Raw genomic sequence first — 110474 nt, 5'->3', positions numbered from 1 at the left:
TTCAAGAGAATTTTAAAGCATCTCCAAAATAAAGATCGTTGCTAATTATCGTAATATTTCATTGTAAATAACAATCGTTTTAGATTAATTTCTTGCCATGTATCTATGTAGACATATTTTGATGATGTTTCTGGAATAAGAAGGGGCTTTTTCTAAACAGATGTCCATCAAGTAAGCAGTCATCCTCATTCAGTCTAAAAACTATTTTTTGCCTGTGTATCTTCTCACTTTATTTTCCATGTCACAAACAAAACAGCCTTTTTACATACTGTTCATTCACAACATTGCACAATTTCTCCCAAACTCATCATGGTTCTTTCATTAACACTATTTGCTGAAGTATGGTATGCAATTATCACCAGTCTATGAATTCCTCCTAAATGTTTTTAATATTCTAGATGTCATCAGCTTATACTGCCTGACATAACAATTTTATTCAATTATTCCACACCTTCTCTTCCAAGTGTGTGTATTCATCAACATCACAAAATCACATCTTCATTCAGCTCTAATACATATATTTTTCTTCATGCATCTTGCATTTATTAATTTATGCACTTCATACTTTACACTTCTTACACTATGTGTCTCAGCCTTCCATATTCCTTGTTGGGAATAGAAGAGCCCTTGAATATTATCCTATAACACCCATCATGAAGTTTTAATTGAGGCTTTCATATTGTGCTTTTTAATCAAGATAATGAACCAGTGTCACGAGCCCTAGTTGTTTCAATAACATGTCCTGTTCCTTCCTAATGGAAAAACACTGTAGAGGTAGTCCCCAAATTTCTGTTGCTAAGTGAGACATTTGTTGTGAATTTTGCACCATTTTACAACCTTTTTTTACCATGATTGTTAAGTGAAACACTGCAATTGTTAAATCACTAATACAGTTAAGTAAATCTGGCTTCCCCCATTTGTCAGGTGGTTGCAAAAAGTGATCACACGAACATTGCAGCTGTTATGAGAGTCAGTTGCCAGAGTGTCTGAATTTTGAGTGTGACCGTGGAAATGCTGTCACAGTCGTAAGTGTGAAAAACAGTCATAAGTCACTTTTGTCGGTACCTTTGTCAGTAACCTTGGAACAGTCACTAAATGAAATGTAAGTCAAGGACTACCTGTAGTGATTGATTTTGGCCAAATATGCTACAAGCACAATTGAAGCTCAGTTTTATCCCAAGCACATTCACATCTCCTTCGGTACAGTTCCCTCTGAAACTGAAACGTGATTTTAAATATGTATATTTATCACTGTATCCTTTCACACAGGCACACACACACCTGTAAATACAAAAGGTTTGCTAATTCTCAAGCACCTGAACCATTGCAGCATACAGTGAGCAAATATAAACCAGAGGCCAATCTTTCACTTACTAGAAGAAAGCAGCATGAAAAGTGAAGCCATTGTAGACTTCTGCAGTTTATCAAATTCTAGTTCACCCACCTAAGTTAACAAGCACTATGATTCACATGACTGAGGCAGGAATTTACATTTTAAATAACAACAAGAGCCAACTTCACATGTCGCATGAAGCCATTTATTTAGTTAAAGTCTCCTGGTGAACTCAAAGACGTATCTATTTGATTTTGTTGGAAGTGGATTGCCATTACCTTTTTCCTAGTTCAGAGTCTCAGTCCATATGGAGAAATCCAATCTAAGCACTGTAACAACCATGTCCAAACTGCTCAGACTAAATCTGACTGGGGATCACCACTTGTGGACTCTTCAAGCTTTCAATATTTTAACTATTTTTCTTTTGTAAGCGCCTAGAGTCAGTGAAAGAATGGGTGGGCTGCTATATAAATTCTTTAAATTAGTGTTCTCAATCCTGGGAAACCCCATGCTGGCTAGAGAATTCTGGGAATTGAAGTCTACGTGGCTTAAAAGTTCCCAAGGTTGAGAAAGACTGCTCTAAAGTTTTTAAAAAATAAGCCATGGATTATTGACTATAGGTATTGTTTACAATTGCCCAATAGTAAGCCTTAAATCACAACTAACATAAAGCTGAATGATAATCAGCCAATCTTACTTAAGAGGTATGAAACACATTCACCTTTACTTGCCACAATAATTCCCTTAGCAAAGAGCTAGAAAAGCTGATTATCTAATGTTGTATGCTGGCAATAAATAGTTTACTAAACATAGTAGATAAACACAATTTAGTCTAGAGTGGGGGATAAGACCCTATGTCGCAGAAGTTTGCAAAAAAGCAGAAGAAGAAGAAGAAGAAGAAGAAGAAGAAGAAGAAGAAGAAGAAGAAGAAGAAGAAGAAGATGATGATGATGATAATGATGATACCCCGACTGATCAGCCTCTGACCTCTCACGCTACACCTTTCCAACCTACCTCGGGATCACCGTGCGTAAAAAGCGCAAGTTACGCTCTTTGCCGAACGAGAAGAAGGTAGGAGGCCCGTGGCGAAACAGCGTTCGGGCCCTCCGATTCTGATTGGTCAGAATCGAGGAACGGAGGCGGAGCAAAAGCTGCCCGGGCTGTCTATTCCCCTATCGGAGGCCAGGAAGGTAGGATGGGGGAGGCAGGGAAGGCGTCGTCCATTTTGGTTGATGGGAGGCAGGGAGTGTAGTGGGGGCCCCATCATCTGCGAGAGGATCGAGGTGCAGAAAAGGTGAGATGGGGTGTGTGTGATTTTTCTCAACCGTTTTGTGTGCGTGAGGAGGCGAACTAGAGGCATAACGAAGCAGATGATTTCACATAAACAAGGAGAACCAGGAGCGGTCGCGAGTGGTCTTCTGATGGGGCAGGACGGGGCTCTGAAAGGACGGGGCATTTCGTGTGTTTCAGTGAATGTTTTTCACACTCCGGCCAGGTGAAGTTCAGGTGTTTGGACTTCAACGCCCAGAATTCCCATCCCCGCCTTTATCTGGGGGTGCAACAGTCAACAAGATCCAGTTAAACACATAGGAGTAAATTTAAGCATTTCAGCACTCCGGAAGACGATATGCTAAAAATAAAATAAAATAGAATATAATAGAATTCTTTATTGGCCAAGTGTGATGGGACATATAAGGAATTTGTCTTTGGTGCATAAGCTCTCAGTGTACACATAAAGAAAAATAAAATAGAATACGTTCATCAAGAATCATAAGATACAACACTTAGTGATAGGTTACTAATAATCAAATTATACTAGGAAACAACTGAAACAATATAAATGTTAAAGATACAAGCAACATGGTTATAGTCATAAGTGGAAAGAGATAGGTACTAGGAAGGAAGAGAAGAATAATAGTAATACAGTTTTAGTAGATAATTTGACAGTGTTGTGTGGATTAGTTGTTGGAGCAGAGTGATGGCATGGCGGGGGGGGGGGGGGTAACTGTCCTTGTGTCTAGTTGTTCTGGTGTGCAGTGTCCTATTTTGAGGGTAGAAGTTGAAACAATTTATGTCCAGGATGTGGAGGGTCTGTAGATATTTTCACAGCCCTCTTTTTGACTTCAAATTGATATAAAAATACAGTAACCTAAGTTATACAGAGATATACAAGGGATTGTAATATATATAAAATCAATATTAAAACAAGTGCAGATACGACCTGAATAGTTCCTGAATCAGATTCCCTTTTTAATTCAATTGTTACTTGGAAATACCATTTTTTTCTTCAAAATTCCGCTTCAGGAGGAGAATATTGGTAGTTCTTTCTTTTCTGCACCTTGCTACATCTTATTTTCTTCTGGAATTCTGCCTCCAGACTCACAAAATAGCCTTATTTTTGGTTGGGTCAAATCTGACTTTTGCTTAAGAGAAAATATGTATTGGGTACTTGTATATCTAAAGTGTTTGGCAAAGAAAACTGACAAAGTATTTGAAATACAATCAATCCCATTTTACACAAAACTGAAAGGAATAGAGCTTAATATTGTCAATATATATGGGGAGTGAGAAACTGGAATATCTGATTTTGGGGAAATGGTGGATCCAGATTTTAAGAAATGTGAAATGCACTTTTAATCATCTAGGCAGGATCATTTTAATATAATGCTTAAGGCATCAGGTTAGAAACTAGAAGATTCTTGAGTTCTAACTTCACCTTAGTTATGAAGCTACCTGAGTAACCTTGGGCTATGTAATCTATCAGCCCTTGGAAGAAGGTAATGGCAAGCCATTTCTAAAAACCTTACTACAAAAATTGCAGACTAATTCAGGCAGTTGCCAGAGTGAACTCAGCACACAAACATAAATCTAGGAATGAAGTTAATTCGTCATAATTAGTGATTATTGGACTCCTCAAATAATGTTTATTAAAAATTGGATATCAGATGCCCTGTGTTAATGTCACAGCTCTCTTATTTGCTGATGTTTTTGGCTTCAAATAATTATATATGTTAACACAATTTGTTGAACATATAGCCGTTTATGTGTGTGCACGTATAGATTCAAGAGATATTCTCTTATCAATTTTTAAAAATATGTTTAGTAAAATGAAAATATAGAGCAATATGGTGTAGATTTATAATATATGATTACGCTTTTTATATTAATATTATATGGATCTAGTATTTTTCTTTTCCTTTCAGTTCACTTTAATCACTATTATGAATTTGTTTTTTGATTGGGTAATCTCTGTTCTATTTTTTCTTGTGCTAATTCTTAACTTTTACCAAAAAGAAAGATGGGAAAAAGTTGCCAAGGAAGTTGCAGTCTTATGAAGGCTGGGATGCTATTCCCAACAGTTTATTATAAAAATTCTGTCCTATAATTTGATGAAAAGTTTCTCTAGATATGAGACCCTGTTTGTTATATTTGGACTGTGAAATCAAGTCTGGATAAAAAGATTTGCAATTAAACTTTTAGATCTCGTGAAGCAATTGTGTTGTGATATAAACCATGTTGGTTCTAAATCAGGGTCCTGGCTCAAAAAATTGCTCAGAGGAATTCAAGAAAGGAAGATGAGCGTAGAAGCTGTTGATCGGGAGGCAGCCACATCTAGCCGACCATGCACTCCCCCACAGACTTCCTGGTTTGAGTTCCTGCTAGAAGAGTCTCTGCTGGAGAAACACCTGAAAAAAGCTTCCCCTGGTAAATAAGACTGTTGTTCAGAGCTAAAACTTCTATTTTCTTAAATTATTGCAGATGATAGAGGAGGCCATTCTGTGGGGCTTATTAGGATTCTTATTAAATTTTGTAGCATTCCTCTTTTATCCAATGATGAAATAAAAGCAATAGTAGGTATTTGCTTACCCTTACTTGCACTTAAATCTTCTTCAAGGTCCACACCACATAATGTATTGGATTTTGTATGTGTACTAGTATCTATAAAAATAAATATATATATTTGCTTGAATATGACAATAACATAATTAGTAAGTGACAGTAAAATCAGTGACATCAATGTTTTCACGAAGTTTTCTTTTAGACCAAAATGATACCTACCATATTTTTCGGAGTATAAGACGCATCCAGGTTTTGAAGAGGCAGTTTTTTTAAAAAGTAAGTAGGTAGATAGAGAGCGAGAGAGAGAGAGAGAAATACAGTAGTAGGTAGGGAGAGAGAGAGAGTAGTTAGGTAGGTAGATAGATAAAGGGATAGAGAGAGAGAGAGAGAAATAAAAAGAGAGAGAAATACAGTAGGGAGGGAGGGAGAGAGTGTAGCTAGGTAGAGGGATAGAGAGAAATAGAGATAGAGAAATACAGTAGATAGGTAGGGAGAGAGAGTAGGTAGGTTGGTAGGTAGAGGGATAGAGAGAAAAATAGAGAGAGAGAAATACAGTAGATATGTAAGGAGAGAGAGAAATACACTAGGTAGGTAGGGAGAAAGTGTGTGTAGATAGGTAGGAAGAAGGATAGAGAGAGAAAAATAGTGATATATATATGGAGAGAGAAATACAGTAGATAGGTAGGGGAGAGAGAAAGAGAAATACAGTAGGTAGATAGGGGGAGAGAGAGTAGGTAGATGTTTCCAGGTGTATTTATCCATGTGCTGGAAAAGGAAATCGCTGACAACCAGTAGCACCTAAAACTTTGTTTCTGCTGGCACAGCACTTAACCAATGTAATTCTCATCAACCACACTAACTAAACAGCTTTCCGGGGGTAAAAAAAAGTTTTTGCACTCTGCAAACCTCCCCAAAACAGCCCGTCTTTCGTGAAAACGGGCTCGTTTTTTTTCCAAATAAAAGGCATGAATAGCCTTGGGGGGGCTTGCAGAGTGCTCCTGAGGGGTGGGGTGAGGGTCAAAAATGAGCAAAAAACGGCTCATTTTTTGAAAAATGGGCCTTTTTTGTCAGAAAAATTGCATGCATAGTCTTATGGAGGCTTATAGAGTGCTGCTGGGGGCTGGGGGGGGGGGGCAAAAAAACGCCTGTTTTTCACTCATTTCTGCCCTCCCCGGCTCCCAGGAGATCTCTGAAAGCCTCCATAAGGGTATGCATGGCCATTTTGGTAAAAGGGGCGGGGCTTCAGGAGGCAAAAAATGCTGTATTCAGTGTATAAGACGCACCCAGATTTTCAGCCTTTTTTTAGAGGAAAAAAGGTGTGTCGTATACTTCGAAAAATATGGTATATGTATAATGTTTCTTTAAAAGTTGCTTGTTTACTTTTCATTTATTTGCTTCCCCATAAAATACACTGCATATTTTAAACGTTTTTTTTCTTGGCAGATCCTTCACCAGTCCAACTAATTGTTCAGTTTTTGGAGCAGGCTTCCAAACCTTTGGTCAATGAACAGAATCAAGTTCAGCCTCCCCCTGATAATAAGAGAAACCACATTTTAAAATTACTTGCTCTAAAGGTTGCAGCACATTTAAAGTGGAATTTGGATGTACTGGAAAAAAGGTATCAGTTGACTTCTTGGATAAAATTGTTTATTATGTCATTATTATTATTATTATGTCACAGTAAAAAGTATTAATTTTCACATTGTCTAAATAAATAGTATTTTGAAGTTTCCATTTCAAAGACACACATACTAGAAATTCAATCTCGAGACATATTAATCATTGATAATCGTGATGAATAATCAAGAAACTACAGTAAGTTTGTACTCCCATAGGAGAAGAGCTGGGAAAGATGTTTGCTACTCTGGTTTTCCAGCTTTCAGGTTATATATGCAATAAAAATAGCAAAAGGACTGCATTGAAATCTTAATGGTTTTTGTTTTGGTAATATTCTGTAACAAAGTAAGAGCTGATCTATGTAACTTCAATTGTTTTATTTTATTTTTTAGTTTATCTGTCCCTGTATTGAACATGCTATTAAATGAACTGTTGTGCATCAGTAAGGTTCCTCCTGGAACTAAACACATTGATATGGACCTTGCCTCTTTACCCCCAACCACTGCAATGGCTATATTGCTCTACAACAGATGGTAAGATTTTATTTTTCTTGTAAATTCTTTACTAGAAGGAAGTGTTAAGATCAAATAAATCCCATTCTACTTGTGAGGCTTATAAGTGATACGTGCACACTAGATAGATTTTTTTTCTTTTTGATTAGCTGTCACACAAATAAATCAATAATTATATTTGCCTATCATTCTTAGCCTGGCAAAAGAATAAGCTGTGAAACGAATAAGCTAGCTGGTTTCTAATGTCTCTTCCTTTGAAATTGTTTAGAGCATCAGTTGATTACAGATCCTGATTCATAAAAATGACAACTTAAAAATTTGATAAATTGAAATTAAGCCTTGTTTTATTTCTATGTAATCCCAACTAGAAGATTGAAGAATCAGTGAAAATTTTTCAGCCTTCTGCTGTCATATATGCACTAGCTTTAATTTTTAAAATAAGCCCTGATAAATAATGCTGATATCACAATAATTCTCTATTCAGTGCTAACAGTTTTGCTTTTTTTTTAAAAAAAAAAATAGGGCTATCAGAACCATAGTCAACAGTAGTTTTCCTGTCAGACTGGCAAAACCTGGTCCACCTCAGTTGAATGTGTAAGTCTGTTTATCTGTTTCAGCCTAAACCTGTCTGAACAAAATAATATATATTAAACTTGTTTGATACTTTAATACTTGTAATTGGCTATCTGATCAATTGAAGTCTTATAGTTGTGATGGCAAACCTATGGCATGCTTTCCACGGGTGGCACGTGGAACTCTTTCTGCAGGCACACGAGCCGTCGCCCCACCGTGCATACACATGTGCCTCCCACCGGCCAGATGATTTTCAAGTCTCTGCTGGGCCATTTGTGGTCCAGGAGGCTTCTGGGAGACCTGCTAGGCCCAAAATGGGGCATGGGGGGGGGGAGCACAGGGGGTTGCACACATGTACGAGGGGCTGGAGGAGCATGGAGGGATACCTCACACATGTGCAGGGGGTGCCTGGCACATGGAGGGGAATTGCATTATGTGCGAGCACGCACACACTTTCGCACACACTTTCAGCACGCAAGGACAAAAAGATTAGCCATCACTGTCTTATAGCATATTTTTATAGTATGTATTAAAATATTTTTAGTGGAAAGAGGACAAAATCCCTAACTACAGCACATTTATGTAAAATAATTCTGATTCTCTTAGAACCGGGATGGCGAATCTATGGCACGTGTGCCACAGGTGGCATGCGGAGCCATTTGTCAGGGCACGTGAGGCGCTGCCCTGTCAGCTGGCCAATACGCATGCACACACTGGCCAGTTAAGTTGACCCTTTTTAAAAGCCATTTTTGCCCCACCCCCACCCCGGCTTCAGAGGCTTTATAGGAGCCTGGGGAGGGCGAAAAGAGCCTCCCCGGCCCCCCAGAGGCCCTCCGGAGGCTTCATGAGCTTCCCTGAAGTCTCCGGAGCACAAAAAACTGGCCCTATGGGCAAACCGGAAGTTTAGGAATGGACTTCTGGTTTACTTGGAGGGTCGTTTTAAGTGCAGGTTCCTGAAGCCTCCGGAGGGCCTCCGGGGAGAGTGGGGAGGCTTTTTTTCGCCCTCCCCAGGCTCCTATAAAGCCTCTGGAGCCTGGGGAGGGCGAAAAAAGGATGCAAAAAAAAATGGGGTCGCGCCTGTAGTGCGCACATGCACACTTGGGGGGATGCACATTGCATTATGGGTGCGGCACACTCGCGCATGACTCCTGCACTCCCCCCTCTTATGGCATGCAAGCCAAAAAAGGTTCGCCATCGCTGTCTTAGAACAAATACAATTTAGGCAAACTTATTGAAATAGCTTTCAGATTCAGTTTTCAATCTTGAAATGGGGTTTATTACAAAAAAATGTAAGGAAAAACATTTTGTTTCTTATTTATCTATCCATTTGTGGGTTCGTGTCAGTGTTGATCCCTGGTGATGGCCTAGAAAGTCCCTGCAGTTCCCTTGGAAAGATTCTGGAAGTGGTTTGCTTTGCCTCTTCCTAGGGCTGAAAGAGAGTGACTGGCCCCAAATCACCCAGCAGCCTTTATGTCTAAAGTGGGATTAGAAACCACCATCTCCTGGTTTCTATCTTGATGCCTTAACTATCGCACCAAACTGTATCTGTTGCATGCTGAACACATGAGCTATACTGGAAATCTAAATGGTGCAATAACTTGATATTGCATTGAATAATAACTTTACAATTGTTTTTGGCTTTTTTGTTTAGTATGAATCAGTTCCAACAAGAAAAGGAAGTCACAGATAACATTTTGAAAGTGGTAAGGGCTTTTCATTACGTTATCCACAATTAGAAGTTAGTTGATTCAATTATTCAGGAAAAGTGCTAACGTTAGGACTTTCCTCATATAAAAATGGCATTTGATATCTTTACTGTGACAATTGGAGCATCTTACTTCTAACTCCAACTCCATTGGATATGTTGAATTTGCGACGTTTATGTAAGAAATTTCTTTCAGAAATATTTTATACTTTTAGCCTTTTGACTTAATTCATATAATAGAGAAGAATCACATAATAAGGTAGAATAAGGATGTTTTGCAAGGAACTAGGCCACAAAATGATAGTTGCAGAACTGTGCAGTTTACTCCAGCATGTCTATCTGATTAGTATTGGTAGAGGAGAAGAAAAATCTATTTTATACACTCTCTCCCAAGGGCAAAATAGTGAAAACAACAGAGGTACAGTAGTTGTAATATGTATCATTCAAATTGCTCTGTAGAAACCTGAATCAAATTAGCGGTGGTAGAAATAATTGCTTATCTCATGAATTTCAGAGAGATCTAATTATATTTTCTTGCTCACAATGCCAAGTTGATCTGTTTATCTTTTAAACCATCTTTCCTAACAGGGAAAGATAAATTCTCTATTTAAAATAATTCATAAATTCATTTTTTGCAAGATTAGTAATAAGTGTTCTTCTCTTTGGTAGGACATTGTGGGTGTAGAAACTGCTTTATAAATACCTGTAAACTAAAACATTACCAAAAATAAATCTTCATTATAAAGAGATTTTCCTTTTCATGCAATTACAGGGTGATGATGATGAGCTTTCTCATTCCTAGCTTGGAGAATATTAAATGGTTATTATTTGGAGATAACTGAGTGTGTGAGATATTTGACCTGGGGATGATTGACATTTATTAGTGTGAAATTTGAGGTAGCTTGAATTAGAGAAGTACAGCATTTATCTTAAGTAATCAAAACAGCTGCTAATAACTAAACATTTGCATCCCTTTGGGTTGTTCCAGCTAAAAGAGCAGGCTGCTGATTCCATTCTGGTTTTAGAAGGAGCACTCAAATTAAACAAGGACCTTTACATTCACACAATAAGGACGTTAGATCTGCTAGCTATGGAACCTGGTATGGTTAATGGAGAGACAGAGAGTTCTACAGCCGGCTTAAGTATCAGCACCGAGGAAATGCAGTGCCAGGTAGGTTGATATTTGGTTTGAAGAGGTTGTTAAAATATGCAGGTGGTCCTCGACTTGATGATAGTTTGTATAACAATAGTTTTCAGTTAATGACAGCCTTGGAAAAAGTGAATTACGAGCTGTTTTTGAATTATGCCCATCACTAACCCCACGATCATGTGATTACAAGTTAATTTTTATTCATAAATAAAGAGGGCAATTGGCAAACAGTGTGCATTTACAGTAGTTGCATCCATACAGTCACCTGAGTAAGATTTGTGACCTTCCCAGCCAGTTTCCAACAATCAAAGTCAGTTGGGGAAGCCAGATTTGCTTAATGAACACATGATTTATTTAACAGCCATAGTAAAAAATGGTTGTAAAAAGGACTTGTTTAACAACCACATTATTTAGCAATCAAAATTCCAGTTGTACTGTAATTGTTATAAGTTGAGGACTATCTTCAATTGGGGATTCATAAATGAAATTCATTTTAAAACAATTCATGGTGCCATCAATAATCCTTGACATTCTATATTTGAAGATTGCATCAAATAGTTTCAAAACACCTTTCCAGTGTTTGGAAAACGTGAATAATAGTCAGTTTTACAATTGTTGTATTGTTTCAAGGCTGAATTATTTGCAAATGTTTGGAAACAGAAGGAAAGCACATCTTTAACATAGTAGGTAGGTAGGGCAAAGATTTTGTCTCTGATCATGAAATAGTTGCTTTAGGATTTCTTTTGGGGATTCCAACAGGATATTCTACTGTAATTTTTTTTTGGCTCTGTTTCAGGTATGCTACGATTTAGGGGCCATCTACTTCCAGCAAGGTTCCACAAACTTTGATTTGTATAGGAATGCCAGAGATAAATTTTTTAGAACCAAGGAATTGATTTCAAAGGTGAGTAAAGAAAGAAATGAATCCTACTTTTACAGAAAATAGAAAGCTATCTAGAAGCTTCATTGCAAATTTCAAGAAAGTGCCTATTATTTCACAAGACTGGCTAATTCTCAGATTACTAGAAGATAAAGACATTTGTTCAAGCTACCGTATTTTTTTGGAGTATAAGCCACACCAAGGTTTTGAAGAGGCAATTTTTTTTTAAACTCTGCAAACCTCCCCAAATTTTTTTTTCAAAAAAAGAGCATGATTAGTCTTTAGGAGGGTTCTAGATTGCTCCGGGGGGGGGGGGGGGGCAGAAGAGAAAAAAATGGCCTGTTTTTCACCAAAAAAGGCATGGATAGCCTTTAGGAGACTTATAGAGTGCTGCTGGGGGCATCTCTGCCCTCCCTAGCCCCCAGGAGCTCTCTGAAAGCTTCCATAAGGCTATGCATGGCCATTTTGGTGAAGTGGGCAGGGTTTCGGGAGGCCAAAAATGCTATATTCAGTGTATAAGACGCACCCAGATTTTCAGCCTCTTGTTTGCGTCTTATACTCTGAAAAATACAGTAGTAATCTTTCCATTATTGTGATTTTGTTTCCTTTTAAACTAGTAGGATGTTTTAAATTGTTATACATAACAAAGTTATACTATGTTGCAAACTGACCTGGTATCTTTTAGAAGAATGATGGTAAATAAATACTGATAACAACGACAACAACATTGTAATGATTCTTGGAAAATTATCACACCTGTTTCCATAGGCATTTGAGAAACAAGCCTCTATGAAAGATGTTTGCCTTGAAGAATAAAATGTTGGAAGTGTTGTTACATTTTTACAACTTTGATAACATTGTATTTTCTAGATTGACTCATCACTTCATTGCATGATAGATGAAAAGAGGCTAGCTGGTTACTGCCAAGCTTGTGGAGTTCTTGCCCCTTCTGACAGTAGTTCACAACCATCAACTCCCTACAGTCAAATTCATAGCTGCCTAAGATCTGGCAATTACCAGGTAAACTGCCTGCACAGCAGGCAATGCTCTTGTAGCTGTCATTAAGATATCATTATATCACCACTGTCAAGTCAAGTCTTCATAAACTCAGGGCTGTTAAAAGCATTTATATATCTTGATCCTTGAAGTAGATACTGCATCTTTTATTGTAAGATCTTTAGCCATTTGCTTGTGTTATTCAAAGAAGGCAGATTAATATTATTATTATTTATTTATCATTTTTATATACAAATTTATATTGCCTCCTATTTGCCCTTGGCGACTCAAGGCAGCAATATAATATTCATTTCTCAAAGTCATTCCAAATAATTATTGAAGGGTTGAGCATAGCTTCTGTTGATTGGTTAACATTAGGGGGGGTGTCCTTGTTATTGATTCTGTTTCTGGACCATCTTTCTTCCAAGGAACTTAGGACATCTTCACAACAAATCTGTGATGTGTATTAGGCAAAACCAAATTGACAGCTCAACAGTGAATTGATGGTGTAAAGCTTTTGTTTCCATATGAACTCTCTTTTCGCTGCTTTGCAGGTCTGAAGTTGAAGGACATGCATTTTGATTTAAAACATGTAAGCAGTGCCTATGTTTGTGTTCTAGGAACTGGTGAAGATTTTCCTTGAAGACAACCAAATGCCCACTTTACCAATTCAGTTCAGACAGTCGGTGTTAAGGCAGCTCTCCCAGAAGGCTCAACAAGGGTGAGGCATAAATTGAAAGAGATAACTGCTTTGACCCCCATCTATTAATTAGTTGTCAAGCTAGCAGAGTAGATAGAGTTCTGAGCAACCTCTGCCTTTGAGTTGATTGCTTCAGTCTTAGTAATAAACTTGACACTGGATAATTTTGTCTGAATTCTGCTTGTTACATGGAATGGTATATCACAAAGGCCTGACCACCAAGACTGCTTAAGTTTAAAAAAAATATTTTGTGACTTTAATACATGTCTTGAAAGTATACAAACAGTAATTACGAAACCAGAATATAGCTGTGAAACAACTTTGTTATGATGAAAAGTGCTGAAAAAATATCGGTATCTATACTGAATTGTATACTGGGTGGTGCATAATACCATTTTAGTAAACTTGTGCTCTCAATCAAGAAAGTGATATTTAGATATCATTGTCAAGAACTTTTGCTAAATACAGTTTCTGATAATCCTATTGTTATCTCCCAAAGAAAATGGAGTGAATGGCTTCATGTTGTTCATAAATGGCAAATATTAGAACAAGTATATAAATTTGTATACCTTTAGTAAATAAGGTGGGAAAGTGGAGAAATTTTAAGAAGTTAGTAAAAAGACAATAATAGTAGGCTGTTGCAAGAAATCAATGTTTGAGAGAAAAGAGAGAAAAGTGGCAGAGGATAAGAGTGTCCTGCATTCCACCACTATATGGAAATGAAAATTGGGTATATCTGGATGCAATATGAATAGGTAATTTAAAGAATGTGCTGTGGTAAAAGAGGAAGAGATAAAATCGAGAATGAAGGAGATTTGAATGAATGTAAAATACCAAAGTAAATGACCACTGTATACACACACACATGTATGTATTCACACACAGACACGCAAAATGTTTATCTTTATATACATAAAGATAAAGAGAATGAATGAATATTAAAATGTAGTGGAGATATACAAAGAAAGAGTGATAGATCAAGATCTAGAAAAAGATTGAAGAAAATTGTCACCAGATGCAGTCAAAAGGAGATAGGTGGAAAGTTTCAAGAAGAGAAGGTGGTGTTCAAACCCAGAGAAAAAATAATAATTTACAAGGATAGAAAGTTAGGGAGAAGTACACTGGATGGTGTAGAATTTTTAAAAATTCTCTTTTCTTTCCTTTTTATGTTTTTTCTTATCTTAATTTCTTTGGCATGCTTTTCTTACCTGTTTCTGTGCTTTGTTTAATGTTACTTATCCTGTGGTATAATATATATTGCATATACATATTGCATATGTACAGTTGGTTGTTATACTAGGATATAAAAACAGTATCCTGACTTGGTCTTGTAAGTTTTTTGTGTGCCAATTTGCCTTGGTTTATTTTTTATTTTACACAGAGATGAAGTTCTTGATGAAGTATATTTCAAGGTTTGTGCATGCAACAGTATTTGTGATGTGATGCAGGGTCGGCCAGTTGGCGTCCAGTTTACCCAGATGCTTATTAGACCTACCAAAGAAAAAATAGACTTTCTCCTGGAGGTAAAAATATTCCCAATTTTAGATTTAACTATATACACATATGCACATACATGTACCTGTATTTCATTATTCATGTTTAATGTTCCTTTAAAAATCTGAAGACAAGCCTGCTATTTCTTTTAAAGGCATCTTTTAAGGCAGATTTTTTAATATCTCTAACTTGGCATGTTGCCTTTTTATAAGCTTCTAACTCATTTTAAGATTTTATCAAGGGGCTTTTTCTATATTTCTTATTTTGGTTAATTATTGGTGGGGATTATCAACATAACAGATTCGGATGTCTCAAGTTATACTAGTAGACAAATAAAAATCCATCAGTTGAAAGAAACATACGGCTGCATTATGTGAAATGAGACTTTTCTCCTTCCTCCTCCATATACAATAAGCATTTTTTAACCCTTTGCTATTCTAGGGCTTATAAGTGTGGCTTTTCTAAGTTGTAACAAAAACTATATAGAGAAAATGCTTTGTTCATTCAAAAGATAGCTACATAATGATATCAACAACGTTCAAAAGAATATACACCATTCCAAAAAATGTATACTTTGTTTTTCTAAAGAGTTTGCTGGATTTTTCTTGCGATTTAATTATTCAATATTTAAACTTCTTAGGTCTGTTCAAAATCAATACGTGTAGAAAATGCATCAGAATCTTCAAAAAGAAAAATGGCTTATTTTCTAAAGTAAGTGATAAGAATTTATACTGTGTTAAAAATTAGACAGTAATTTTGTTGGTACAGGATAGCAAAACAATTCTGATGGCTTCTGAAGAGAGAACCATATAAGAGAAAATTAGAGAGGATATTTTGTTTTTGAAGGGGAAAAATATACTCACATGCATCTTATTAGTAGCTTATTAAAACAGCTACTTTTCCTACAATCATGCAGCTTTCATTAATATACTGTAGTTTTTGAACTATAACATGCTTTGGACTTTAAGATGCACCTAGCTTTTGGGGAGGAAATCAAGAAAAAAAAATCTTCCCCTGGCTCTACCTGCCAGCAATTTGCCTCCTTGCAGCAAACAGCTTCAGCACAGCCTGATTTAGCACAAACAGCTGATTGGCAGTTGTATCTGCCTCCTGGAATACCACCTATCAGCTGTTCCAGCTACGGGGATCACTGCCCATCGCCATTGCCACCTCTGAGCACCTCATTTTTGGTGTCTGTGCCACCACGCACCCTATTTTCAGCCTGTTGCAGGCGGCAGGAATAGGCAGCAGTGGCAATTCCTGCCGCCTGGAATGGGCCAAAAATGGGCCCACGGAGGCAAATTGCTGGCAGGCAGAGGTGGGGGTCGGCGGGTGGGCAGCATTTGCTGTTTAAGACACACATTTCCACCCACTTTTGGAGGTGAAAATAGTGTGTCTTATAGACTGAAAAATACGGTAATCTGAGGAAGTGATGTGATTGAATTGGAAGTGTGATTCATTGTAAGATATCTATGTTAAGAATTCATTGATAGATGAATTTCTTAAGTCTTATTAACCCAACAAACTGAAGAAAGAAGTTGTCATTTCTTTTTCCACAAACATTTGCCTTTAATTCTGTGCAGGAATCTGTGTCTGGGTTTGGAAGATCTCCAGTTTGTCTTCATGATTTCCTCCCATGAGCTCTTCATAGCTTTATTGAAAGATGATGAACGAAAACTGCTCATTGATCAGATGAGGAAAAGGTCACTTCGAGTCAATTTAGGCACTAAGCTGATAACTTCATTTTATGATATTCCAGGTAGTTTCTCCCACTCCGTTCAATTATTCACATTTTTTTTAGTGGTGGAATATAAAATTACAGTAAAAATATTTTTACTGTTTTCAGCTAATGCAGCTTGTTGCATTGACATGGTGTTTTTTTAACAGTTACATGATTATACATATTTTTATTGACCATGGTTAATCTTTCTATACTTCAAAAAAAGGAGTATTTATAGCTTAGTATTGGATATCAAGCCTACGGGTTATTTAACTTCTTTTACTGATTAGTTTTCCTTGTAAGCAAACACCTGACAGGAACACCTCTAAATTTATAGCTATTGCAATGAAATGCTTTTCTGCTTGTTTTCCCTGCTATTATTAGGAGGATCAGTATATAAATCAGTGCAATCTTTTAGACTTGAAATGGTGGTCATGTAACTTTTTCAGGCTTGCCTCACCTAGAACCCTTGGAAAGAATGACCCTCAACTTCATTTGATTGAAGGGATAGGTTCTTTTACTAGGATTAGTGGTTGCAAACAAAGCAAGACTAGAACTGAGGTCTCCTGCACAAAGACTACAAAGTTTTCCCCTTTGTGGCTTTCCCCTTGACCAAATCGTCATTGTCCAACAGCATGCTGGTGCATTGTTTTGGGAACCGCTCTGATGAACGCATCCTGCAATGGTTTTGCATTTTTCCCCATGCCAGGTGTCCTCAAAGCGGCTGGATCAATCCAGTTTAACATGTTTAGTTCCTGTCACAGCTACTCCCTCCCCCCATACATGGATCTACTGTTGTTTTGACCTGCTGCACATCTCCCCCCCTCCCCACTTATTGAAGATCTTCCAAGGCTCCAACCTAAGTCCAGTCGAGGAGAAGCCCCCATCTGATGGGGGAGGGGAACACAATGAGATAAAGAGGGTACTGGACTCAAGATGTTTTAAGGGGAAATTACAATGTTTAGTGCAGTGTAAAAGGTATCCCTCAGCTGATGCAAAGTGGGTAGGTTCCCACAATTACAGTGCAGACAAATTAGTTAGAAGGTTTTATGCAAAATACCCTCAGCGACTCTTTGATTGGAACCTTCTTACTAGTTTGACTGACATTGAGGGCACCTACACCCTCCCTTTACTGCTTTGAACTCCCTCCCTCCACTTATGGCTGGATGCTTAACAGAGTAGCAAAGATGGAAGCTCTGACAAACTTGTTCTTTTGCTTATTTTTCATCATTATAATTGGATAATGTATCTAGTTGGTCAAATGGAAAAGGCATAGGGAGAGACTGGGATTCTCTAAGACAGGGTTGTCAAACTCAATTTCATTGAGGGCTGTGTTTGACCTTGGGGGATTGCTTGTGTCCGTCCGTCCAGGGTGGGCATGGCCAACTTGATGTCACTTGTCGAGGCTCCATTTTTGGCCATGATGCCTCTTGCAACAGCCCTCCGCCAGCGAAAACAGAGATCTGTTTTTGCTAGCAGAGGCACAGTGGGCTGGTCCTTCACTGTTTCCAGAGTGGCTCCCAGGCCAGAGCTAAGCATCCCACGGACCAGATTTGGCCCGGGGGCATTGAGTTTGACACCACTACTCTAAGATAAGAAAGAGTACAAAGTGGCTCTGTGTTCTGACAAATTTCTCTAAGACCATGAACAAACCATTATTCTGTTTTGAGGTTCATGAAACAACAGTACAATAAGCATTCTGATACCCTTACATACAATTATGTATATACTCTGAAAAGTCCATTATCAATTTAATTTAATTTAGTTATTCAAAAGCAGTATGTCTTTAGAACATGTACATACAAAGTGTATTATCTACCTGCCTCCTGCCTTCAGACAGAAAATATAATGTTTTATTTACTATATTTTCCGGAGTATAAGACGCACCTCCCCCCCCCAAAGAGGGTGAAAATTTGGGTTTTATACATTGAATGTAACCCCACCCACCGACCCCAACCATTTGGCCTCTGCCTTCCAGCAGTTTGTCCCTTTGCAGCAAACGGGCTTCAATAAGCTATAGCAATCCCTGCAGCCTGTAACAGCTGATGATAGGGAGAAATTGAAAGCGAAGTGGCAAATTGCTGGGAGGCAGATTTTTTTTTCTCGTGCTAATCAGGCTGTTTGCTGCAAGGAGGTAAGCTAACAACTATAAATGCCTATGGAATGTTCAAATTATTAGACTTATTTTTAAAGACTCCTTTAGAGTCCCTAGGGAGTGGGCGGCATACAAATGAAGTAGCAAAGTTGCAAAGTATTATTATTCTAGACAACTTAACAAAATGAAGAAGCTTTTTAAAATAAATGCTTGATCTGAAGAGGCCCGATGCTATTGTTTTAAAAAGTGTTATTCTTTTAAATAGCAGAGAATAACTATACTTCCAGAAAGCACATCAATGTTAAGAGCATCTGTACAAGTATAGTCTGAAATATAACACTACAAACAGTGTGTATTGTCTGTACTATTTGTTGCAAGGAGGCAAATTGCTGAGAGGCAGAGGCAGATATTTTCCCCTTGTTTTCTTCCCCAAAATTTAGGTGCGTCTTATACTTCAGAGCATCTTATACTCCGAAAAATACGCTAATTGTGTCATCACATTAATTTCAGCCGGATATAATGCAAAGGTTAAGGTATCTCATTTCTTAACTTTTGAATGGATCTTGTCCATTCTTACACTTAATGGTCACTTATAAATTTCTCAGCAATAATTTTTTTTTCCAGCTTCGGCAAGTGTGAATATTGGTCAGTTGGAGCATCAACTTATTTTATCACTGGATCCTTGGAGAATCCGCCAGATTTTAATTGAATTACATGGTATGACATCTGAACGCCATTTCTGGACAGTTTCTAATAAGGTACTTTCTTTTCGTTAAAGATGAAGAATATACCGCAGTTTTCAGAGTATAAGACGAGCCTTTTTCCCTCAAAAAAGAGGCTGAAAATCTGGGTGCGTCTTATGCACTGAATACAGCATTTTTGGCCTCCCAAAACCCCGCCCCTTCACCAAAATGGCTGTGCATAGCTTGTAGGAAGCTTTTAGAGAAAATGGCCCGATTTTTGCTCAATTTTAAACCTCCCAGCCCCCAGGAGCACTCTATAAGCTTTCTAAAGACTATCCATGCCCATTTTTTTTAACGAAAAACGGGCCCGTTTTCACAAAAAAATGGGCCATTTTTTCCTCGTTTTTGCCCCCCCCCCCCCCGGAGCACTATGCAAGCCCCCTAAAGGCTATTCTTGCATTTTTTGGGGGGAAATCAGGGCCGTTTTTGCAAAAAAACCGGGCCATTTTTGGGAGGTTTGCAGAGTGAAAAAACTTTTATTTGCCTCTTCAAAACCTTGGTGCGTCTCATACTCCAAAAAATACGGTAATGATATGTGGTTAAAATTATGTAAAAATATAATAAATGTTTTTTTTCTAGTGGGAAGTTCCAAATGTTTATGGCAATGTTATCCTAGGAATTAAAGATAATTTGACTAGAGATTTGGTCTACATCTTGATGGCAAAAGGACTACATTGCAGTACAATTAAGGTGAGAAAGATTGCTTGTTGGTATTCTGAAAGGACACAAAGAAAAAATGTCTTGTAAATAAAATGCCATAATAGTATTTTGAATTTTGATTAAAAAAAGATGGCTTGTGCAAAAAAGATAATCTTATTACATGAATATGCAGACTATGGGTCTCTATAGTGTGAAAGATTAAATATATTTTAAAGATTACTTGTTTATTTCTCTTATTTTTCTCATTTCTTAGTTCTGTAGTTGTTGGCTTGCATTTTTAAAATACATCAGCACATGCTAAGAAAGACATAGGATTTGTCAGATGTCTCCTGAATGCAAGAGAAATTTAGAACTAAATTTGTGTGAACTGTAATAAGTAGTTGTATTGTAGAAAGTTTAAGATGTAAAATGCCACAAGCACCTGTCTTCTGCTATAATATCTCAGCATTGCTAATCATGTTTGTAAATATGACGACAACAACAAAACCTATTGCTTTTTGTTGCAGGATTTTGTCCATGTCAAGCAACTTTTTACTGCTTGCCTTGAACTTGTGACTGAGTTTTCTCCAAAGCTGCGCCAAGTTATGCTGAATGAAATGCTACTTCTGGACATCTATACCCATGAAGCAGGAGCAGGACTTTCTGGAGAACGGCCTCCCTCTGACTTGATCAGCAGAGTTCGAGGATACTTAGAAATGAGGGTGCATGGTAAGAACCTTCAGGTTAAGTACATGGCAAGATTTCTATCTTTGGCAAGATTTTATTTCTTTATATCCCACCTTTATAGTTGTTTTTTTATAAATAACTCAAAGCAGCAAACACACAACTTCTATTCCTCCCATCAACAATCCTGTGAAATGGGTTGGGCTGAGAATGAGTGACTGGGCCAGCTGGCTGTCATGCCTAAGACGGGATTAGAACTCACTCTTAACCATTAGACCAAACTGGCTCTATTAAGAGTTATTAGTATTTAAGTATGGTAGTTGTATTCAGTAGTAGTTATAGTTCTTCTTACAATTGCATTTTTTGTCTGCTGGCAAGTTATAATGCTACGTTGTTGTTAGTTGCGAAGTCGTGTCTGACCCATGGACAACGCTCCTCCAGGCCTTCCTGTCCTCTACCATTCTGACTGCTTTGGTGACTCCATCCAGCCACCTCATTCTCTGTCGTCCCATTCTTCTTTTGCCCTTAATCGTTCCCAGCATTAGTCTTTTCTCCAGTGAGTCCTTCGTTCTCTTTCCCCATATACCGTATGCACAGTACCAAAATTGTAGTATGAACACTTCCCCTCCCTCCATCAGAGTTTTTCCTAACTTTATTTCACTTCCAGCCCATCTATAAGACATCCTTAAACCACCTTAGTTGTATTGGTGCTATAATAGTAGTCTCACTTTGCTTGAGTAACTGGCCAGGTTCAGGATGCATCAGATCTGATCTGCTTTGGTGCCTGTTGGCAGCACAATCAGGTAATTGATGGGAGAACAAGATCCATTGGCTACTTCATGCTGGGGCAGATAGGTCCTTTTTCTCTAGGGTTAAATTGACTTGCAGAGATTTTTTGTCTGCTGGCAAGTTATAATGCTACGTTGTTGTCAGTTGCGAAGTCGTGTCTGACCCATGGACAACGCTCCTCCAGGCCTTCCTGTCCTCTACCATTCTGACTGCTTTGGTGACTCCATCCAGCCACCTCATTCTCTATCCTCCCATTCTTCTTTTGCCCTTAATCTTTCCCAGCATTAGTCTTTTCTCCAGTGAGTCCTTCGTTCTCATTAGGTGGCCAAAGTATTTGAGTTTCCTCTTCAGGATCTGGCCTTCCAAAGAGCAGTCAGCCGTCTTTAATGCTACATTAATGCTGATTAATGGTTTCCCATACATAGAATTGTATATTCTAGCTATCCCTGTTTATGGCTCATGAGCTACAAAGATAATTGGTGTTACTTCCCTAATCCATATATTGTGCCTTGGCACTTTCCTCCTCCTCCTCATCTCTATTTCCCATTTCATATAGACCATAAAAGTTCTCTTAAAAGCAAGTAAGTGTTCATAAATTTGTTAACTGCTTTCAACTTTCTGGCATGTAATTTTTGTACGGAACCATCTGATCAGTTTCTGTTTCAAAATCCATTGTAGATATTCCTCTTCGACAAGTTGTAGCAGAGGAATGTGTTGCCTTTTTGTTAAACTGGCAGGAGAACGAGTACTTAACTATGCAAGTTCCACATTCATTGGTACAAAATAATCCTTATGTGAAGGTAAGGCATAGTTTTTTATTGGTTACTAAATTGAGGAATCCTGAACAGTCTTCTAACTTGCTTGCTGTATATGTTAAGGTGTAATTTAGTAGCAGTATTCAGTAGTCTGATCCAAAATGAGCAGTGGTAGTTTAGATCTAAACTGTCACTGGTATCTTAAAAGAAGCTGCACTTTTTTGTGTGTCAATTCACAAGTAGCTGATCGGAAGTAGTCATCTCACAGATGGAGAAGAGTCTGTGCCAGATCAAAAGCACTCTTGTTCACTTTGGATCCAAATATTATGGATCCCTATAACTTGTTTTCCCAGAGTGCTTGCTTTTTCTAGCTGTACTGATTGCTACTCTGTTTGGTAAAATATTTGCATTTGCAAATAACACTTCTCTGTGGCCATTCACAATTGGTTCTGTAGTAGGAATACCAGAGAGCTTGTAGCATAAAACATTAGGTATTTATATATGGGGGACAGATGGCTCAGCAGTTAAAGTTGCTGAGCTTGTCAGCTGACACCCAGGATTCAAGACCTGAGTGCCGCGTGATGGGATGAGTTCCTGTTACTTGCCCCAGCTCCTGCCCATCTACCAGTTCAAAAGCATGCAAATGCAAGTAGATAAAGAGGTACCACTGGTGAGAAAGTAACAGTATTCCATGTACTTTGTATAGTCATGCTGGTCACATGATCAGGGAACTAACCTTGGACAGTCCTGGTTCCCTCCACTAAGAAATGGAAATGAGCACTGCCCCCTAGCATCAGACACAACTGGACAGGGGAAAACTTTACTTTTACCTTTATATACATATTACATGGTCCAAACTCTGAATTATTTCAGTTTTATAAAAATAATACAGTAGTCCAAAGTTAGCGAGACCAGAGAATTTTATAATTAATTTTGCATAGTTGAGATGCGGATTAGACTATTTGTTTAAATATCAGAAGCTCCCTATTCAGGCTCGTAACTGCTTTTAAACTTCTGAATTTCAGAAATAGCTGTACTATGATGAGCATGGAGTTTCTGGACAATAATCTGGACCTCTATATTCTTTTGAAGTATCCTGTAAATTTCTGGCTAATGGTTTTAGTATTAACTTGGATAATACTAAGTTCCAAAAGGGATAGATTGCTGGAACAGATAACATTTATGCATTCAAAGACTTTCTTCTTTTTTGTTTAGTTAGGCCAGCTTTTGGCTGCCACAAGTCAAGCTCTTCCTGGACCAAAAGAGGGCAGATGGGCAGCTACAGACCTTTGGGAGATTGTTGTACAAATCTGCAGTGTATCCCATCAACACAAACGAGGGAATGATGGCAGAGTGAGTTTAATAAAGCAGAGAGAATCAACATTAGGCATTATGTACAGGTAAACTGCTGTAATTTTCTTATATCCTTAGATGTTATAGTCATGATATTATTCTATATCTAATAGCAATAACACTTAGACTTATATACCACTTTACGGCCCCCTCTAAGGGGTTTACAGAGTCAGCATATTGCCCCCAACAACAGTCTGGATCCTCATAGAACGATCTTGCTTGTAATTAAATTTCCTAAGAATATCTCACTTCTTATTATGCTTCCTTAGAATAAAATAAAAGTAGCCTCCGCAGTAGAGAAATTGTTGTGGATAAGTTCTATGCAATATACAAAAATAAATACACAGCTTGTACCATATTTACATAATATTTAATGATCTTGTTTGTACATTGTAAACAGAATAATTCCAGTAAGTGGAATTTTTCCACAAATACAAAACTCAAGCGATGAGCATTAAAAATATCGGACCCAAAACAAGGCAGCTGATAAGAGAGGTAGTAAATAGGCGTGCTCTAGATAATTTTTCTGAAGTACAAACATACATAAAAACGATAAAGGCATGGTGAAATAAGCACTCTGCAAAATGGTGGTTGCTTTTGGAATAGAAGAGCAAAATTGAAATCAAGGTTGAGGATGGGACATGAATTACCATTAACTAATATTCTCATTAGAAACCAAGAAGATACTTCAATATTTTTGGTATGTTTTATGCATATTGTCTGGTCTTGCCATTTCCCCTTACTATCTGGGAATGCTTTGTTTTTGCTGCTCTTTTTGAAGTTCCAAATATCGATCAGATCTGTATTAAAATCTTTTATATTGCCTCACTCTTCTAGAAAAAAAAAGTTGCAAAACTAATCTAAATAATACTAAGTCAGTACGTTAAACAAACATTTTCTCTTTAGGAATGAATTATTATCGTTCATCAAAAAGTTGCGGGTGAGTTTGGAGTTAAAGATTGTGAATGTGTTAAAGCATAAAAGCCTGTTTGTGCTGAACAGCGATGCCTGCTGCGTATGGTCAGAAAAATTAGTTTGCGACTACCCTGATATGAGCAAAGTTTTGCCTTTTTCCTATGCGCTTCATCATAACATCATCTGTATTTTTCTGGTTACATCCTATTAACACCCCATTGCTAATAAGGACGCTAAACAAAAAAATATTCTAGTTAAGAAAGTGATTTTGATACTACACTTGTCAGAACAATTTTTGACATATTAATAAAAGGAATAAGCTGTCCTGTTGCTGAGTGGCAGGACTGGGATATAAGTCTGATTTCATCCATTATACAGCCTTCTAAAGGACATCATTTGCAGTGTTAAATGAGTCAGTACAAAATATTTTAAAATACAGTTACTGTAACTTGTCTGCAGATTTGAGAAATGTGAAAATGGATTTAAAACAGTTTCTATAAAAAGGATCCCACCAAATTGTACATGGTATTGTATCTAAGATCACTTTTGGGAGCAAATTAAGGTACTTAATACTAGACCGGTAGTCTAGTATTAATAAAACCATTGTAAACTTAAGTAAATATAGGTAGTCCGCACTTAAAAACAGTAATTGGGACTGGCAATTCTGTTGCTAAGTGACATCCAAAATGCAACATCATGTGACTTACGGTGCAGTTTGGGTTACTGTTATTAAGTGCATCTCGCACTATTGTTAGGCACATCGTGATCACCATTTGCAACCCCCTATTTGCTTCCCCCACTGACTTTGTTAGACGCTGGCAATGAAGGTCCCAAATGGTAATCACAGGGACCAATTGTCTTACTCAGCACTGTCATAACTTCAAATGGTCATTGAAAAGTTCAGGACTACGTGCATGGCAAAAATTTGCCTCGAAAAATTGAATTTCACGGGAAAAGGCTGTGATTTTTATATCAGCTCATGTTTTCTCATTGTTCTCATAGGAACCTCTGGTTTTGACAACAATATTATCCTTATTTGTCAAGCTTCATAACAATCATGTAAGTAGCCTTTCTCTTTTACCATAAATCATCCGCTTTGCTTTCTGAATTCTCTTACTTATTTTATCCTGACTGTATGTATGTCTATATAATATATTTTCTTTTTTTAGGAATTAATTGTAAATAATGTCACAGCAGAATATATTTCCATTTGGCCATCATCTTTTCCTAAGTAAGGAATTTTATTTATCCAACTCGATTTATAAATACAATGAAATGTATTTTTGTTTCTTCGGATCTGTACGGGTTATTTCTTAGCTCGGAGCTCCACATAAAGCTCCATTGGTCACCTTCCATCCAGTACTAGGTCTGATTCTGAAAATGTGATTAAGCAGAATTTCAGGTTCAAAACAGCCTTTTTTGAGTGCTCCAAGCTCAAAACAAAGTACCTGGATTCCAAGAACTTTGTTTTGAAGTTAGACTAAACCTACTCTTTCGATTACACTTTGGAACAAAACTCGCCTGCAAGTTCAAGGTTGTTCCTCTCTTGAGAAAAAACTTGATACAGGCTGGAAAATTTGGAATATTGCATACTGTTTTAAGATCAAGATAAACTACATGATTGCCTTAACGTGTAAACTTCAAGCTGAGAATAGGGAAAGTATCCAGAGCTCTGCAGGCTCTTCAATGAAAGCCCTATGAAGCGGTATATAAGTCTAATAAATAAATAAATAAATAAATAAATTGTTCCCACAAAATGAAATTTGGGAGCTGGTGAGATTATAATGGGGTATACTTCAGCATGTAGATGTATGAGAGGATGGAAGAAAGTGAAAAGAAAACTTCAGCCCAATTTCTGTCTCAACATACAGCCTTTGGGACAACATGTCCTCATCTTTAGCAGAGGATCAAAAGGGAAATTATGTTATATTACATTTTTATGAATATAGGATACATATAAGTAGTAAAACAAAGTTTGAATCTTAGAGATTAAGGGTGTTTGGAATTAAATACTTAGCAGTGACCGGCAAAGAAATTAAAAAGCATGAACAATAGCAAATATCTTCTCCTGGACTGATTTAAACCATAATGTATAGGAGATGACCAGGTTGAGCCCGAGGGAGGGGCCAAATGTGTCGTAAATCTTGAGTCCCTGCGTTCCAGCAAAAGATCTAAGTCCAACCCACTTTGAATGCCCTCTTATTCCTACTCATTTCCCTTGACTGTTAGTAGGTCAGATTTTTGTAGAGAGCTTAAACTTGCAATCTTTATACTCATTTGAATTGCTTGAATCTCCTGATTTCCACGGTGCTTCATATGATACAGAAGACTGGAACATAAGTGAAAATCAAGGACTTCATAGAGAAGCTGTCTTAAATTTGGAATCCATCTAATAGCAAAACGGCATTCTGCTGATGTGTATACTCCCAATGAGAGAGTGAGCATGAAAAGTTTGCAATGGGTGTACAGCCGAATCTGAACAGGGAGAAGAAAAGAGTTGGTTGGTGATTTCTATAAGGAGAATAAGCAATTTATTTGATGAAAGAGATCATTTCAGATTAACGGAGAAACTTTTTTTGTCTTGGTGGGGCTGTCATAAAGAGATACATTTAGATTGCAATCAAAGTTATTCCTATAACCAATAGAAAACAGAAAAGGAAGTTTGTGTATGTAGTAATGGAGGGACAACTTTTTGCCTAGAACTCTGTCCTTTATGTGTCACTAAACAGGGCGTGGAGAAGTACATAGAATTACTTAAAAACTTTCATTGAAGCAGATTTTAACTGCATCATAGTTTTAAATACAACAGATAATAAAAATGTCTTTTCATTTCAGTCTTCAGTCAGTAGATTTTGAAGCAGTGGCTGTCACCGTCAAAGAACTAGTCAACTATGCACTCACTATAAATTCAAACAATCATTTCTGGTTAATCACTCAGGCAGATATTTATTTTGGTAAGTAAAGTTAAACCTTTCTGTCCATTTTATACATACATATGTTTGTGTGTGTGTGCGCACACATCTGGCCATCTGACTGTTGTGACTCTGGTAGGCTAACAATAGCTAAAAACAAAAGCAACCACAAAATAAAATATATAATCAGCAGCCAAAGTAAAAAAGAAAAACAATCAGATAGGAGTTAAAACAAGGATTTCACAGACTCTAACTGGCAACCCAACTCCCATGTCTGGGAAACCAGCCACATTTTCAGCCCCTTCTGAAAGGCTGTCAGAATTGGCCCAGTCTCTGAGGTGGGGTGTGAGAGGAGTCACTGAATGGGTATTGTTATGGCCCAATTGCCTGGACACTGAGATAAATCTGAGGACACTCCCTCTGTGCCTCCTGGTGACTCCCCAGATTAACCTCAGTCTTCAGCCTCACAGGAGCTATTCAGTGATTCTCCAGGAATTTTATTTTATTTTTTAGTTCTTTTGAATTTTCAGATTTTTGATTAGGTTTTTAGCTGCTTTTTCCTCTCGGCTCCCCTATCTCGGTATTTCGCGCCCTTTTTTGCCTGCCCACGCACGAGCTGCGCTCGTCGGCCAATCTAATCTCTGGGAGAGAGGATGTTCCAAAGGGCAGGTGCCACAATATTTTGGTGCAAGGACGGTGTCACTTTGAGGCCAGGACTGAAAACTTTATTTCTTTTTCTCTTTTGTCAGGATATTTTGTCTTAATTTGTCCATCCTATTCAAACATTATTGGTAGCGAGGACTGTGTACGATTCGAACTAACTTTGAAAAACACCAGCCTAATTCACCACAAATGTTAAGCTGTTATGTGATGCATCTTGGAGTTAGCATGATGAGCCATATCATTATGCATGAATCGGGTCGTTGTGGATTGTTTAACGAATCTCGATGTTAAAAGTCTTTAACTTCGTGTTACATGTGAATATGGCCACTAGATTAACTGATTAATTTTGTTTCCTTCTCCATCTCCAATGTAGCAACCAATCAATATTCTGCTGCACTTCACTACTATCTTCAGGCAGGAGCAGTGTGCTCAGATTTCTTCACTAAGATGGTGCCCCCTGATGTATACACTGATCAGGTGAGTGATGAGGTTATGTAGTGGTATGGTATACACACACAGGTCTCTGATGATCCGGGCTGCTCTATAATACAAGCTTAGTATTAAAGTGGACCCATTGATTAAAGTTCAGCATTCTAAACATGGGCAGTTTGAACTCATTTTATCGGACATTTTTATCATCTGTTGGAGAGGTGTTAAACTTAAGGCCTGTGGGCTGGCCTGCAGGGCTGCCCTGGAAATAGTGAAGGACCAGCCCGCGGTGCCTCTGCCAGTGAAAATGGAGCTCACACGCAGAGCACCCTGACATGAGTGATGTCGAGCTAGCCATGCCGTTTCCCCCCCCCTCCCGAGATCAAACAAAACTCTGATGCGGCCCTCAATGAAATCGAGATTGACACCCCTACTGATCTCCTGCAATGAACTTAGAATAAAGTGCATTATTTGAAATTGCTCATTGAATGGCCTTTCCCCATATACCGTATGTACAGTACCAAAATATTCCCCTCCTTCCATCAGTTTTTCCTATCTTTATTTCACTTCCAGCCCATCTATAAGACATCCTTAAACCACCTTAGTTGTATTGGTGCTATAATAGTAGTCTTACCTTGCTTGAGTAACTGGCCAGGTTCAGGATGCATCAGATCTGATCTGCTTTGGTGCCTGTTGGCAGCACAATCAGGTAATTGATGGGAGAACAAGATCCATTGGCTACTTCGTGCTGGGGCAGATAGGTCCTTTTCCCTCTAGGGTTAAATTGACTTGCAGAGAAGGTGGTGTTCTAGGAATGTTCTACAGGACAGGCATTTCTCTTTCAACACACACTTGAAGGTATTCCAGGCTTTGATTTCTGATATTCCATAATAAACTCCGCAAGTATTGGAAATTAACTAGAAGGCTTCATACTTAGCAACCTGGCACTCTATCTTTCTGTCAGTTTGAGCCTTTTATTCCCAGCAATATATTAAGCTGTCATTTCAGCTGTGATGCAGAAGATTCTTCAAGACTTTGGGCAGTTCCAAAAGCCGCCTATCTAATTCTAACCAGAGTAGAAACCAAGATCATAATGGTTATAGCAAGCAAAGTAAATGGAACATTGGTAGATGTATTTGGTCTCTAAGAGTTTGCTTTTGCTTACGCTATTAGTAGTGAAGCAGAAAATAATTGTTAAGCGATATGACTTGTATTCATTGTTTTCCATTTAGGTAGCTATACCAGGTAAATAGATAAATCGTAGATTTTATTTCATTTGCATATTTCTCTGTAGGTGATTAAACGAATGATAAAATGCTGTTCTCTCAATTGCCATACACAGGTAAGAATATGTATCCATCTCTTAACTGGGAAAATTGTGATGAGGGAAATATTACACCCCCCCCCCCAAAAAAAAAGCATGTACTGCATTCATCTGGAGTGCAGTGTTAAGTTTATTGTATAATCATGACATAATAACCTCATGACAAGTTATATATTAGCAAATCATTATTTTTCCAGGTGGCAATTTTGTGCCAGTTCCTTCGAGAGGTAGATTATAAAACTGCTTTTAAAGCACTTCAGGAGCAAAACAGGTAAACAAGATTTTTAGAGTTTCATTTGCTATATTAAATATACATTAATGGCATAAAAATAACTGAAACCCTGTTTTTCAGCCATGATGCTATGGATTCTTATTATGACTATATATGGGATATTACTATCTTGGAATACTTGACATGTATCCTTTTATTTTAAAAAGCTACATGGGATTGATTTGCAACCAGAATGGCTTTAGTAATTGCATTTATGAGAAGTGTAGCAGGGAGATAGCACAAAACAAGGAAATCCTTTCTCTATTTAAAAATAGCTACATTTTAAAAGATTAGGACCTTGACTCTCATTTTGCCAGCCAGAGGAAGAATTAGGCTCACAGAAAATACAAGGAAACTGTTTCTAATAACAAATTGAGGGGGAAGTTTAGAATTTTAAACTGCTATACAAAGTTAAGAATTTAGATGACTCTTTGCTGGAGTTTCCTAAACGGTGTTTCAGATCTTCATCACAAGCGAGGCGAAACAGACAAGAAGCAGATAGCAGTAAGTTCTTGCAGTTTCATATATTGAAACTAATTTCTAAGAAGATATCGCAGTGGTCTGCGTGGGAAACCATTACATTTAAAAAATAACCCCACCCCACCCCGCCATTGACAAAATTACTTACGGTACTAACCTGAGTTTTTTGTTGATGTTTGGATACATAGATTAAAGCTATTGGGCAGACGGAACTGAATTCTAGCAACCCAGAAGAAGTACTACAGCTTGCTGCTCAAAGACGAAAGAAGAAGTTTCTTCAAGCAATGGCAAAGCTTTACTTTTAGAAACTTATTTTCCTTTGCAATATAAGAAGAAAAGTGTCCATTGCAAGATATTTCAACACTTTATTTAACATGAAATTTTTTATAATACATATTTATAAACATACTGTGTGGTATTGTCCTATTTATAAAACATAAAATCCCTCATTTTTGCACCTATACAGAATTAGATTAGCTGTGTATTGCATGTGAAAAAATAGATGTAAGTTGTAACGAAAAATGGCCTACTATTCAGAGTGTAGCTCTCCTTTGCATCCAAGCTGTCCTTTCTGCAATCCAGTCTTTATTTCTCTTGCATTGTAGACAGCTGGTTTATAGAATATATAGTAGCACTTCATGAGGAAAGAGGTAGGATACGACAGCTGTTCACTGAAGATGTTCCAGTTTAAGTGGAAAATTCTTAAACTGCTTCTTTACCTCTAAAAGTAAAGTTTTTCAGTCTTTGCATTCCCTACTTACATTAAGGCAATTTGTTATCATTCCTTAGTTACACTAATAAGTGTTTGGCAGTAGGAACGTTGCTTAGTAACCTTAGGTTAAAAAGGTTAATATAAAGGCTTTTACTTTGTGGCTGCACTGATTTGCAAGCTGAAAAGTGACTCACTTTGTAGTCCTTTCATTCAGACTGCCTCACTCAATGTTTTATCACCACAGGTCAGAATAATATTTTATCCTATGCAAAACCAGCATACACCAATAAACAATTGGCAAAAAAGGACTATTAAATTCACAAATAACTAAATTTGACAAATTCATTTGCATCTGTTAAAAAAATTAAAAGTTGCTTAAGAAAGTTTTTAAGTTAAAAATCCATAGTTAATTATGAATTTTGTTAATCAGAAGAAATCCATTTCTCTAGGCCTCATTGGGCTTCAAATGTAAAAGATCCAGGCCAGCTGCATGAGAAACGTCCTTCGGTTGCATCTTGATAGTCTTGTCAGCCACATCAAGTGTAACAACTGTGTGTATATTCAGTCTTAACAAAGATCCCAGTCTTCACACATATAGCATTTTCACTTTTCAGAGCTCTTTGGAGGAGTTATTATTCCTCCCGTAGATATCGGTGATAGCTGATTGGGTACTGCTACTTCATAGTTAATTTCATCCTATCCAATAAAAAGAACAAATTGCTGTGATGAAAAAGAAACTACTTTATTGTTAGTTTCATTCTGTCCAGTAAAAATAACAAAATTATTATTGTGATGAAAGGAGGAACAAATCTTCCTAGCCACAATGTGTCATCCCTTTGGAAAGGTGAAATAATCACTCTGCAAGGTATGTTGGACCAAAAGGGAGTGGATGGTCCAAAGTCACTGAGAGCTCCTGGGGTTGAGCATGGACTTTAATCTGAGTCTCATTGGATCTTGACCAACACTTTCACCACACCACACTGGCTTTCACATATCTCAAAGGGTTATTATAAGCTTCCTATTGATAATTCCTTGCAAGAATAATTTCAGATCATGGTAGTCAAATTTACTAAGTCATCATTTAGGTATTAAGCAGATAGTTTAGAATCCATAATGCTATCCAAATTGTTGCATGCTTTTTCAGCAGCTGGAAGTCTCTACAGATGATAGTGTGGTCTTAACTTTTCCTTCTGACAACCCTTTTGTTCATGACTTGTTCAACTACTGTTCTTTAGATTCCAGGTACTCCTCACCCAAATGTTCTAGGCCTTGTCCAGACCATGATAGATGGAACTATGATTTTTGTCATTTTTGAACCATTGGAAAATGCATACTACTACAAATAATTATAGTAGGTAGGAAAGATATAAAGAAGCATTCTTCTAATTCCAAGAAAGTATAATCACATTGGAAGGCCAAACACATTTAAAGAGAGAAAATTCATTCATACCAACATATCCAAATAGTTTGTATGGGTTTGTATGTTATGTCTATCTTCCACCGCAATCTTCTTGAAATTTTTCAATTTCACTGGTATTTTTTTTGCTACTTTGAAAAATGGCTCCATCCACTCTACACATACTGCAATATTAGCCCAATCCAATCCTAAAAACAAAAAGTGAAACAATTTACTGTAGCTACCTGAAATATTGACATCAGTGATAAACTAATGTCTCAAAGCCTCCTGCATATTTTTTTACTTCTGTTAACTTGAAAGGCTGGAAGAAGCTTTTGCATTGCTCTTACACAGAGGCCTCTTACAGTCACTATAAGTGCAGGACAATGTTGCCTCAGAGTCTTCTTTTAGCAATCTCTAGCACCCACCAATATCTGGCCTTTTAACACACTCAAAGGTCTCTTCACTATTGCAAGCAAAGTGGGGGGAGCAGCATGGAGCTCTCAGCTATCATTGAAATGAAGTGCCCTTTGAAGAGCTGAATAATTCTTTTACATACACTGTATTTGTGGGTATATATTATAACAGGAAGTAAGTCATTGGAATGGAAATAAGATTGGAAATTAACATTTATATAGTCTTGACAACGTAAGACAATAGAATAAAACACTTCTTATTCCATGGCAGTCATGTTTACTTGGGACTAATCACTGTTGGATTTTAATGTGAATTATATTATTCATAGGAACAGACCCATCTAATGAATAGTAAAAAGATTTCACCAAAATGGCACAACTGAGAAAAGCACTGCACAAGAGAACTATTTGCAAAGGTTTTAAAAAGTCCAAATAAAAGGGCAAAAATTTTCTCATGAGAACTGAATATAACTGCAAACATTGTGAATCAAACTTAAAAAAATGAAGGGGAAGGAGAATGCAGAAATAAATATGGCTATTTTCTCTTAACACTCTAAATTATTGCATATCGATGGGGAGAGCAAGTAGACTATCCAAGAGCATAACGGAAAAACAGTGGAAAATAGCTATACAGCCATATTTTCCCTCATTCTCCATTAAGTGTTCAAGACAAAAAAGAGAAAAAAACCAAAGCAACGGAAGAACATATTTTTTAAAAAAAGAGAATCTCATTGGATGAAATTTCCCAATTCATACTGAGACAATATTTTTTAATCATGTCTAAGACAGAAATGAAAATTGGCCATGGCCATGGAAATTATAGAAGAAATCTATTACTTTAATGTGTGGCTGGAAAAGAAGGAAATTAAGGAAAAAAAGAGGATGGATGAGGCACGGCCCAGGAAGCAGGAAGTCTCAGGATGAACATTTAGATGCCATTTCTCTAGAAGATCTATCTGCTCACTCGTCAATTGAGAAAACACACAGAGAGAGATAGGGTGGGGAGATACTATAATTCATCACTTTTATGATCATGCCATGAATATGCCAAATTTATTAAAAATTGTGTCCTTCAATGTCTTATGACACTTGCAGACTCACATTAATTTCCTAAAACAAAAATAAAAATACACAATTATTCATAGTTTACCATACCTGAAGCCTTCTTTACTACTAGTTCTGAGGTATGATAGCAGAGGGCAGCAGCTGCTAATATCCTATACTGGAAATCCAGAGAATTGACATCTAGAATACAGAGATCTAAAAGCTGTGGAATGACATAGATACCATTAGAAAGAACTTTACATCATTTGGTGCTCAATATAAGCTCAGTATAAAATCTAGAATATCTTTCCCACAATTTTTGTATTAGAAAAACTCAGATTTACTGGCTCATTAAATCTGCATCTGACTCATATTTGTGCTGTGGGTTTGCCTCCCAATCAGTGCTAATTTCTCATGCAAAGCTGATGGTAATTGCCTTTTTATACACTGAAGCTGAGCACCAGACAGTAGCTCATTATGGCTCACAACTTTCATACTTCAAAGCCCAGTCAAGTGGCTGTTTTGCTTTCCCGCCTACAGTAGTCTGCAATTTGGTTGGAGGCTTAGATGGATAGGGAATAATTCGCTTTTCCTACAAAGTCAAGAACATTTATATATCTGAAGCAAATCAAACAAAAATCTACCTGTAAATACTTTATATAATTGTAAATTACAATTATAGCTAGTTTAATACATGGAGGTTAACAGGTAATGCTATCTTCCTTTGTCCCATTCCAAAGAAAGCTAAAAGTGGATATTTTTTTTGCATCTGCACTACAAGAATTCAATAAGCTATGCAATTTTTAAAAAAATCTTTTTTTACAACTGCTGGCTGCTGTAAAGTCTCTTTAGAATATAGTTTTAAGAAAAATTAGGCCTCTAAAATAATCCCAAAGTACAAAACATTTCTTATCTCCAGAGAACAATGCATCAGAGATCATACAATGAAGGAGACATGAAATTTACAAAAGAAGCGTGGAGAGAGCATAAAGCAGATTAAGCAGATTGCAGATTATGGCTTCCTGTCCTATATTCCTAATGCTATCTAGTATGACAAGTTTTATTGTCAGCAATATCAGTTGTTCTCCCAGCTTTACATGCCACACATGCTGAAACAGAAACCTACCTGTGCTATTTCAATAAATTTGTCCTGAGAATATTGAGGTAGCAGCACTTTGGGAGCATCCTTCACTGCATCCACTTGAAGATAAAGGTTCAGCCAGGAGATTATCGTCACTGGGCACAACTCCCACTTAAGAGCCTACAAATATTAAAACGTAATGTTTATAGGGCTGTCTATTGCAGTGGTTTAGCTTTCAAATTGTGTGATATCCACAACAGATATAGTCTAAGTAAATAAACTTTCATTATTTTAGTCTCACAAACAGCAAAAGAGGTAGCATTCTTTACTATGTCATTGATAAATAAGTTCTTATTTTCATATTTGACAGCATACTAATTTTTCAATGTGTTATGTTAGTGGAAGGGATGACCTTTCAAATCAAAGCATTTTGCATAGGCCAATTGTACAGTCTGAAATTCTAGATCTACACGAGACCTCCAAAGTCTCTAGATTCCACCTGAAATTTACCAGATTTGTAATTGAATATGACACCATGGGAAAATTATTAAATATATGAGGATTTAACTATGTTAATTGCTGTAAATGTATGTTCAGTTAAAGAACACAATCAAGTTTGGCTCATTGATTTGTTTGTCCTAACCTCAGCTACACTTAGAACCATGACAATTTGAGTAGAATTCTATCAAAAGCTAAGGACATCTTTCAGCCTGATTTAAAAAAAGTAATTTCTGTCACGTCCTACAGCATACTGGAAATAATCCACTGAAGATATCCCATTCTGAACAAGCCAAACAAAATGTTCTGTGATAAGGCTAATGTGAATAACCTCAAAAGCAAAAGTTCCAGCTTCATATACTCACTATAATATAGCTATGTCTAGAATCAGACCACAAGCATGAGCAATCCCTAGCCCTAATTCTTCTTTATCTCAATAAGACAGTTAAATGTTCTTTCATTAACTATTACGCTGGAAAAAAATAACTGTGCTTAAAATAACTCACTTTTCCTTTAAAGAGGATGTTTCCCAGCTGATTAGTAATATACAACTTTAAGGCAAGAATTAAGACATAGTGTTTATAAAGCAGTCTTTAGAAGCAGTTTAGATAAGAGATTGGTAAATTAATTCCTAGTATATTAGTTCCAGAAAGAAGAGCTCAATTTATTAGCATCCCAGTTTTGTTACCTTTAGTATAATTAGTTCCATCCTTATAATGTCATCTTCACTGCAAGCACCATCAGTAACATAGGCAAACTCCTGCAGTTTAGGAGCATATATCTCCTTTGAAAAAGAAGAAACTGTGTTAAAACAGACTTTGCAGAACTGATGATCACCGTTTTCTATATCCCTATGCAATATAAATACATATTTTAGGTTAAAGCTTGGAAGGTCAATTACTGTTTTTTTTTTAAATTTCCCATAGGAAACATAATTGGCTACATGGATACAATCTATTGCATAAAATAGCATTGCTCCTATGCAATCCCAGCTATATCAAGAATCCACTGGTAATTCTCCTGTCTCTTGTTCAAAACTGCTCTAACTTTGCAAAATAAAACTCAATCTACAACAATTGGCTATGCTAGGATTTCTATTCCTAAACTGCATCAGCTTTCCAAATCTCTAGAAAATCTGAGTTATTTAACCTAAATGAGTTTCCATATACTAAGTAAAATGAGATGGCAATGCTTCACAAGCATTATCTTCCCAAATATTTTTTTTTTAAAAAGGAATTAACAGGACATCTTAAAAGGCAATTTAAATTGGGATTTCTTCTCATTTTCATCTCCATAACAATGACTTAGTGAAGAAGACTGCCAAAGAGAGGAAGGCGGACCCAAAATTATTTTTTGAGTTTTCATGGGTGAAAGTAGATGGGAAAGAGAATCTCCTCAATTTTGCTCCAATACTCTAGTATAACCAAGTAGCTGTAGAAATGTATCGCATGTCTCTACTTACCTCAAGCTTGGAAGCAATGAACAGGGTTGTAATTCCTATAAGTTGAAGCATGGTTTTATTTATGTCCTTCTGAGTCAACATGAATCTATCAAAAAAGTCTTGGGCCAAATAGAAGGTTTCCCTATGAAGTGTGTATACTTCACAAACCTGTAATGAAGTGCATAGCAAACAATAATTTGAATAGTTGGTGAAAAATTCATTTTAATATTACATGCCCTTAATTTTAAATAAAAATTAATAAGGTGGAAAAATATTTTTGCTTGATTTTGTTCTAATAATTATTCACTTGCAAAGTAAGCATACCTGGGGTTGGAAACATACTATAAGTGTTCCATGTTGTCATTACAGTGCCTTTTCTGTTGCCGTGGTGTGGTGTGGTGTGGTGTGATGTGGTGGTGGTGTGTGTGTGTGTGTATGTAAGTAAAGCATGAAATCCTATATATGCAGGTTTGATTCCTCAATCACATAATGGCTTCTGTTATATGAAACATTTAAAGTTGCAAGCTTGCATGTATTCCTTTATAGATGACCTGCTGATGCATCTAGTTTAAGGAGACAAGTTAAGCAAACAGGTGGGTGGAGTTCATAAAACACCTTTTTTTTCCTTGTTACTTCATTGAACAAGGCTAATGTGTTTTAGATTTGATCATAAAATCCACCTTTCTCTTTTAAAATTATTTACTGAAGTTCTAGAAGTAATGTTAAATCCTTAATTTAAAACTGGTGCTTTAACTTAGCAAGGAAAATATACATTGTTAAAAGTAAACAAATTAAATGCTTAAGATTCTTGGACACTACGCTATTCCATCAGTGTTGCTTTACAATTTTATTTCAATACTTACCTCTAGAAGCCAATCCAGCAGGACCGATCTCATATGTGGCTGTAGATTTGAGTGTAGCGACGTGAAATGCTTGCAGTGAGAATATTTGTTTTCTTTTTTGAGAATGTTGAACCAAATATCTCTAGAACTTCCCCAACTAAAATCAAGATAAATAATAAAATTTCAGATAAAAGAAAAAACAAACCTGCAAATTTGCTTTGGCACAAGCATTTGATTCTGAAACTAAATGCTTTTGTTTGGTGAACCCAATTTATTATTCTTAATTTCTAAAACAAAACATTTTAACAGTGATTCTGTTAAATGCTGTGAAATTAAGTGCCATTTTATTTATTGCATTTCCTAGTTGTTTTTCAGTACTGTTTCATAAATACAAAAAAACTCAGTAGAAAAATAAACAAACATTTCGCTTGAGACAAAACCGTAACACAGAAAATTGTTATGTGCAAAAGCAAAAAAAAAAAATAGTAAGATCAAAACACATATTCTATGCAAAGCTATAGTTTAGCTTAGACGTTTGAGAATTTATGTTCCTAGATTCTACTGTCTGCTTAAAAATAGGATGCTTATTACACAGCAACTATACCGAAGTGAGTTCCACATTTTAAAAACCAGTTAGCTGTTTTATTTACACCTGAAGCCTCAGCACAAAAAATTTCTCATGTTGGTCAGTTTTAACAACAAAACAGATTACTTTATGACAATTTCATACTTTAGAAGAGGTCACAAGAAGAGACGTTTTATTTGTTATATACGAGCTCAGAGCTCCCATTTTCCCTCTCAAAATGGGGATGGGGGAAATGGTACAACAACCATATTAAGAAAATGCAGCTGTTATTTTCAAGTGTTGTTCCTGGAATGAAAGATCTTCAAGTGACTACAATCAGGTAATTTTCTCCTGGCAAATAGTCAATTGCATTCCAAGGTGCATTTGTCCATCAAGATTTGAGATTTTAGCATTACCTCTGAAAACACGTAGAAGGCTTAGACTAACACCAAAACATTTAAAACAGTTGCACTGGTCAATTCTTTCTTATGTTCCATATATCACTGGAACGAAGTTAAGTGTGATTCTTTTGTATACCCTCCTTAACAATAGTTAGGTATGGAACATGTTCTGTCTCCCCAACTCTGCATAGAACTATGGGTGCTAGGCAAAGCACTGCTGCTTCTAAGCATGATTTATCAATCTCTTGAAATTGTTAGGCACATTATCCAAATGGAGGATGACATTACTTCAAGCCTATTTAAGGAAACTACTGTATCTAAGTAACGTATGTTATATGTCTTTCTTTTAGACAGCACAATTAATGCTTAGGTACAGTTCAGTGACGTATGGTGAAGCTTATGGCTGGTGAGGCAAAAAGAAAGCGGCTTCCCTCACCCCCCGCAGCAGCTATGTCCGAAATAGAGGCGTCCTGCGCCCCGCAGCTATGTCCGACCCAGCTGCGGGGCACCTCTGTGTCAGACAGAAGCGGTGGGGCGCTTTCTTTCGGCTTTTGCCTGCCCCGCAGGGCAAACACTTCCACCTTGCAGGCGCTGGAGCCGCAGGCCACCAGGAGTACGTCCCTCCCGCAGCAGAAGAGCGCCAGTTCCTGCCCAGATTGGAGCAAGAGCCGCGGAGGCAAAAGGCGAAGAGGGGTGGGATGTTCCCAAGAGGCCCCCTCCCCTTTTGGCACTCCCCAAGCCAGGCCCACAGCAGCAAGAGGCTCAGCCCCAAGTGGCCAGCCTTTCGCCTCCACGGCTCTCGCTCCAGCCTTGTCTGGGCTCCTCCGCAGCAGGCCTGCCGGAGCTCTGGAAGAAAGTGGCAGGAGCCGAGGCTGGCCACTCGGGGCTTGGAAGGGGGAGCAGAATGCGGGTCCTCCGCTGCCGGAAAGTCCGGGGAGGGAAGCGGGGCTGGCCCATTTCCTCCTGGGGCTGCTTGGAGAGGGAACCGGGGCTGCGGAGACTCGCCCACGGCTGGCTTCTCTGGAGCAGAGGGGGGATAGAAGTGGAGCTGAGCCTCTTGCCGCTGCGGGCCTGGCTTGCAGAGTGCCAAAAGGGGAGGGGACCTCTTGGAACACCCCACCCCTCTTCGCCTTTCGCCTCCGCGGCTCTCGCTCCAGCCTCATCTGGGCTGTGGGCTCCTCATTTGAAGAAGTCAGCTTCTTTTTACCACTTTAAATATTCTTCAGGGATTCAGGGAACTATTTCTGTTTCAACTAGTGAACCAACCAAATAATACATGCTTGTTGCAGTGAAGAGCGAGCCTCCTCCTTCTCCCCCACTCCTCTCTCCTCTGAAGCGCACCCTCCGCAATAACCCGCCCAACGTAAGCGTGCTCAACTGCCAACAAGGCATGATTTGCTGCTCCCAGATCAGGAGGCGGGAGAATCAGTGCCTCCTATGCATACAAATTTTTTTGCTTTTTAACGCTTTCTTAACTTTTAAAAGGCAAAAAATTCCTTATGCAAAAGAGGCCGCGAGTTCTCTCGCCTCCTCCTATAGTTAACACTAAGCACAGACCCCAAGTCACTGTGACTTGGAATCTGGTAGCAACTACCTTGGCTTTAATTATTTTTTAAAAATTCTTTAAAATTCTTTCCTTTTCCTGAGGAGACTGGTGCCCCGCCTCCCCTGCCTTTAGTGACTGCACGTCCCTGGTACAGTTTAACCATAGCTATGCATGAGGCTATCCTATTTTCACCATTGATATGTTAATACATAGCAATATTTTAAATACATTTTCAGCACATCTAGCTTACCTAAGATCCGGTAAAGGTGATGGATTTATGAAGAGATTTCTAAATCTGTATTTTTTGAATCTGGAAAAGTCTGTGGTTGTACTTTCTTTGTGTGGAGTTTCTATTATTATGCAAGGAGATACACCGCCTGATATTGTGGATGGCCAACAACTCTAAAAATAAGATAATAATACAGTTCTAAGATACTTTTTTTTGCAAACAGTGATGTCTTCATCCCACACATTTTTAATAGGGATTTATGTCATTCATATTATGTTATCAGCCCATTCTTATTTTAACTGTAATTATATACTGGAAACTAAAATACAATGTTTTCTTACTGAAAAATGGTCATAAACAAATTATAACATTAAAAGCATGCCATTCATTTCCTTCTTACGTGTTTATTAAAACTAGATTCTGTCAATACAGGAGTGAATAAAATCTTCCCTTATATTGAATCCACATATATTTTCTAAATTCTGAAGAACAGAATCCCATTATATTTCAAAGCAATATTATACAGATCAACCATACCTTAATTTCATATTGATATCCCACATTTTCTTCATCTATCTTGGAATCCTTTAGAAAACAAGCAAAAGCATTAATACCTAAGCAGCAATGAACTAATATCTAGTTCCTCAGATTCATTAAGAGCTTCTCAAACAGTTGGGACCCAGGGACAAAAACAATGAGACTTTAAATGCATGACTTGTTATTCAAAATATTTATCAGATCCTGATATTGATGCAACTTCATTTCATGATTATGAAACAGCTGTACATACACTTTCCTTAATAACGTAAAGTACATTTTATGTTATTAAATAACATAAAATAACATAATGTAAGTTTTTTACAATCAAGCAAGGTCAATCTCATATGGTTAACAAATAAAGGGATTCTGTTGTATGTTGTCAAATATTTTCACCGGATGTACGAATACGGCTACTGCCGTATACTTGAGGTTTTCCTGACAAGTGTTACCCTAAAGTAAAATTGGGTCAGTGGAAAAGGCAGATTCAGGCCATAGTTAAAATGTTAGAAGACATGCACTCAGGGTCCCACTCAATCAGATTTCATGTGTGTTTGGAATAATCAATCTTCTCAAACTACCCTGAAGGATTTTTGTGGTGAAGCTGAGAACAGGTCTCCATCTAAGCCAACATGATTTCTCAGGGGGAAAAAATAGGTATAAATGCATTAATGAATTGGACCCTTAGTATTTGTAGATCTATGATGGGTGTTGGTAACCCGTGGTTCCAGAGCAGCATGTGGCTTTCATCCCCCTGTTGTAGCTCCCTGTCAGCTGAACCCACCACTGGCTAGACCTGCCCCTCGTCCCCCCCCTCCCAGTCACTCTTCGCCTGAGAAGGTAAGGGTGACGGCAGTGGATGGAGACTCACTCCATATTCCAGAATAGCAGTAGCAATAGCAGTTAGACTTATATACCGCTTCATAGGGCTTTCAGCCCTCTCTAAGCGGTTTACAGAGTCAGCATATTGCCCCCAACAACAATCCGGGTCCTCATTTTACCCACCTCGGAAGGATGGAAGGCTGAGTCAACCCTGAGCCGATGAGATTTGAACAGCCGAACTGCAGAACTGCAGTCAGCTGAAGTAGCCTGCAGTGCTGCATTTAACCACTGCGCCATTCTGCGCCAGAATAGGAGAGAAGCACCCCTGTACTTGCCTCTTCTTCCGGCCCTTCTTGGTGCTGCACACACCTCAGTCTCTCGGGGAGATGCCTGACTTTCTCTCTGCCCCAAGACACTGGATCAGCCCAGCTGCAGCCAATGCTCACACTGTAATGGGCTCCTCCAGGAGGAGGAGAGGACATTGTCTCCCCCATTGTGAAGCACACTAAATCTAAGTCTGCTGTGCAAGGTGCTGTGAGAGCAACGAACAGGCCAGAGGTGGCGAGAGCAGTATGGCAGCAGCAGCCAGGCCAGGGTCTCAGGGCGGAGAGAAAGTTTCAAATCGAGAGAAAGTCGAGCATCTCCCCAAATGACTGAAGTGTCCGCAGCACCAAGAAGAGCTAGAAGAAGAGGCAAGTACAGGAGTGACTGGGAGGGGAGGGGCCAGCCAGTGGTGGGTTCCGCTGAAAGGGAGCCACAGCAGGGAGATGAAAGAGCTTCATTTAACTGGGAGCCTGAAATGACTCTTGATTTAAATCATATGGTGAAAAGCAACCAAAGAAGAAAGAACATCAACAACAAAAATCCCAACCCTCGCCTGTTTTTGGAAATGGTTCAAGTGGGAACACACATACACACACACGAGAGAGAAAGAGAGATGAGAGGGAGAGAAATGAGAGAGAAAGAGAGATGAGAGGGGAGAGAGACAGATGAAAAAGAGAAAGAGAGAGAGACAGAAAGAGAGAGATACCTATTCCCCAGAGAAAACACTGGGAGTCACAAAACCTGGGTAGGCATGACTGGGGGCGGGTGTGTGTGTGTCATGTGACTGGGTGGGTAATGTCAGGTTGGCCACTCCCAACCAGGTTTTGAGGCTCCTGGTGTTTTCTTTTCTGTGGGAAACGAGTACAAATGGCTCGTTGAGTTTTTAAGGTTGCAGACCCCTGATCTATGGCATATGCTTGAGAAGCTAATACATACAAACACACGGACACACATTCACAAATATGCATATACATACATACACACGCACACAGGGATTTAAATCAGTTGCATCCAAAGGAGCTTGATTCTTTTGTCAGAAGAATGAAAGCAGCACTGCAACATTGTGCTGCACATCATCACAATGTGCTTACAAAAGCGGCAACACTGTTTTTGTCATTCTTCCCCTACCCTTGGTTTGCCCTGCAGATTCCACTGTATTGAATTAGTCACTAGGTTAGGTTAGGTTTATTGGATTTATATGCCGCCCTTCTCCCAAGGACTCAGGGTGGCGTACAACATAAAAGAAAACACATATTACAAAAATTAAACGGGATATTAAATAAAGTATCCAAAAAAAAACCAACTGATATTTACAATAAAAATTTAAAAAATAAATTAAAATTAACAACCAAATTAATCCTATATTTTATTCTATTCAGGCCAGGCCGGCTTGCTGGAAAAGCCAACTTTTTAGGGTGCGTCGGAAGGACCGGAGGTCGGGGATTATGAGAAGCTCCGGAGGCAGCTCATTGCAGAGGGAAGCACTCCCACAGAGAAGGCTCTCCCCCTGGGGGTCACTAGCCGACACTGTCTGGCCGACGGCACTCTGAGGAAGCCAACTCTGTGGGATCGCACTGGACGGTGGGAGGCTACTGGTGGCAGTAGGTGGTCTCGCAGGTATCCTGGGCCTAATCCATGGAGCGCTTTAAAGGTTATAATTAGTACCTTGAATCGCACCTGGAAGACAATTGGCAACCAGTGCAGGCCGCCTAGGTACTCCCATGATAACCCGCGCAGTCGCATTCTGGACCAGTTGAAGCCTCCGGGTGCTCTTCAAGGGCAGCCCCATGTAGAGAGCGTTACAGTAATCCAGGTGAGAAAGGACGAGGGCATGAGTGACTGTGCACAGAGCATCCTGATCCAGAAAGGGGCGCAACAGATGTATTATGGTTGATGGTATCGAAAGCCACCAAGAGATCTAATAGGACCAGGACAGAGAGCAGCCACTGTCCCGGGCCCACCAGAGATCATCAACCAATGTGACCAATGCCTTCTCTGTATTGCACCCAGGCCTGAAACCCGACTGAAATGGATCCAGATAGGCAGCTTCATCCAGGTACTGGGGAAGCTGACGTGCTACCACGCTACAGAACGAAGGTTGGAGACCGGACGATAGTTGGCTAAAGAGGCTGGGTCCAGGGAAGGCTTCTTAAGGAGGGGCCTCACCACTGCCTCCTTCAAGGCGGTGGGAAAGAACCCCTCTCTCAATGAAGCGTTGGTAATTGCTTGGAGCCAGCCTCGTGTCACTTCCTGAGAAGCCGAAACTAACCAAGAGGGACACGGGTCCAGCACACAAGTGGCAGCACTGAGTCTCCCTATAATCCTGTCCATGCCTTTGGGGGTCACAGGGTCAAACTCATCCCAGATAGTCTCCACAAGATTCATCCCCGTCGACTTGCCCAAACCTACCCAGCCAGAGTCCAAGCCTGTCCGAATCTGAACGATTTTATCCTGCAGATACTGAACAAATTCTTCAGCCCTACCCTGCAAGGGGTCTTCCCCAGTTCCTTGGTTAAGAAGCGGGTCACCCTAAACACGGCGGCTGGGCAGTTATCTGCGGACATGATGAGAGCAGAAAAATGTTGCCGTTTTGCTGCTTTTATCGCCACTAAGTAGGATTTAATATGAATTCTTACTAGTGTTCAATCAGAATCGGACCAGCTGGCCCTCCAACCACTCTCTAGGTGTCATTTCCGGTGTTTCATTTCCTGGAGCTCCTCGGTAAACGAGGGAGCTACCCAGGATCGACACTGGGTCAGAGGCCGTAAAGGCACAATGCGGTCCAAGGCACCAGTGGCTGCCCTATCCCAGGCTTCCACTAGGCTTCGGTTGAGCTGTGAGCAAGCGATTCAGGAAAAGTCCCAAGCTCCATCAGGAACCTTTCAGGGTCCATCAGGCGCCTGGGGCGGAACCATCTAGTCGGTTCCGCCTCTCTGCGGCAAAGGGTAGCAGTATGGAAGTCAAGCCTGATGAAGAAATGATCAGACCATGACAAGGCTTGGATAGAAATATCCCCTAAATCTAGATCATTCATCCACTGCCCAGAGATGAAAATCAGATCGAGCGTGTGTCCCCTGTTATGGGTGGGGTCTTGAATTAACTGAATTAGGTCCATAGCCGTCATGGAAGCCATGAACTCCCAAGCTGACTCGGATGTCTCGCCAATGGAAGGCAGATTGAAATCCCCCAGGATCATAAGCCTGGGGAAATCAACCGCCAATTCGGCTAACACATTCAGCAGCTCCAGCAGGGCTGATGAAACATAGCAGGGAGACAAGTACGTAACAAAAAGGCCCACCTGAACTCCTAGGCCCCATTTCACAAAAAGGGACTCACACCTGCCTATCTGAGGCACAGTGACTTCCTCCGAGACTTTCCCTAATAATCTCTCCCCCCCCCCCCTGCCCTGGGCTCTCGGCTGATGAAACGCGCAGAAGCCTGTGGGCATAATTCACTAAAGGGAACACCCCCCTCATGGCCCAACCAGGTCTCCGTAATGCATGCCAGATCTGCTCTACCCTCTTGTATGAGGTTGTAAATGAGGGGAGCCTTATGTACCACGGGGGTGTGAGAAGGGCGATGAGGGTAGGAACATGTGATCACTCTTAAACAGCGAACCCACGTCCCCCGAACATAATTTGGCCCTTGGCCACCACAATATCTGCCTCTCCCACAAACAGTAGAGATGGTAACTCCCCCCCCAATGGAGTGGCTTAATGTCTCCCTCACAATCCCAACCCTTCCCAGCACTCCCAACCCACGCCCATTAGTTAGCTCTGGCCTGTGCCCTGACAGACTCCCCCCCCTCAAGCCTGTATGAGACATCCAGATCAACCCCCCCCCCTTAAAATTTTATTTAAAAACCCCTGTAAGAAACCCCTAAGAAGTCTCTTCTTCGCATACCACTAGTCATTCCATAAGGCCACCCCAGTTGCTACACAATCTTTTTTCTATATGTGACTCTTAAAATTTCAACCCACCTGCATTGATTTCCTTTTTCTGTTCTGAAGTGACAATGGGACTTGCAGCTCTTCTGGAGATGTGTCCTGGCATGGCTGATGCAGTTTAGCTTGCAAACGGCTACTGCAGAAAGGAAAGATATTTTATTCCATCAGATATATAGAAGAGTGCACTGTTTTACTTGCACTGTATAATTATAAAAGTGATCATTACCTTCGTCTGGACATCTTATTGGAAATTCCAGGTTATTTCCTGCAAATAACAGAAGATCAGATGTTAATTCAAAGCCACCGTTTCTCCATTAAACACTAGCTTGTGAAAATTCTGAGCTTCAATTACTTATTCTGAAAAAGTGCTTCATTTGTTGCACCCCAAAAATTGGGGAACTTGTCTCTATGTATGCATGCGAGTTGCATACTGCACCAAGACTTGCTACAGCAACATGAAGAACAACAAAGGACCAATGCACAAATTTATGGCACATCAGATAAACAGAGCTGGAAGGGACCTTGTAGGTCATCTAGTCCTCACACCCCCTCTGTCTAAGCAGGAATAGATCCAAATACATGTTTCTGGAATTCAGTTCTGAAATGTACAAGAAGAAGAAACTAGTGCTCCACAGAAAGGCAAGCTCCCATTTCTGGGCTTGGAAAATTCATTGGGCAAACTGCCCATACCAGTCATGTTTCATCCTGGGAAAATTCTGCATGCCTGAATCAGGTGACTTGAATTGGGAGACTGGCACACTCTCTCAACCTAAGATAACAGATTTCTCTAAACCAGTATTTCTCAACCATAGCATCTTGAAGAAGTGTAGATTTCAGCTCTCAGAATTATTGGCTGAGGAATTCTGGGAGTTTAATTCCACATATTTTTGAAGCTGCCAAAGTTGAGAATCACTAGTGTAACCCCTTAGAAGTAAAGGTTACCTTTCCATCCTTTCGAAGAATCTAGTAAGTTTCAGGTTCGCCTACTTCCATTTATTGCCTCACAGTAGCCATTTTGTACTATATTTAAAGATCCTGCTTGAGGCACCTCCTATTTCTTTTCTCGAAAGCAACTAACCCTATACAGTGTTTTAGCCCTGCACAGTATTAGTTACAATGAAGTGAGAATTGTATAATCCAATATTAAGCGATACAGATACATAGGAGATACTGAAAATCTGAGAAGTTTAAGAACTAGCCCAACTGTACCTTCAGTAGGAGCCGGTTTTATACCTGAAACTTTTCTAGGCACAGATATACATACTGACTACTGTACAACTCCCAGCCTTTATTTGATCCATTATTATGGTATCTCATTATGACTACAAACAGATACATTGTGGTTTCTCTTGGTTCGGGAAACCAAAAATAAAACAAAACTTCATGATCCCCCTCCCCTCCCTTTCTTTCTGCTGGTGGGGAAGGGGCCTGAACCTGTTCTATAACCTTTGCTGGTCAAGAGGAGGCAGGAGCTCTTCAAATGCCCCCGGTTCTCCGCTCTTAACAACCCCGCGCAAATTTTCAGAGAGCGGGTAAAGTGAAGAAGGCGGCAACAGCAGCAATTCGTCCTCCCAATGTCCACCCAAGTCCCGATTGTCGCCACTCTTAAACCTGCTGGCGTGCAGTTGCTGGGTCCGGGGGGGGGATGCAAGTAAAGGGGAGGGGGGAAATGGGGTGCAATAACGACTTGCTAAATTTGGAAGGGTGAGGGGGGGGGAGGTCGCAAGCGGGAACCGGAGGGTGGGGTGGAAACACCCCTTTAAACAGAGTCACACAAGGGAACAGGAAACCTTTCCCGCCTTCAGTTACTTATTTGGGGGTGGAGAGAAAGTGCTTTATTTCTCGCACCCCGAGAGTCGAAGGGAGACCTTTGACAGAAGTGCTCCAAGGGGGAACCCTAGGAACCCCGATTGCTCCCCACTCTTTGCATTAAGGTTTCCCTCCAAATGGAGCAAGTCCGGACACCCCCACCCCAGGACAGCACCGATCAAGAACCGGTCTTTTGACATCCCCCCCAGGCAAATACTTGGGGGGTGGGAGGGAATTTGGGGGGGACCAACGAGCCCCCCCTCCCCAAACTGGCTCTCTCCCGCCTTCTGGTGAGAAAGCGCCTTCCACCTCCGCGCATGCCCGGCACCCCATCTGGATTGGAGGTGGAGGGGGGTGAAAGAAGGGTAAGTGGTGGGGCAGCCCGGGAAATGAACGGGCGGGCTTCCCCCCCCCCCCCCGCTCTTGCAACGCGGGAGGGGAGTCCGGCTCTCTCCCTCCAAAAATATCTGGCACTCCCAGCAAAGACAGGCCGATCGAGCCAGGTCTTACCTTAGCATATATATATATATATCCCCTTCGCTGAAGGCTCATAGCCCCCCACTTCGGTTAAGTCTAGATCACCCCCCACTCCAGCCAAAGTCCCCCCCCCCCAAACCTCATCTTCTTATGCCCGGGATTCCCTCTGGGCGGGAGGGGGGGAAAGGGATATGAAACCACCCAGAAGCCGCCCTTTTCCACCCGAAGGGCAGACACCCCTCTCTCCCGCCACGACACCCTCCGAGCTGACCTCCCCGAGGTCGGATGGGCTGGGGATCCCCGTTATTTCCCCTTCCCCGCCTCATTCTCCCTCCAAAACTGCAAGCCGGAGAGCTGGCGGGCGTGCATCCCGCCTTCTGGCTTCCTTCCCCCTGGCGAGGAGCCTGGCGCCTCTGCCCCGCTGCCAATCGCTATGGGGTGCCCGCATCCATCTACCCCCCAAGCCCCCCCTCAGAATCTTGGGGCGCAGTGCCCCCCCCGAAAGCATCTCCACAGCCGCTCCCCCATCCAGCGCTCCCTCGCGTGGCAGAGGAAAAGGGGATGGGGGTGAAGTCCGGGCAGGGCAAACACCCCCCACGCCGCCCCCTGGGGCATCCTCGCCCGCCTCCCCGCCGGAGCCCCCACGCACCGCACCTCAGTTGCTTCAGCCGCGCAGAAACTGAACTGTTCTCAGCTGGCGCCGGCGCCAAGGCTCTATATGGGGCAGGCCTGCGCATGCGCCAGCGCGGCTCCCGGCTCGTCCCTCCAGTCCGCGCCTGCGGTTCCCGGGCTGCGGATTCTCCCGCCCGCCTTGCTTGATCCTCTGGGCGCTTCAACCCGCATCCAGGGCCCCGGGGTTTTGTTTCGTTTTTCCTCCACGAGAGAAGGCCCCTTCCTTTCACCCCGGCTTAGTCTGGTGAGGCTGCTGTTCCCCCCTTTGCAGGTGGAGGGAAGGGAGAGTTTGAAAGCCGCTGCTCAAAACCGGGCCAGGGTGGCGGTGCTGGGGGGGGTGCCTCTTTCCTGCACCCGCTCGGCGCGCTTCGCAGAAAGAAGCTCTGATCCGGCCTGCTTTATTCTCCCCCAGCATCACCACACAAACACCCCAAAAAAACCCGGCGATTGCGCAACAGCACGCCGCTGAGTGCCTGCCGGCGGCCAGACATATCCTCCCTTCCCCTTCCAGTCCCGCCAAATGTGTTTTCGCTGACATCACCGCTTCGAGCGGCTCCCTGCAGGGATGAGTGCCCCCCCCTCGGGTCGCTAGGGGCGGCGTGGTGCTACCGCCAGCCCGGTAGCTCCGAGAGCATCTGCCTCTTCCCTGGAAATACCCGGGGGAGATGCCAGGTTTGTTCCCGGGGAGAATTAGCCCAGGAGGGATAAAACGAAGCTCCTTGTCCCAGGCCCGCGCGTCCTCGTTCCCAGGTGCGAGATATAAGGGTCCCACCCCGCGCCCCGATGAGCCCCATCCGCCTTAATGCCACCAGGCGCAGCGGCAGCTCGGGGAGCACCTGGAACCCGCCGCTGCCCGGGTTTCAGCCTGGCTTGCTGGTTTGTTTGGCACTTGGTCGCCGCCCCTGTGGGCGGAGTCAATCGGCGCGCCGCAGCCAATGAGAACGGAGGGAATCTCGGCAACGTGGAGTTGTCAGCAAAATGTAAACACAGCCGGTTTGAAGGGTGGCTGAGGCAAAGAAGCGCCGCTCTGCCTTCAACGCGGGGAACTGCAGCCGTGGCTTCTCTACACAGGAAGAGAGGTTGCAGTGTTTTTCCGGAGAAAGCATTGCAAAGCTTTAAAAGCCTGTAGAGCGGGGGTGTCCAAACTTGGGGACTTTAAGACTTGTGGACTTCAACATTTAGGCAAGGAAAACAAAATGCACAGGTACAGTATAGGTAGTATCTTGCTCAATAGTAGTAACTGTGAGAGGGATCTTGGAGTCCTAATGGACAACCATTTAAATATGAGCCAGCAGTGTGCAGCAGCTGCCAAAAAAGCCAACACAGTTCTAGGCTGCATAAACAGAGGGATAGAATCAAGATCACCTGAAGTGTTAATACCACTTTATAATGCCTTGGCAAGGCCACACTTGGAATACTGCATTCAGTTTTGGTCACCACGATGTAGAAAAGATGTGGAGACTCTAGAAAGAGTGCAGAGAACAGCAACAAAGATGATTAGAGGACTGGAAACTAAAACATATGAAGAACGGTTGCAGGAACTGGGTATGTCTAGTTTAATGAAAAGAAGGACTAGGGGAGACATGATAGCAGTGTTCCAATATCTCAGGGGTTGCCACAAAGAAGAGGGGGTCAAACTATTCTCCAAAGCACCTGAGGGCAGAACAAGAAGCAATGGGTGGAAACTAATCAAGGAGAGAAGCAACAGAACTGAGGAGAAATTTCCTGACAGAACAATTAATCAGTGGAATAGCTTGCCTTCAGAAGTTGTGAATGCCACAACACTGGAAGTCTTTAAGAAGATGTTAGATAGCCATTTGTCTGAAGCGGTATAGGGTTTCCTGCCTAGGCAGGGGGTTGGACTAGAAGACCTCCAAGGTCCCTTCCAACTCTGCTATTGTATTGCATTATTGTATTATAACTGTCAGAATTCCCCAGCCAGCCATGCTGGCTGGGGAATTCTGGGAGTTGAAGTCCACAAGTCTTAAAGTTCCCAAGTTTGGACATCCCTGCTGTAGAGATTCTTAGTTATCCAGGTCATGATTCTTTCTGAAGCGTCTTCAAAAGAAAACACAAGAAAGTCCAGTCACATCCTGGAAAACCACCTTTGGGACAACCATAACCTGGATGGTTTTATTTATTTTTATTTTATTTTATTTATTATTGGTCAAGCATGTATAAGATAATAGATATAAGTATAAATATGATTATGAATACATGAAATGGCTATGAATAAATGGGGACAATAGGACAGGGACAGTAGGCACGCTGGTGCATTTGTGCACGCCCCTTACAGACCTCTTATTAATAGGATGAGGTCAACAATAGACAATCTAAGATAGGGATGTCAAAACTTGGGAACTTTAAGACTTGTGTGCTTCAATTCCCAGAATTCTGGGAGTTGAAGTCCACAAGTCTTAAAGTTCCCAAGTTTGGACACTCCTGGTCTAAGGTTAAAGTTGTGGGGGTTTGGGGAAGAAACCATAGAGTCAGGTAGTACATTCCAGGTTCTGTGGTCTTCAAAAGAAAAAAAGAAGAAAGTCCAGTCACCACCTAAAAAAGCACCTTTGGGACAACCATGATCTGGATGACTGAGAATCTCTACAGACATTTAGCTACACAACTTGGGATGGACACCCTTTGAATGGTGTGGGAGTAGTAATGGATTTCCCGAGGAAAAATTGTAGACTACAGGTACCAGGAGCACTACTCAGGTGACCCTGAGGACACAGATAACCTCCAAGTGCTTCAATGACCCTCAAAAAGGATGCAAATGACCACCTGTCTGCAAGGAATATAAATCCTTCCATCCCCCACTATCCTGTCAGAGTTGAAGAAGCTCCTTAGATGAGAAGTGAAATGTCTTCAAAAGAAAAAACAAGGAAGTCCAGTTGCCTCTTGAAAAAGCACTGTTGGGACATTGCAAAACTTTGTACTTTTTGTTCGGAACAAGCCCCATTAAACCCGCTGGGTTGGCTGTACAGAAGTGCAGAGCGGCATTCGGCTTTAAGGAAGAAGTAGAGTAGCATTGATTTCCTTTTGCACTTCTTGAAATGTTTTTTTCCGATAGGGAAGAATTCCTCCAGAAGAGGAACCTTAGGCTTGAACTTTGGAATTTATCTCTTCTTAATGACTTGAAAATCCAACAATCTTAATTTTTCTGTGCAAACACCCTATTAGAGTGCTACTAGTCCGTTCTGTTCTCCTGGCAGAAGCTTATTGCTCCTTTAACCCAAGTGATGGTGAGCCTTGGCTCTGTCTCTAAGGTCTACTGTGAGTACCATACTGCTGCAGAACAGGATGAGAAATTGAAGGGAGACAGAATCTCCACTGCCTCAGCGCTGTTTCATTTATTCCATCTGAAGAGGAGCATATTGACTTTAATGTTGAACTGTAAAGTGTATAATCACAACCTATTAAGATCTTAACACATGGCTGACCCACATGAACTACTCTTTGGGGAGAAGTTTGCTTGTGTGAATAGTGTATTGACATGAGGAGGGGTATTCTAGAGGTTAATAACCATTATAAAACCTGAAATGGATGACACCTAGCATGGATGAGTCATCATGTTAATCATCTTGATAAAAAATATGCTTAAAGATAAACGCATCGAAGGGAGCCTACTGCTTTAATTCTTGTACAGGTAGTCCTTGACCTATGACCATTATTGAGCCTAAATTTTCTGTTGTTAAGTGAGACATTTGTTAAGTGAATTTTACCCCATTTTACTATTTTTGTTGCCACAGTTAAGGGAATCACTGCAGTTGTTAGTAATGCAGTTGTTGAGTAAATCTGGCTTTCCCATTGACTTTGCTTATCAGAAGATTACAAAAGGTGATAGCATGATCCAAGTATTCTGTAGTCATCATAAATATGAGAGTTACCAAGTGTCTGAATTTTGATCACATATCTATGGGGATACTGCAATGGTTTTAAGTGTGAAAAACTAATCACAAGTCACATTTTTCAGTGCTGTTGTAACTTTGAACTGTCACTAAATGAACTGTTGTAAGTCGAGGACTACCTGTATTCTTCTATTTTGTGTGTGTGTGTGAATCAAGATTTAATCTGGGTGTGATTGGATTGAATTGATAGAAATTATAGTCCTTTTTATAGCATAAAGGTGAAATGTTTACTTGACATAAATGGTGTGAAATCTTTTTAGCAGTAGTCCAATAAATCCTTTCATCAGATATATATTCAGTTTAAATCCAAAGATATTTGTTTGAGAAAGATGCCAAATTAACTCTTGGTAAATGGTAAATTCTCTCTTCCATGCAGTTCTATTTTGCAGATGGATATCATCTGCGTCTTTCATTTTCCTGTTATTTTTGTACTTTCTAATTTCTAGCAGTTTACTCCCACCCTTGTTCAATATTCTTTTTAGATAGTCAGCTGTCTAACATGATGGCAGCCCATCTTCAGTTCCAGTACAATATAAGCATATGACTGATCTGTCAAACTAGCAGTTACACTTACATAATGCTTTTTTTTTAAATATCAGAGTTGGAATTCCATGCACATTTTTCCTGCAATCTACTCCACTGCATGAATATGCCTTTGAGAGTCATACATGGAAGCAAAATCCCAAAAGTAAAAGTGATCAAAGCCTGCAACACCTAGACAAAAAGCATTGTCACATTTAAAGTCTAATTGATTAACACTAGGATGGCAAAAGAACTTCAAAGTGGAAATTACATTGCAGAACCAGTTGAAACAGTCGGAGGCTGTTGTTTCCTTGGCAAAAAAACAGTGTAGCGTTGATTGACCTATGTTGCTAGCACTCATCCTTACAGTGCCCAGGCCATTTAGCAGTAAGGGCCTTCCAGCGGCTGCTTGGGTCATGCAACTTGTTACCTACAATTCAACATCAGAATTGGCTGGCACTTGTTCAGAATAGTGTAGCAGAGAAATGAGAAGGTCTGTTGGTATACTACTGAAGGCCAATTTCTTGGCTTGACCCAGATGCTGAAAAATTCATCTGATTGTATGATGTACATCTTCTTAGTGGCAATGGTGGAAGATCAACTGAGCTTCTGTTAGCTAAGGAAAATGTGAGGAAAGGAAAATAAAGTGCCAAAGGGAAAGGTGGTAAAATAGATGCAGTGAAGATCTGAGACTGAAGAAGTCTTTGATGGAACGGGCCAAAAGATACATTCTCAAGGGAAGGCAGGGCTTGAAACTGGAAGATATCTCCTTCCACTAGAAGCAGTATAAAAAAGGTTCTCCAACCTTGAAACTACAAGAACATGTCTTTGAAATCATCAGGTGTCGAAGGAAAATGTATCTTATACTTAATTTCAAATATTTTGTTGGAGAAAAACAGGAGGACAGTAATATTTTTGTTTTTCATAGATAAAATGTCAATTTATCTATGTAGATATATGTTGCATTAATGCTATTAGTCAGTGGCTAATTTCTATGCAGGAACCTTTGTATTGTTTTGGAGCAGGAACAGTCCCCAATTTTTAAAAAATCCTGGAACATTTTAAGTTCATTGATCAGTTAAGTTAGGGCCATTCTGGTGCTTCTTGTCTCTCGATTCCATCAACGGAGTCTTTTTCAAAAGTTGCATTGCATTTTATATTTAACAAGGAGCCTTATTTGAAGAGTCTTCCAGAAAAAGCTGTAGTTCTGTGCTACATGAACCTCCATGGTCAAATGATGCTGTAACTAGGGTTTACACTCCTAAATTACCTCAAAATATCCTTTTGGCAATAGCCCTCTATAAGTTGGCAAGGAATTGCCATTTTCTAGGCAGCTGTTTCAGAAATATCAAGATATCTACCTTATTTTTGAAAGGGGTGGCCTGTCCTCCTGCATCTCATCTCCCAAGGCCCCATTGTAGCAATATGATGGCTTGCTTACAAAAATCAGCCCGTGCAGAATTGCCAATACACTGCAATTTTAAAGACATTGGAAATTTGCCTTGATGGTGAGCACAGAAGTGAGGGAAAAGATTAAACTATTTATAGAGTAAATCTTGATTAGCTGGCAGTTCTCTGCAAGCTTGTTTGACCCACAGATGTGTACACATGCCTGTATCCAAGGTTTCTCTGTGTACAAATAGATACAAAATAGTTTTTATTAAAAAAAATACAAATTTGATGCATTTGAAACCATATTCAGAAGAGATGAGAAACAAAAAGGCTAAAAATCTCAAGTAGCTAAAGTTAGACCACTGGTTCACCTATTATAGTTCAGTGGTATTTGCCATCATTGATGTCTGTTTTGGGGTTCAGACTTTTCTAGCCCTACAAAGAATTACAGAGATGAAACTTTATGCAAAAGACTGCTCTACAATTACATTTTCCTTATCTATTGCAATTTGTATCAGGATTCCCCTTAGACACAAAAGGGTATTTAATCAGACCATAGTTGGTAGTTATCTGGGGAGATCATTTGGTACCTCACACTTCTCAGTGCAGAACCACTAAAGGATTTTTCAATTCTTTTTTTTTAATAAAATTTTTGAAAAAAAAACTTTTACAAATATTAACTTCCCTCCCCCTCCCATCCCCCCCAAGCCCCCCCCCCCCAACCTTTTCAGCATTTCAGCAAATCAATCTATCTCTCCCCCTCTCTCTTTCTCTCACACAGAAATGATTAATATAGAGCAAACATTGGATTCTGAAAACTTTTATCAATTGGCCTTTTTATTGACTGTTTCTCCGGAGCACATTATGAAACAAAATACTTAAGGTATATAGATGAGTTATTATGATTAATTTCCCTTTTTTTCCTGGAGACCCTTAAAACCCTTTTATTTGACCTATTAGATTGCTAGCCTACAACAAAGTCCGAATGTGAAAATATCCGTGCCTCTATCACAACTGGCAATGTGTTAATGTGATGAATTCACAGAAGAAATTGCCCTAGAACAGTAGTGTAGACCAGCATTGTGGCCCAAAGGAAAACAAACCATGACCAAATGACACAATGATGCTGTTGCCCAAAATATAACACACACAAGGAATAGATGGGAGAAAAACCGATCCGAAACAAGGCTTTCATTACAAAATTCCTGGTCTGGCTGCTCTTTTGAGTGTAATAGAAAGCAACAATTCACATTAATGGTGTGTGCAAATAGAGTCAGGCCAATATTTTACCATTAATATATCAATAAAAAACAGCCTATAAAGACAGCTCAAAAGACACCAATTTCTCCAGGTAAGAGTGAGTGATTCGTACATGTTAAACTGCCCAATGGATTTGGTTTATCGGATATGCCAAACCAAACTGTAGTATTGACAAACACTAGCATCCAACTTTTCTTTAGGTAGCAATCCAAGACATCTTCCTGACAGCAGAGGTTCTGTTAATGTAACATCACATGATAGGACATTGCCCAAAGTTCCTGGAAAGTTTGTTGGTGGATTAAGTGGTTTGAATGTGTTTAAGGAAGTGTAGCCACTGGGAGGTAAATGCTTCAATGCCATTGTATTGTTTCTCCTAGCCTAGCTACTATATGTACACATAACCATAAAGTAGCTGCTTTGGGTACACTCTATATATTATGTGCCCTGAACCTAATAAATTGGGACAGGGTGGAAAATTTCTACTAACCACTCAGGTTTTCTAAATATAGGAATATTATCTTTTTGTGACATACGTATTGAAATATGGAGACACTTGGCAAAACTCTTCTTCTTCACAGGAATAGATCATTGTAAAAATGAACGAGAAATGAGTCCCATGCATTTTCAAAATGAAAAGAATGGAAAAATAATCAGATGAAATCCAATTAATTTTCATTTGTCATTCATTTTCTGTTAGATTTTATTCTGGACCACAGTTTATAGCTCACATGGAGATACAAGTATGGAAAGAAATAAACTATCCAATGAAACTGAAAACTAACAGGCTAGAAATCTATCAAACCTGAGCAACTGGTTGAGTTTGAACAACTTTTTAATGGGCTTGTTAACCCAGCCCTCCCCTTTTTTAAATCCATCTGAAGAGTGACAGGTCTGATATCCTGTTTTAACAAGAGCCTGTTTTACAGCATTTTGCGCTCTTTTACCAATACCTGTATAAAGACAATACAGTATGGTTGTTAAATGAATAAACTAATAAGGAGAAGCAAAATGGTTAAATTTTAAATGAATGTGGGGGGGGGAGTTTAAGTGTTAGAATTGTATGAGAAAAATGTCCTTCCTTGCTCACCCACAGCAGTCAAATGGTTTTTATCAAGCAACATGTCATTGGTGAAGATCTGAACTGCAGATTATGATTGAGCAGAAAGATAAGCAACCTTATGACGTCCTTATGGGTCAACTCAAACTTCAACAGTCCTCAGCTCCAGCCAGCATGATCAAGGGCCAAAGACAACTATGAATCTGAAGTCTAACTCATTGCTTCTGAAGATTCCCTGCTGTAGGCGAATCAATGAAGGAAATGGTACTATATTAAAACCAACTGACATTAGACAACAGAATTTCATAACATATTGCAATATTCACAACATATTGCATATTTCCTTTTCATTCCAGAACAAGAACTTGGTGTAGAAACTATTCAAGCTCTGGTCATTTTGAGATGTTTAAGTACTGTAACCTGTATATGGTATCAATAGGATGGCTAAATCTTGCTTACCAACAGTTCTGCCAGAGGCACAAGGAAAATGGCTCCACAAACAAGCTGCCATTGAGAATGCATAGGCTGATATACAGTATTTATCCAAACAGAAAGCTTTTTTTTTTTTTTTTGTATCTTCAAATTCAAGTCTGGCGTGTACAAGTCATTGAAAAAGGCACAGTTTTGTTTATAATATGTATAAAAAACAGTTCCAGCAAAGTTATTGAAATACCATTCAACATTACACAAGGCCTTCACTTTTACAAGTTATTACATTTGTTTTTTGTGGAAAAAAATATACAGATATATAAAAAGTCATATTCTAGCCACAAAACACACATTGTTTGAAAAGCAACAAATTCTAATACTCTAATAGTTCCAGGCACGTAATAAAACAAGCTATATAAATATACAAGGAAAAGAGCTTAAAGTTGTGTGTAAAAATTCCTTTCACCATAGCATTATTTCCAATGTTACAAACTGACAAGCACATATTTCTTTTTCCCTATCACTAGTAAATTATCCAGTAAAGACAGCAACTGTACCTCTCAATTATAAGTCCTAACTTCAAATTCTTGCTAAACCAGGAATACAGAAATAAACGTGGCCTTTATTTTAAAATTCCTAAAAGTAGATAATGAGCATAATAATAAGTTTATGTAGGGCAGTGGTTCCCAAACTTGGCAACTTTAAGACTTGTGCAGAGCTGGCTGGAGAATTCTGGGAGTTGAAGTCCACAAGTCTTAAAGTTGCCAAGTTTGGGAACCACTGATGTAGGGGGAAAAAGATGAAGTTGGCTAAGAGTCATTTGCTGGTACAGTACGTTATTTCACTTAATCAATTTAAAATCCAAGCCAAACTTGAAAGTGGTTCCTGAGTTTTAGGGGGGGGGGGGGATACAGTGAAGTTCTATGAATTTGACAGATGAAAGGTCCTGAGTGACTACTAAAACAAGGAATGCTTTAGCAGTTTTTAGAAACTGAACAACAGGATTCAAGATTCAAATCACAGAAATTTAATAGAGTAACATCTCTCCTGAATCCTGGAAGCCAAATGGCAAATTCAAATATATACCCCCCAAAAATATGTGGGGACAGCCAGAAAACAAACAAAAAGCTACTGAACTTTGAAATCTATGGTTTTAAATTGCTTGTAAATTCTTTGGACTCTTCTTTTGGGATATTTGACAATTAGTGTCTGTATAAAAGCATGAATCTTTTTTTTTAGAATATCAAGGAAAAGTTAGTTGTGAGGAATACACAATTACAGTGACAAATTTGGGTTGCCAGGGAAACAACAGCCAGAGGAATTTCAGATTTCTACTTCAGCAATTATCCATTCCTTTTATAAATTATATTCCTGTAATGTGTTTTGAGAAGGCAGCTGTGAATTGCAGTTGCTTAAAAAAACAAATATAACTTCCATCAATCTGGTGTAGATTGAATCTAATAGACTGGAATGTGGCAGATCATGCTTATAAATCAGTTCAAAATTGAGAGTGCAGCTTTTGGCCTGACCTCAATTAATAAAACCTGAAGAAAAAGCATTATATGTCTCACATTTAAACAAAAGAGGATTTTGAAAAATGCAACACCCACGGTGGGCAATGATTCAAACAAACCAGAAGAGTTATGCATTTCAGCCCTATTAACCTCAACAAGTTTCAAGAACCTTTGATTACTGTATTTTTCAGAATATAAGATGCACCTTTTTCCCTCAAAAAAGAGGCTGAAAAACTGAATGCGTCTGAATACAGCATTTTCTGCCTCCCAAAACTCCACCCCTTCACCTTCTACATAGCTGTAGGAGGCTTTCAGAGTGCTCCTGCGGGCTGGGGAGGGCAGAAATGAGCGAAAAACATGCCGTTTTTTGCTCACTTTTGCCCCACCCAGCTCCGAGGAGCACTCTATAAGCCTCCCAAAGGCTATCCGTGCCCTTTTTTAAAAAAATGGGCCCATTTTTGCAAAAAAACCCGGGCTGTTTTTGGGAGGTTTGCAAAGTGCAAAAACTTTTTTTAATTTGCTTCTTCAAAACCTTGCTGTGCCTTATACTCTGGTGTGACTTATACTCCGAAAAATACGGTAAATGTTCTGTTATAAAATAGTCACTAAGTAATGTTACATTGTTTTGCATAATTGACTTTAGACCAATGCATCCAAGAAAAATTACTCTCTAGCTTTGTTGACAATAAGAAGGAATGTTTCATTTTATCTGGGGATAATCTTTGTATTTTCATACCATTTCCTTTGTCTATGGAGATCAGGTGTAACCTGAAACCAATAAAACCAATAATAGTGAATCTACACTCAATATATTGTCATTTAGGGACGGACTTCAAACTGTAAGTCTGAAACTTGAGATATCTGACCTAATTTTGGAACTTTTTTACTTCCTCCCTTTTCCATTTTAGTAGTTTCTTGCCTGATTGAGAGTTCTAGAAAATGTTGGGTTAAATTTCAATGGTCTTTAAACTATTATAAAATAATAGATTTTGGATTTCCCCCCACATGGCTTATCACTGCTTTTTATGAAAAGTTTACTCCCATTCTTCAAAGTAGTCTTTCCCAAACTGGGTACTAGATATATTGGACCACAATTTCCATAAGTTAATTATACAATAGGATGACTGAAACACATACTCAAAACCTGGTTTGCACTGATCTTCATTTGTAGGTCTATTACATTCTACAAAATACCTCCATTGCACAGGAAACTGGTAAACCATACTAAACCAGAGATTTTGAAAGCTACATAGAAAGATATTAGATTACACATTTTTCCCTCTTTGCCTTCCTTCTACTGCTACATAGAAAATAAATTCCATATTAGGAATATAATGCCATTCAGGCCACCTGTATTTTGATGGTCATGTTAATATTTTAAAAGACAATCTACAGTATACACAGATCATTGAAAGTGTATGGGTGACCCTGAGAAATTCTGTAACTACAAGATGGCTGAAAGAGGCCTTATAACTTGGCTGTAAATACTAATATAAAAAACAAACAAACCCATCCATACCTAATAAAATTTATAAAGACTGACATAGGGAGGCAGAGAGGCACAATCACACACACATTACTACACATACTGCATATGTTTTACCTGCTACAAACAAAACATTGAAAAGGCATTTTGTGACACTGAAATCAAAGTGGTTTTCAACTGAATTGTAACACTCCAGTGATTGTGTAAAAAACAACTCACGAGCATCCTAAGACAGTTCTCACCTTCATTGTCTCACGATAGTTAACAAATATTATTTCTGGGGAGAAAAATGCAAAACACTCTCAGTAATTATACTGATGCTGGCAAGGCTGGTGAACAAAAAATCCGCTGCTCTTGAGTTGCCGCGTGTAGGGATCCCTGGTGAGATTTTGGCGACGGAGGGAATTTCTGTTCAGGGATTGTCTTTCGCTGAACTCTTTTATCCACTGGGAAGGACGAAAACTCTTGGTACTTTGTTCAAGAAAAGTTGAGTGGGCAGCAAGTGCAGCAATGTAGCACTGGACGTGTTGGTCCATTTTGTTTTGGACTTCAGATCTAAAATTCCAAGCACAAGGATGGAACTGATAGCATAGCCTATAGAGCCCATGGCAGAGAGTTTTCATAGGTAGCCACAATAATACACGACACAACGAATCATAAACTAGTCGATCACATTCCAATTTGCAAATATGTGAACCCAACCAAGTAGTTCTTGAATTCTGGCCATAACAAAGCCATCTTGGTCATAATTTGCGATAGCCATAAATTGGATCGCCCATATGACCAACCTGATTTTATGACTTTTTTTGTGATGTTGTTAAGCAAACCAACTGTTTGCTATGGCCTAGTTTTGCAAAAAACCAAAAGTGTGATATTTGAAAAAAAAAAGTCACATGGCTGCAGAACATTGCAAACAGCCATAAATGTAAGCTGATTGCTTAGCGCCTGAAGTGCAGTAATGTGACTGGACCCAGGGGGAAGGGAGATTGGCCATCAAAACTTTGATTCCAGTTGTAAGTAGCCCCAGGAAGGTCCATCATAACTTAGAATGGTTGCTAAGTGAGCGGTTGTAAGTCAAGGTCTATCTGTAGTTACTTAATGGCTCACAGTGCAAGCATGTGCAGTTAACCTGGGTTAATACCATAAGTCCTCTTTAATTTAACCAAGGGTCAAAGTGTGTGCAAATCCAACCAACTAGTCTCACTGAAATGAAGTGAACAGCATTTTCCCCAAAGGGATACGAAGATGCTGTACTTCTTTTCCTAAAGGAAGTTAAGGAAAGCCTTTGGATGCATGGCCAACTGCCCATTTTCTATAGGAACAGGCTGGAGAAAGCGAGTGGAAGATTGAGGTGATTAACAGGGCTTCAAGTAACAGCCAATGCTTCCTCTCTATACAGAAGATATTAGGAAATTCTTGATTCATATACGTGTGCATGCGTTCGTGCGTGAATCTTTTATCCAACCACTGCCCCTTCACTTTCCTTCTTCCTCCTCCAAATGTTAACTTGTGCAGCTTTCTCACCCTACTGAGATATATGAATTAATGTGTGTAAAACCATTTTACAACAGAAGCAGTTTTGATGACAAAAAGGTATCACCAAGGCCACATCTCAATAGGGGACTCGCCTCCAGTTCCTGGTATTTTCTTGTCTATCTGTCTTCAATGCTTTTCCCGCTCGCTCCTGTTAGTTGTTTACAAGCAAGCAATGACAAAGGCATTGATTCCATACAAAGAAGATAAAAGAAGAGGACAAATGAAGGACAGTGATGAAGGGGCAGAGTGGGGGGAGCAAGGAGAAAAGCATTCTGCTCATTCACACTACTCATAATAATTTTCAGTGCTGTGTTAATATAATTTTCCCATTTTTTTTCACTTGGTTGCTAGCATGTCTACATGTTGCCTGAATCAAAGAATAGAGAACATACCTATGATTGCTTTCATCGTGGGACTCCACTACTTCCTCCTCCTCCTCCTCCTCTTCCTCCTGTTCTTCTTTTTCATCACAATTGTTCTTGTTGAGGTTGTGACAGGTATTATGGATTGCATATACAGACATGCTGGGATGTTCAATGAGCAGGTTTTCCAGTGGGCTGGTTTCTACTTTGAGAGTGGTTAAACCACCTGCTGTAAAACACGGAGGGGGAGTGATGAACCAGCTTTCTTCCATGGAGCACGAGTCTAACTGGATGAAGCAGGATTCACTGGCATCTGCCAAGCAGTCCAAGGAATCAGGCAGACAAGAGAAGATGGGTGAGTGGTCATCAGGGGGTGGTTTGCAGATGTCATCCACTTCCTCCTCCTCCTCGTCTTCATCAACCGTAGAGAAGTTTGAACAGGAATCTATCAAGAATTACAACAGTCTTTGAGAAATACAAGAGCCGATCAACGTATCTTATCTGGAGATTGGATATTCTAGAGATGGGGTGTCAAACTCAAGGCCCGTGGGCCAAATCCGGCCCGTGGGATGCTTAGATCTGGCCCGTGGGGCCGCCCTGGAAATAGCAAAAAACCTGCCAGCAGTACCTCTGTGAAAACAGAGCTCGCAGTCTGCAGCCCTCTTGAGCTCAAATTTTGCTAGCAGTGGGTTGCAGGAGGCTGTCATAACCAAAAATGGAGCTTGCAAGGGTAACCCTTCCAAGCTCCGTTTTTGCTGGCAGAGCGTTGTAGGAAGCCGTTGCAGCTGAAAAGGGAGATTGGGAGCCAGTTTTCGCTGGCAGAGCAGTCAGGCCACCACAGGTGCCCCCAACATGAGTGACCCTAACCCTCCAAGGTCAAACACAACCCTGATGTGGCCCTTAATGAAACTGAGTTTGACACCTCTGTTCTAGAGTTAGCCTTCTAGTAGCCAGGGACCTCTAGATAAGTTGACAACATATATCTCAACTCATATAGAGGGCCTAGTTAAGGAAGATTTATTTATAGGAACAACATATAAATTGTTTACAGAATTTATATATTGCTTTTCAATATCAAAAATACTCAAGCAGTTCATGTTAAGTACTATATATTATAATACATTCCATCAAATTAAACATAATACCCAGAGAATAAACTGGCAATTAATTATGTTAATACCTATATCTTACATTTTATATGTATGTATGCAGCTAGAAAAAAAGCAGGAATCACACTAACTTAGTTTCAATACTTATGGGGGTTGAAAATTCCATTTCCTGTAGCTGAGGAAGGTACATGGATATTATCTCCTACTATGGATAAGGATTTTCACACCAATGTAAACATTTGAACCAAAAGCATGCAGTATCCATCTCCAAGCTGTCCCTTTACCCTTATCAACTTCAGCCAACATGACCTCTAGGATTGCTTTGGCCTTTTTGCCTATCAATCTGCTACCAAGCAGGAAAAAGCAGCCCTTGAGAATTTATCCTTTTGTTCAACAATAACTGAGCAAACTGGAACAGGGAGAAGCAAGAATGAGGAATGGCCAGTCTTCTGCTATAATCAATTGTTGAAGTACAATGAAATTATGCTAGTTCTGAAAAGGTGGGCTAAGCAGCTTGAAGTTATATTATTTTCTTCCTCACATCATCCGTGTGTTAGCCTGCTATATTGCCTGGATATAAAGAACGTATTGGTTTAAAATTTGCCATTGTTATGGCCCACCAGCAGCCAGAAGAGCTGGCAGCTGTTTCAGACAGTGAGGAGGTTGGGGAGGAACATGGGCCAGTCCTGGAGTCTGGGAAAGACTCTGATGAAGGCTCTGTGTCGGAGGCAGAGAGCGGGGGCAGAGCTGTATGCCAGTTATCAGATGCCTTCGGAGTCAGACATCAGTGAGGCAGACGAACAGCTGGAGCCTGTTCCCAGTGTGTGCATGTGCAGAGTTGCCAGACTAAGGGAACAACTAAAGAACAGGGATCGAATTGGGAGTACGGCCACAGGTGGACGATGAATAGTCCTTCCCAGAGGAAATAAAAGAGGAGCAAAAGGGGAGGAGGGCAGGAGACAATTAGTCCGATTAATTGGTTTGTGACTCTCAGAGACTCCTTGCCAAGTTTTGCAGATATCGGCCGGGCAGCTCTCTACGCCACATAAGGTCTGTGACTGTAAATCTTCCCTTGAAAGAGTTTGCTGTATGTGAATGAGCAGAATTCGCAGTCAATTAATAAAAGGGTTTTTTGTCAGGACCAGGAGTTTGCTTCATGTTCTTGGGAAGCCTCGATCAGAACAGCCATTTAGACCAGTGTTTCTCAACCTTGGCGACTTTAAGTCCTGTGGACTTCAATTCTCAGAATCCCCCAGCCAGCTCTTGCTGGCTGGGGAATTCTGAGAGTTGAAGTCCACAGGACTTAAAGTCGCCAAGGTTGAGAAACACTGATTTAGACAATTGTGTTTCAAAGATATCTTACCGATAAAGTCTACCAGAATCCACTCTTCTTCTTCTTCTTTCTCACTGAACTCTGGTTCTTGGCTGGGCAAATCACTGAGTTCTCCCACGAACATATTATTCAGCCTCTGGAACATTACTAAGACAAAACAAGACTCTGGCTAGCACTTGTTTGCGCCCACAGGATGAGGTACCACTCCACAGCGTACCAGCCAAAGTTTAAGGGTGCAGGTAGAAGATTAAAGTGCATAAAAACTTTTATCAGCTGAGGCACTGGATGAGGAGAGGCATGGTTTGTAAACAGTTGCTACAAAAACCTGCAGAGAAGACAATAAGAAAGGCATAACTTTAATGCTCTGTGCAAGCACAAAACACATCATGCATCTGCATTCAATTAAACCTGCTTGAGCATACCTGATACATGCTTACCTCACTGAGTTTGTTTGTTTGTATGTATACGTAACCATGTATAACCAACACACAAACATGTATATGTACGTGTGTGTGTGTGTGTGTGTGTGTGTGTGTTGTATATTCGTGATCTACCTGAAAGTGGCAAATCTCACCCCAGTTTTAATACATCATTGCCCATGATAATGTTGTGTATGTTGTATGTGTTGTATTTACCATGGTTTGGTATATAACCAGGCGAGCCTGTTGAAGAATTCTGAGAGTTAAAACCAGGGTACCAGTTTGGAAGGTATCACAGACTCAACAAAGTTCCCTGGATCTGTTTTGTGGTTTTTGGAGCTCTCATAAAATTAGAGGTCTGCCACCTGTGGTGCTACAGGACTTCCACAGGGCATCGTAGAAAAGGAGACCTCTCCTTTTGCCATCAGCAATGTATTAATGTTGTCAGATATCTCCTTTCCCATGTTGGCCGCCTTGCATATTGAATTCCCCAATCTGGCTGGCTCCAAAAATGCATCGGTCATTTCCTAGAATTCTCAGCAGTAGCCACCCTGGCTGAGGAATCTGGATCTTGGAAGTTCATTCATCTAAAACATCCATATTGATCACACAACTATACTAAGCCTAATGAGAACTATTTGGTGTTGGCTTAGTCCAGACTCTTGAGGGTATTCCATGAATTGCATTCGATTTTATAATTTTTAATGAATGCTGTGACTATCATTAAACCTCAGCACCAAAAATCATTAATTTCTAGCAATGTGGTTTTATTACTTTATTTCCCCCCAAGCATTCCCCCTAAAAAAAGGAAACAAAAATAAAAAGAGAAAATAATCAACAATCTTCCACTGATAGCTTCAAAAACTGTATGGACCCAGCCAACTATGATTTATTAAACAAGCCAGCATTAAGGTAATTATGGTTTAATACAATGTGTGAAGATATTCCTGATCTCCTTTTCTTCTGACCTTACAAAACAAAAAATTTGTGTTTTGGAATCTATTCCAAATCCTCAAACTTCATGCTTTTTTTTGTCTTTGATCATTTCTTTAAATATACTGCAGGAATATTTAAAAACCCCTTTGTTTTTCAGAGCACACTTTTGCTCTTTGACCATATCACTGATTCCAGCAGGTGGCTCAGCACTGAAAAAGATTTACAGTAAATTCTGGTGTTCTCCAGAAACCATTGACCATGATCCTTCAGTTTTCTTGCCTTGCATATCTGCAACAGGATAAGGCATAGAGAGTTGCGGTAGATTTATATTATTGTATTTAGAACTTGTCCAAACAGCAAATCAAGCATACCACATAAGACATGGTTTACCGTAGAAAGATTATTTAAAATAGTTATTTTCATAGGAAAAAATACATAAATCTGAAAATCCTTATATAGCTAAAACCATTCCAATCCAACCCCGTCTTCTCCTGAATACAAATTTTTTAGTTTAGTTTTTTTATTATTATTATTATTTATAGGCCGCCCTTTTCCCTGAGGGGACTTTACAAATTTAGAGCATTACAAATGTAATGCTCTAAAGGAGTTTTTTTTTCCTCCATCCAAGCATCAGCGCTGATTAAAATCTGAGAAGTTCATGTTCATGGATGTCTGAGATTGCATCAGATTACATAAATTGGATTTAGCCATGCCCGCAGTGAAAATAAACAAACAGAACAGTTGCCCAATATTGGAGGCGTCTGTACAAAAATACTTTTGAAACATAAAGGGGTGGAGGTGGGTGGGAAAATGATTCGCTTCTCACCAAAGAATCAAAATGATCTGTTGTACTATTTCATAACAACACATTTGCTGCTTAGAACAATCTCGGACACACTACCTTTATTGCTGCTTACTCTTTAAATTGGACGTGTGTGTGTGTGTGTGTGTGTGTGTGTGTATGTGTGTGTGTGTGTTGTCTCTCCCAACACCAGGAAGTGTTGCACTAAGACTCTTTTCTAAAGAAACAATGGAAGACGTTCTCAAAACCTCACATAAGGAGGAGGGCCGTCTAAAATATGGTTAGCCCTTTGGGATAATCTTACAGAGTCATGCTTTTCATTCAAGACGGTAAATGTTACTGGTTAAACATAATTTCAAAGGTCATTCCAACAATAGGGATTTCCCCCACCCACCCTTATTCCAGACAAAAACAAAACAGAGCAGGAAATATACTCATCTATAAAAAACTGGAGAAGTTTCCAATGTCTATCTACCCATAAGTCTCTCAAAAACAACTCTCTGGATCAGACACCAACCCACCCTAGTTCAGCTTTTTCTTTCACAATAGCCAGCAAGTTGCCTTTAGATGCTCATAACTTTAAAAAGGCTCTGAATAGTTTTCAAATTCAGTTTGCAGTCAGGGAAAGTGGGGTTTCAATAAGAGAGTAGTTGTAGCTCAGTGCTGAACTGTGGAGTCCTTAGTGCTTTCTAAACTGGGCTGTTTTCTTGCTGATGCTTCATTTCTCAATTAGCTAACTTCCTCAGAGCACTGATAGCAAGCTGGGTAATGAAACATCCTCAAGAAAACCACCAAGTTGAGAGAGCACCAAGGACACCACAAAATGGGGTTTGTAGTACTGAACACAAGGAAATGACAGCCTGCCTGTGTGCATTCTAGGAATTTATTCCTTACAGTATGACTCCCACCTCATCCCCACAAAAAAAACCTGCCCCTGCTCAGATATCTGACTTATAGTCCTCGACTTATGACCATAATTGAGCCCAACATTCTTGTTGCTAAGTGAAATATTTCGTGCCACAGTTGCTAAGTGAATCCCTGCAGTTGTTAAGTTAATCACATGGCTCTTCAGCGAAGGCGACTTCTCCATTGGCTTTGCTTGTCAGAAGGCCGCCAAAGGCCTCTGATTTAACTTTGGATGCTATTTGGAAGCCTGACACATTATATGTTTTACTACTCCTCTCTTACTTGAGTTGGAGCTTCAACCACTCTTTCAGTACCAATATAAAAAGGAGTCAAATTCATTCTATTCTTCCCTGTGAGGGAGACAGAAATTTTAAATGGATAATTAATAAAATGCATGACCCCAGGACATTGCAACTGTCATAAATATTGAGTCAGTTGCCAAGCATCCTACTTTGATCACGTGACTATGGGGATGCCTCAAGGGTCCCTACAGTGTGAATAACGGCAGTAAATCACTGTTTTTAGTGTGGTTGTGATGGTCACTAAATGAACTGTCGTAGTTGAGAGGACTTGGGGGAGAGATGGAGGGAGGGAGGAACAGAGAGAGGAAGACAGACTGATTGACTGGTCGCATTTCCCTGACAAGAAAGGGAAGAGAGTCAGGGTATCCGATTTGTTTTGTTCGATTTGTTTTGTTCACCAGCTAACTCCTCCCTGGCAGCGGCGCCGCCTGGCTGCTCCGGGGAGGGTTAGTCACGCCAGAGCGCCAAGAAAGTGCCCCGAAGTAGTTAAGCAAGGAAGAAAGAAAGGGCTAAAGAAAAGGCCAGTTCTAGCTTCTTTTTAAGCAAAACAGGATATGCAAAGGAAGAGGGCAACCCGACACTTCTCCAGCCCCTTGGGCGGGACCAAGCACTTCCCGCTCCTCCTCTTCCATCTCGCCAGGAGGCGGCGAAACGTGAGAACAACTCCCGCGGCAGGTTGCAAACTAAGGCAGAGAAAGTGAAGAATGTGAAGCTCTACAATGGGAGGATCGAGGCCCGCCGCCACCAGGCAGAATCCCGCCGCGTTGCCCGGCTTTTGGGTGGCACTTCAGCCCAAGGAGATGCGTTACTCCGAGGGTCGCAACAGGCGGATAACTTAAAAGGGGCATTTGGGGAGTATTCGCCCCGGAACCCTCGCTAAATGGGATGCTGACCTCCGCTTGGATTTCTCGAGAGTTGAAAAGGGAGTCCTTTCCCGGCCGCCAAGCCTTGGCGCAGGCGCCCCAAACTCAGTTTGGAGTGATACCACGTTTTTCTTTCTTTCTCCCTTCGGTTATTATTATTATTTCAAAGTTTCATAGCCGCAGCCAACCATTCCGCGAGAACAAGCAGAATTCAATACTCCGAAAGTGAACCTGGATAAGCAAATCGCCGATCCGTTTTGGGGAGAAGTAGGATTTAACGTTGGGCATAATAAATGCAGAATAAAGCACGTTGCAATCGCTCTCCCACTGAATCTGCGCGCACGTTGCTTAACGGCAAATCCACCCCCAATAATCTCACCTCGTCTAATTCCCGGGTTTTAGGTCCGGGTAGCCCCTAAACACCCACCCAAAATGCCACTCGAGACTACATACAGTTGAGAGAAATGTTAAACTTTAGGTAAAATCAGGTAGGAAGTTCCCTCTCTTCCCCCGAATCTAAATGGCCATCCTTAAAAAGAGTCTCTGAAATCCCTTCGCCTTCTTCCGGGGAGCTCCATGGAAATCACCTATCGGAAGGGCAGTCGAATAGCGGACTCTGCATTTGAACAGCCGTCTGAATCGCCTCTCTCCGATGGGCGCTGAGACTGGCCGACCTGCCTGGCGTCTTCCCTCCGAGGAAACGCGAGCAGCAAGGACGCGCGGCGCTGAGTCGGCGAGCTCGGCGAGACCTGCGCCACAAGTGGTTGCGCTGAGCCGCGTTAGCTAAGGCTGGTCGAGCCTGGGGCAAAAGCCGCCAAGTGGGTTTTCTCAGAACGCGGCTTTTGGAAGGAGAAGAGCGATTTTGGAGGCGGGGGGGAATAGAAGAGGAACTACTTTTGTTATTGCGGCGTTACTTCTTCGCCTCGCCACGGTCCGCTTGTTTACAGCTTTGCAGAAGATGGGGGGGGGGGTAACACGGAAGGATGGAAGTCGATCAGCCCGCCCCACCTAAAGACGGCGGCGGCGGCGGCAATGAGATCCTCCTCGCCCCCCCGGTTCGGATCTTTATATCGCCTCCGGGCGTGACCGATCCGTCCAGGCGGGATATGCCCGGGCAGATCGCGCGCCCTTAGGTCGCTTTGGCCACCCATCCAGCCACCTATTCGCTCAGCCGGGTGCAAAGGGCTGCCACGGCGGCATCACTCACCGTCCTTGCGAACGTCGTGGCTGGACGGCGGCGGCTGAGGTAGGTGGCAGGGCGGCGGTCCCCTCCGTTCCTTCGAGGCTCCCTGTTGCGTCGGCCCGTCTCAGCTCCCGGCTGAGTCTTTTGTTGTTATAGAATCCAGCGAACAGCTGATCGGCAGGGGCCGTCCCTGGCCCCGCCCCGGCTCCCCCCACTTTCCCATCCCATCCTGTGCTGAGTGTGTATGTATCTCTCTGCGTGTGAGAAAGCGGGGAAGGGGGGGGGGGAGAGGGATGGACAGCGGCTTCGGCTGTGCACCAATGTGAGCCTCGCGGTGTTCGGGGCCGCGCCGAGACAGGCTGTCACTAACGCACGTGATCCTGGCCCTTCGCTGCGGAATCGAAGCAAGTTCCGAGAGGTTGCAAAGCCCGAACAACAAAAGGAGTTGTGGAGGACGAAGTAGGGAGAAGTTGAAGGAGGTAGAAGAAAAGAGGGCAATTTGGGAGGAGGGGAATGGGGAGAGAGAGAGAGGGACAAAGGGATGAAAAAGTGGCGAGAAGGAAGAAGCGACGGCCGGGTGGAAAAATACAGCATAAGAGAAGAAAGGGAGAAGGAAGGGGAAATAAAAGGACTGAGTGATAGGCTGGAAATGTTCCAGCTGTTCTGAGGTTGAGTAAACATCTGGGCAGGGAGAAGCTTTTCTCAATGTAATTCTTAAGTTTTTATCTCTTCAATTCTCAGGCTCTCCCACACAGAACAAACTTTTATCTCCCTAATTCTCACAGGGATATTCTGAGCTTGGCCACCAGATGGGAATAAGGAAATTCTGGTCTTGGTTTAAGAAGGTGCCAATATTTCAGGGTGGGGGTGGGGAGATCCCACCTGTATATCCTACTAATGACAAATCCATACACTGTTTTTATAATTGCCAGCAACATAATTCCTGTGGAATTCAACAGCTAGCTTTTAAGATAATTATGGACTTCAACTCCCAGAATCCTCCCGCCAACATGCTTACTAGGGAATTCTGGGAGTTGGACTCTAGACATAAACTGCTGAGGTTGAGAAACACTGATTTACATCACTAACCCACTATGTAAGTTGGTTTTAAAGAGTTTGGCAGCAAACTCTAGAAAATAAAATATTTAGAGATCAGATATATTGGCTTTGAATAATTTCACTAATTTGCAGTTTTAAGTACAATTCAGAGGTGCACAGTACCCTTGATTCATACACAAAAAATAATTTGTAAACACTAAATATGTATGTCAACAATGTATCTTCATTATATAGCCGTGATGGCGAACTGGGCACACAAGTTCAGCTCTGGCACTTATGCATGCGCCGGTCAGCTGATTCTCGGGCCTGCAAGGTGGCGCAGTGGTTAGAGTGCAGTACTGCAGGCCACTTCAGCTGACTGCTATCTGCAGTTCGGCAGTTCAAATCTCACCGGCTCAAGGTTGACTCAGCCTTCCATCCTTCCGAGGTGGGTGAAATGAGGACCCAGATTGGGGGGGGGCAATATGCTGACTCTGTAAACCGCTTAGAGAGGGCTGAAAGCCCTATGAAGCGGTATATAAGTCTAATTGCTATTGCTATTCTGGGCCCACCAGAAGTTGGGAAACAGGCTGTTTTCGGCCTCCGATGAACCTCTCAGGGGGTGGGGATAGGCCGTTTTTGCCCTCCCCAGGCTCCTAGGTAGGGTCTGAAGCCCGGGGAGGGTGAAAAACGGGTCCACCATGCCATCGCATGCCAAAAGCGGGAGGGAGGGCAGGGGTCTCACACACATGTATCGGGGCAGGGCGCATAGAATTATGTGTGTGGGCACATGTGTACATGACCTCCCCCACTCTCCCCCCACTTTTGGCAGGTGATGGCAAAAAAGGTTAGCCATCACTGTTATATAGTAAGCTATAATAGAGATTGGTTCTGATTTGCTGTGGCACAAGGGAAACCTGTTATAAGCAAAGTATGAAGAAAATTTGAGTCCAAAGCAGCCAGCTTTGGCTGACCTTTGCAACTCGGGTACATGCGGATGAGACTAAAAAAAAAAAAAGGCAAGATAGCCGCAAGAGTGCCATCAAAATATTGGGTTTTTAAAATATTCATTGTACATGTGGCATACAAAAAAGAGGACCATAACTTCTAGATTTTTGGTTGACTTTCTATTGGGGACTTTAACCCACTCCCCACCCAATAGAGGCACCTGCCTTAATATGAACTTTATGAACCCTAGTTACCCAGGCTGATTATAACAAGCACCTAGCCTAGCATGTGTTTCCCCAGAAATATAAAAGTGGAATTTGAACCAAGCAGTCCATATACAGCAAATTATAATAGATACCATCTGTTTAACCAAGGTGGAGAATAGTTATATTAGTAATGTAGACATTTATAATTTAGTAGTTAGGTTTATATCATAGGCTGAGAGATAAATTAGATGGGTAGATCTACATATAAGATCTACAGATAGATCTAAATGAGCACAGTAATAAGTAATATAAAAACACCTTTTCTTACATGAAAGCAACAGGAAGGCAATGCAGAAGGGAGAACTATAAAAGCTAAGCAGGAAAGCCGATATAGAAAGCTGTGAAATTACTGTATATTGTTATGTATGTTCTGTGTTTTGTTTTTCTTGACATGTCTTTACTGTTTTTAAAGATTAAAACATTCAATAAAAAATATTTTATAAAAATAAAAACACCTTTGCTTAATTGGCATCCAGGATGTGGACAGAATTTTACACCTTATGTCTAGATTGTTGGTGTTGTGTTTTCATCAGTGTGGAGTAGTGGTTAAATTACTGGATGGATTAAAATATCGAAGACCCAGGTATAAGCTTATCCTAATCATGGAAACACTGAGTGACTTTAGGCCAGTCATAACTCCCAGGTCAACCGACCTCAAAGGTTTTTTGTTAAGAAGAAAAATGGAGGAGGGTGTACATTATCTTGAGTTCATGGAGGAAAGATAAGATATAAATCTAATATATATTATCAAATCCATTAGTTTAGCTTGAAGAATTAACTAACAATATTTATTTTTGCAGTCTGTAAAGTTATGGTTGTAAAGTCTTTGTCCTGAATAGGAGAAATTTTAGGGTTTTTCTTTTCTAAAATTATTCTTCAATATATATTTGCACCAATGACTCCTGAGGATGTAGACATAGCTCTATGTGCTATCAGTTGAACTACCATATTTTTGAAGGTATGAGACACATCGGAGTGTAAGACATACCAAGATTTTGAAGAGGCAAATTTTTTTAAAAAAGTTTTTGCCCTCTACAAACTTCCCCAAAATGCCCTGTTTTTCATGAAAACTGGCTCATTTGTGGTCAAGAAAAGGGCAGGCATAGCCTTTAGGAGGCTTGTAGAGTGCTCCTGGGAGTTGGGAGGGCAAAAACGGCCTGTTTTTTTGCTCATTTTTGCCCTCCCCAGCCCCCAGGAGCATTCTGGAAGCCTCCTAAAGGCTATTCACAGCCATTTTTCCAAAGGGGGCTGAGTTTCAGGAGGCAAAAAATGCTATATACAGTGTATAAGACACACCCAGATTTTCACCCTCTTTTTGGGGGGGGAAAGTGTGTCTTATACACGGAAAAATACGATAGTTGTTTCCTGAACCCAGGCCCCTCCAAGATTGTGAAAATGCCCTGGGGGATGACCTGCATTTGGGTTCATCCTATAGTGACAGACTCTTTGAAGAAGGGGGTCGTTGGTGCAACTTCTCCTGAAGAGACCATCCTTGGACGCGTGGTTTTTGATAACTCTCATCCTGTCTCCAAACTTCAATTTTTAGGGAAGTTGTTGAGAAGGTGGGCAATCTGCAGTTAATGATAACAGATTTTCAGGACCCATTTCAGTAAGTGGATTTAATACAGAAACAGTCTTGATCATGCTAGATTACCTGTGGTGAGCCAAAAAGAGTAGATGCACCCATCTTTGTGTTCCTTGAACTCTCAGCAGCTTTCATTCCACCAACTACAGTATCTTTCTGTGTTGGCTTCAGGGGTTGGGAATTACGATACCATTTTATAGTGGTTCTCTTCCTTCCTCCAAGGTTACCTTGTCCATGGTTACAAGTAGAATATCCACAGAATTACATGGCCCTAACATCCATAGCCACTCAGTCTTCTAGGATTGAATCAGAGATGGCTGCTCTTCCTCAAAACCTGCAGAGCCTCCAGGCATTAGGAAAGGACCACAACAGCCTTGCTTGGCCTGCTTGGGCTCCAAATATAATTGGGTATCGTCATCATACTGTTGATACTGAAGTCCATACTGGCAAATGATCTCACCCAGCAGTTTCATGTAGGAGGGGAAAGACAGTTGAGTCTATGGTACTCCACAAAGGAGGAGTCTACACACCTCACAACTTAATTACTACTGTATACTCTAAATGGGGTTGCCCTTGAAGACCACTTGGAATCTTCAACTGAGCCAGAACACAGAGGAATGGACAACAATTGGGATGTGACATCCATGCTTGGTGAGCTGCACTGATTATCAGTGTTCTTCTGATGTGACTCAAGGTGGTGATTATGGCTTATAAAGTCCTATATGGCATAGGGCCTGGTTACTGAGGAGCTACCTGTCTCCTGTGATACAGCCCTGGCAGTTTGATCTGACAGGTTGGCATTTTCTAGATTTGTTTGAACAAACAGTGCCATCCAACCAGACTTTAGTGCCCTCTGAAATAAGGATCTTCCAGACAACCAGATGATAGCATTCCAGTGGGCCTTAAAGACCTGGCTCTTCTTCCAGATTTTAGGCTAGGAATACTAAAGACCCTTGTAGAATAAATATATGTTCCTGTTAGCTGGATTCACCATTTTATCCATTGTTTATTTTATCTGAATTTCAAATTGCAATTTGTTTTTTATGCTGTGAGCTGGCCAGAGTCAAATCATATCCAAGTTGAATACAGTACAATGCACAATCCTTTTAATTAACAAAACCTCAACCCTTAAAGGAACATCTCTTTAAGCGTACATAATTTATGCTACCATTGGAGGCTCAGTTATATCACAACATTGTTTCTTAAAAGACTTGGGCACTCAAGAAGGGTCTCTTTGATATGATCATCTTAATCACTGACTTCCTTTCTGAGATAGATAAGACTGCCTCTTCCTTGTTCTCTTTCAATAGCTAGTTGGGGTTATGAACATTTTAACAACCTGTGATTAGATCATTTAACATCACTCTGACATTTGACTACCTGTTTTTTAATCCTCTGTTTCTTGGTTTTATATTAAGCTTTAATTGATCTCCTTAGGTAGAGGGCATAATTTATGTTAAATGGTTTAACATAAGTTTAATAATTTCATAAGTGCAAATGTGGGAAGGCTTGTAAATCTGTATGTTAATATTATAATGCTTTTGTTTTGCACTGTCCTTTCCTTCTGCTTGTGCACAAATACCAGCAGGCACTATTAGTCCTTGAAAGAATAATTGCAGTTCGATACGCCCTGACTTTCAGTGGCCTTTGTTCTGCCTTTAAAAGGGCTATATCATTTGGGACACAGCTGTGCAGTGCTGCGTTTTTTTTAAAATACAACTGAATAATACAGAGCCCTTGAGATATTTATCTACACAGAAGCCCAGGATAGGAGATGTGGGCTTAGCATTAGAAGTTTGAATTGCAACTGGAATGTAGTATTTATCTTTGAACAGAAGAAATGCAGAAGTGCAGAAAAGGTGGCTTCTCACTTTAGGAAAATGGTAGAGTAGGTAGTCAGCACCCACCCCTCCCCTAGAAAAATGAGATATTTTAGGAAATATTAAAAGGGAAGAATATTTCCCCTAAAAGAGAGGCAGAAACTCACACGCCCCTCACCTTTGTCAATGGGCCATTAAGGTTTGAGCCAGTCTGTTCTACATAACTAAGATCTACCTCCTTCAGACAGAGCCATAGTAGGAATTGTCCAAAGCCCTCCACCCATCTCACCACATGGCACTTGGGAAGATTACATCATCCAGCAAGGCTCAACCTAGCCTGGGTCTCAGGACAGCCTACAGAGTTGCCCTGCATGACTCCATGGGAGTCTGACAACCAATCAGAATACAAGCTCAAATTCAAAAGCCCAGAGAGGGCATAAAACTAGGGCACTCTCAGCATCTCTTCCCTTTACCCCCAGGACCTCAAATCATGTGCCTTGTCTACCATTAAAAACCATCTTTCCAAGCAGTCTCCATGTTTCCAATATCTTTCTTCCCACTTGGAACTGAACCCAGATGGACATTTCCAACAATAGGTTGACCAGAAGAGAGAATTGGTGAAAGAACAAGCCACGATGCCTAAAGCCTGCTTGGTTATAGTAAATTTTCATTTGTAATAATTGATTTTATAATGACGGTTTTTATATATTTGTTGTTCTTATTGATTGTGGTACAGTGCCCAGAGTCCCTTGTGTGAAATGGCCAGCCATATAAATGTTAAGACAGACAGACAGACATTTACGTTTCCTCTTGAAAAAAATTAGGATTTTAGATTTGCCCCAATATATTTCAAGGGAGTTTTGCTTCCCATAATCCAAAAAGGCTTAGAAGGTATTTGAGTCTCAATCTTGAATGAGAGGGTAAAACTATATTACCAGCATCTAGCATTATTAAGCATGGTCTTCTACAACCAAGGGAAGGGAAGTGGCTTTTGGTGCAGTTTAGAAATGCTGGCAGATCATTGAGATAGATGTTAAATAGAATTGAGGTTAAAATGCAGCTCTGACATGCATCCTCATTCACAGGGATAATGTTTCTAAGATCACCATCATTACAACATCTTATTTGCAATTAACTATTTTTGTACAGAGCTCTCTGTCTTTGTGCAGAGATTAGAAGGACTAATCTCTTGTCAATAGCATTTTGTTGAGCTTTTGCCAGACTTTGGATTTAGGGGAAGTCAAATATAGCCCTCAGGCCCATTAAGGTAGCAGTTCCTCTACTGGGGAACTGGAATATTTTCCTGCAATGTGAGATACCCAGACAGAGATCCAGAGTGCCATTTCCTGAAGGCAGTTTGGGCTTTTGTGACTAATGATCTTTTCCCCCCCAGAAATGATGTTAATTTATTATTTAGAAATCTGGACACAGTTTCCTGTATTGAACAATAAATTTATAGTCTACAGTTGGCAGGATTCATTGGAGGCCCCTTTTTCTGTAGATTGGGCATATTATAGCTCAGTTCCAGCCTGGAGGCATTCCTGTATCCCTGAGTTGGTAGCAATTGTAAATAGCAAGGCAAGTCAAAATACTCATAAATCAGATTTTGCCTGGTGAAATCAAGGAAAATATAGAGGGAACGCCCAGGAGTTTTCCTGTAGGAAGTTAAAACCCACCCCTCTCCTAGAAAAATAAAATATCCAGGGAAATATTGAAAAGGCAGAATATTATATTTCTCTGGATCAGAAATGGAGAAACATGTTTTTAGGCAGGAAACAGACTCACTCTTAATAGCCCCCACCTTGGTCACCTTTTCTGTTCAGGAGCTCAAGCCATGTGATCCTGTTCACCATTAAACCATCTTTCTAAGCAGCCTCCATGTTTCCAGTGTCTCTTTCTTTCCCCACTCGGAACTGAACTCAGAAGGACATTTCTTCCAACATTCCCTAATCTGAAATACTGAACAAAGAAACAGATATCAGTTTCGATTAGAAGAACTCAAAGGAGGGAATTTATAGTTTTAAAATCTTTGTAGTTGGTATCAAAAGTCTTCTGGAAAAAAATAAGAGTTTGGAAATGGTCTTGGCAAATAACAGACAGACAGATGACACTTAAAATCAAGTTATTTAATTTATGCAGATGGAATTTATTGGTTAGATGGACTGGGCCAGCAATCAAAAACAGTTATGTGGTTGTCTTCAATGGTAAGAAAAAGATGTTATCTCTGCCCTCTGTTCAAACAATACATATTGGTGAAAAACTTTCTCTGTTGATGCTTTCCCCACCCCATTCTTCCAATTTAAATGGAAGAGGCATGGTCGCTGTACTTAGCCTCATCCCCCACCTTCTTGTGTGCTGATGCCTAAATTTCACTGGCCTTTAAGGGAGCCCAAATCTCTCAAAGGACAGCATGTCCTGTATGAGCACACATTGTTATAGAGAAGGACTTTGCAATTAAAAAATGTCCTTGCTTTGCCAGAACATTATCAGCTGTAGCAATCTCACAAATCTGGTCAATGTGCAAAGAGATAAGGAGACATGTTGTTGAAAGCATCTTTTGGGGGCGATTTACAATTTATCTCAATTCTTTTGGGGAAGTTGCTACCTGTGCTGAGCCTCTCCTGATTGAATTCTGATTGTAATGAGTAAGGGAGTTTGTAATAGGATTGCTGGCAAATCCGATTTTAAAAACATTTATCCTATTTGTTGAGATCAAGCCATTCAATATAGTTTGGTAAGATTGTAGAAAGTTGGCACCCACCCCTCTCCTAGAAGAATGAAATACTTTGAGAAATATTTAAAAAGGCAGAATATTATACATCCCCAAAAAGAGAAAGAGAAATCTTAAAAGAAACAGAAACTCAGAGCCACAGTTCCTTGCCCCCAAGCAAATACTAAGTGGAGGCCAGATTTTGTAATCCATTCAATACAGGATATTTTGAACAAAGGAAGAATTAGGTAGAATGGTAGGATCAGCCCTCACTCAAGATTCAAACCAGGAAAGCCATTAAGACACAATAGGAATGGCCCAACACCCTTTCAGGACACAAGCTTCCTCATTACATCATCTCAGAGAGTCCTGGCTTCAATCAAACTTAATTCAGGCAACTTAAAAAGTTAGCTATGACCCTTACATAACCCCCTGGGAGTCTGACAACCAATAGAATACATGGCTTGCACAGGAATAGGAAGCTCAGGGGCAAGACCCAATAAAGGGTATACATACCTCTCGTTCTCCACTCCATGTGGTCAGCTGCCCAGGACCTCAAACCCATGTGGTTCTGTTCATCAATAAATCATCTTTCCAATCAGCCTCCATGTTTCCAGTGTCTTTCTCCCCACTTGGAACTGAACCAGATGGATATTTCTTCCAACAAGATAAAGGCTCAATCAAGTTGAGTCAACTCCTATTGTTTACATAAACTCATCAATGGTGATTGCAGCTGTATTAAAATATTTTGCAACTGCTTTCTTCCAGGATTTTAAAATTTTCTATTTCTTGCCTCCAGGTCTAGAATACCATGGTAGACTCCATTCTACGGTCTAACCTGACTTGATCCTGCTTGTACTCAGGTTGCAACAGGTTAGTATTAGAGCCAAAGACAAAAATGCACACAGTGTCTCTTTGTTGATAGAATAACAAAAAAAAAGGAACATCTTCAGCCAATGACAATTCAGTATCCATTTAGTACATCTTTCTTGAATAATTGCTTGCGGCTATTGTAATAATCCTGCTAAAGAACAATTAAAGGGCTCAATCCACATAGTATTCAAAAACAGCAAAGTCATTGTTATAGATATATACATTTCAGTTACTCCCTAATATTTTGCATTGTCCATAATCACAGTGTTTCAGACACCAAGTATAATACCAAGTATAATACAGCAGAGTTGTGATGAAAGAATGAAATACGTAGTTAACACCTACTTTGCCTTCACCTTATTTGATTCTGAACTGCATCCAGAGAGACTCTTGAAAATACCAAATTTGCAGCATGACGATAAACTTTGCTTCACAGGATTCCGATTCATAGAGGCCTTGATTGCAGCCCTTTGTAAACATAAATCTTCCTCTCTTCCCTGATTATCATGATCCTTTTGCTGAATAAGCCTTGTTAAGAATGTCAGTCTGAGACAAACTGAAGAGGAGATTTCTTCAAGAAGAGAAGGAAAAATTAAAGCAACCTTCTCCCCTTCCATTCAGTCCAGAAAAATCTGAAATCTCTGAGCTAATGCCCAGAGCTACCAATGCCATTTTGTACTATTAAAACAGTTTGATTAGAATAGAGGAGGGGTGTTGAACTTGATTTCATTGGAGGCCACATCAGAGTTGTGTTTTACCTCGGGGGTGGGTAGGGGATGTAGCCAGGCTGGGCGTGGTCAGTTTGATGTCATTCGTGTTGATGGCACCTGTGGCAGCCTGAACACTCTGCCAGAGAAAACAGGTTCTCAAGCTCCATTTTTGGCTGCGATGGGTCCTGTGATCCTCTGCCAGTGAAGAGCTTAAGGGCTGCAGGCGGCCCTCCCAAGCTTAGATTTTGCTGGCAGAGGCATTGCGAGCCAGTCCTTCGCTGTTTCCAGGGCGGCCCTATGGGCCAGGTCTAAACACCCCGTGGGCCGCATACATCCCCCCAGGCCTTGAGTTTGACACCCCTGGAATAGAGCTAGGAAACCTTACACTTACCAGCTATTTTAAAAGTCCCACTAGCTCAGGCCAGCATGGCCAATGCAAGGAATTGTGGAAATTGTCGTATTTCATTATTACTGATTTATAGTAATCTTCCCCAATCAGGGGCCCTCCCACTGCACTGAACAGAAGTAGCGTTGCTGACTGCTTGCTAGAGCCGAGTGCTAAGGGTTGGGAACGACTGAGTTAAATAAAGTATTTATGGAATGTATAAATGTTGAAAATCAAATGAATTGCTACTGACAGCTACTTAATTGATTCAGGCTCTTACATTAGTGGGCAAAATGTGAGTTGCTAAGCCTAATAAGAGCGAAGACAAATTCCTCTCCTTTTTATTAGATATTTCAAACCAAAGCAGAATTTCAAATGCTTAGCGGTGCATAATAGGTGCTGTGTAGATGGTGAAATGCATGCAGGGGAATGTAGGATGGCTAGGCTGACTGTGACTGTGTTGGGCTGGCTATGGATTCCCATAATGTGACAAACAATTGGGCAGTTCTGGGGCTGCATGCCGCTCCACCCCCACCCCCCCACCCCAAGGCAGGGTGCTGGGCAGCCAAAAAGGCAGAAATGGGAAAAGATGAAATGGATGGAAGGAGTTGGAGGCGGTTCCTTATTTTAATGAGGCTCAGGGCTGGGGGGAGGGAACCAAATCCTGATTGGCTTGGAGGGGGTGGAGCCTCAGCTAACGATGCACTTAGACATGGCAACAGAGATTGTCAAGATTACAATCACTAAGTGATATGGTCACATGATATCTTGCTTTATGGGCGCATTTCTAAGTGATTGAAATTCTGATCCCTGTTATGGTTGTAAGTGAAAAGATTACTTTGATGTTTTAAAGCAAAGTTTCTAATGCAGATGAATTCTGGTTTAAGTAGTAATATCTACTAGCAAGTCAGAGGCGGGCCAAACCAGTAATGATTTGGTGACCTGGGTTGCTGCAACCAGCAGCGACTCAGGCTTGCCATGCCCCCGAATCAGTTGGTTCCACCACAAAACCGCGCTCGACTAAAGCGCGCTCGACGAAACCGTGTAGCTGACGTCATCACAGGGAGACAACAGCGCGGAGACAGAAGCACGCTGTAAACGCTAAACCTAAAATTAACCCTTAAACCTAAACCTAACCCCCTACACCTAACCCTAAACCTAACCCTTAACCTAACCCTAAACCTAATCCTAACCCTTAACCTAACCCTAACCCTAACCCTAACCCTTAACCTAACCCTAACCTTTAACCTAACCCTAAACCTAACCCTAAAGCTAACCCTAAACCTAACCCTTACCTTAAGTTGAATCGGCTTGCTTTCAAAGCGCTATTTAAAGTGCCCTTCTTTCTCCGCGCTCGCTGTTGTCGCCCTGTTGATTATGTCAGCGACGCGGTTTAATCGGGCGCGCTTTAGTCGAGCGCGGTTTTGTCGTGCCACGGAATCAGTTCTCCCATGGGGCCGCCATCTTGATTTTTGGTTCTGTGCATGTGCAGAACAATTGTGATTGCACAAATTTAATTTTTTCCCTTTTTAAACATTTTGCACATGCACAGACCTAATTTTGTGCAAATGCGCATGTGCGCACCGAACTGGTAGTAATGCCGGGAGCAACCCACCCCTGTAGCAAGTGCTTACTAAAGCCAAGCTGAAATGCTTAGTAAGGTATGCTCTGCACCTTATTCAGGAGAAGTGTCCATAAGTTCTGATAAAATGTCTCCAGAGGCAGAAGGAAAATCAAAGAAGCATGCAAGAACAGATCATACAGGGGCATAGAGATGCCTATTCAGGAAAGTATTTGGTGTTAGGTCATGTTAGGCCTTTTTGATGCATTAGTTTCACTGTGCAATAAAGATGAGTTTGATTCTCATTGGTTACACATCAACTACTGGTATACCTATACCACAAGCCTGTATTAATTTCATGTCAGCTTAACATTTACTGTTTCTCTTTAAAAATCCTGACAACCGCAGTTTGGAATGGGTTCTGAGAAAGTTCTCTTTTAAAGAATTCACATAGTTGAGAAATGAAATCTAGGTCAGTCACCTGGACAAGAGATTTATTCTTCCGAGCTTTCGGACTCATGCTGGAGCCCATCTTCAGAGAACAACTCTCTCATGGAATATGTGCTTTGAGCTATTCTAAGAGTTATATTTATGTGATGCCTTCCTATTGGTTGATTGGTATGTTGAGGGCTGGCGATTGGCCGTTGTTTCCTTGTCTCCTAAGTACTTCATAAGCTGGTGGTAAATCAGGACTCCTGTTAATTGACAAGGGGCCTGTTTCCCAAGCTTCAATCATTTCCCTGGCTATCTTTGTACCTACACAGCCAACAATCTTAGTAGCTGCGAAATTGAATGTGTGTCCTTGTTCATTGCAATGTGAGGCTACCAATACAGGTTGTCCTTGTCTTAACAGCCATTTGTTTAGTGACAATTTGAAGTTACAACAACATTGAAAAAAGTGACTTTTGATTACTTTTCATACTTATGACCATTGCAGTATCCCTGTGTTCTCATGATGAAAATTCAGCCACTTAGCAACTGGCATTTTGGTTGCATTGTCTTGGGGCATTTAAAACCTTCCCAGCTAACATTTGATAAGCAAAGTCAACGAGAACAGCCAGATTCACTTAACAAACTGCATCGATTCGCTTAACAATTGTGGCAAAAAGTCATAAAATGGGACAAAACTCACTGAACTGCCTTTGGACTCAGTTGTGGTTGTAAGTCGAGGACTACCTGTAAAACCAACCACAGTTCTAATACTAATAATGTCAATTTAATATGTAGGGCTGCAGCAGCCAGAATTCCCAGTTAGCATGTAGTTCATGGATGGCAACAGAATTCTATCCTCTGATGGAAGAGAACGGATTCTGTCCTGTTTCCCTGAAAATAAGACCTCCCTGGATAATAAGCCCATTTGGTCTTTTGAATGCATGCGCTAAAATAAGCCCTCCCCCCCAAAATAATCCCTCCCTGAAAATATTGCAACACAGCAGCAGCCATGAGTTGACCACGCTCGCCACCTCCTGCAGTTCAAAAATAATAAGACCTCCCCTAAAATAAGGCCAAGTGCTTATTTGGGGGGGAGGGGTCAAAAGAAAATAAGAACCTGTCTTATTTGGGGGGGAAATGGTAGTAACCTCTGACTCCCTTCTGTTGCAGCTATGTTTCATTTCAGCAGCACAGAGGTCACAGCCTTTTTCACTTAAGGAGAAGCAAACTCTCCTCCCATCCTCCCATAATCATAATAACCACATATTTGTGTTGCTATGGAGTAAAGCTGTGAAAATACCCATTTCCCAGTTGTCTAGTGAAGCAAGGCTGTGAAAACATGGCGTACCCATAGATCATTTATGCACAACCATATGTCAGGATGACTAGATTGGGCACATGTTTCAGTAAGTAGGTATGGCTAACACAAAAGTTATGTTTAAAAAAAAACTAAATGAGGGGTAACATTTATTTCCTTATCTGTTGCATATTCTTACTAGTTGATGGGATTTGGCAAAAGTAAATCAACTGGCAAGTTAGTCTTTAGGTTAAAGTAAGGTTAGGTTAGAGTTTCCTGCTTCCATAGAATAGCATAAGTAAGGTCATAAATTTGTCCTGGGTTTTTTGTGCACATACAGGTAGTCCTTGACTTACAACAGTTCATTTAGTGACTTTTCAAAATTCTGAAAAAAGTGACTTATCACTATTTTCACACTTTACAGCTTCCCAATGATCATGTGAGCAAAATTCAGATGCATAGGAACTGGTTCGTATTTATGAACATTGCTATGTCCCAAAGTCACATGATCACCTTTTGCAATCTTCTGAACAGCAAAATCAATTGGGAATCCAGATTCCCTTAACCAAGGGGATACTAACTTACCAACTGCAGTGATTCACTTAACAATGGAGACAAGAAAGGTCATAAAATGGGCCAAAACTCCCTTAACAGATGTCTCACTTAACAACAGAAATGTTGGGCTCAATTGTGGTCGTAAGTTGAGGACTACCTGCAGTAGCCAATACACCAGAAGCAATTTGAAACCTGGTTTATGTGGTCAATTGTATGACCTTACTGTTCTCTGAAAATCCTCCATGTGGCATAAGTAAGATTGGTTACATAATCTACTCCTTTCTTTTCTTTCTAAAAAGTGTTGTTTGACAACCCCAGTTGACCATAACTACACTGAGTAGTTTGTATTTATGGCCATGGCACATAGAAAAATCACAGCTTGGAATGTTAAGAGAAGTAAAACATGAATTAACCCATCAAGAAAGGAAAGTGGATGCAATGATTATTTGTGTAACGAAGGGAAAGGGGAAGAATGTAATATAAGGGCTACCAAATCCAAGATGCAAAAATCTAGATGACCAGTAGACAGCAAGATAACAGTTAACTCATTGCTCTTAGCCTTCTTGATTTTGCAGCCCAGATCTGGTAATACTCATGTAAACACTGTGAATGAATGTGGCCAGGCCTTGTAGAATGAACTTGTATAACTGGAAATGAACATGTAGAGTTCATGATGAGTGTAATTTTTTTCTTTAGCTATGGCTGAGTGTTATTGTGCAAACTGTGTCTTCCTCTCACTTTTCCCAGAATACAAATTACTTGTTGGATTTAATATTGACTTGAGGTTTTTGTGGGAAATATTTTTCATCTCTCCTTTATTGAACAATCTTTTTTTACTTCTCAAACATAGCTGCATAAGACTCTGGCAAGGCTATCTCCATTTAGCTTGGGAGTGTCAAACTCAAGCCCCACGGGCCAGATCTGGCCCGCGAGGTGCTTAATTCTGGTCCGCGGAACCAACCTGGAAATATCCAAGGACTGGCCTGTGGTGCCTCTGCCAGCCAAAATGGGCCACGGGGAGGGGCGTGTGTAGCCTCTATGTGAGCTGTTTTTGGCCATCAGAGTGCTGCAGGAGGCATCTGTCCCGTCTCTCCCCCCACCCCGCTCCCCTCCCCTCCACCCCTGCCAGCCCTTGAAGAAATCCAGTTTGACAAGCCTGATTTAGCTGTTCTCTACGTACTAAGTTGAGGAAACTGTTCTGTTGCAGGCACCATGAACAATCCCTATGATCATTTTCATTCTAAACTCTTTCTTAGGTCCAACCTAAGATAGATAGGAAAAAAAACTCTGATCTTTGATCAGAATCTGGCCAGAAATAAAAACTTTTCACCTGCCCGGTAGACAGGGTTTGTTTGTTTTTTTAATGCCCATTAAACCCAAGCATCAGTAATGTTTGAAAACCATCACGTAAAGACTAAAAGGCAATCTGAGATCAATTCATCTATGGAGCAAAAATAAAAATAAAAATAAATTCTTTCATCTGATCTGAGGAACATGGTAGAAGAAGGCATCTGCATTCAGCCTCCTGGAGAAGGCTGCTCTACTGGATGCCAGAGTTTGGATGATATTAGCGGACATTTAGATGAAGAAATTCCACACAGTGGCAGATATGAAAATGCAGGATTTTTATTTTTTTTGTAGATGCAGCCATTTCTGTGATGAGAAAATTTCCTTATATAGTTTGAACATGCATGGAATGCTATGTATAGTTCCGATTGTTATATTTAAAACAGAATATAAAAGATACGGCAAGAAGCAATCTGAATGAGGCAAGCTCTACTCCCTCCAGAAAGTATGGAGAGGTCATCCTTGACTTACAGCCACAACTGTGCTTAAAATTTCTGTTGTTAAGTGACACATTTGTTAAATGACTTTCGCCCCATTTACGACTTTTCTTCCCACAGTTGTTAAGTGAATCATTGCGGTTGATAAGTTAGTAACCTGGTTGTTAAGTGAACCAGGCTTCCCCCTTGACTTTGCTTGTCAGAAGTTCGGAAAAGGTGATCACGTGATCCTGGGACACAGCAAAGGTCATAAATATAAACCAGTTTACAAGCATACTAATTTTGATCATGTGGGGATGCTGCAAAGGTCATAACTATGAAACACAATCATAAGTCACATTTTTCAGTGCTGCCGTAACTCTGAACGGTCGCTAAACAAACTGTTGTAAGTCGAGGACTACTTGTGTAAGATTTGGAAAAGTGTATTTTGAGCAAAAAAGATCATAGGGATTGAGCATATTAGACGTTTATAACGGATGGGTTCCGGCAGGCACTACTGCCGGTTCGCTCGTGTGTGCGCAGTGCGTGCATGCTTGATGCACGCTGCATGCACATCCGCAGTGCGATTAAAATTGTGCTGCATTAAAAAAAACAAGATGACGGCGCCTACAGCGCTGCTGGGAGAACCGTTTTGGGGGTGTGGCCTGGGTCGCTGCCAGTTTCAGCAACCTAGCCCGCCAAACCACTACCAGTTTGGCTGAACCGGTCCGAACCGGTAGGAACCCACCACTGGTTTATAACATGATGCAAGAAGGAGAGAAGAGAAACACTTACAAAAGAAAGATCAAGAATGAGGCCGAATGGTGCAAGAATCAGGACACATGAAAGGAACACAACACAATGTTATTGAATTAGATTCCACAAGCTAGTAATAACCAGCAACTTGGCTTTGAAAGAAAATCAGACAAATTCGTAGAGCATAAGTCTACATGCTTTCTTCATTTCTGAGGCGATAGATAGACTGTTATTTGGTTTGTTCCACCTAAAAAGAATTACCATGTGAATGTGGGCTGAAGAATGCCAACTGGATTGTCTGAAATAACACCTTCTGTTATTTCAGCTGTCATCTAACACTAGCAGCCACTTCGCCAGGTAGCTGAAGAAAGGGATGTGAATCTCCTGAAGGGCCAAGCTCTGTAAGACATGTTGAAGGAGAACAAATAGATGGAAAACAGCTAAAAATGGAACTGGTATCAACTTCACTTGCAAAGAAAAACATTAGGATCACTGACAAACAATACTATATGAAGAAAAGTTTGTTACTTTGGGGCTATGCCAAGTGAAAACTCTCTAGATTAAAAATGCTGAGAAAAGACTACTTTTTACTCAAATCCCCCTTTTTTACTCATTGCTATCAGCAAGATTATGGGACCTCCTCAAACTTTGGAGCTAATAACAAACACGGAGGGAGGGAGGTGATGATGATATCATAAAATGGCTTCGTAGTAGGCATGTTTACTCATAAATCACACTAGATAACAAGCATCAGCCTCTGTGGTAGGTCCAGGGGTGGGTTCTGCCTGGCTTTACTGCCGGTTCGCTCGTGCACGAGCATGGGCAGTTCAATTAAAATTGTTCTGTGTATGCGCAGAACTAAAAAAAACAAGATATCGACTGCAGCAAAGAGGGAACCAGTTCAGGGGTGTGGCAGGTCTGGGTCGCTGCTGGTTCCAGCGACCCAGGCCACCATGCCACTACCGGTTTAGCCAAACCGGGCCGAGCCATTAAGAACCCACCACTGGGTAGGCCAGATCAGGAAACATACACAATAGGAACTCTATTTTTATAGGGTACAATAACCAAATTGTGATAGCCAGAGCTTCTCTTACTTTCCTTTTTTATAACAGAGAGATTCAAGGCCAGATAGTCTTAAGTTTGCTCCTTGACTTATCCTGTCTTTCTGGGTAGCTTTTTTTAAAAAAAAAATCTCTCTACCTTCTTCCAAACTATCTCTATTCTCCTCTAGAGCAAGGTTATATCTAGACCAGAGGTGGGTTTCTGCCAGTTCACCCCGGTTTGAGTGAACAGGTAATGGCAGCGGTGGGAGGCTTTGCCCACCTGCCCGGACACTTCTGTGCATGCCCAGAAACGTCGCACAAGCAAACCGGTAGTAAAATAAATCGAAACCGACCACTGATCTAAACCCTCCTGTCAGCCTTCCAGAATGCGCTTTACTATCCCTTTCTCTGTTTTGTGGGGGGGGGGGGGGGAGCACATTTTCAAACAAAAGCTATCATTTAATTTTTGTAAAGAACCCTATGATAGAGGAAGACCTTCACTTACCATTACGAAAGCGTAGGAAAAAGTTATTCACAACCAGGCCTTACAACCATCACAGAATCCCCATGGTCACATGATCAAAATTTGGGCATATGGCAATTGGCATATATTTACAATGGTTTCAATGTCCCAGAGTCACATTATTGCCATGCACGATCTTCCCGGGAAGGGAGGGGGGCTTCTATAGCAAGGAAAATCAACGGAGAAAGTTGGATTCATTTAACAACCCTGATGGTTTGGTTAATGACCATGGCAAAAAAAAGGCCAAAAAAATCTGGTGCAACTCACTTAACAAATGTTTAGTGTGGAATTCTGGATGATCAGTGACATTATGGTTAATTGAAAATATGAATGTATATTATAAACTAATGGGAATTCTTTGTTCTAATCTTCGCTTTTCCCCCTTAGAGATAAGGTCATACTATAATACTTTAAAGACACATTGTTTATTTGATAGATAATTATGAATTCAAGAAAATAAGGATTGTTACAAATGAAAGAATATTAATGGTAATTTGAACACATAATGCTCAACGACAGTGAAACATTCAGTTACGTTTAATGTAAACCAGTGATGTTAATCCTAAACTTAAGAATTGATGCACAGAAACTTGTAACCAAACGACATGCTTGATGAAATGGAGGAAAGTTGTTCTTTTTTGTTCTCTTGCTTTGTTTTGTATGTGTTGTTTTGTTTTAAAAGAATATATATATATATATATATATATATATATATATATATATATATATATATATATATATATATATATATATATATATATATATATATATATACATACACACACATACATACATACATACATACATACACACACACACACACACACACACACACACAGTGTTATATTTGTGCTGATAAATAAATAAAGGGAGACTAGTATAGATCTATTTCAAGCTATTTAGATCTCATCAGCTAGCCATACCCTTACTGGCTAGCTGATGAGAGCTAAATAGCTTGAAATAGATCTATACTAGTCTCCCTTTATTTATTTATCAGCACAAATATAACACAAAATGTGTAACAAAGGCAACAGTAAAAATATTGGGTTTCTGTTGTGATGGACTCTTGTGACGAGCCGATTGACAGATAAGGGAAGCTGTTAGCTTCCTCCCATAATTGAGGCTTACCAGGGGTTGTGACACTATATATATATATATATATATATATATATATATATATATGTATGTATGTATGTATGTATGTATGTATGTATGTATGTATGTATGTATGTATGTATATACACACACATACACATACACATACACATACACATACACATACACATACACATACACATACACATACACATACACATACACATACACATACACATACACATACACACATACACACATACACACATACACACACACATACACATACACACATACATACACATACACATACATACATACATACATACATATGTTTTTTAATTTGTGCTGATAAATAAAATCTAATATATAAAATTTAATATTTAAAAAATCTTATATATATATATATATATAACAAATGTTTAGTGAATGGAAATTCCAGTCCCAATTCTAGTGGTAGATTGAGGACTATATAAGTTCTCCTGATTATTAGCTACATGACTGATAAAGAAGCAAAAATGTCTCATCTTTCTTAAAAAAAAAAAAAAAAACAACCCCCAAATATAATGGCGGAAAAGGCTCAGAAAACTACTGGTAGTTCCAATTCTTACCGTCCAGAGACGTACCAGCTGTCTATTTTTCCTTTAGGACATTTTCCAAATACTCTTTCACTAGTCTGAGAAACAGGTTCTGTGGGCGCCCAACTAAAGTGAATTTGTCTTAATACAAATTGCTTCCAAGCAGTCTGGAGCAACTTCCTATTCCCCGAGGGCTGTTGGGACACAGTGTGGGTGGATATGAGCCTTGTCAGCTTTCCCTATTTCACACAGTGGTTGCATGGATAAATAAGCGTTCTAACCTAAATTTATATTTTTTTTATCCAATGTCATAGAACTCATTTAAGTTATTTCTAATTATTGGCTTACTCTGACTCTCCTGAAGGTAACTCCCCACCCCACCCCGAGGTCTGCTCAAGGCTTTCTGGTGTCTGAGGTATCTGATTCACCACAGAATTTTAAAATAATTAACAAAATATTTGGCAAGCTCCCAAAATCTCAATGATAGAACTTGACCCAGGTGTGCGCTGCATAATACCAGATGGTCAATTAAATGCTGTGCTTGTTTGCTTAGGCAACTGAATAAAATGTACATATAATTGCAGTCTTAACTGTAATGTCTGTAGAGATACTCCAGCAACATCACTTAAAGATTCATGCTACCTTTCCATCTGCTTTCCTTGAACTCCTGCCAGTGTCAGGCTGACCTACTTGAACTTTTCAGTGTTTGTCTGAGAAAACAAATGATAAGGACAAAGTTTGAGGAGGTACCATAACCTCGCTGATAGAAATGAGTAGAAAAGGAATTTAATTAAGAAGTTAGTCTTTTCTCAACATTTTTAATCTAGAGAGTTTTCCCTTGGCATAGCCCCAAAGTAACAAACGTTTCTTCATATAGTATTGTTTGTCAGGGATCTTAATATTTTCCTTTGCAAGGCAAATTGAGCTGTTTGTCTGTTTGGGGATAGAGTTAATCAGGCTCTATCTATCTATCTATCTATCTATCTATCTATCTATCTATCTATCTATCTATCTATCTACCTACCTACCTACCTACCTACCTACCTACCTACCTACCTACCTACCTACCTACCTACCTACCTACCTACCTACATCTATCTATCTATCTATCTATATCTATCTATCTATCTATCTATCTATCTATCTATCTATCTATCTATCTATCTATCTATCTATCTATCTATCTATCTATCTATCTATCTATCTATCTATCTATCTACCTACCTACCTACCTACCTACCTACCTACCTACCTACCTACCTACCCACCCATCCATCCATCCATCCATCCATCCATCCATCCATCCATCCATCCAATTTACCCACTCATAGAAAGCAATTCTGGGCAATGTAGAACAATAAAAAAAACAGTAAAAATAGAGGTAATACTCAAGTTACGATGATTCACTTAGAGACCATTTGAAGTTATGACATACTGGCCCCCAAGTACTTACGACATGAGGTGGGGAATCAATTGTGGGCAGTATGAGGTATCTCTAGGTTAGAGGAGACCTTGGGTGGGTTGTTTTATCATTTCCCCCCCTCCCCCCTAGTATTCCCCACCCTGAGGTACCTCATGCACTTAATGACACACACATTCGATTTGCGACTGCATGGGTAAAAGCAGTTTTCATGTTCCTTTTTGCGATTCATTCCAATGAATCCTTGGATAACATGTAATTGGCAGATTCCATTATATTCGTAACTTGAGGATTACCTGTATAAAGATACCCTGATTCTGGCATAAATGTTCAAGCAAAAGAGGTGCATTATTCCTGATTGAAGTTTTCCATCCTTCCCTTTTTCATTAACATAATGATTGTAGCCACTATAATAGCGACAGGCTAATTATTAGGGTGAGAAGCAAAATAGTGTTTTGCACATTTGATATGATGGTAAAGTTTAATTCAAATCAGCACTTCCATTGTTCTATCCAATCTCCCCTCCCATTACAGTAATCAATAGTGCACACAAGGTGTGTCAAATATATTTATTATTCCACCAAACAGCCCATAATCTAACTGCAATAAATATAGTAATTGGTTTAAAAAGTCAATATGTTAAATAGTGGTAATACACAATGAAATGCACCAGGCCTTGGGGCAATTTAGAAGATGACAAATTAAGAATTTGTCATCTTCTAAACCCCATCTTCTTTTTTTCCTCTAAACCTCAGTATCTGATATTCTACTGCTATTGTACTTTATGTAGGGTTAGGGTTACATTAGGTAATATGAATAAATAAATAAAATAATAAATAAATAATAATAAATAAAATTTATGAACCCTGGTTGAAATAGGGTTTTCCCTTTCAACACATGCTAATTAACGTAGGGCAGTCAGGTCTAGGTTTTTAAAAAATATTTATTTATAAGATGTATATGACTGCCTGTCTTGTTACACAACTCTGGGCGACTAATAAGCAATCTATAGATATATAAATGGCTGTGTGTTTGTGTGTGTGTGTGTGTGTTCCAGCATAATTCTGGAACGCCTCGAGCAATTTCAACCAAACTTGGCACACAGATGACTTACTCTCTGTAGAAAAATACTTTGGGGGTAAGACACCCCTAATGCCCCTCAGGGTGTATGTTCTTTTAAGATACAACCTGTTGTGCCTTAAAATGGCTTCTACTGTACTGCCGTAAAATGACTTCAACAGTTCAGCACAGTGGAGTTTCCATGGTAATGGCTTCACAGTTCTCCACAAGAGGGCTTCCTCTGTTAAGGAGGAAAATCCAACATTAGAATTTATGTTTGGTCTGGACATTTCCTCCCTATAAATAAATACCTGGACAATGCCAGGTTATCAGCAAGTAATTAAAACAGAACAATAAAATAATCCAAAAACAAACAAGAAAAACGCAGCACCAAATCCCACAACATTCATCCAACTATGCGGTCACCCAGGCTCCAGCCATGCAGTTTTAGTGCCTGGGGGGCCAGGGGGAAACAGCTCTTAGCAGCTTTCTGGAAAGGTAGGAGGGTAGGGTCCTACTAGAGCTTAAGGGAGAGGATCATCCCCAGGATAGAGGCCTCTACAGAAAAGGCATACTTCCTACATAGCAACATTTGAGAGAAGGAACCTGGAGCAGGCCCACTCTATCTGACATAGTGGGGCAAGAGATGAACTGGCAAACACCCTGGCCCTGTGCCATATAGGGGGGGTTTAAATGTAATAACCAACACCTTGAATTGCATTCAGAAAGAAACTGGGAGCCACTTTAGCTTCCAGGTAATGGTGTAATATTGTGAGATGCCAGCTATTGCACAAGCTATTGTATTCTGGACCAGTTGTAATTTTAAGAGGGTCTTCAAGAGCAGGCCCATGTACAGCATGTTGCAATAGTTTAGGTGAGAAGGGTGTGAGCAAAGCTTCTTGGTTCAGGAACAGTCACAATTGGCACACTATGTATACGGGCAAAGCCTCCTCCCCATCAAAATTCCTCAAGCAGGAGTTGTGAGTCCAGAGTCCAGACGACTCCCAAATTATGCACTATCTTCTCATTATTTGTCTGGAGAAGTGGTGCTACCCCATCAAGATTCAAAGGTAACACACCTGGGGAGGGGGCGACCACAAACCCCTCTATCTTGTTAAGGTTAAGTCAAAGTTTGTTCCTCCTCATTCAGGTAACTTCTAGGCACTGGATCATCACTGAAATAACATCTGTTTGGCCAGAGATATATTCCTGGATATCATTAGTCTACTGATGCCAGTGGATGACCATTAATGATAGCAATAAGTTTGCTGCCACCTCATAGCTGACCTGATATTTGCAGATCTGGTTTAGCTTTAAATAAACTCATTGATATACTATCAAGATGTCAAGGTTATCATCAACAGTATTAAATAGTATGATAGTTCCTACATATTCTCTCTAAACTGCATCCTTCCAATCTTACAGTCCCTCCATTTACTCTGTCTATACACATTTAAGGTAGAGTTTTATGCCTCAAATGCAGTGTTGCGCTACTTTGTCAGCTTGAAAATGGGTGGATGTTAACCCTCCCCCCCCCAAATCCCCCAACCAACATAAATCTCTGGGAGTTGAATGGTTAAGAAATACTGGTCTGACTCATGAAGTGTTGTCTATAGACACCTAGAAGAAACAAATAGAAAGCTGACTTGTCAACTGAAACAGCATGTGAAGTACAGGCAGTTCTTGGATAACAAGCTCTTGTTCAATGATTATTCAGTTATGATGGTACTGAACCAGTGCAATTTATGACTAGTCCTCAATGTTCTGGCCATTCCAGCATCCTTTTGCCAACATGATCACGATTTGGGTACTTGCAACCAGCTTACGCTTACAATGGGTATGGTGTCCCATGGTGATGTGATTGCCATTTGCAGCTTTCTCTGCCAACTTTCCACAAGCAAAACCAATGGGGAAGCCAGCAGGGTAGGTTGAAAGTTGCTTCTGTAAATGGCTTGGACTCCCATTACTTTTTCTTCTGAGGAGCCCAGCTACAAAGTACAAGACCCCAGGGACCTTGCAGTCTGTACAGGTAGTCCTCAACTTGCGCCAGTTCACTTAATGACCATTTGAAGTTGCAACGGCACTGAAGTGACTTATGACCATTTTTCACACTTAACGACCATTGCAGCATCCCCATGGTCACGTGATTTATATTTGGCTATTTGACAACTGACTCACATTTATGATGGTTGCAGTGTCCCACTGTGATCACGTTCTGCAACCTTCTGACAAGCAGAGTCAATGGGGAAACCAAACTCACTTAACAACCATATTACTACTTTAACAACTACAGAGATTCAGTTAATAAATGTGGCAAGAAAAGTTGTAAAATGGAGCAAAACTCTCTTAGCAAATTTCTCACTTAGCAACATAAATTTTGGGCTCAATTGTGGTCGTACGTTGAGGACTACCTGTAGTGCATGTACGCATAGGCAACACCTCCCCACTCACAGCAGATGCCTTCACACCTTCCCTCACCTGGCAGCAGCCAACCTTGGCCCTGCCATACTCACTTAACGATCTGCAACCCTTGCTTAATGACAGCAATGGGAATTGATGGGATTGATGTTCTAAGCCACGCATTGCTTAGCAATGGGAAATCCAGTCCTAATTATTGTGGTTAAGCGAGGAATACCTGTGTGATCTTTATTAAAGAGCCGGCTAAGTATTCTTAAAAATAAAAATAAAAAGATGAGTTACTTGTGTAGTGATTACTTTAGAAATACAAGTAGCCCTTAATGGCAATTGAGTTCAGAATATCCATCACCAAAGGATGTGGTTATAAAGCCCAACTGCATCATTTATCAAAGCAATCCTCTGGTTGTTAGGTGAGGTAGCTTCCTGCTGGCTTCCCACAATCAAAGTCAGTGGGGAAGCTGTCAGGAAGTTGCAAATCCCAAGCCAGCAAGCAGGTAAGTGCCTGCTGCTGAGTGAGGAGGAAGCTAAGGGGGTGCACAGAGCTATAAGAAAGGTCAGGGAACATATACAAGGGTGTGAGAGAAGATGCACAGGGGGTGAAAGGAGATGTGCAAGAAATAAAGCTTGGCTTGGAGAGTGGCCAGAGGTGCAAAGGAAGATGTGCAAAGGTGCAGCATGGGTCAGGAAAGGTATGCAGGGCTGTGAGTGGGTGTGTAAGGATGCAACAGAGCCCCAAGGAGGGTCAAGCAGAGTGGGTAGGGGTGTGTGAGTGGCTGACACAGCTCAGGCACAGAGGTGCTATGTGAGGTTATGTATTAGGGAAAAAATTATCCAGCAATTTACAGTGATTTCTGCTAGCTTCCTCATTGACCTTTTGGGGAAATCACCAAGGAAGGTTGGAAATTGTTGGTTCTCTAGGACTAACCATCAGAACAGTGATGGGATTCACATTTTTTAACTACCGGTTCTATGGGCGTGGCTTGGTGGGCATGGCATAGATTGGTGGGCATGGCTTGGTGGGCGTGGCAGAGGAAGGTTACTGCAAAATCCCCATTCCCTCCCGATCAGCTGGGACTCGCGAGGCAGAGAATAGATGGGGGCGGGGCCAGTCAGAGGTGGTATTTACCGGTTCTCCGAAATACTCAAAATTTCCACTACCGGTTCTCCGGAACTGGTCAGAACCTGCTAAATATCGCCTCTGCATCAGATTCCCTGGGAACAAGTTTATTGAGTTATCTGGAAACAGTTTGATTCTGTTGGACCTAAGGAAAGCGATAGGGTCCTATGGAATGTAAATTCCACCACCTGGGCATTAGATCCATACCGCTCCTGGCTGGCTAAAGCTGCCGGGGGGGAGGGGCATCATGTAAGTGGTCCAAGCAATGGTGAATTCATCCTTGTTGGAGAAGGTGCATCTGACTCTTTTTAAAGAGACGCTGGTGTGCCCCCTAATTAAGAACCCACTGCTGGTTCTAAATTTCCAAAAAAACTTTTAACGTTTATATGCTGTTTTTCTTTTTTTAACATTTTATTGTATATTGCCCAGCGTCCCTCCCCTGTGAAAAATAAATAAATAAATCATTTCTTTAGTACAATTGTAATTTCTGATAATAGTAATCTTGGAAATGATACACAGCGTCTTGAGTTGGTAGACAGCATGACTCACCTCACTGTGTGGTGGGGAAAAAAACAGCCGAAAGGAGTATTATGTATGTTCGCCGCCTTGAATTACTTATGAACTAACTATAAATAAATAAAATTAATTAACATTCAGCTAGGCTTGCCTTCAAATACTGTGAATGCTTGTCTGTGGCCAAAACCACCAGGGAAACAGTTTGTGAAATAACCCACAAATGTATCAGGCCAATCCATTTCCATGTTCTTACTTTAAAATTCTTTTTGTCAAAAATCGTAGAGAAGGAATGGATACTTGTAGACAATTTTTCCTTCAAATCATGGAATATTACATAGAAATTTAGGGCAAATAAGGTTTGAGCTATTCAGTTATTTTCCTTTTTCCAAAAGAAAAAAGAAAAAAAAAAGGAAGAAATTTGAACTTGCCATTCTGGATGAGCAAGTTTTGACTTTTCAAAGAGCATGCTCAGAAATGCCATCATAAAGTTTGCATAGATTATCTGGTACCACATGCTGTAACTGATGCAAATTGAGTAGCACATGTCATACAATATTGACATAATACTATCTGTTAGCAGATATTTCCTTATCTCGGTAACACTGTAATTCCTCATTCCTTCACCTGTTAATCTTTTCTTTAGTGAAAAAAAAGGAGCATTTTACAAGAGCTATACTGTAGTTCAGTATTATCCAAGGTCCTAACATTTATCGCCTTACCTGCAAAATGAGCCCAAGTAAAAATACTACGTTCAAATGAAATTTTAGATGGAGTTGGATCCATAATCTATACCCTTCCAGGAGTGGAGACTAGTGGTCCTCTTGATATTGTTGAAATACAACCAAATATTTCTTATAATTGACCATCCCTGTTTTGACTTTTTCAAGCTATAATTTAGTGACATCTGGAAGACCTAGCTAGATTCCCTATCCCAATTATATTCTTTTACGAAACTCTGAAAAGGCGTGGTGGGTTTGGGGCCCAGGTAAGTCATATAATGCAGTGGTCCCCAACCCCCGGTCCGCGGACCGGTGCTGGGCCGTGGAGTACCTGGCACCGGGCCGCACAGCGGCCGGGGGCCATGATCGCTGCAGCGGCCGGGGGCCATGATCGCTGCAGCGGCCGGGGGCCATGATCGCTGCAGCGGCCGGGGGAAATGATCGCTGCAGCGCAAAGGCTCCTGGGCCGTGCGCAAAAGCTCCTGGGCCGTGCGCAAAGGCTCCAGGGAAGAGAGCCCCGCGCTGGTACGCACGTGATATATAAACAATCAATGTGTCGTCGCGAACAACGCCCCCCCACCCCTGCGCGCGCTCAGCGGGCCACGGTAAAATTATCAAAGGCTGACTGGTCCGCGGCGATAAAAAGGTTGGGGACCACTGATATAATGTGCATCATGGAATGTGTGATGTCATTATGGCTTCTGGCAGATGTCTATGCAGTCTTCTCCAAACTGTTGCCTTCTGGAAATGTTGGGCCACTCCAATCCTGGAAGACCAGTCAAACATACCCAGGAGACAAATTTAGGAAGAATTGCTGTATGATCTTAATCATTCTGGACTCTGTACACATATACAGGTAGTCCTTGACTTACAACAGTTCATTTAGTGACTGATCAGAGTTACAACAGCAGTGAAAAAATGTGACCTTGGACCAGTTTTTACCCACTGTGGCATCCGCATGGTCATGTGATCCAAATTTAGATGCTTGGCAATTGACTCATATTTACGACGGTTGTAGTGTTCCCCTTTTGCAGCCTTCTGACAAGCAAAGTCGATGGGGAGGGCAGATTCACTTAACAACAGTTTGACTAATTTAACAACCCACAGTGATTCACTTAACAGCTGTGGCAAGAAAAGTCATAAAATTGGGCAAACTCTATTAAAATATTAAACAAATATTTCGTTTAGCAACAGAAATTTGGGGCTCAATTGTGGTCATAAGTCGAGGACTACCTATACATATACAGTGCAAGAAGAAATACCATTTTAGCCATTTTTACCTTTTCGGCAAAAGAAAAAAATATTTGTACATTTTGGTTTCTTTACCATTATTTACTTTCCACCTTTGTATTTCATGGGGCATATACACATGCACAAACACACACTCACACCACCACCCCATACACACTTCTTCATTCATGGAGACTTCTGGAGAAATTTTAAAGAGCTCCCCTAATGCCATGATGGCGAACCTATGCCATGCGTGCCACAGGTGGCACGCAGAGCCCTCTGGGCATGCCAGCCATCACCCCAACCCAGCTTCATTGTGCATGCGTGTGCATATCCTACCAACCAGCTGGTCTTCGGGTCTCTGCCGGGCGGGGGGCGGGGGGCATGCACGGGGATGCATGTGTAAGGGCAGGGCGCATGCACAAGGCACTCAGCACGAAAAAGGTTAACCATCACTGCCCTAGTGAAACCTAAGTACATGTGACTGGATAGTCTCTAAGAGAGTAACTTAAATGTTCTTGATAAACTTGGGAATAATTTGTTTGCAGTGGCTGCCAACTTATTTTCCGATGGAATCAATAGCCTCCTTTATGTACGACCCACTTAGTTCCATTGCTTTTTTTTTCCTAGTGAAGACAAATTGAGATAATTTCTGATGACTCAGAAGTTGACCCCACGGTCTGCTGATGTAATCATTGTGAAAATAGCACGCATATGGTTAAGATGTTGATTTACAGCTCTGAGAAGCTCTGCATGTCAATGCCATCCGTCTCTTTTCTTTAGTTACTTTTAACAAGAATAAAACCCAAGGCAAGTTGACCTGGCTCTCCTTCTCTCACCAAGCAAAGCAAATGAGTAAAGACTGTCCTCTTTCCTTCTGAGCAGGTTGCACTCCATACTGCGGCAGGAATGCAGGAAAGCTGTGGAATCCTTGGCTCCCTTCTACCGAACGCAGGAGAACTTTAAATATTGACATCCTGGTTTTAAAATTAGCTCTTTGACCACTGCGTGAACTACTTTATCTGATGGGCAATATTCCTGAAAGAAAACGTTCAGGCTCAAAAACTTGCATAGGAATTCCAAAGGATATAGATGCTCAATCAACAGAGGCCTCTAGGATAGTAAGAATTCATGGCATAACTTAAGGGCTTGAGGTCATTTTGGCAGATAGAGATCAACCATCTACACAAAAGTTTGGAAGATCAAAGGCCAACCGAATCCATTTTTCTATTCTCACAATGATCAGCAAGATACCAGGAGGAAGGGCCTAAATAGTATATCAGGATGATCATACATTTCTCTCCACCAAAGCTTTTCAGAGTTCAGAGCATATCAGTTTCTTCTATGGTGATTCTCTTACTAATGGGTTTCATTGGGAGACCTCCAAAATGCCAGAATTTGTAAGGCAAGGCTTGTGAACAAAAGCACACGTACAATAGAAGAGAGTGTGCTGGTTGTGGCATGGGTTAAAATTGAAACATACACGATTGATATCTGGTCAGCTTTACTGCAGCACTCTGGGTCTTCCATTTAATTCACATCATGCATTGATAGAAAAACAAGTCGTACTCCTAACATGGAACACAACTCTAGCTATTGGGCTGGATTAAAAATGTAAGTAAATGAATACATTTCTAGAAAGGACTTGTGTGATTGTCCCTGGGAATGGGGACAAAAGGGTTGAGTGGGCAAAGATTGCAAGAGATTTCATTTATTTATTTAGTTCCACTTAGTTATTTTTTATGTGTAAATCAGTAGCCTGGAAATGTTCTTGTGTGACTCATTGTACAGATAAGGAATTGACTTTCCCATAATTATATTATTTTACCTATAATACCCTGTTTCCCCCAAAATAAGATTCAGGTCTTATTTTCTTTTGGCTCCAAAATAAGCACCAGGTGTCATTTTGGGGGGATGTCTTACCCGCTTACTTAGGACCACCACAGCCAGGCCACACCCTTACATTTGTCACACCACTGCCTGACTTCTTCTTCGGCTGCTTGGGGATGCTTGTGGTCAAATGCCACATGGCTTGCTGTGCTGATGTCGGCACTCGTGGCAGGAGTCTGTCTGGCATGTAATACTGTTGCACGTGTGACTGGTGTAACATACTACATGGCATTCCTGCCACATGTGGCAGCACCGGCATGACGAGCCTCGCGGCATCCTGGGGCAAGTGGTGGAACCAGCATGAAGCGCCACACGGCCTCCTTCCACAAGCATCAGCACGATGCGCCATGTGCGATCCAGTTGCAAGGGGCGGCAGAAGTCAGACAACAGGGTGACAGGTGTTGGGGCGTGGTGGGCCTGGCTGCAGCAGTCGCGGGTGCAAGGCACGTGGATCAACTCCATCCCCCACTCTGGCTCTAGCTTGATTTTTATGCATGCCTTGCTTCACCTGGTACAACCAGACAGTGGGCAGGGCTTAACTAGGGCTTATTTTGGGGTAGGGCTTATAATTAGGCACAGGCATGAAAATTGGGCTAGGGATTTATGTGCAATAGTTTCAACTGTAGTGATAATCTACCTATCCAAGACCAACTCAAACCAAAACATTTTGAATAACAACTGTATATTGTTGCTTATATTGTTGCTAGGAAAATACATCTACCCAGTACATCAACACTTTGAAGAGTAAATAGAAACTTGAAAGGATGCCAGATAATATCATTGTTATTGCTTCTAAAAAGATAAGTCCTGGTGGGTTATTCCTGCGAGCAACACTGGTTATTTTCTTAATAAAAAATGGGAAGTATAAAAATGGGAATCAAAACTATAAATTAATTAAAAACAATCTAATTCCAATCCACCCACATATGGGGTTTTATTATTGACTGCAGGATAATTTGCTGATAAGATATTCATCTGAACATAATATCCTACTGTGTACATCACACTCATAACTTTAACAACAAACCATTTCCAAAATGTTTCAGGTTAATAAAGCAGATAATCTAGGGTAAATTCAATATCTTGTGATATATGTATTTGTTTGCTTCTTTCAATATTTTACTGTTTTAATATGCAAATTAAAAATACAAAGCATCATTAGTCATGCAAAGACAAGTTAAGCTAGTATTTACGGACAAGGAATAATAGGTTAAGGTTAGCATATTCGCCCTGCAATGCTTTGATCAATAGAGGTAAAAGGAGATTTTGCAGACCAAGTAACATTGGCAATCTTCCCTTGATAAATTCTCAAAATATTCCATTGATTACAACAAGGGTTCCCAACCCCCAGTCCATGGCCCACTACTGTTCTGTGGCCTGTTAGGAACAGGGCTGCACAAGCTAGTGAAGTTTCATCTGCACATGTGTTGGATCTAGGTAGTATGTGAAAGCACAACCTCCCCGGGCCATGGAAAAATTGTTTTCTATGGAACTGGTCCCTAGTGCCCAAAAGGTTGGGGATCGTTTGATTACAGCATTCAGCCCTGAGTCTCTACCTTAAGAGTGACTTTAAAGTGGAGTTCTTGGGTAAAACATTAGCCTTATTTATACAGTATAAGCTCTTCACCACTGAAAACATCTGGACAATTTACATTTCTGTATGTGGTGGCTCAGTGGCTAAGATGCTGAGCTTGTCGATCAGAAAGGTCAGCAGTTCGGCGGTTCGAATCCTTAGTGCCACGTAATGGAGTGAGCTCCCATTACTTGTCCCAGCTTCTGCCAACCTATCAGTTCGAAAGCATGTAAAAATGCAAGTAGAAAAATAGGAACCACCTTTGGTGGGAAGGGAACAGTGTTCCGTGCGCCTTCAGTGTTTAGTCATGACCACATGACCACGGAGACGTCTTCGGATAGTGCTGGTTCTTCAGCTTTGAAATGGAGATGAGCACTGCCCCCTAGAGTTGGGAACAACTAGTACATATGTGCGAGGGGAATCTTTACCGTTACCTTTACCTTACTCTTCTGCAATCTTTATTGATCTTAATAAAGATATTATCCACTTGACTGACTGCTCTTTCTTGCTCATCAATATGGCTATTATTGTTTATATTTCTTATTTCTACAGGTAGTCCTCCATTTATGACCACAATTGAACCCAAAATTTATGTTGCTAAGCAAGACGTTAGTTAAGTGAATTATGCTCCATTTTACGACTGTCCTTGCCGCAGTTGGTAAATGGAGGAGGCTGTTTTTCGCCCTCCCCAACCTCCAGAGGCTTTCCTGAAACCTGGGGAGGGCAAAAACTACTTGTACATAGCCAGATCTTATTCTGTTGCCTCAAACCCCCTCTGCCAACTCATTGACATCCCATTTTAGATCATTATATGCAATTCATTAGTCCAGGTGCTGAATGGTATGGCAGAGTTCTGATAAAATGGTATAAAGCAGTCTACCTTCTATTAAGATCTCTTAAGATTTACATTTTATCATACATTCATGTATGAGGTATGATAGCTCCTAGAATAAGATCTGGCTATAACAACTCAGATGGTCCCCCATAAGGATTAGTTATGCACTGCCTTCTGGTGGTCAATATTAACTGAAAACACCATGCAGGATATACACAATCTGAAAATATAAAAATCCTACCCACCCTCCTCCACCAAGAGGGAGTGGAAGTCATGCCAAACTTTGTAAACTGGGGCATTGTAACATCTGTGTTTTTCTCTCTTCTGTAGTCCCAACATATTCAGATCCTTTAACTGTCCATCATGGCTCTTGATTTCCAGCCCATTCACACTCACGGTCTTGGTAGACGTCCTCTGAACTTGCTCCAATTTGTCATTGTTCTTTTTAAATTTTGATGACCAGAATTGGACACATTATTCCAAGCAGTGTTTTATCAGGGCAGATAAGAGTAGAATAATGACTTCTTATGAGTTGTACTTTGATCTGATTAATGCATGATAAAAATAGCAAAATAGCATATTAAAATGCAATTGGTTAGTCTTTAAGGTATCACAGATCTTTCTTTTTTTTCTTGGCTGAAAACTATTTTAATTTTTAATGAAGTTTCATACTTAATGCATACCTTTCACTACACTAGCAGTATTTTCTAGGAGCATTTAAATGATTTCATAGAAATCAAATATAGTTATAAGTTTTTTTTTTGTTTTTTTTTATTTTTTTTTTTTAATGTATATTTTATTATGTTTTCATTCTATACAATCACATATTCACTGTGCTTGATCAGGGCATATAACATTGAATAATAAACACGGCCCTCATTTATATAGAAAATGCCCTCTACAATACAAACCCAGTATACCACCTTGGCCTGCCATACACCCTCTTTCAACCCCCTCCAACTTTCATTCTTCCTTCTCACACACCCCTCTACGCCTACTTCCCCTCCCCTTCTTTCTAACCCTATCACTCCCTCTCCATTCCCTCCCTCCCTTCTCCTCCTCCTCTCTCTCACCCTCTCCACCCTCCTTCTTCTTTCACTCGACTCTTTCCTTCGGTAACTATTACCTTCCAGTATATTCGGTTTGTACTATTTTCGCACTAACATTGAAAAGCCACAGTATACAAATACAATCATGGAATTTAACACATATTGTATTTCCCCCCTCCCCCCTCCCCCTAAATCCCCACCTCCCTTCCCTCCCCCCGACTTCCCAAAGACCATACGTGGTATAATTTTTGAACAATCACAGTCTCAAATATCTCTACATTGAACTCAGCTTCTTACTGTTACCCAAATTTTAAACAATTTAAGTTATTACCGATACTAAGCATAAGCTATCTGGAGTTTTTTAGTCCCATATTTACTTTTTATGTAATCAATCCACTTTTTCCAGTCTCTTTTGTATCTCTCGTTTGAATGTTCTTTGAGATATGCTGAGATTTTGGCCATTTCGGCAAAGTTCATAACTTTCAAAGTCCATTCTTGAATTGTGGGTAAATCTTTCTTCTTCCAATACTGCGCCACCAAGAGTCTTGCTGCCGTTATTAAATACAGGATCAAATTAGTCTCTGCTACTGTAAAATCAATGCATATACCCAGTAAAAACAGCTGGGGGGTAAATTTTATCCTTCTTTTAAAGATGTTTTGCAGGATCCACCATATTTTTATCCAAAATGCCTTAACATTACGACATGTCCACCATATATGAAAATATGTAGCATCACAAGAACCACATCTCCAACATTTAGGTTGAACATTTGGATACATAGAGGCAAGCTTTTTAGGATCTAGGTGCCATCTATAAAACATCTTATAAAAATTTTCTCTCAAGTTTTGTGCTTGTGTAAATTTCACATTCCTTACCCAGATTCTTTCCCATGTTTCAAGCATTATTGGTTCCTCGACATTCTGAGCCCATTTTATCATACAATCCTTAATCAGTTCCGTTTCAGAATCCATCTGTACTAATACATTATATATCCTCTTTATATGCATTGAGCTTTGATCTTTTATTTGTTTAAACAAATTATCCTCAACTTTTACAAAGCCAGTTTTTTGATCTGTTTTCCACCTAGCTTGTAGTTGACCATACTGAAACCACGTTTGAACTACCTTCTCTTCTTTAAGTACCTCTAAAGATTTTAGTTCCATCACCCCTCTTTCTGAGATAAGAAGTTGTCTATAGGTGGTTCTATCGTGTTTTTGTTCTACATTCATATTTTCAATTGCATGTCTAGGAATTGCCCACATGGGCACTTTATCATTTAGTTTATGTTGATATTTTTTCCAAACCCGCAATAAAGCATTTCTTAAGATGTGATTTTTAAATTTCTTATCCGTTTTTTTGTTAAATAACAGGTAAGCATGCCAACCATATAACAAATCATATCCCTCGATATTCAAAATTCTGTCATTAGTTAGATGAATCCAATCACTAATTGCAGATAATGCCACTGCGTCATAGTATAATTTTAAGTTAGGTAATTTCAATCCTCCTCTTTCACGTGCATCTTGCATTATTTTCATCTTTACCCTCGGCTTCTTTCCTGCCCACACAAATTTGTTAATACCCTTCTGCCATTCTAAAAGATTCGCATCTCTTTTAAGTATTGGTAACATTTGAAAAAGAAATAAAAATTTTGGTAAAATGTTCATTTTTACTGCCGCTATTCTACCCAGCAAGGACAAATGCAGTTTTTCCCACCTTTTCAACTCCAACTGTGTACTATGCCAAAGTGATTCATAATTATACTTGTATAATTTCCCATTTGAGATTGAGATATTAACTCCAAGATATTTAACTTTTTTAACTACCTCACATCTTAGTGTCGCCCCCAGTTCTTCCTTCTGTTTGATAGTCATATTTATAGCTATTATTTTGGTTTTTCCTAGATTTATTTTAAATCCCGAGACTTGACCATATTGATTGATCGTATTCAATAATACCCTACTAGATTCCTGCGGTTGTTCCAATATTATAACCAGATCATCCGCAAATGCACGAATTTTATATTCTTGCTGTCTAATTTTGATCCCTTTTAGACCGCCCAGGCCCCGTATCTTATTCAACAGTATTTCCAAAGTTATAATAAACAATAATGGGGACAGAGGACAGCCCTGTCTTGTACCTTTTTCAATTTGAAAGGAGTCTGTCAGACTTCCATTGACAATGATCTGGGCTGTTTGCTGCTGATATATTGCACCAATTGACCGTAAAAAGCCATCTCCTATCTGCATTTTTTGCAATGTCTTCAGCAGGAATTGCCAATTAACTCGATCAAAGGCTTTCTCCGCATCCAAAAATATGAATGCGGCCGGGATTTGATTGTTCTTTCCCAGGTATTCTAAAGCGTTGATAATTAATCTAACGTTATCCTTCATCTGTCTGCCCTGTATAAAACCAGTTTGATCGGTATGTATCAGTTGCTGAGTTACCCCCATTAGCCTATTTGCTAATATTTTAGTAAAAATTTTATAATCTACATTAAGTAATGAAATAGGTCTGTAATTTTTTGGTTGGGTGAGGTCTTGATCTTCTTTGGGTATCAACGATATGAACGCAGTCTTCCACGAGGGAGGCACTTTCCCTCCCGATTGAATTTTATTGAATAGTTCTCTGAGGGGTTCTACCATTTCTAACTGTAGATATTTATAATAAACAGCTGTTAAACCATCTGTGCCTGGTGCTTTCCCTAACTTTAATTGTTTAATTGCCTGCAAAATTTCCCCAGAGGTTATAGGTTGGTTCAGCTTATGCCTATGTTCTTCTCTGAGTAGGGGGATTTTCTCTTTATCTAGGTATTTGTCTATATCTCCGTCCTTAATTTTATCCCCTTTATACAACTCTGTAAAAAATTCCCGAAATACCTTTTGAATCTCTTCCTGTTGAAACACTTCCTTCCCTCTGTGACACAATTTGGTTACATTTCGAGCTTTCCTTTTTTTTCTAATCTGATAAGCCAACCACCTACCGGGTTTATTTGCATTGCAGAAAGTATTATGTTTAGCATATAATAAACTAGTAGCTACCTGGTCAGAGATCAGCATATCAAACTGAGATTTTAATATAGCAATTGTTTCCCTAATCTTTGTATCTCCTGGATTCAATGTTAATTCTGACTCTTTCCCTTTAATTTCCTCTTCCAATTCTTTTCGTTTTTGCCCTTGTTTGTATCTATGTATTTTATTTATATTCATTAATACTCCTCTCATATACGCTTTGCTTGCATCCCATACATATTCCAAAGATGTACCCTTGTTCATATTGAAGACAAAATATTCCGATAGCAATTTTTTACAATCATTAACATACTTTTCATATCTAAATAAGTTTTCATTCAACCTCCAGGACCTTCTTGCCTGGGCTACCCTTCCCAATTCCATCCAGACTGGATTATGGTCTGAAAGAACTCTCGCCATAATCTTTGTCTTCTTCACCCTACAAAGTAAATCATTTGTAATTAGTATAAAATCAATCCTTGAAAGAGATTGATGTCTATTGGAAAAAAAGGTAAAGTCATATTCTTCTGCGTGCCTCTCGCGCCAAGCGTCTCGCAATTCAAAGTCGTCCAGCATGTCAAAAAAGGGTTTGGGTAACTTAGCTCGAAATTTGGTGTTCGGGCGAGCTGTCTTCTTATCTCTTTTGGTGTCGATCACGCCATTCCAGTCACCCATTAATATACAAGACTCAAAATCCCACTGTACTAATTTAGCATGGAGATTTCTATAAAATCCATCTTGTTGTTGATTAGGAGCATAAATTCCCAAAAGTAACGTCTTTTTCCCTTCTAAGATTAAATCTAATGCAATATATCTTCCAAAGGGATCTGCTTCAATTAGCTCAGCTTTAATGTCTTTTCTTAAATATACTACTATGCCATTTTTCTTTTCCATGGCTGAGGTCGCAAAATGTTGGCCCAGTTTGGGGTTAAACAAATATTTTTGATCGGTTGATTTGATATGAGTTTCTTGCAAGCAAATTATGTCATTCTTAAACTGTTTAAGATAATGAAATATTTTCTTTCTTTTCTGTGGAGAGTTCAATCCGTTAACATTCCATGTCAAAATCTTAGTTGTCATTTTTGGTTGCCTGAAGCTTTTTTAGAGCCTCCCGCAGGGCCTGTCTCACCTTTGGTTTGGCTCCTCCCACAGCTTCTGAGCTTGTTGCAGTAGCTCCTTGGTCAGTGGCCAATGATTGTTGAGATTGTTGCATAGTAGCTTGTTTATCCGTTTGTCTGGTGGTCTTGCGGTTGGATCTTTTTTCCTTGACTCCTTGCCCTTCCGGAAGAGGGAGATGATACATTTTATCTGATGGTTGTGTGGTTTGCTGTTTATCTTGTTCGTCTCGTGGTTTTTCACCATATCCCGAAGGTTCAGGATATCCCATCTTCAGAATCTTATGATAGAAATCACGAGCTTTCCATACAGAGCTGAGACGATATCTTTGTTTGTCCATTGTAACTATAATACCGAATGGGGCATCCCATCTGTACTGTATCTGGCGCCTTCTGAGCTCTTCCACCAGAAAAGCATAATCTCTTCTGGCTCTTAGCATCTGAGGCGGTATTTCTTTCAGAACAATCAGGTCCTGTCCACCAATTTGAAGCTTAGTATTGTAGGACTCTTGTAGTATCATATTTCTAGATTCTCTTGTAACAAAGTATATTACCACGTCTCGGGGAAGTTGCCTTTGTTTTGCCGCCCATGAGTTAACACGAAAGATCCTGTCAATCTGCCAATCAAAATTGGATCCCGGTTTTCCCACCAGACGGTCAAAAGCTTCAGAAAACATTTGCTCTAAGTTCTCCTGCTTTTCTTCACGCAGCCCCCTCACTCTTAATGCAAGCTCCATCTGCTTGTACTGTATCATAATAATTTGTTTTTCAGCATTATCAATTTTTTGTTCCACCACTTCAGTTTTGGATATCAGGTTAGTTTTAGCTTCATTGAGAGTTTCTAAATTATCTTCCATTCCAGAAATATATTCTGTTATCACATTTACAATTCCCATCATATTATCATTCATTTTAGTGACCCTGGTATCGAATTTGTCATATAGAACTTCCATCTCATTCCTTATTTCATCTTTGAAATCTTTAATCATTTCTAGATTCTGTTCTCTAAATTCTTTAAACATTTCAAAGTTCTGTTCTCTGGATTCTTTGAACATTTCCAGAAAAAATTCTTTTGTTAGTACATCTCCACTAGGGGGCATAGATGGTGGGGGCTGCAACTTTGTGCCAGGTATGGGAGACGTTTTCGGAGGTAATTTAACAGAGGTTGATTTGGATGCCATTATATTTTGGTTTTAATTATTTATTCTAAATTACTAATCCACTGTGCTATGTGGAGAAAAAGAAATTCCTCCCCCCCCTTTTTTCCCTTCTTTTTTTTTTTTTTTTTTTTTTCTTCCAAGGGGTTTTACGGAGGATTTCAAAAGAGAAAGTCCGTTTAGAATGTTTGGAATGTGTCTGAGTCAACAAAGAATCTTGAAAGCTTTAAGGGAGTAGCTCTAATTAAATTATAAGAGATTATTTCTTTACCTCTGTAGCAGGAAGCCGGAGATAACAGATGCAGAAGCTGTAAACGCCATTTTGAAGACAATTAAGCAAAAGAGGTTTTTATAACATTGAAGCTGGTATTTCAGATAGAGAAAAGATTTTAAAGTTCACAAGTTGGTCTTTGCTCGTATTGACTTTTAATAGTCTCTTTTCTAAAGATTGTCCTGAGGGGGAGGGGATCCTGTCTCGTGCTGTGAATAACAGCTGCGAAGTTCAGGTCGGAGTTGAATGACTCAGCTTTGGGTTGATTCTCCCCCTCCGTCCACAGCTCACAAAGAAACAAACTGTGAACTTCAAAGAAGATTCTTACCAGCTGAGATTCCTCACTGCTTTTTTCTTGTCTGAAAAAAAGAGTTATCTTCTTGATATTGAGTAGATAACGATCCTGAATTCTGGGGGCAGCTCTGTTAAGCTGCCGACCGGCGACAGGCCACTCCCCGGAAGCCCTATAGTTATAAGTTACATCAGTGATGAAATCTATTTTTTT

At 40.2% G+C, this 110474-nt stretch overlaps 3 protein-coding genes across 5 annotated transcripts; 1 reads left to right on the top strand and 2 right to left on the bottom strand.

The window, feature by feature from the left end:
* The first annotated feature begins 2505 nt into the window (after positions 1-2505).
* On the top strand, positions 2506-30980 carry INTS8 (integrator complex subunit 8). Of its 2 annotated transcripts, XM_014069890.2 has the most exons (28): positions 2506-2627; positions 4865-5038; positions 6617-6791; positions 7183-7323; positions 7825-7896; positions 9527-9578; positions 10569-10751; positions 11527-11634; positions 12481-12630; positions 13227-13327; positions 14688-14829; positions 15441-15511; positions 16384-16559; positions 19240-19373; positions 19938-20048; positions 20525-20726; positions 22149-22270; positions 23441-23625; positions 24485-24518; positions 25496-25552; positions 25663-25724; positions 27329-27447; positions 28442-28545; positions 29792-29839; positions 30019-30092; positions 30174-30238; positions 30553-30596; positions 30761-30980. In XM_014069890.2, the coding sequence occupies exons 2-28, from the start codon at positions 4909-4911 to the stop codon at positions 30875-30877; spliced, it is 2979 nt and encodes a 992-aa protein (XP_013925365.2). In that variant the 5' UTR covers positions 2506-2627; positions 4865-4908; the 3' UTR covers positions 30878-30980. The 2 variants fall into 2 exon arrangements, with proteins under 2 accessions (XP_013925365.2, XP_087562973.1); XM_087706847.1 differs by lacking the exons at positions 30019-30092; positions 30174-30238 and having other exon boundaries at positions 29792-29849.
* Positions 30981-31760: 780 nt separating this feature from the next.
* Positions 31761-46640, bottom strand: CCNE2 (cyclin E2). The gene is made up of 11 exons (XM_014069889.2): positions 46600-46640; positions 46407-46509; positions 41281-41328; positions 40765-40916; positions 38024-38159; positions 37182-37328; positions 36408-36503; positions 35267-35401; positions 34252-34363; positions 32735-32889; positions 31761-31980 (listed from the first exon to the last, which is right to left on the bottom strand). Exons 1-11 carry the CDS (start codon positions 46611-46613, stop codon positions 31888-31890), a joined length of 1191 nt encoding a protein of 396 aa, XP_013925364.2. The 5' UTR covers positions 46614-46640; the 3' UTR covers positions 31761-31887.
* An 11437-nt stretch (positions 46641-58077) lies between these two features.
* TP53INP1 (tumor protein p53 inducible nuclear protein 1) lies at positions 58078-70819 on the bottom strand. 2 transcript variants are annotated; one of them, XM_014069892.2, is made up of 4 exons: positions 70675-70819; positions 65270-65564; positions 62828-63242; positions 58078-61454 (listed from the first exon to the last, which is right to left on the bottom strand). In XM_014069892.2, exons 2-4 carry the CDS (start codon positions 65382-65384, stop codon positions 61202-61204), a joined length of 783 nt encoding a protein of 260 aa, XP_013925367.2. In that variant the 5' UTR covers positions 65385-65564; positions 70675-70819; the 3' UTR covers positions 58078-61201. The 2 variants fall into 2 exon arrangements, with proteins under 2 accessions (XP_013925367.2, XP_087562971.1); XM_087706845.1 differs by lacking the exon at positions 70675-70819 and adding an exon at positions 68585-68627.
* Positions 70820-110474: the final 39655 nt, after the last annotated feature.

Source organism: Thamnophis sirtalis, unplaced genomic scaffold (genome assembly GCF_051295495.1).
Source record: "Thamnophis sirtalis isolate CommonGarterSnake01/CBP01778 unplaced genomic scaffold, rThaSir2_p1.2 scaffold_2, whole genome shotgun sequence".
NCBI lineage: Eukaryota > Metazoa > Chordata > Lepidosauria > Squamata > Natricidae > Thamnophis > Thamnophis sirtalis.
Note: the sequence above shows the minus strand (reverse complement) of the source record. Positions and strands in the feature narration are given on the sequence as shown.

Coding starts and splice junctions, on each gene's coding strand:
- INTS8 (XM_014069890.2), top strand. CDS start 4,909: ATGAGCGTAGAAGCTGTTGATCGGGAGGCAGCCACATCTAGCCGACCA. Junction 23,626..24,484: donor ACATTAGGCATTATGTACAG/GTAAACTGCTGT, acceptor TTTTCTCTTTAG/GAATGAATTATTATCGTTCA. Junction 30,597..30,760: donor CAGACAAGAAGCAGATAGCA/GTAAGTTCTTGC, acceptor TTGGATACATAG/ATTAAAGCTATTGGGCAGAC.
- CCNE2 (XM_014069889.2), bottom strand. Junction 36,504..37,181: donor TCATTGCTTCCAAGCTTGAG/GTAAGTAGAGAC, acceptor TCTTTTTCAAAG/GAGATATATGCTCCTAAACT. Junction 31,981..32,734: donor CAAACTATTTGGATATGTTG/GTATGAATGAAT, acceptor TTTATTGGATAG/GATGAAATTAACTATGAAGT.
- TP53INP1 (XM_014069892.2), bottom strand. CDS start 65,384: ATGTTCCAGAGGCTGAATAATATGTTCGTGGGAGAACTCAGTGATTTG. Junction 63,243..65,269: donor GATTCTGGTAGACTTTATCG/GTAAGATATCTT, acceptor AATTCTTGATAG/ATTCCTGTTCAAACTTCTCT. Junction 61,455..62,827: donor CACGATGAAAGCAATCATAG/GTATGTTCTCTA, acceptor TTGGAATTTTAG/ATCTGAAGTCCAAAACAAAA.